We start from the raw sequence: 144179 nt of genomic DNA, 5'->3' as shown, positions 1-144179 counted from the left end.
TTCAGAGAAAAATTTGTCAAATCTGCTAACTTTGACTCTCTATTCACTGAACAGGAGCCATGCAAGCAGCAGAGAGGGCCAAGAAGAAGCTCAACTAGAAAGAAAAGGTGCAAGAGCTACCCGCATACCAACTAGACCCTGATTCAGTGAAGAATGCAAAAGCGACCTATCTCTCAAAGGAACATCTTAAGGAGCACAACACCACAATGTTCACTGGCAGGTTCAAGAGCGAGGAAGGACATCAGGTAGAGCTGTAGCTTCTACCAAAAGAAGTGTATGATGTCGCTGCAAAACCCAAGATCAAAGAAGCCAACCGGAGGCTAGGACTCAGAGATTTTTATGAACAAGAGCCGTGCGGAGTGGACTTCCAAAAGCTACGAGCTTTTGTCCACTATCAAAGAAGATGGAACCTCTCAGATTTCTGACCCCCAAGGTAATAAAGTTGAAGTGGTAATTACCAAGGAGATAGTGGCAGAAGCACTCAGACTACCCACAGAAGGGATGACAATGAGCGCAAGATACAAGAAAACGGCTGGAACTTTCACTAAAGAAACCACCGCAGCCACCTTTGCAGACCTTATTTACAAACAGGTGGAGGAGCCCGCAAGGTTGTACCATCAGCATTTTCATTTCCTTGCTAAGAGGCCGCCAAGGTATACCACGCCCAATCATGCGGTTGCCACCACCTTTACGCAAGTCCTCAAGTCAACAACCAGGCAGTCGATTGACCATGCACAATATGTTTTGTCCACATTGAAAGGGACAAAGAAGGAAGGAAAGATCACATACCTGGGTGCACCAGAAGTTTTGACCAGGACTGCATACCATGCCATCAGCATGGCCAACAACCTACCACCTGTCCTAGATCAAAACATTTGGATAGCGTCAGCTCAACCATATCCTCGAGCTACAAAATCTGCCAGGAGATCCTACAAGTTTGATGAAGAATCGGCTGAGAGCTCACCAGAACGGCAAAGCAGTGATAGCTTAGATAATCAAGAAAAAAGAGCACGAGGGGAGAAAATGAAGAGAAAAGTCATGGCAGCACACCAGGAGTAACCCGTACAAAATCAAGCCCGGTTTGAAAGAGAGAAACACTCATACCAACACATCTGCCAAGCACAAGGAAAGGACCCGGAAAAGTGGGTGCCTATTGGGCTTAAAGGGCCTAGAACCAAGCATCACACCAGGAAGCAGTTTGAAGATCCCACGGAATCCTTGGAAAAGATGTACCAAGAACTAGAATCTTTGAAGCTAAAGGAAGCCCAAGAAGCGGCGAGAAAAGTGAAAGAGGCGGCAGAACATCAAGAGCAAGCAGAGGAAGCCACTGCACAAGGAGAAGAACAACATGCTCAAGGTGATGTGTCTCCTCGCATCTCTTCTCCTGTCTATGAACACCAAGATCGCCCAATGCCGAGCCCACCACCATCTCCGGCAATTAGAACCACAACAACTGAGCCAACAAAAGAAGCAGAATCTGAATAGGAAAAAACAATTGAATCTACACAAGAACCTGAACAGCAAGAAGCAGTGGAATTAGCACAACAAGCAATTGTATTTACTCAAGAGCAGCAAATAGAGAAAGAGCTAGAGACAGAAAAGGCAACCAATCCTGCACCAGAAGAGGACACTGCAAAGTTTTAGCACACAAGAGAACAAGAGGCCGAGGAAATAGAGAAACGCACACAGCTTGGAGAAGACGAAGGAAGCTCAAGGCACACAATAGAGAGTGTGTAACTTAGTGTGCAATGGAAAGATAGATATCCCTAGAGTGATGGGCGTATATACAATGCTCGGAGGAAAACACCTCCTATAGAGGGGAAAAATGCCCCAGCGGTCCTAGTGTGTTCACACACATCACTACCACATGTATATGGTAACAAATCCCCCCTGGAGTGATGCAGTGAACGAGAGCTGGCACATGAGTAAAGGGAAGTGCCATGCCCTAAGGACATGATCAGTCCACAAAGGGAAGTAAGCCCAAAGCTTTGCGGAAAGCTTCAAGCTTCTCAGGAGACAATGCCTTTGTAAAAAGATTTGCAAGGTTGTTCTGTGTTGGCACATAAGCCAAGTTGATCTCTCCTGCTGAGAGCCTCTCACTGACATAGTGGTAATGCACCTCAATGTGCTTTGTGCGAGCATGAAAAACTGGGTTCCTCACAACTGCCAATGCGCTCTGACTATCAGTGTAGATAGTGTTGGCAGTGTCATGTCCAACACCCAAATCATAAGGCATCTGAGCCATACACACTCAACCGTAGCTGTGAAGACTGCCCTGTACTCAGCCTCACAACTCGAAGTGGCCACAGTAGGCCAAGCATGAAACAAAAACCACTTGTGGACACTCTCGTGTCAAAACAACCAGCCCAATCTGAGTCCGAAAAAGCATGTAAGTCTGGCGGCAATGATCCCCCCTTGGGATAAAACAAGCCAAGATGTAAAGTGCCACTAAGGTAGCGGAAAATCCTCTTGAGAGCCTGCCAATGCTTAGACCCTGGGCTATGCATAAATCTGCTGACCTGTGAGACTGCAAACTGAATATCTGGCCTCGTGTTGCATACATAAATGAGGCAGCCAACAGCAGTTTGGTAAAGAGTGACATCAACAGGATCACCAGCATCATGTAGACTCAACTTCAAACTTGTTTCCATGGGAGTGGCAATAGGTTTGCAATCCTCGAGTCTAAACTTACATCGCAATGTCTCTATGTAACTTTTCTGACACAAGGCAATACCACCATCACACTGCTTAAACTGTACACCCAAATAATGATGCAACAGGCCCAAATATTTCATCTTGAAAGTAGCATTCAAATCAACCTTAAATTCAGCAATATGTCTCTCATTTGGTCCAGTGATCAGCAAATCATCAACATAAAGAACCACAATGAGAAGTACATCACCCTCACACTTTACATACAATGTGCTTTCTGTTGGACTGTTACGAAAGGCTTGTTTGACCAAATGAGTGTCAGCTTTCTCATACCAAGCACGAGGAGATTGCTTCAATCCATACAAAGCCTTGTTACATTTGCACACTTTGTCCTCTTGTCATTTTATGACAAAACCGCGAGGCTGAGTTACATAAACTTCCTCAAATATGTCACCATTCAAAAAAGCAGTAACAATGTCTGATTGATGTACATCCCAACCAAAATGAGCTGTCAATACACATAGAAAACGCACAGTAGTCGTACGACAACTGGGAGCAAAAGTCTCTTCATAATCAATGCCCTTTTGCTGTGCATAACCCTTTGCAACAAGTCGAGCCTTATGGCAATTAATCTCACCATCCGGCTTGCGTTTCAACTTGTAAACCCACTTCGTAACAATGGCCTTTTTTCCAGGAGGAAAATCACATAAAGTCCATGTGTCATTTTCTATAAGTGCATCATATTCTGATTGCATGGCAGCCATCCAATTTTTTGAATTCTGTGCTTCATCAAAAGACAGAGGCTCCTCAACATCATGTAAACTAGACACAGCCAAATCATAACAATCTGATGCATAAGATGCATGGCGAGAGCCTGAACAAGTACGACTAGACAAAGGTGCATCCAATTTACTGTCACGCAAAGTGTGCACCAGCCATTTTGGCATACCTCTAGCCTGCTCATTTTCAGCCCTTTCCTCATCAAGTACATCATGTACATCTGCATCAGTAATAGGCTGATCTAGAACATTTTCAGAAACCCCCATAAGCTGTACATTTGCCTCATTGGAAATTACATTCGTATTTCCACCACTAAAAAGAGGCAACAAAGTGTCGTAAATGTCCTGTGAGCTTCCACTACTGTCTCTAGTACATGACAGCAAGGGCTTAACAGAATCTTCCACAAACACTACATCCCATGAAACCACAATACGTTTTGTTTGCGGATGATACAACCTATAACCTTTGCTTTCAGCACTATAACCAAAAAAAATACATTTCACAGCCTTATCATCCAATTTTCCTCACTGCACTTGTGGCACTAAAGCATATGCCAAACAGCCAAAAACACGCATGTGCTCAATAGAAGGCTTTCTATCATGCCATGCTTCATATGGAGTAATAGACTGCAAAGCTTTCGTAGGACACTTGTTAAGTACATAAGTGGCACACGTGATGGCCTCAAGCCAAAAAGAATGCGGCAAAGCTTGACTTTTGACCATACATCGTGCCATTTTCGTAAGTGACCTGTTTTTCCTCTTAGCAACACCATTTTGCTGAGGTGTATAAGGCACTGTACATTGGTGTTTTATCCCACGACTAGCCAGAAATGCATTAAATTCATGAGACATATACTCCCCCCCTCGATCGGAACGGAGGGTGCCCATAGTACATTTCGAGACATTTTCAGCCATAGCCAGAAATTATTTGAAGCACATAAAAACTTCGGACTTCGCTTTAAGCGGAAATACCCATGCATGCCTGGAGTAATCATCAATGAAAGTCACGAAGTACAGGTAATTGCCCAAGGATGGAGTTTGCATGGGCCTACAAACATCACTATGCACAAGCTGCAACCTGCATGTGGCCTGAAATGAACCATCCTTTGGAAACTTAGAACGCTGCATCTTACCCAAAATACAGCCTTCAGAAACATGTTTGACAGGTGCTTCAAGAGACGGCAAAGAAGCAACCATATCAGATTTCTGCAAACGCAGCAAACTGGCAAAATTCAGATGACCAAAACGTGCATGCCAAAGTTTTGCATCTAAAATAGCCCTTGAATCTGCAACAGCATTTGTAAAATTTTGTCCACACTTGTCATACAAAGTGAGCTTATACCGCCCACGGCACAAAAGGCCAGATGCAACAATTTCATCACCAAATTTGAGATCATGAACTGTACATCTATCATCCACAAATTTGACTACAAGTCCAAGTCTAGCAAGTGCGGAAATAGACAAGAGATTCTTCGTGATCCCAGGTACATACAGTGCATCAACAAGTGTGAACGAACTGCCATTAGCAGCAATAAGCACAATCTTTCCAACTCCGTGAATTGGATAAGAGGCATTGTTGGCACAAGTGATTAAATTCCCATGAGGGATAGACTCAAGAGAGGTGAACAATTCACGATGTGAGGTAATGTGCTTTGTAGCACCACTATCGAAAAACCACACATGTGAATTTGCAGCAAAGCATGCATCATGGACAACAGGATTGTAAGTGCACTCTGCGCTAAAAGCCCATTCTGCATCAACATCAGCATCACAGTCTCCTTTCACAGAAGACTCAACAATGGCTGCATTTGTAGTGGAACCAACATTTGCAGTGGAACCACCCTCTTTCTTCTTAGCCTCTTTGGCCTTCAACTTAGGACATGACTTTGATCAAGTGATCATTAGCTTTACAATAATGGCAACGCATCTTCTTTTTTCCCTTATCACCAGAATTTCCAGACGAATTGCTGCCAACAGAAGCATTAGGAACATAATTTTTGCCACTCGCAGCAGAACCATAAGAAGTGGCTGCATTACTGTTACCACCCTTTCTTTGAGAAGCAATAAAAGCCTGTTCAACTGCACACTGCCTAGTCCTATTTTTTCTAGAAAGTGACTCTTGCAACAGCAATGTGCATAATGCATCAAACTTAACAACTTCAGGATTTCCTTGGGTCATCAGTCTCCAAGTACTAGCAAAAGTCTGGTAAGGCATCAAGAACATTTTGCACAAGGGAACTCTCGGAAATGACTTCACCTGCAGAAATAAGTTGCTCATTGATATCCTTGACACTAGCAAGGAAAGTGTCCATATCATCTTCCTCATGCATAATCTTCGACTCCAGCTCTTTACGCAGCAAAGAAATTTTAGCCTCATTGCGGTTTGCATAAAGACCTGCTAGAATATCCCAAGCCTATTTTGCAGATTTCGTTGAACGTATGTGAGGAACAATGATGCGCTTCACAGACAATGCAATCAATGCATGAGCTTGCGCATCCTTAACATCCCAACGAGCTTGTTCTGTCGTAGGCAAAACAACTCTAACAGTAGCAATCCTTGCAGCAAGACCTACAACATCCTCAACATCGCCTACATCCTCAGAACCAGGACGTACATCAATGCCCTGCACAATGTTCCAGACTCCCTTTGACACAAGAACATGTTGCATCATATAAGCCCACATAGGGTAGTTGTCCCCATCCAACCTGTCCTCAACAGCAAACATCTTGAACACATTTGTGTTGTTGTTGTCAGCCATGGTAAATGCTGCACCTGATGTGAAAACTGCCCGAAAATAGGAGAAATGGAGCGAGAACAACACGTGCTATATAGCACAAACCATAGAAGACTATAAGGCACCTGTTATGCAGAAAACGGCACTGACAAAAATTCTGCACAAAAAGATAAAATTGTCTGTGCAGACCTACCTGTAGTGGAAACGGAGGCCGAAATGAGCACAAATTGAAAATCTGAGCAGAATTTGTCGACGTGCAAACGCTCGCCAAAGCTCACTAAAATCGAAGAAAGTGAGCAGGCGTGTACTGGAGCAGCTGGCAACTAAGCCCGGGAGGACGCAACCTGCTCTGATACCAATTGTTGGAATTAGGGTTGCAGAGAAACGCACACAGCTTGGAGAAGACGAAGAAATCTCAAGGCACACAATAGAGAGTGTGTAAATTAGTGTGCAATGGAAAGATAGATAGCCCTAGAGTGATGGGCGTATATACAATGCTCGGGGGGAAAAACCTCCTAAAGAGGGAAAAAATGCCCCGGTGGTCCTAGTGTGTTCACATACATCACTACCACATGTATATGGTAACACCCTCTACCTCAACACAGCAAGAGAAGGCCGAGGCACCATTCTCTACCTCAACAGAAAAAGATCAACAGCCACAAGGGCAACAACAGCAACCAGCAGCCATGACGCAGCCAGAGGTAAAAGAATCTGCAGAAACATCACAACAACTAACACAAAGTGAAGATTGGGAATCAAATGAAGAATTCATCCTGGAAATAAATGAGTATGCTAAGTAAATGCAGGAGATGACAAAAAGACTTTGCTCAGCAGCACTCGGCCGTAGCACACGGGCCAAAGAGTTAGAGATGGTGATTGACGCACTCCAAGGGGAGTTGGACGACAGACTCAATGTCATCACCAATCTATAGAGGCAAGTGCAGGAGTTGAGAGAGGAAGTTGAACAACATCAGCTCGCAAGAGATAAGCAACAGAAAGGAATGGAGGAACTGGGTGAGTTGCTCACAAAACTGTCAGATGCATGTAAAGAAAAGGATGATTAGCTGATGGAAGTTACAAATGAACTTCTAACTACAGCGCTATCAGCTCAAAAGATCCAGGTACAGTTAGATGTAGCCAATGCTTTCCTACAGTACTCAGACAAAGAATCAATGATCACGTGATATTCTTGTGGCAAATATACGAGAAAATCCAGCCTTCGCCTCGATCAAGGGAACAGACGAGGTCTACAAGGCGTTTAGAAAAGAAAGATAAAGACCTCGAGCTAGAGCTGAAATTAGAGCGGTCTCAACGTTGAGACCCGGCCTTGATGCGGGTCTAAGAGAATACGAGCTGCTGAAGGAGATATCTTAACTCAAAAGAGTCAACCAGCTACTACTGAGAGAGGGACGCCCAGAAATGCAAGAAGAGGCGAGCACTTTAGAGCAACCTCAAATAGAAATCCCCTTAGTCTCATTCGCTGACATGGAGACACAGCCAGCAGTAGAGCTAAGTGGCAAGGAGGAGTTTCAAGTACCAATTACCGAAGCAGACACAGTGCCCGTGGTCCAGCTCTAAAGGCTGAAGAAGATGCACTTAAAGAAAAATTACACAAGAGGTAGATGAGCAGTGGAAGGCAGCAATGGATTGGGAGCTGAGAGTACTTTATTCCGTCAATGTCACACAACTCACTCCCAATCAAATAAATGCACAATGGCACCAACAATCCCTGTCATATCCTCTTATTAAAGTGGAGTTGCTGCAAGTAAAAGAAAGGCTTTACACTGACATGAAAGTCAAGGGTGCAGATCAAGACCACCCAAAGTGGAGGTTGAGTTGGCTGAACAAGAACCCAAGGTACTTGATTTTGTTCACAAGAGCCCCTGCAGCCCTGCAAAAGGATCCTACCTTCTATCATGTACCAAGAGTAAGGACCTGGATAGCACATGAGGGACTATTAAAGAAGTGGCCAACTTGGCTGAATTACCCTAGATTGCCTGCTCCAGAAAAGGGACATCCGACTGAAGAATACATGGTGAAAACCCTAAAGGGTGCCATGGAATTCTCTAAAAGTCTACCTGATTTGTCATGTGCTATGCTATACAAAATCTGCCGAATGTTTCTTACCTGCATCGAAGTGTTCAATGATCCAGAGCAAGCAGGTGCCCCTTGGATGTCATTCCTCGACGGTAACAAAGGGTTGTGCTATGATCTCAGTGGCCAACCTTCCGAAGAATTCCTCTATGGCTTATGCACAGGTGTATGTTTCTACCTTCTCACAATATGCTGGTGTTCAAGGAAGCATTTTACACGGGATTCTTCACTTGGCGAACAAAAATATTTGGGCCAGTGATGATCAGCAACCTGACATCAAGGTTTGTAGGCTACTCAGTAGTGGAGCTGAAGAACAAAGTCACTATGTAGTTTTTGCAAGTGCCCGATAAAGAGCGCAATAAACAGATACCAAAAGGCACTCAATGCGCTTAAAGACTGCCTCACCAGTCATCAACCCAAAGACTACTTCAGCCAATAAAGTTATGTCAAGGGACGACACAAGCGAGGAGGGGGGGAATGTTAGCAGCAAGCTAACACAGATACCACGGATACCATTTTTTGGAGTTCTCATTGTAAAAATACTTATTACTTTGATAAAATCGAGAATATTGTAACTCCTATTTTTTGGATAAACCTTGTAATTGATGAGCCGGGGCTACAAGCTTCCAGATCGTATCAACCTGTCATTACCCATCTTTGGTAGAACTCCCAGATTATTAGTTTTGACCATCAAAAACCTTGGCTAAGGTATAAAAGCCAATTTTTGTAAGTTGTTATTAAGTTTTGGATAATGAAATACACAGCATGAGATAACAGCGCTCACTCCTCTCCTTCTCGCGCTTCCTACTCTCTCCCCAGTTGTCACATTGCAGTGACGTTTGTTGCATTGCAACCGCAGGTAAGAGCTCTACGCATTGACATAAGCACATCACAGTAATTTGTAGCTTTTGGCGTCGCCGACCCGTGGCCTAATATCATTGTAACTATGAATTTACACTTCAAAATCAAAAACTAAGCATAGGCGGGGTATTGAGGCTTCATTGCTAAGCATTTAGATGCATTTTGGGTGGTCGACTAGGTCAAAAATCTACTGCTGTTAATAATCGCGATTTTGGCACTTGACCTCAAGGGGGGTTTGAGACCATAATCATGTGTGCTTAGGTCTTATAAACATGTCCTAGAAGTTTCGTTACATTTGGATGTCATTTGATGCTGCAACGGATGTGATTTGTTTGCCGATGAGCGATTGGCTTTTAGTGATTTCAGTCACTTGAGTGTAGCTTGAGTTAGATGCGAGTTGTTAGTTGTTTTTCAAGAGATTGACACCCTCTTGTATCCTCTATGTACTAGTCAAGTCAGCTTCATCCCATGGATTAACAATTTAATCGTGGTTCTCGCTAATACTGCAATAAGATAGGATAGTGAGGTTAGACACATGTCCCACACAAGTCAAATCTTAGGTTCTAATGCTTCAAGGGGTCATGGATCACAATCCATGTTCCACAACATCTGGTCATGGAATTTGGTCAGGTGTATGTCCAAACCCTCTAGAGGTATTCACTTATTTTTAAATTTAGAACCCAGAAAGTAAAAAAGGCCCAATTTTTATCTATTTTCAAGTTGTTTGCTACCTTGTCCAATTCTCTTGATTTGGTTGAGTATTTGTGTTGATTTCTTCACCAAAAGTGTATATCCCTTGATATGGAATCACTCTTAACCCACTAGTAACAATTTCTTTTCAAAAAGTTGCAAGGGGTCATGGATCGGATCCATGTTCCTCACCAATCAACATGAAAATTTCCAGTTTCACTATCTGTGATTTGATTATGCCCTTTTTGTAATTATTAAAGAATTTAGATCAGCTTTTGAGTTCTGACCATCAAATTTCTAATTTTTCAGAGTTTATGGTCTTTTTGTCAAAAATATGACTCTTTTTCCTCTGATATTTTTGCCCACATTTGATGGAGGTAGTTTCTACTTACCCTACTCCTAAGTAATAAATTAAAACATGAAACAAAAACAGACAAAATGGTACAAATTTGCATCGAAACCAAAAACGGTACAACACCCCGAAAGTAATGAGAAAATCGGACAATGAAATGCTTTTGGCTATCCCACTCACAAACCTCTTTACCTCTCAAGAATAGATCTAACAAGCCCTCAACATCTAAACTCTACAAAGCACTAAATCCCGTCTCTAGCTACCTAGTTGCTAAGTGTAATGGAATGGAAATCAAAACCAAGGTCCCAAAGTTAAATTTACAAAAAAAAGACTACGAATAGGTCACCCACCATCTAAGGATCACTATCCCCGACAATCGTGCCAATGTTAGCGGGTTGCCATGACGGACGCCTGTAGCATAGCTATCTGGAACTAACGTAATGTCAATACTCAAGGAAGCGACTTAGATGGGGCATGAATACTCTTTGAGGGTGTCAACCTCAAGAAGTGAACCTATGGAATAACACTATCTCTTAACACATGCAAATCTATAGCTCTCGGTTTTGGCAATCTACCTATGTCCTATGTCACTGCACTCTATCATCAATCTATTTTGGCACTCAAATGGAATCCAAAATCTATAAAACTTTAGGATGATGTCCATGAAACTTAGGGGCACTAACCTACTGAGTTTGGTCACATTCCAAGGAGGTACCAAAATCACGATCCATCATGATCTAGGTCCTAGAAACTGCAACAAAACATACCAGAAAGGTTGCCCTAGGGTCTAGGAACACTCTCCTATGATCAAAATGTCAAAAAATAGTCATTAATGCTCTCAAATTAGCAGATTTATCCTACTTATGCGTAGTCACAAATCACAGCAAAATCGACAATGAATGTACTTGAATGAAAGAGCATCAAACAAGGAACACAATGGAAGTTTAAGAGTTTAGATATCATTAACAAAGCTCAAGATGTGAGGATTACAAGTTGCCAAAGAGTGGTCACTCCTTGTCAAAAAATACTCTTTAATGCTCTCAAATCACCAGATTTATCCTACTAATGTGTAGTCACAAATCACATCGAAATTGATAATGAATGTACTTGAATGAAAGAGTATCGAACAAGGAACACAATGCAATTTTAAGAATTCAAATATCCCTATTAGAGCTCAAGATGTGACGATTACAAGTTGCAGAGTGGTCACTCTCTATCGTACGCTCAATACTTCAAAACTTGATAATGATAAGGTGTCCTTTTCCCACTTTAGAAATTACGCTTTATACCTAGGTCTTTCTTGGACAATGGCCAACTTTACCAAAGTCATACTCTCTTGTAAAATTTACAACTTGGCTTCTCAAAGCTTGCCCATTTATAATCAGGGACTACAAATAATTACAAGGCTTTTTGAAAAATAAATGAAGAGACATGGAAATTTTGGGCTCATAGAAGAGGGGGTCGACTAGAAGGGCACCCGTCTGGTTTGACCGCCAACAAAGGGACTTAGTCACTCAAAACAATTCTTGAGAAGGAGGAGAGAGAGAGAGAGAGAGAGGGGGGGGGGGGGGGGGGGGGGGGGGGGGGGGGGGGGGGGGGGGGGGGGGGGGGGGGGGGGGGGGGGGGGGGGGGGGGGGGGGGGGGGGGGGGGGGGGGAGTTTTTCCAATGTTAGGAAATAACTAGGGCCTAGTGTATTTTAACCGATTTGAGAGAGAGAGAGAGAGAGAGAGAGAGAGAGAGAGAGAGGGAGTTCTCCGGTGTTAGGAAATAACCAAGGTCTAGTGCATTTAAACCGGTTGAAATTGTAAAATTATGGTTAGATTTTGAGTTTGCCTTGAAGAAAATCGGGTACACAAGTTTTAGTGTAATTACCGGCAAAAGCTACAAATTTTGACTTGAAAACTGGGAGAATTTCAAGTTTGTACTTATTTTCTTCGGTAAGGGAAAATGTATTCTAAGTTCTCTTTGGCTCGCATATCTCAGTTCATAATATAAATTTCTCAATTGAAAAAGAAGAACCCGGTTATAATTCCACTGGACCACTGGATCTTGATGTTCAAGGTCAAAAACAAAAAAGGGGGGGGTGTGCATTTATAGTAAACAGAAAAAAACAAAGATCATTTGCAAGTATACATCCTTATTTTTCTTTGAAAATGAAAGATGTGGCTGGAATGACAATTTGGGAACCTGACCTCGATAATTCCTATAGAATCCGGTAGACTTCATGAAGCAAGAAAGAAAAGAAAGTAAGTAGCAAGGTTCTAGTCAAAAGCGGCTCATGCATGGCCATTAACATTAGATAAGTCATTGTGATTATCATGAGATGACACCATTCCTCTATTTTGGTCAAGCAAACTATTATTATTGAGGAGTTCATTTAGCTGCATGGATTGCTTTACAATGTGGTATGGGACACATTTGTTAAGTATCCATGTAGGTGAACAAGAGTTTCCACTAAATTATTGTTTTATTTTTTCAAGCAGACTAAGATTTTTGAAAGAGGGGTTCACTTAGCTGCATGGATTGCTTTACCATGTGGTATGCGACACATCTATCAACTATCTATGTAATTGAACAGATTTTATGTTGGACTATTATTTTTTGGTTAAGCATACCAGGATTTCTGAAAGAGGAGTTTAGTTAGCTGCATGGATTGCTAGACAATGTGATATGGGACATAGTTGTTGAGTATCTTTGTAGGTGAGTAGTAGCTAACACTTTTAGGTACTAAGTATTATTGAGGACAATACATCTTTTGAAGGTGTGGAGAAAATAGTAACAAACTTTTCACTCCACAGAATACCCTAGACATGAGGACCAAGATGATCATTAAAACAAAAAATTCTTCATATAAAAGAATTTATGATCTTTGATGGGATTGTTATATTGACTACCAGTTTGTTAGTGTCCTTGGTTGTCACTATATAGTTTGTAGATTTTGCAAGGGGCAATATTAGGTCCAAGTTTGGATAAGAAACCAAGCTAGAAAATGGTAAGTTGACCATAACTATTGCTTGCCTCAAAGTGATCATTGAGGACAGTGATCTAAGTCACTCTGCAAATATGCCAAGTAAACCAAAGCATATTTGCAGAGTGAAGCAGTGAAAATTCAAAAGATGATGAAATCTTAGAATGGCTAGGGTCATTGGACAAAGCATAGGTCTTAAAGATAAATCAAGTGCAAGTGTGTAAGTAGGTTTGATGGACAGACATGCCAAGTGTCACTACAGAGCATGAGGACAAAGCTGCCAAGATTAGCCATGGATTGCGATAAGTAATTATGAATCCCACCTACACTTGGGGGTGGTTTTACAAAGGAAAATTGTGTGGGATAGGAATGCTAAGGGGTAATGGAGGACACTCCAATGAGCATCAAGGGCAAAGTCTAATGGATTTTTCTAGAAGGCCAAGGTCTCAGGGACTATTCTAGAAAGGCAAAGGCTTTTCCTATATAAGCTATAGTTACATGGTAAACACCCTTAGCTCTATTTTCATTTTCTCTCTCTCTTTTTCTCTATGAGAGAGTGGAATTCTCCGGCACCGTGAGACAAGGGTCTCACATCGACCTTCTCTTCACTACATTCCTACAATGTGTCAGATTGACATGGGAAAATTGATCATATCTTGTCTGCATTGCAAGTAGCCCCTATAAGAAAAAATTCAATAAATCTATAGTGCTAGGTTTTGGTAAAGTAGTACTAGGGAGATGTCACCTATGTGTACCAAAATTGCCTGTTAGGGATATACGGGACCCTCCTTTGTGAAATCTATCTTTTTGCCTCATAAAACTCCCAGATTGTACACTCATGTGATATCGTACGATAAGCCTTAGTGAAATTTCCTAGGATTCCATTGTAGCTTTTGTCTTTAATTGCCGGTACATGGGAACTACAATGTTGATAAAAAAGGAAAGCATTCCACCATGCCATTGAAATTAGGAGTTTTGGCTAACTGGATAACTTCTACTTTTCTAGTATCAACTATAATTCGGTTAACAAAAAACAGTATAACCCATCATTATGCCGCTTTTCACTACACATTTTAATTGTACACTCATGCGATACCATATGGTGAGCCTTAGTTAAAAATCCTACGATTCCATTGTAGCTTCTGTCTTTAATTTTTGATATGCTTGGCATAAGTGCCACGCACTCTGTGAAATCATGTACAAAAATTACAAATTTAGGAAGGAATGGCCCAAACATTATGGATGTTGCTCACTGAAATGTTGTTGTGCACTTAAATTAAAAAGAACTTTAAATAACAGAAGGCAATAAACATTATAAGGGCATATTTTTTTATTGACATTTTTTGAGGAGGCTTTTTGAAATTTGGTGAGAAGGGAAAACAGTGACTCTTCAGCTCAATGTTAAAATTGACATGGGTTTTCTGTCTACCGTCTTGACTGCAAGCACACGAGCACAACAACTTCAATAACTAATCAAGTTTAGTAATAATGAATGATATCCAAGTAATGTTCAAAAAAGAGAAACGAGAATTTTTAACCAAAATAATCAAACCAAAAATACTAGATTGTGGAATCATGGATATCAAAATCTTGAACAGAACTCTCTCGTGCTCTTCATTGATTCTCTCTCATGGGCCCACATCTTCTCAAAAGGGACACACAATGAACACATGCTTTTATTTTAAGGACTGGCACGCTTCTATATTTAGAAAATTCATTCAAAAAAAGAGAGATTTAAGTGTCCATTAAATCAACGATTCCTAAATTTAGCAAGCTCGCTCATTGGTCCCCTTGATTAAAAGATTTAGATCTCTCTGTAGCTCTTCTCTCTCTTCATATGCCCATAATACTTCTCTCTCTCCACCTCACACACACACACACACACAATGCACACATATGGAACAAAAGAGGAACTAAAGGTTTTGCCAAGGCTACCTCACCAGAATGCTCATAAAACGACTACATCCTGTACATATTTAATATCGATTAACAATAAAGAGAATCTGTTAGAATATATGATGTCAAAGTCTCTACTCAAATCAATGCTCTCTAATTCGCAATTCTCTTTTCTAACTCACATCTCTCTACTTCGTCAATACTACACACAAAATTTTGATACAAGTCAATCTAGGATACATCTTCATCCATCACAACTCCCTAATTCAAATGGCACGGAGAAACTTTCCCTTTTTTTAATCAAAATTCCAACCAAGATTTACCTCACTGAATCATAGATCGCTATCAACACACATTCACTCTCTAATCTGCATCCAGGAAATCTCTCTTCACTCTCATCCGTCGATTTCACTCAGTCTCTCATCTCTCTCTCTCACACACACACACACACACACACACACACAAAAGGACAAGGGATACATCCAAATTATTTAACACCAAGATTACTATTTCAAAAAAAGAGAAATTTAAGGAATTTGAAACCAAAATAATCCAAACCAACTTCGTCAATTATCCCTTGAGCAATAAAGGAATCTCTCTCTCTCTCTCTCTCTCTCTCTCCTCTCCTCTCCTCTCTCACTATCTTCTCTCCACTCTCTCTCTTCTCTCTCTCAGACTCTCTCTCTTCTCTCTCTCTCTCTCTCTCCTAACACACACACACACACACACACAACACACACACGCACAAGGAAAACTGTACACACAAACCATTTAACACCAAGATTCCTATTCACAACAAGAGAAATTCAAGGGTTTTTAAACCAAAATAATCCAGACAAACTTTACAAGTGATCCCTTGAGCAATAAAGGACTCTTTCTCCCTCCCTCTCTTGCAAACCTCTCTCTCTCTCTCTCTCTCTCTCTCTCTCTCTCTCTCTCTCTCTCTCTTTGAGACAAGGTTACACCCAAATCATTTAACACCAAGATTATTGTTCACAACAAGAGAAATTTAAGGGTTTTTAAACCAAAATAATCCAAACCAACTTCGCTAGAGTCAATACATAGCGGAGAAAGGATTCACAAAGATATCCAATCATTGGGTTTTACTCTTAAGTTTAGATATGTGTGTTCATGACTAAGAGGATTGTATACATCCACCTTGCCTAGCACTGGCTGATGTATGAACATGTTTTCATTTTGCCTCAATCCAAACACTCTCAAGAAAATTAAATGCAAGTGTATGCAAGCCAAATAATATTTTTTTCTTTGTTTCCATGTTGATGAAATCAGAGCATGTGCAATAGTTCTCATCCTTTATGTGCACCTCATACAACCCCTCATGTTCATCTCTTGCATGTAGCTCCACCTTGAAGACTTCATGTACATTGTTTAAGATGCATTTCTCTTCAATCACCTTGGTCTTCAAACCAAGAGCCAAACCAATTTTCTTTGCTATCTCCTCTTAAATGGAAGTGTGAAATTTGACTCTTATGAAATTTTTAATATTAAACCACTACTACCTACTTTTGTTGAAGCAAAAAAGACATCCACCCCTAGGAGAAGTCCGCATTGTAGTCGTACACATGTGTTCTTTTCCAATTGTCTCCACTTGAAATCCTCTATCAAGCAATGTCTCAACTTCATCATCTATGAGATTTGTTCCTAGATTGGTACACATGTGTTCTTTTCCAATTGTCTCCACTTGAAATCCTCTATCAAGCAATGTCTCAACTTCATCATCTATGAGATTTGTTCCTAGATTGACTGTCCAAATTATCAATGGAAGAGTTAGCCTTGGATCTATGTTATGGTCCACCACATAAAAATGAACAACATGGTTGGGACCAATGCTCGAAAAAAACATAGGTTTTGTGTAATCCCACCTTCATATTTTTAAATTTACCTTTGAATAAACGTTGGAGATGGAAAAAACCTACAAATTTTGGGGTTAGTGTATTTTTGAAGCACTGGTTGGCGGGACAAAACCAAAACCATTGCCTAAGTAGCCCATTTGGATTTTTTCTATACACCTCAAATGATGGTGCAAGAGTCCCTTTGTTAAATACCACTAGCACTCTCTCCCTATGCACACACATGCACACTCTATCTCTCTATATCTGTCTCTATGCACACACGTACACTCTCTGTCTCTTTCTACACACGCATCCCTCTCTCTTTAGGCACACACTCGCTCTCTCTATGCACTCTCTATCTACGCACACATTGCACCCCCAGTTTGATATAGGATGGAGCTAGTAAGCGTGATGCAATTCATGATTGTACTTCCTATAGATATGCACCCATACAACACCCCCCCCCCCCCCCCCCCCCCCCCCCCCCCCCCCACCCCCCCCCCCCCCCCACCCCCCCCCCCCCCCCTCACCCACCCCCTTACCCCCCCACCCACCCTCCACCCCATTACCCCCTCTTCCCCCCCCCCCCACCCCCCCCATCACTCCTTTCACTTCCTCCCTCCCTCATATATGCACAAATACATACACACATTCCCTACACATGCACTCTCTCTCTACGCACACACACACACTCTCTATCACTATATGCATGCACCTCTCTCTCTCTCTCTCTCTCTCTCTCTCTCTCTCTCTCTCTCTCTCTCTCTCTCTCTCTCTCTCTCTCTCTCTCTCTCTACACACGCATACACTCTCTCTATGTACACACGCACTCTCTTTCTCTCTACATGTGCACACACACTTTCTCTCTACACACACTCTTTCCCTCTACACGTGCACACACTTTTTCTCTCCATGCACACACTCTCTCTATCTCTCTCTACACACGCACCCTCTCTCTCTCTCACTCACTCACTCTACCCCTCTCTCTCTCTCACGCACACTCTCCCCCTGCACACATGCACCCTCTCTCCACACACACGTACCCTCTCTCACTCACTCTCTCTACCCCTCTCTATCCACATACTCTCTCTCTCTCTCTCTCTCTCTCTCTCTCTCTCTCTCTCTCTCTCTCTCTCTCTCTCTCTCTCTCTCTCTCTCTCTCTCTCTCTCTCTCTCTCTCTCTCTCTCGTGGCGGTGCCACGTGTCATCGGTCAGGTGACCCGTGTATTGCAAGACACATGGCTCGCAATTAGAGCATAGTTTCCAAAGCCACTCCGATCAGTTTGTAGCCCATTGTCAGATGATAACATTGACGTGATGTCAGGTGACACGTGTATTGCCCGACATAGGGCTTGCCATTAGAGCATAGTCCCCCAATCCACTCCAAGGAGGATGCAAGTTGGTAGTCCACTAACAGATGATAACATTGAGGAGATGTTTGAGTGAGGTAAAGTTCTTTAAGCATAATATTTAACTTCGTGCACAAATTAGTGAGTTTGATTGATAAATAGTTATGTGGTTGTTTTTTGTTGTAGATGGTACAAATGAGGAGATCAATCCACTACACCTTGAAGAGTGTTGCAACGTCAACTACATGCTATTAGAGTTATTACGAGGCAAGAGGTCAAAAAGCAGGTAAATTTATTTTGAATTTGAGTAACATAACACGGGGCAATTGAATCAATTTTATATCTTAACTGCACGATATAGGCAAACAAGTGCGGTTCAACAATTTTTGGGCTCCTTCACTTCCACTGGACGAATGGATCCTATTGCTCAAATTGGGGGGGTGAGATTGGTGTGGGAAAATTTTCCCACACATTATGAAATCACCCCACTAAATCAGATAGTTCCTAGATGGAACTTTTTCTCTAGGGATCTACTAGATTTGGCTTTCACTTCAGCGGGGCAGAGTATCTTCTACCACACGGCATAGTGGTTGCAACACTTTCACGGAGCATCTTGGTGACATGGCAGAAGTAGATGCAGGTGAATATGGATTCGAGCTTTGTCACACATTATGCTTGGAACTACTGCATCCTTATTTCTTGATAGGCGACAATGGATGGGAGCAAGTATTTTATTTTATGTTTATACTTTTAGTTGTTATTGTGGATTCTATATATACATTTGTATAAGCAAAGAGTTCATTGATTATTACAAATGTCCTTTCTCATTGTGGTCGTGTTTACTCGAGCTGATAGCGATAGCTCTAAGCATCCTCACTACAATCAAGAAGTTGGCGACATTGCTGCCAGTGCCGAGGGTTTTGAAGTAGAGGAGGACATACTCAAGGAGTCAAAGCCTTTTGTTGGGACACAACCATATAGCATAGACAATGCTAGGAATCCAATCTATTTTGTGGCCAAGAGTAGTTAGGCACAGCCACTCGCTTGACAAAAAAAAATTGTTACATTTCCTCCATGATATATTGTAGCACATATTATGTGGATAAATATATAGGTGGATGCTTAGCACTTTCACTCAAAAGGAAGATACAGTGCTTGATTGTTTTTTAAGGGAGGCACTATGGCGAGGACATGTAAAACTCTCAATTGGTGTTGCATTAGCATAGACATGAAAGAGAGGTGCTTTCAAGAATGCATTGCTTCCATTATGCCCTACCCTCCTTTGGGGAGGCAGTCTCATATTGGTGAGGTTTTTGCTGGATCACAAGGGGCGATGTGCGTCGTGTTTGAGCCACTAAGGTTGCAAACACACAACCTATGTGCAGGGAAGCTCATTGACGCAGGTAGGTGTGTCACTCATTGATGTGTATCTGTCGATGCACAAAACTCGTGCCGCAGTGAAGAGGGAGCTCGTCGTTGCTACTCAATGGCCTTGTTGCTAATGTATTGCCGTTTGCTTGCACACCACACACACACACTCATGCTCACACACAATGAGAGATTACGCGAGAGAGAGAGAGAGAGAGAAAGAGAGAGAGAGAGAGAGAGAGAGAAGGAGAGCAAGAAAAACCATACATTTGAGAATGAGCAGAAGTAGGGCTACATACCACTTATGGGACACCCACACTTGGTCGACGATCAATATGTTATCCCTCTCTCTCTACTAAATGTGGCATGTGGCCTATCATCTGCCAAAGATAACATGCCCCCTTCTTGATGTAAAATTTTCCCTTGAAATTTAGGAAAGTGTGTTTGAAAAGTAGGAACTTAGTGGGTCCACTTGTATGGGTCTTCTAGTAGTTAAACATATTGATGAGAGTAGTGGCCCATGGACGTGCCATCAATCAAGGAGTCTAACACTACAAGAGGTAGTGCTTGTCCTCTACAAGAGCTCGACTTTTTAGCTTCACGCGAACACTGCAAAATCAATAGAAATAGCACAATAATTACATTCTCATAAGAACATGGATAATTAAAAATCATTCACAGTGAATAAGCACACAAAATGATTGGTAACAAAATATTAAACAATTTGTTGGGCAATAAATATTAAAATGCAATATAATTAAACTCATAAGCACTTGTAAAGGTCAACAAATCAAAAAGTCTAGGGTCGCTAATTTGATTGTCAATAGGTAGCACCAAAGGTCAACTATTAACACCATGGGCAAGCTCCTCAATCCTCCATAGTCGATTAAGTTGTTTAATCTCCAAAGAAGAGTGTTTCATGTCCCATGGCTGATAAGACGCTATACTTAAAAGAACATCTAGTTAAGATATGATAAAGGAAATCACACATGAAATCATCACCTAAATTGTTCCCTTTGTTTGACCCCCCAAAGATTTTATGATATATACTTTATTGCCATGTAGTGCTTTAATTGATCATTTGGACTCTTTTTGTTTTCTCTTTTTTTTTTTTCTTCGTTTTTGAGTGACTTTTTCTTTCATTGAATTTCAATTTTGTAACTTTTGGGGGCCATTTTGACAGTGTCACCTCTTCGGGCTCATCACATTAGTCAAACTCCCTTTATAATGCTTAAACTAAAGGTCAAAAGGGATTAAGCCCACAAGAAAGCACTAGCACATTTCATGCAATGCTTCATAGTATCGGATTAAGAGCCTAAAATAACCATTCAAAATTAGGAAGACATCTCCTACGGTATTAAGAGAGACCTTCTAATGCTCTACCTTGGTCAAACTAGCTTAACCAAAATTCTTGATTAACAGGGCCTAGACAAGGGTCTCTGACATAAAATTATATTGAATCTAATGTCTAATACTAAGCAAATGCGTTGAATATTTTTCTACCAATCACGATTAAGGCAGACAAACATGGATGTTATAAAGGACAACAAGCAATGGTAATGGACAAGAAACACTTGTTTGTGCTGACCATCTTGCTCGATTCAATGAGTGGACCCGACAAATATTGCATGATTGTTTGGAAGCCCAGCTACTACAATACATTCCTGTACACACTAGAAATCAATAAGACATATCTCTAGGGGGCACATCAGTGGGAAGAGGCACCAACCCTTATTGAGAAAAATCAAAACAACATAAATAATTATAATGTATCTATTGCACCACCCTTGGTTAAGGAAACAATGTCAAGAGATTTGTGTTCGAAAGGTGAGCCGAGAAGGGGCGGGGTTTTTGGCTGTGAGAGATGTGAGAAAGAGAACAACACATGCGAATAGCTTCAACGACCACCACATAAGCATAAATAGACCTTGAGTAAAGCTTAATCAATAATAAAAGCAGGCCATTAACGGCACCAAAACTTGGATTACATCAAGGTTAAAGAGTTTAAGCTCCTTAAAATGGGTTATCTCAATTTAGCACTGTGATTAATAAAAAACAAATTTTGATTATCTTGTTGATGATAATGAGCTCTCCTTTGCCTCAATTTCCAAGAGCTCTCTCCTCCTCTATTCAATTCTCCTCTTGATCCACTTCTTATTTCTCCTTACGGTCCTTCTTTATGCCTCCCTTCTTGCTCTCCTTAATGCGGAGAGAAAGGAATATCCCAGCTTGAATAATATGAGAGCCAAAAAAATATCTTCGAGAGCTTGAATAAAATGTTTGAAAGAACTATATTGTTACTGTGATAAGAAGAGACAAAACAACATGCCTAAGTGTAAGGGTGTTAGATAGATATGAGAGTTTTTAGCATAAGGGAGAGAAAGATGGTTATCGAAGCTTCAAATCTCAAAGCTATGGCTTTCAGCTTCCGAGCGAGAGAAATTAGGTTTGATCGCCATCAAAGCTTAGAGGGGGGGGGGGGGGGGGGGGGGGGGGGAGGGGGGGGGAGAGAGAGAGAGAGAGAGAGAGAGAGAGAGAGAGAGAGAGAGAGAGAGAGTAGGCTATGGGAGCTTTGGATATGGAGGCATTGGTATCAAGGCGAGAGGCTAGCTATGGAGACGCTTTCCCCCTTAATGAACTTTTTGAGAGAGATAAAAAATGAACTTATCATCTATTTATAGGCTTCCCCTCCCTCTCCACTTACTATCTTTAGCCCACCTTAAATGGTACCATTAGCGCTAGCGCTAGTGAACAAGGCCCCCAAGTAATGTAGCAGGACCACATGATGACTGCATGAAAATGTATGCCACTGGTGCGAAATAGGAATGCCAGCCATGCTCTTCCAATTTTGTTTCATGCTCACCGGCGTCCAAACAACATCCAAGCCGCTACGAGCTTTTCTCTTCTCCCATGTGCCCTTGTTCCCTGCCTGCACGCTACAATTCTTGCCACCTCTCCCCCCATTCAAATTATATTTTAAAAAAAACCCTTTGATGGGCTAGTGGGTGGCCATTGGATTTAAACTTGGGTGGCAATTTTTATTTGGGCGGGTGGCCCTCAAAGGGCACCACATTAGGCATACACATCGACCAAGGCAATGTCCATTTTCAGTAGCCCCTAACCAACAATATCATCGTGAATTTTGTTGTCCATATCATCATCTTATATAATGTCACATGCCCTTAAGATGCAAGTATTTGTGATAGAATTTAGAGAGAGGCCCTCAATTTGCATCCATTTAAAATTGGCCGCAGCTTCCTTGCTACATCCATGTTGGGCATTGCTTGTAACCAGTGTGCTCCAAGAGACAAACTTCCTAGGTTCCTTGGGTTCTGGCCATTGTAGCTCATGATGATCCTCTATGGTCTCATCCCAATCAGAATCATTTTCAAGGTCGTTCATATACACAGGGTCATCACCAGTCCCTATGTTAGTCTTAGAACTAGGGTTGGACTTCGCTAAATTTTGCAATCTCTACCTTCGTGCTTTCTTCTTCTGATTGGATTGGATGATTGGCATCATGTCTCTTTCCACAAGAATATAAATTTTGGTTTTGGAGCATCAATCATGTGAGTATATTCATCACTGGTTCCACATGTGTAGTTTGTGATGATGCCTCACTGTTCTCAATTAAGTTCAATGTCGTGATCTTTGGTGCATTCAAATTATTAGGACATTAGACAATCAAATGATCTATGCCACATCAATTACACATGAGTATCATCATTGTAGATGTGCTTCCTTTATTGGTCTACACTAGCATGGCATTTTTTTTAAATGACCCCCACACCCATAGCATTAAAGAGGTGGTCTCTTAGTAGTGAGATTGATATGTTGGCCTCTTGTTGCAAGAGTAGCTACTTGATAGACATGTTTTACTTGTCCACAAAACTCCTCCATGTGTAGTATTGAGGACACTCTTCAATTGCGTCCATCCCATAGGAAATATTAGGGTCTATATCATCCTCGCAATGCACACAAACACTAGATGACTTGCAACCCACTTGGTTCATAGGGGTGACTCTAAGATGTGGAGGTTACAGTCCTAACAATGGAGGTGGTAATGGTGTCATTTGCATAAACTTTTGGGCCCTAGGAACCATGTGCTATGATGGTTGTTGAAGAGATGGGGCAAGCATCAATGTAGGCACTCGAGGTGTGTCCGTCCACGCCAAATTTGGTCTATTCGCCATCACATGTTTAAGCACTATGCAATCCTTGGCTTGATGACCATGCCCCCCACATGAATTGAAATTCTTGTTAAATTCTACTTTGAATGTAGGACATTCACTCGTACTATGTGGACCAAAGAAAATTGAGCACCATTGTTGCTTCCTTCTTAGATACATATGATTGTTTTGTGGAGCACGATTTTCCTTAAGAGTTTCTTGAATAGCCTTGGTGAGGTCAACCAAAGTCACCTCAAATAGCTTTTGCTCTTTGATGATGGGTTTTATGGTCATTGTTTCATGCCCAATCGCTTGTGAGCTGGTAGGTTTTGGCTCAACAGATACTCTCTTTCTCAGGGGAATTCAGTTACTTGTGCAACCGATGCCTCTTATCCAGTCCAGGGACTTGGAAAGATTGTGCTTACTGCTGCAGATGGTAGTTCTTTCACACTTGTTGATGCACTATATGTACCTGGGATTAAGAATAATTTTTTGTCTGGATTCTGCACTTGCTAGACTTGGTCTTGTTGTGAAATTTGTGGATGACAGATGTACAATACATGATCTCAATTTCGGTGATGAAATTGTTGCATCTTGCATTTTATGATGTGGGCTATATAAGCTCATATTGTATGACAAGTGTGGGAAAAATTTTGCAATGCAGTTGTGGGTTCTAAGCCTATTTCAGATGCAAAACTTTGGCATGCATGTTTTGGACATCTGAATTTTTCTAGTTTACTGAGTTTGCAAAAATATGATATGGTTGCTTCTTTGCCGCCTCTTGAAGCACCTGTCAAACATGTTTGTGAAGACTGTATTTTGGGTAAGATGCAGCGTTCAAAGTTTCCAAAAGATGGTTCAGTTAAGGCCACATGCAGGTTGCAACTTCTACATGGTGATATTTGTGGGCCCATGCAAACTCCGTCCTTGGGCAATTACCTTTACTTCGTGACTTTCATTAATGATTACTCCAGGTATGCATGGGTGTATCCTCTTAAAGCAAAGTCCAAAGTATTTATGTGCTTCAAACACTTTTTGACTATGGCTGAAAATGTCTCAAAATGTACTATGTGCACCCTCCGTTCCGATCAAGGGGGGGGGGGAGTATATGTATCATGAATTTAATGCATTTCTGGCTAGTCATGGGATAAAACACCAATGTATATTGCCTTATACCGTTCAACAAAATGGTGTTGCTGAGAGGAAAAATAGGCCACTTATAGAAATGGCATGATGTATGGTCAAAAATCAAGCTTTGCCGCATTTGTTTTGGCTTGAGGCCATCATGTGTGCCACTTATGTACTAAACAGGTGTCCTACAAAAGCTTCGCAGTATTACTCCATATTAATCATGGCATGATAGAAAGCCTTCTATTGAGCACATGCGTGTTTTTGGATGTTTGGCATATGCTTTGATGCCACAAACACAACGCAAAAAATTGGATGATGAGGCCGTCAAATGTACTTTTTTTGGTTATAGTGTTGAAAGCAAAAGCTACAGGTTGTAGCATCCGCAAACAAATCATATCTTGGTCTCATGAGATGTTGTCTTTGTAAAAGATTATGTTCAGCCCTTGCTGTCATGTACTAGAGACATTAATGTAAGCTCACAAGATATTTATGACACTTTGTTGCCTCTTTTTAGTGGTGGATGTTTGAATGTAAATTCCAATGAGGCAAATGTACAGCCTATGGGGGTTTCTGAAAATGTTACAGATCAGCCTATTACTAATGCGGATGTACATGATGTACTTGATGAGGGAAGGATTGAGAATGAGCAGGTTAGAGGTATGCCTAAATGGTTGGTGCATACTTTGCGTGACAGTAAATTGGATGCACCTTTGTCTGGTCGTACTTGTTCAGGTTCTCGCCATGCATCTTATGCATCAAATTATTATGCTTTGGCTGTGTCTAGCTTACATGATGTTGAGGAACCTCTATCTTTTGATGAAAAACAAAATTCAAAAAATTGGATGGCTGCCATGCAATCAGAATATGATGCACTTATTGAAAATGACACATGGACTTATGAGATTTTCCTCAAAAGGCCATTGGTATGAAGTGGGTTAACAAGTTGAAATGCAAGACGGATGGTGAGATTGATTGCTATAAGGCTCGACTTGTTGCAAAGAGTTATGCACAACAAAAAGGCATAGATTATGAAGAAACTTTTGCTCCCACTTGTCATATGACTACTGTGTATGGCTCAGATGCCTTATGGCTGATTTGGGTGTTGGATAGGACACTGCCAACACTATCTACACTGACAGTCAGAGCGCATTGGCAGCTGCGAGGAACCCAGATTTTCATGATCGCACAAAGCACATTGAGGTGCATTACCACTATGTTAGGGAGAGGCTCTCACCAAGAGAGATCAGCTTGGCTTATGTGCCAACACATGACAACCTTGCAGACCTTTTCACAAAGGCATTGTCTTGTGAGAAGTTTGAAGCTTTTTGCAAATCTTTGGGCTTACCCCCCTTAATGGACTGATCATGTCCTCAGGGCATGGCACTTCCCTATACTCTATGTGCCAGCTCTTGTTCACCACATCCCTTCAAGGGGGGATTTGCTACCATATACATGTGGCAGTGATGTGTGTGAACACTCTTAGGACCACACGGGCATTTTTTCCCTCACTAGGAGGTTTTTTCCCCCATGCATTTTATATACTCCCATCACTCTAGGGCTAACTGTCTTTCCATTTCACACTAAGTAAAACACTCTCTGTTGTGTGCCTTGAGCTTACTTTGTCTTCTCCAAGCTGTGTGTGTTTTCCAGCAACCCTAATTCCAAAAGAGAAGTGCACTGAACTTGGAACAAAAGGAGCTCCCTACGGGGAGACAACACTCTCAAAAGAGCTCACTACTAGCACTTGTAGTGCTCAAGCGCATCAGCACATAAAATCTTGCACAACAGTAGTGTAACCACACCGTGATCTACAATTGTCACACTAATGCAAGTCTCAATTACCAAAAGTACATGGAACCTGTAAACTAGTGACTACCTGCAAACTATATGTAGTAGACTCACGATTGGAATATTCATTGATAAAAAACAGTGCATACCGTAAGTCTACCTATAGCCACTATGAGCATACATAAATCTCACTCTTGTGAGAATGGATACAAGAACACCAATCCCTCTCCAAAAACAATCATATGCCTACCAATGTGGGAGCAAAGTTGGCCACAGCAAGAGAGAACCACTATCTCAATCCAATGACCACAAATACATCAAAAGAGTGTATGGAAATCGAGCCGAAATTATGGCGATAAATCTAGGGAAAATTGGATAGAGTCTCCTCTACAAAATGAGCAAAATCTCAACGCAAACGCTTGAACCATAAATTGCATTCAATATGCCAAAGTGGGAGAAGTTCTACCCCACTATGAACTGACTAAATCTCTGCACTTGTCCACAAGGTACAAAGCTTCCTTTGTCACTCCTCCTAGGGATGCAAACTTTCCTTTGAGTGAGATCCTTTTTTAGTGTTTCATTCTTTAGACCTTCAATGAAAAGCACTTCTTATCGATCTTGTTGTGTTACATCTTGTAGTGGCATCTGTCTTGATATTGTTTATACCTCAATGAAGTCCCCCTTCACTTTCTTATTGTCTTTTCGTTTGATAGCATGAGACAACATTAAGATTTATTTCCCGTTTGGAAAATTCTTTTGTAAACTTAGTTAAGAAATTCTCAATCAAAGCAAAAGCTTCTCCATTTAGTGGTTGGAATCATGTTTGTTGGGGTAAAGGCCCATTGCCACCCGACTTGACTAAACCTACTCTCACTAACTCAACTAACCTTTTATACATATATAATAAAGGAAAATACACTACTATAATTATTAGTGTGTGGTTTTCCCCCAAAGCTTGCTCCTCTTCCTCTCTCTCCCTTCTAGAGCACACACAAGCATGGGCACCAAGAGCCCTTCAACTGGTACCAAAGGTTCTTGTCAATCCCGAGCCCAAAATCTTGACGCGTTATGACCACAAGGGAAATGAAGCTTTGAAGATCAAAACCTTCAGAAGGAGAATCTCTATAGAAAATTTGAAAGTAGGTGGAAAGTGTGTAGACATGCAATACATCATGGAAGCAAAGGGGAATAAGAGAGAATCGAGAGTCTCTCTCTCTCTCTCTCTCTCTCTCTCTCTCTCTCTCTCTCTCTCTCTCTCTCTCTCTCTCTCTCTCTCTCTCTCTCTCTCTCTCTCTCTCTCTCTCTCTCACTCACACACACACACACACACGACACACACACACATGTAGGCACTTCACTGTACTAGCTCATCTGACACTTTACGACACATTTACTTAGCAACTTCATGACTTTGATTCTTCTATGATTGTTCTATTTGAAGACTTGGTAGGGCTATACTCGATGATGGGGATTTTTACTATTATCGATCATTTGATGACCTGTGGTTCCTTTATTTATTTTTTTAATTTGGATTATTGGACCTCCTTACCAAGTCACTTGGTTGGGCTTGAAATGATACTTTACAATCTGGTTGGTTTCCTTAACCCAATAATGCACTTTTTTAGATGCTATGGCTTGTGGGTATTTACTGAGAGTCTTTACCATGCGCTATTGCCTCAAGTGAAGAGACTAGTTCTATTATATAGGATGGATTTGATGGGTATACAATTGTAACCGGTGTGGAGGTTTGCCTTGCATTTGTTAATACATTTTTTGGTGACATACTTATTGGAGATGATGGTTATATTTGCTTAAGGTTGATTACCATATATACCTGCTTATGCTAGACATTTTTTTAATTGGTTCTAAATATGGGAATCTACCCTAGTCTCACTCTTGGTGGGAATAATCCTCACCAACTAACATAATGTATTGTGATGGTTTCTTTGTGAGTTTTCACGCCTGCATTAGTTAGTGTTGACCTCTGGCTATGAGTGCTCTGACGAGCCCATATCCGTCCCCTTCTCCTCATCCCTCTATGCCACTCTCTACACCTCTGAGTTCTACATACTCCTGCTCACTATGTGATGCCATAACTCCTCCCCCCCTTTTTTCCCCGACTGCTGCATTGAAATGGATGTAACTGCTTCTGATGAGGATACTGGCCCCTGTGATTTTCCAACTGGCCTCGTCTCGGGGTGTTATATACCATGAATCTCCTCCCCTCACTTCCTCCCTTTTTCGACATGAAGCTTGGCCTACTAGGCTGCTCTTTGAAGTGTATTGAACATTGTTCCTCTGAGGCCTATTGTGAATACCCATACTGACATGGGTCCTCACCTATTGCGCATATATTTGAAGACTCCCTACCAAGATCTCATGGGGATTTTTTAGCCGTGCATGGTTGAATTCTCTCATACAACTAGGAGGGATGTTGTCATTTCATCCATAGGATCACCTCCTATTTAACCAGGTATGGGTGGCTTTTCCCCTCACTTAGCCATGAATCACCATAATACTATTTCAATTTGATCTAGAAAGCATTGGGTACCTTGGATCTTTGGCTTCATAAATTTGTTTGTGCATACGGATTTGAAAATAAATTTGTCAAGAGATTCATTGCGTTGATGGCATACATGAGAGCCCTTTTTCCATGTGGTGTAGCAAGGGATTGCAAGAATTTGGTTGATTTTCTTGTGCATGTATTTTGACATGCATTGTTGGCTTAGAAGGCGGACTTCTACACTTTGGAATACTTTTTTTAAACATCACTTTATCTATAATTGTGTTTGCATAAATTTGGTTTTAAATGTTAATGTCTTATTCTTGACAGTTCAAAACATATTTATAAATGGTATATGCTTGACCTTAAGTAATGATGCAATGAATGCTTTGGTAAGTAAATTGGTGAATTTTGAGCTTTTGTGAGCATATACACTTATGCAAAAAAATGCACTAGTTGTTTAGGTTTCAAGATGCCTAGGTATGGATATAAGCTGTTAATTGATTAAGTTTCTTCAATATCAAGACCTAGATACTTTTTCTTTCGGCAACCGGTAACATATTTTTTGTTATAAAATTGCCTTCCTTTCTTTATGGTGGATGTTTATACCAATCTAATATGTAATGGTATTTGCTAACCTAGCTAGTATTGATATGAACAAGTTATAAATTTTCATAGTCACTAGACTATGAAGATGGTAAATCTACTATGTAATGGTATTTAATAACCTAGCCATGAATGATAAGAATAAGTTATAAATTTTCATAGTCACTAGACAAAGAATAATAGACGAGAAAAAAATGTACTTTATCATTGCTTTATTTTATAATTTCTAGTCATTTTTGGCTTCTAGGGGACATGGATAACAATTGGTGTGGGTCTCTAGACACCTGTAATAGACATCCAATCCTAGCTTTATGGTTTTTTTGGTTGTGTGGATGTAGGTGAGAACCTACGTTCCTTGATGCTAGGATTTGGTACCATACAAACTTGTTGAGGGAGTAAATAACCTCCCTCCCTTTACTCACCAAGAATGAATTTGTATTTTGTCTTTAATGATGTACAAAATTGTATGACATGCGGAATTTTGCACACATAATGTCTACCACACACACACACACACACACACACACACACACAATTGAAAGATATGACAAGACTCTCTTGTCATAATCAAGACTTTGGCTTGAGGATCTCTTCCTCCCAAGTAGAGTTTCTAAGCCTCACAATCTTAGTACCTTATAAATTGATTGGTGACCAGGAATGCTTTTGACTAGTTTAGGAAGAGGGCTCCTACACATAGCATTTGCCTCTTGATGATCAAATGGTCTTTTCACGTTGTAGGAGTACCTAAATTTACTTCCTCTTTGTTTGTCTTTCTAAAGAATTGGTTGTTTCATGACACTACTCTTTCCAAAAAGACGGCTAGAATGAAGTTCATAACACATGACCTAGGTCAAAAAAAGATGTTTGAGAAAATAACGTTAGCTAGAATTTAACATAATCTTAAATCCTATAGGAATAGACCATATCTTCTTGGGAAATGCAAAAAAATGCACACACTAGTCAAACCAATAATCATTGGGACAACAGTCAAGTAGAACATTACAAGTCCAACTAATGCCTAAACCACATGCAACATGGAGATTCCATAGGCATCCATTAAAATCACAAAGGGCAAACAAGATCATAATATGGAGGACATTGGCATTCAAAACTTCATGGATCATGTGCACTATCAGTGTTGCTAGGGACTAGCAAACACGTTGTCATGTAGCTCCGCTTCCATGATGATTAAATGAGCAAAGGGCTATAGATAAGATTTATTTGAATCCTATATGATTATTCAAAAGTAAGAAGGGCTTGATAACTAGCAAGTTTTAAACTAAAAGTATGTCAGATGCGTCTTTAAAGGGCCAAAAAGTGTCTTGTTAATGCTAACAGAGAGTATGCTTGAAGTGGTCATGGCTGGGAAATTATTGATTAGAATTGAAATACTTTAAGTGCTCTACAGGCCTGTCTTTGCGGCTCATCAATTGGAGCTACAGATAGGAAGTTAAGTCAGTTTCAATTTTGAGTCGATTGCAGATCCGTATCGAATCAGACAACTGCTTCTCATGAAGGGTAAAAGTTGATATGAATGCATTGGCCTAAAGCGCTCACTTTGAGGAGTGTGTAGGTCTTTTCATATTGTCAATCGAAGTTTCGGTTGTCAAGACATGGCCAGTTTAAGTTTTACAAGGGGCCAATTCCATACTACTTTGGTCGCCTCGGATGGTCAGTTCTTCATCTGGGAGTTTTGAGCTTCAACTAGGTTCTGGAATACAGTAGCATAGGTGGTCGAGGAGTATCTTGTTTAGAATTTGATCTCTTGCAGTACATTGATAGTTGGGTGTGCTCGGCATCACCATAGGCAAGATGTAAACCAAATATGATGATCATCGATGCTAAGGCCAAGATGTATGCCAAATGTGTTGTGACAGGCAATGCTTTGGTTGATATGCCGTATGGAGTAGTGCTTTGGCCGATGAATAAACCAAATGTGGTGCCTTTATGAAAGCATATGAAGTTCTTGATAATCTTGAGTCTATAAATTTTAGCCAGCAATGCCGATACGCATGTTGAATGTGATGCTATGTACGCCAAATGTGATACAGTGCCTTAAGCACTTGTATAAAAGGGGCCGACCGCCCATTATCACCAACAAGGGGGCATGGCCGCCCAAGGAAGCATGGCTGCCTAAAGTAACAAAATGTTCAACGGTAATGTGAATTGTTGGGGGGGGGGGGGGGGGGGGGGGGGGAGTTATGGCGGGCGGCAGCGAATCAAGCAGATAAGAGCAAGAAGGAGCTTGCAAAGGCAGCACAGAGCTTGGATGACGTCACCGAAGAAACGAAAGATTCTCAGCAGGTCTTGGCACTACGTTTGGTCCCATTCTCTCCGGTTTTCATGCAAGTCCACCGTCGCCATGCCTCATCAGCAAGGGGTATTTCCCGTCCTCTACTAGCGATATTGCTAGTGGTAGGGGAAGGAAAACGAGGAGATAAAATTAGAAGTTGGTGTTGCATGCACAAGTGGGGAAAATGGGCACTCTCAAAAAGGAAAGGGGGGGGATCTCTATCCCAAAAAGGGGGGGGATAAGCCCTATAGGTGGAGATCTCTCTCGCCATGGAGTAGGGGGAGAACACAGCTCTCTATGAAAAGCCCCCATAGCCATATCCCACTCTAATCCGGCACGCTCTCTCTTTTTCTCCCTCATACTCAAGCCTTGGAGATTTATCTCCCTCCCATTGTCATGGCCATCTCTTGCTCTCTCCCAAAAGCTTTGAAATCCATTAATTCTAGATTGTTAAGCCCAATATTATTAGCCTAATTGGAATGAAGCCATAACCTAAGCTGTAATCTCTCATGCTATATTAGACCCCATCGGAATAGCCTAAACCTCATTAATCATATCTTATCTTTGTTGACTAAAAAAAGCTCCATAGTTTCAATATCATTAAGCCTTACTTAATCATTAAACCTTCCTTGGCGTTCAAGAAACAAAGGAGGACAATCATATCTCTTGCTCTCTCTTGCTTGGACGCCACCGGTAAGCAAGTAAAATCGAGAAGGGAATCTCTCTCGCCATGGAGTAGGGGGAGAACACATCTCTCTATGAAAATCTCTCATAGCCATAGCCAAATCTAATCCGGAAATCTCTCTCTCTTTTCCCCTCATACTTAAGCCTTGGAGATTTATCTCCCTCTCACTGTTATGGCTATCTCTTGCTCCCTCATATTAGGGGGAAGATATCACTCCTGTTCTATGGTTAGACCCCATCTTACTAGCCTAAACCTCATTAATCCTATCTAATCTATGTCGCTTAATCCATATATGATATCCCTCTGTACTTGAATTGAGGATACCATATCCCAAGCCATAATCTCTTGCTCTCTCTTGCTTGGAAGCCACCGGTTAAGCAAGCAAAATTGAGAAGAGATATTGGAATCAATCAGTACAGAGTAGGATTTGAGGTTTCTTGTTGTCTCTCGACAAAAATTGGGCAAGCAATGAGGGAAATGGAAGCAAGAAGAATGACATAGAGGGAAGCCCTATCATCATCATCAGCTTAAAACCTTGTTAATCTTGTTGAAAAATATTGATGTTGTTAACGGCCCAGTTTGGTTATTATTTAAATGGTAATTAAGGTTCATTTATGTTTACGGTGATTGTTGAAACCTGCATCTGTTGTTCTCTGTCTCACACGCCTCTCACCGAGAGAGGCCTGCGTTTTCTCGGCTCACGTTCCAAACACAAATCCCCTGACATTTTTGGTGAACCCGATGCGAAACGAGACGGGGTGGGAGGTGAAGATGGAGATGCCAAAACAACTAATGCACTTTATTGAAGATTTCAATTCAAATGGATTTGATGAGAGCCGAGCAGTTCCAGATTTGTCAAAGATGATGCAATTAATTCAAGGATGTTTGCAAGAAGTGAAATCCATGAAGATGAAAAAGCAAATTGACGTTGTAGTGGAGATGACACTTGATGTCGTACATGAACAGTGTGGTATTTTTCAAGGACATGATCCAGATGGACTCCTTGCATGCTATAAAGCGGAGATGAAGAGCCAGGGAATTCTAAAAGATTGGATGATTTTGAGTTTTGAAGAAGTTGTAACCTTTGAATTTAAAGATAAGGTTCGAGAACTAGCAAAAACATATCCCACAGTGGGACCATTTTGCAGATGGCTTTGTTCATGGAAGCTCACGGATTATCGAATTGGCAATGAAGGCGATTACTGAACGAAGCCAAATTGTCTTCTATAAAGGTGAAGGGGATCATATGGAGTTCCTCAAATATGATGAATTTTGGGAACATATTTTTGCAAGAAGTAAAGCCAGGGCAAATATGGATTTGGAAGTAGCAGATTCAATCTCAGAGGACCATATTTTGAGCAACCTAGCAAGGGTAAAATATGAATTTAATGCTAAAAGAGAAATATATGAATTTTCTCAAAGATTTCTCGCATGGAAATTACCTCCAATAATGATTCCAGTGAAGCTGTACAGCAAGTGGTTTTCAAGCTGCTAACCTTGGCATGGGATGTTCTCAAAAAGTCTATCAAGAAGATGAGCCACTACAGGCTACTAATGGATCTATCGGCACTATAGCTAAGCAAAACAACATGTTTACTACAGATGATTGCATCAATAAAGCTATCATATACACAATACTTGGAAAAGTGCAAGAGGTTGATGAGCCGACACAAGGTATGATTGAGGGTATCCCTTCAAGAGGGGTGTCAGATGAACCTTTGCAGTGTTATGATGGGTTGTTAAGTAGCATGGATGCAGATGAGGAAGCAAAGGATGACATTGATGAGTTTGAAGATTTTCTAGATCATGTCGGTTGTGAGCAGGTTATCCATGCGTATTCTTCTTCTATGCTTATACAGAGGCTGCATGAGGAGGCTAAAGTTGATTTCCATGTTCGAGCTCGAATTCCAAGTAAAGATGCCTCTGATGATACGGGTCCAAATTGTTCCAAGGTTCTTCATGATGGCTATGAAGCTAGAAGGGGTGATGATGCTAAATCACCATGGGTACTAAAAAATTTGTACAAAATTCTTCATTTCCTTAGACAATATGCCAATTATGGTAGGATTTGGATGCTATTTATAATGATGCTTATGTCAATGATGGTTTGTCTGTCATTGAAAAGGGAGTCGATGCTCTTTAATGCTTACCGATAACGAGCTTAAGTTGCCAGAAGGCTATGGGATGTGGGTGTTGCACTATGCTTCAAGAGATGCTCTAGTATATTGTGGGGCCCATCAATGCTATGTGATCTTGAGGGTATTTGATCCATGAGATTATAAGGATCTTCAAAAGCATGTTCAATACGGATGGTTACTTGTGGATATGCATTTTGGTTGCATGCTAATTTCCAAGAATAGCACACCTACACCAGAAATGTTCAATGTTGATTGATACAGGAAATGTATGCCCATGTGGGTATTTAAGTTGCTCCACTATTGGGTCAATTTCTTATTATCCCATTTGATCCTGGGGACTACTGAAGTGCAACTTGCAGATTCAAGGATATCTTTGATTTTCTTCTAGCAGGTTACTTGGCACTAGGTTTTTTGTTTTTGGATTTATGCTATGAAGAAAAGAGTTTTGGGTTTTGTGGTCCATAAGCTTACATGGCTAGCTTCCAATTGACTTCTTTGGACAATTGATGAAGTATGTTCACATCTTTTGAGTTGGTTCTGTTGCCAGAACTTGAGAAGAAGGACTTGACGGCCATTCCATGTGCAGACAGAGTAAGGCATACCTGATCTTGATAGGGTTCCCTAAAGCGAGCTTGATGATCCAGCCGTGTGCATCATTAATTGGAGAACTTGAGTCTAGCAAGGTTCACTAATTAGGTTTTCCATAATAGTGCTTTGGAGATACGACCAATACGGTTCAAAGATTTGTGATGGGGCAGCTACCAAATAATTGAGCTAGACCATTGATGATATGGTTTAAGCCTTGTTTTATATGTATTTACCAGTTATGTGATCTTGATGGCAAGCAGCTTAAGGTGTTTATCGAAGATGGAGATTGAAGACCGATTGGCACAGACCTGAGACTGTGCAGGTTAGAGGGGGTGGATGTCGTGCAACTCCGCTGCCATGACAAGAAAATGAGCAAAGGGATGCAGATACGTTTTATTTGAATCCTATATGATTATTCAGCAGTAATAAGGGCTTTATAACAATCCAATTTTGAGCTAAAAGTATGCCAGATGCGGCTTTAAAGGGCCAAAATTTGTCTTGTTAATGCTAACAAAGAGTATGCTTGAAGTAGTCATAGCTAGGAGTTTATTGATTAGAATTGTAGTACTTTAAGATATCTACATGCCTATCTTTGAGGCTCGTCATTTGGAGCTACAGATAGGAAGTTAAGCCAGTTTGAATTTTGAGTCGATGCACATCCGTATCAAACTGGGCAGCTGCTCATGAAGGGTAGATATTGATATGAGTGCATGGACCTGAAGTGCTCACTTTGAGGAGCGTTTTGGTCTTTCAAATTCTCAATCGGAGTTCCGGTTGTCAAGATATGTGTAAGGTTTCCAGTTACCAAAACCTTAAAAATTGTACAAAGTTTGCAAAACTTAATAAAAAACACTATTGAAGGATCCCAAACACTATTAATTTTGGTATTTTTGGAATCATAAGCAGAGCTTTACTATGTGTAGAAATTTTCAGAATCTAAATCCGATAAAAACTGGAACAGTTACGGGTCCTAGAAAATTACAATAGAAATTCAATTAGTAACAAAAATTGGATGGTTCCAGTATTAATCATTAGCAAAGACTCTTTACACTAAGATTCTAGAATTAGCTAGAAAATTCCAATTTTCATCATTAAGGATCTGCAAAAATCAACCAAGAAAATTCTGGAAGGTATGGGGGGAGTGTGGAAGCTGGGGAAACTTGCCAAGGACAATGATAGCTGAAAATGGCGCAAAATGCAAGCTGGGGGGGGCTGCTTGGAAGGTGGGAAAACTGCCAAAAACTGCCAGGTGCCCAGAAAAAGCTATAAAAGGACCCTTTCTCTTCATAATTTCTGAGACTCGGAGCCTTGATACTTTCTCTCTCCTCTAGAGAGAACACTACGCAGAAATCATTAGAGATTGATCTCTAATTGATTAACCCTAACGGTAATTAGCCTAATCCTTCTTAATTAGCAATGTTAGATTAAGCTATTTGTTAATAAATAAAAGATTAGGCCTATGTATACTCATAAAACCTCTCTTAATTGATTGATCTCTACTGATTATTATAACTAAGCTTAGTAATATTAAGCTAATTAATTATCATATCATATTAGGATTGAAATTAGCCAAATTAACCATGAATTAATGGTAAATATATTACTTAAAGATTAGATTCAGTTGAACTAATTATCAGAGATGCAATAGATAGTCATTAATCTAGAAAAATTATCCTATAATTTTTTGAGTAATTTTCTTAATTAATTAGGCAAAATTACTTTGTTTTTTGAGTGATTTAAATAGGGGAAATTAGTAGATGGATTTCAAATATTGTGATATAATTATCAGTGGTTAATTAGGTGTTCAAGAAACCGTGATAATTAGGATCAGCTCAGAAAAGTAATCTAGCTAATTACGTTAGCATAAATACTCTATTTTTTGAGAAATTTAAATAGGGGAACTTAGTAGATGGATTTAAAATGCTGTGATATAATTATAAGTGGTTAATTAGGTGAGAAGGAACCTTTGATAATTAGGAGAAGCTCAGATAATAAATCTAGCTAATTACTTAAGCAGAATTACTCTGTCTTTTGAGTAATTTAAATAGGGGAAATTAGAAAATAGATTTAAATTAAATTGAGATATTTATCAGAGGTTTATTAGATCTTAGGGAACCTGTGGTAATTATGCTACCATTAGAAAATTAGTTCAACTATATATCCTAGTAAAATTACTCTAATTTTTGGGAAAAATAAAAAGGGAAATATAGTAAAGTAAACCGAAAACCTTTGATATCAATACCAGAGAAGGGATATACCTTGAGGAATCTATGATAATTATCCTAGCCTTAGATAAATAGTTTAGGTACGTATTTTGGTTAAAAGTAACCGATTTTTTTATATAATGGACAAGGAAAATTAGGAAATAAGTTTATCTAATTGCCAAATAAGTAACCGAGGTCCAAAATCCTTATTAAAGGGTGGGAAAAAATTTACTTATAGCATAACTAAGTTATAGGATAAGTAACCTATCAAATCGACTATTAAAGATCCCTATCCTTATTTTTGGGTAAACAAGGAAAATAAAGGTTATTCAATTAATCTTCTAATGGATTAAGTATTTTTATAAGGCTGTCAAGATGGCTCTCAAGAGAACCAGGGGGAATCCTTTGACTGAAGAAGAGGATGTTAGTAACAAGCGCAACAAAGCAACTAATGACCATGAAGCCGGGCCTAGTCATAGGCCAACATAGGAGAGTCTACGGGCACCTGCCCCACAGCACATGGACAAGCAGTCCCAGATGGATTTCTATTATGTCATTAATAACTTTTAGAGTTCATTTTAAGTTAAGCATTGCATACGTAAGGTTAGGAAGAAAAAAAATGGCTGTAAATGGAAGGTAACTTCCACGAAACCCACGAGCAATGATTGTAACTAAGAAAGAAATGATTGGGTTATGACTGATTGACCTAGGAAAGAAATGTTTGACCATCCTTAAGACAGCTTGTCTCAAGACACCTCTGATTCCTTGGAAATATTTTTACTCCAGGTAATGAGTAATGATGGAGATACCATTATGGAGGAGTCGGTTACCTCGGCACGTGTGGAGTCTTTACCCCGTGCTTGTTTATGTTTATGGATAGTACTTTTAAGTTTATCCTAGAGGAACCGCTCGGTTGTATGGGCAATTGGTTTTGGCGTATGGGCGCCCAGACTTTGGGTGAAGACTTTTTCCACCCCGGTTTATATAAATAAGGAATGGGTGTTGTTTTTCACCCATGTATAGGTGGTCTTGAGACAAGTTAGTACTGGTCTATGATGCTGTAAAATGACAGTACCTTGTCTTAAGTTTAAATATGTTTGTTTTCTGAAAGAATGTCTTCAATACTATTTTCAAAGGTTGTCTTAAGGAAATGCAGTTTGAAAAGTTAAAAGGAATCATTATTTTAATTGTGAAAAGAATGTGGTAGTAATTAAACAACAATAGAAACATGTGTAAGTGGGGGGTGGTAAGTGGGGATTGACTAAGGTTGTCAATCATGGACGGGTGGACATGATTAGTCAGGTAACTATCCATTCCCGCGCACTAAAACGTTTAGAAACTTCTTCACTTGGACGAGGAATCCACTAACGGCTATGCCCTCACATATATTAGGGGGAAAAAACGTTGGCTAAGGAAACCTTAATCTAAAGGATGAAGATATAGGGTCAGAAATTTTTTTAAGGGTCCCGTTTCCACTGCAAGACAGGATTGGATCTCTTCTAGGGCTATAAACCTAAACCATTGCCAATGGTAAGGGTGAATTCCCTGGAATTTTTCTTGTTTAAAGACTTTGACTTTAGTAGGCCTAGAAGACCTGTCAATGGTACCCTCCCGCTTTTGGTGTCGGCGGAGTTGGGAACCTTACAAGTGGTATCAGAGCATGGTTTAATAAGGTCTTGACCTTAGGAGGGTAAAAGTTGGGAAATAGACACAAGTTGTATTGCATTTTTAATTATGGTATATTGTGAAATGAGAATTTCCCTATCAATACAGGAAAATATCCGCCAAGCTTACCAAAAGTTTGTGATTTTCAACAACATGTTCGAGGCTGCTTACAGCTCCAACAACTTTGTACTTCGCAAGAGCATCATGCAATTGTTAGATTTAATGGTTTCCCCTCCTCCTACATGGGGAATCAGTTGGTCACAGTTTGGCGGAATTGCGGAATTTTCCTAATTGATGCGGGACAGTTAGAAGGGTTGACACTCAATCTAAAAAGACTCAAGTGTGCAGAAACACTTCGAACCATCGAAGTTTTCTTCTTCAGTGGGACTGAAGATCTAGATCAGACCATTGTTGTAGATGGGGTAGAAGTGTTATAGAATCAGTTGGTCTATGATCAGGTAGCCACAGTAATATACCCAGGTAGGATCAGGCCCATGAGGGTAGGCCCAAGGTTTAGGGGACCAAAAGACGTCATCTTTTTTGATCCCCTGTCAGATCCACCATTAGTAAAGAGGAGGTTGATTTAGGGAATCACACATTGTATATAGCATGAGTCCATCTTGTATATAGTATTAGCCCATCTTGTACATAGTATGAGTCAGTGTTGTATCAACCTTTGTATATACCATGGTTTTATGACATGCTTGTGTAGTTTAAATTGAAATGGTGATGATGATTGTCAGATTTCTGTTTTTAGTGGTTTTAAAAAGTATATAAATTAGAGAACTTGCATGACAAAACAAAAGTAGTGTAATCACTAAAGCATTTTCATTAATTACAAACTCAGGGAATTGCCAAAAGTCTCTATACTCCCACCCAGGAAAAGAAACTACTGTTAAAACAAGTTCAACTCCCAACTTTCAAGGGAGAAGGAACCAACTTAGAACGTGATGCCGAAGCATGGCTCAATGCCATGGATGATTATTTCTTGGCAGCAGGAACTGCTTCAGAGAATCAGGCAATGTTAGGAATGTTTCGACTCACCGGAGATGCCAAACTCTGGTGGAAACAATACTGTAGAGATAATCCTTCCATTAGTCCCTCTTGGGAAAGAATGAAGCAGGCAGTAAAAGAAAGATATCTTCCTCCACCTCACCAAGCTATCAAGATGAATGAGTTCTTCGCCCTCAAACAGTTAGGGCTTACTTTGGAAGAGTATTACACCAAATATGTGTCTTTACGACGTTACGCACCACCAATGACTATGGAACAACAGATTGCTCACTTCTGTTAGGGTTTAAACAAACCCTTGAGTAACCGGCTGGAAGCTATGAGACCCACCTCTATTCAAGATGCTCTTCTAATAGCTAAAACACTTGCAGCTGAAGGAAACCCTCCTGCCAGGAACTATTACAACTACAATAACTTTAGAGGAAGAGCTAGGGGGAATTATAATCAAGGAGGTCAACGGAGGGCAGTGTCAGCTGCAGCCACTATAGAGCAGTAGACTTTCCCGAACATCAGATGCTATGGATGCAATAGAATGGGACACTACAGGAGTCAATGTCCTGAGGGGCAAAATCCTCAAATTGCTACCGGAACCACTTCTCAGACTCAAATAGGACAAGGAAGTAATCAAAGAGGTAGAGGCAATAGAGGACGAGGCAGAGGAAGCGGTAGAGGAGCCAGAGCTTATGCTACAGTAGGTGATCCTACCTTACAGGATGAGGAAGATGAAAGAGCTACTCTTTTTGCCGCCATTGATAACCCTGGAGCTCGGCAACAGTATGCTATCATCCAAATCACTGCAAACAGAGAAGGTGAAAAATTTGAACTACTTATAGATTGTGGCAGCACACACTCTTTTCTGTCTCCTAAATGTTTAAGGAAACTTAAATTGAACTGATATCCTACCAAGAAGTTAGTAGTAGAACTAGCAAATGGGAAAGAGGTTCTATCTCAATTTACAGCTGGGAAAGTTGAGTTTGAACTAGGGGGAACCCTAACTTCATCCTATTTTCGAACTCTTCCAGTAGGAATCTATGATGGTATCCTAGGAATGGATTGGCTAATCAAAAATCAAGCCCAAATTCACTGTGCTCAAGGGAACTTAACCTTCAAAAATCACTTAGGTGAAGAAACATTAGTACAAGGATTAAATGGGAAACCTAAGGCTCATTTAGTCAAGGCTAGTCAACTTCTGAAGGGGTTACGTAAAGGGCAACAGATCTTTGTAGTAAAACTTAATAAGGCATATGATTCAAGGGACAACCCAACTCTAGAATGGCTTAAAGAATATTCGGATATATTTCCAGAAGATCTTTCGAATTTACCTCCTCCCAGAGATATAGACCACGAAATTGAAACCTTTCCAAGTAGTGAACCAATTTCAAAAAGACCCTACAAAATGTCCCTCCCTGAAGCTATTGAATTAAAAGAACAGCTTCATCAGCTTATTGAGCAGGGATTCATAAGACCAAGCATTTCACCTTGGGGAGCACCTGTTCTATGAAGAAGGACGGATCCTTACGTCTCGGCATTGATTATAGAGGGCTTAACCAGGTATCAGTAAAGAATAAGTACCCATTCCTCGCATCGATGAATTGCTTGATAGGTTACATGGAGCCAAGGTATTCACAAAAATTGATCTCAGATCAGGTTACCACCAAATCCGGATTAAGGAGACAGATATTTACAAAACTGCTTTCAACACCCGGTATGGGCATTATGAATTCATAGTGATGCCTTTTGGTCTTACGAATGCTCCAGCCACTTTTAACCGTCTCATGCAGGATATATTCAGAGAATATCTGGATGATTTTGTGTTGGTGTTTTTCGATGATATCCTGGTATATTCTAAGGATGAAAAAGATAATGAAGACCATGTACGTAAAGTACTCCATCTTCTACGCCAACATCAGTTATATGCCAAGATGAGTAAATGTGTGTTTTCCACGCCAGAAGTTAGTTATCTTGGTTTTATAATAAACCTTGAAGGAATTTCAGTAGACCCCTCAAAGATTAAAGATATAATAGACTGGCCACAACCCAAAACGGTTAGTGAGATTCGAGGATTTTTGGGCATTACAGGATGGTATAGAATCTTCGTCAAAGATTATGCAGTTATTGCCGCACCCTTGACGCAGCTACTTAAAAAGACAGCCAAACTTACATGGGGAAAAGAACAGGAGGATTGTTTCTTCAAATTAAAACAAAATCTCACATCAACTCCTGTACTCAAACTTCCTGACTTCACTTAAGAGTTTGAAGTAGTAACAGATGCCAGCGGTCTTGCTATAGGAGGAGTCTTAAACCAAGAAGGAAGACCAGTCGCCTTTACTTCGCGAAAATTAAGAATCCAAGAGCTGAATTATCCAACTCAGGATCTGGAACTTCTAGCTGTCGTCCATGCTTTAAAACTCTGGAGGCACTATCTTCTAGGAGGAAAGTTTCAATTGATCACCGATCATCAGAGCTTAAAATGGATTTTCTCACAAGCAACACTCAGCATGAGGCAAAGAAGATGGATAGAACTCTTACAGGAATATGACTTTGAGATAAAATATAAACCAGGGAAAGAGGATGTGGTTGCTGACGCTCTTAACCGTAAGGTTTTTCTTGGGGCTATTTCCACAGTTGACAATCCAATCCTCAACAAGGTTAAGGAAGCTTCCCTGGAAGATAAGGATTATCAAAAACTTTTACAGGTTATCAATCAACAGGACCTAAAAGAGAATGAGAAAGACAGAATCAAGGATTATTCACTTGAGGAGGGGCTTCTCTATTATAAGTATCGGTTTTACATTCCTAAAAATCCAACATTAAAGGAGTTAATCCTTTATGAAGGACATAACGCTCCAGTTGCCGTCCATCCTGGCTATGCAAAGACCCTTAATGCCATAAGGAAAAGCTATTTTTGGCCAGAAATGAAAGGAGATATACTTCGCTACATCAGACAATGTCTTTCCTGTCAAAGGATTAAGGCTGAACGAGTAATGATGCCAGGAAAACTACAACCTCTGGACATTCCTCAAATGAAGTGGGAACTCATTAGCATGGACTTTGTAACATGCCTTCCCACTGTTCCATTAGAAAATTTCGGAGGTCATTTGGAGGGCCTTGTAAGAAATTGTATTTCTCTCTCTAGAAACTTTTTTTAAAATGCACTTGCACCTTGTGAGTACGTCCAAAAGGACAACCAGACACTCTGAAAAGTAAATTTATATTCCCAATCGTCCTTGAAAACGGTCACTTTTTTATTTAATGCGAGCGTCTTTTTCAAGAGGCAGGTGCGGCGCATTCAATGCAGCTTACGTCATCACTGAAAGTTGAAAAGTCACAAACTATAAAATAGTGATAGATTTTGAGGATTTTGACACCACCAATGCATCCGGAACGCCAAAATACCTTAAAAACGAATGTCTACTTGTCTCATTCCAACATCCGGAGAGGCAAAAAATGTCAAAAAACCCCCAAAAATGGGCTTTTTACTAAAGGCGCGCGAGGAGGCATTCTAAAATTTTAGAATGCCCCTCTGCGCGCCGTTAGTACAAAGCCCATTTTTGGGGGTTTTTGGACACTTATCTTTCCAAAAAGCCCCTTTTTAGAGGTTTTTGGACATTTTCCTCTCAAAAAGCTCCCTAAAAAAAAGAAAAAAGGGCCTTTTTACTAACGGCGCGCGAGGAGGCATTCCAAAATTTTGGAATGCCCCCTCGCGCGCCGTTATTACAAAGCTTTTTTTAGTGATTTTTGGACACTTATCTTTCCAAAAAGCCCTTTTTTAGAGGTTTTTGGACATTTTCCTCTTAAAAAGCTTCCTAAAAAGAGGAAAAAATGGCCTTTTTACTAACGGCGCGCAAGGAGGCATTCCAAAATTTTGGAATGCCCCCTCGCGCGCCGTTAGTACAAAGCTCTTTTTAGTGATTTTTGGACACTTATCTTTCCAAAAAGCCCCTTTTTAGTACTACCCTATCGAGGACGCCACCTGGGAGGATGAAGTATCCCTTCACAAGGATTTTCCCAATTTCGGTTGAGATGAGGACATCTCAAATCCTTAAGTTGGGGTGATTGTAAGGTTTCCAGTTTCCGAAACCTTCAAAATTGTACAAAGCTTGCAAAACTTAATAAAAAACACTATTGAAGGATCCCAAACACTATTAATTTTGGTATTTTTGGAATCATAAGCAGAGCTTTACTATGTGTAGAAATTTTCAGAATCTAAATCCGATAAAAACTGGAACAGTTACGGGTCCTAGAAAATTACAATAGAAATTCAATTAGTAACAAAAATTGGATGGTTCCAGTATTAATCATTAGCAAAGACTCTTTACACTAAGGTTCTAGAATTAGCTAGAAATTTCCAATTTTCATCGTTAAGGATCTGCAAAAATCAACCAAGAAAATTCTGGAAGGTATGGGGGGAGTGTGGAAGCTGGGGAAACTTGCCAAGGACAATGATAGCTGAAAATGGCGCAACATGCAAGCTGGGGGGCTGCTTGGAAGGTGGGAAAACTGCCAAAAACTGCCAGGTGCCCAGAAAAAGCTATAAAAGGACCCTTTCTCTTCATAATTTCTGAGACTCGGAGCCTTGATACTTTCTCTCTCCTCTAGAGAGAACACTACGCAGAAATCATTAGAGATTGATCTCTAATTGATTAACCCTAACGGTAATTAGCCTAATCCTTCTTAATTAGCAATGTTAGATTAAGCTATTTGTTAATAAATAAAAGATTAGGCCTATGTATACTCATAAAACCTCTCTTAATTGATTGATCTCTACTGATTATTATAATTAAGCTTAGTAATATTAAGCTAATTAATTATCCTATCATATTAGGATTGAAATTAGCCAAATTAACCATGAATTAATGGTAAATATATTACTTAAAGATTAGATTCAGTTGAACTAATTATCAGAGATGCAATAGATAGTCATTAATCTAGAAAAATTATCCTATAATTTTTTGAGTAATTTTCTTAATTAATTAGGCAAAATTACTTTGTTTTTTGAGTGATTTAAATAGGGGAAATTAGTAGATGGATTTCAAATATTGTGATATAATTATCAGTGGTTAATTAGGTATTCAAGAAACCGTGATAATTAGGATCAGCTCAGAAAAGTAATCTAGCTAATTACGTTAGCATAAATACTCTATTTTTTGAGAAATTTAAATAGGGGAACTTAGTAGATGGATTTAAAATGCTGTGATATAATTATAAGTGGTTAATTAGGTGAGAAGGAACCTTTGATAATTAGGAGAAGCTCAGATAATAAATCTAGCTAATTACTTAAGCAGAATTACTCTGTCTTTTGAGTAATTTAAATAGGGGAAATTAGAAAATAGATTTAAATTAAATTGAGATATTTATCAGAGGTTTATTAGATCTTAGGGAACCCGTGGTAATTATGCTACCATTAGAAAATTAGTTTAACTATATATCCTAGTAAAATTACTCTAATTTTTGGGAAAAATAAAAAGGGAAATATAGTAAAGTAAACCGAAAACCTTTGATATCAATACCAGAGAAGGGATATACCTTGAGGAATCTATGATAATTATCCTAGCCTTAGATAAATAGTTTAGGTACGTATTTTGGTTAAAAGTAACCGATTTTTTTATATAATGGACAAGGAAAATTAGGAAATAAGTTTATCTAATTGCCAAATAAGTAACCGAGGTCCAAAATCCTTATTAAAGGGTGGAAAAAAATTTACTTATAGCATAACTAAGTTATAGGATAAGTAACCTATCAAATCGACTATTAAAGATCCCTATCCTTATTTTTGGGTAAACAAGGAAAATAAAGGTTATTCAATTAATCTTCTAATGGATTAAGTATTTTTATAAGGCTGTCGAGATGGCTCTCAAGAGAACCAGGGGGAATCCTTTGACTGAAGAAGAGGATGTTAGTAACAAGCGCAACAAAGCAACTAATGACCATGAAGCCGGGCCTAGTCATAGGCCAACATAGGAGAGTCTACGGGCACCTGCCCCACAGCACATGGACGAGCAGTCCCAGGTGGATTTCTATTATGTCATTAATAACTTTTAGAGTTCATTTTAAGTTAAGCATTGCATACGTAAGGTTAGGAAGAAAAAAACTGGCTGTAAATGGAAGGTAACTTCCACGAAACCCACGAGCAATGATTGTAACTAAGAAAGAAATGATTGGGTTATGACTGATTGACCTAGGAAAGAAATGTTTGACCATCCTTAAGACAGCTTGTCTCAAGACACCTCTGATTCCTTGGAAATATTTTTACTCCAGGTAATGAGTAATGATGGAGATACCATTATGGAGGAGTCGGTTACCTCGGCACGTGTGGAGTCTTTACCTCGTGCTTGTTTATGTTTATGGATAGTACTTTTAAGTTTATCCTAGAGGAACCGCCCGGTTGTATGGGCAGTTGGTTTTGGCGTATGGGCGCCCGGACTTTGGGTGAAGACTTTTTCCACCCCGGTTTATATAAATAAGGAATGGGTGTTGTTTTTCACCCCTGTATAGGTGGTCTTGAGACAAGTTAGTACTGGTCTGTGATGCTGTAAAATGACAGTACCTTGTCTTAAGTTTAAAGATGTTTGTTTTCTGAAAGAATGTCTTCAATACTGTTTTCAAAGGTTGTCTTAAGGAAATACAGTTTGAAAAGTTAAAAAGGAATCATTGTTTTAATTGTGAAAAGAATGTGGTAGTAATTAAACAACAATAGAAACATGTGTGAGTGTGGGGTGGTAAGTGGGGATTGACTAAGGTTGTCAATCATGGACGGGTGGACCTGATTAGTCAGGTAACTATCCATTCCCGCGCACTAAAACGTTTAGAAACTTCTTCACTTGGACGAGGAATCCACCAACGGCTGTGCCCTTACATATGTTAGGGGGAAAAAAGAGTTCGCTAAGGAAACCTTAATCTAAAGGATGAAGATATAGGGCCGGAATTTTTTTGAGGGTCCCGTTTCCACTGCGAGACAGGACTGGGTCTCTTCTAGGGCTATAAACCTAAACCATTGCCAATGGTAAGGGTGAATTCCCTGGAATTTTTCTTGTTTAAAGACTTTGACTTTAGTAGGCCTAGAAGACCTATCAATGGTACCCTCCCGCTTTTGGTGTCGGCGGAGTTGGGAACCTTACAATATGGCCAGTTTAACTTTCACCAGGGACCACTTCCGCAACCCTTTGGTCGCCTCGGTCAGTACTTCATCTGTGATTTTTGAGCTTCAACTAGGTTCTGGAATACAGTAGCATTGGTGCTCGAGGAGTATGTGTTCAGAATTTCATCTCTTGCAGTACATTGTTAGCTGGGTGTGCTCGGCATCACCGTAGTGAAGATGTAAACCAAATATGATGATCATCGATGCTAAGGCCAAGATGTATGCCAAATGTGTTGTGACACGCAATTCTTTGGTTGATATGCCATGTGGAGTAGTGATTTGACCAATGAATAAACCAAATGTGGTGCCTTTATGAAAGCATATGAAGTTCTTGATGAGCTTGAGTCCGAAATTTTAGTTAGCGATGCCTTGGACGATACACATGCTAAATGTGATGTTATGTATGCCAAATGTGGTGCATTAGGAAAGCACATTGAGTTCCTCATGAGGTTGTGTCTTGATGAGGTGCTAAGCAATGCCTTGGTCGATTGAACATGCTAAATATGGTGTGCCTTAAGCACTTGTATAAAAGGGGCCCACGATCGCCCATAATCACCAAGGGACCAAGGGGGCATGACCGCCCAAGGTAACAAAATGTTCAAGGGTAATGTGAATGAGGGGGGGGGGGGGAGTAATGGCGGGCAGTAGCGAAACGAGCATAGAAAGGGCAAGAAGGAGCTCGCGAGGAGAAGCACAGAGTTTGGATTACGTCGCCGAAGAAACGAAAGATGCTCAGCAGGCCTTGGCACTACAGTTCGCCCCGTTCTCGCTGTGTTTCATGCAGGTCCACCGTCGCCATGCCACGCCAGCAAGGGGTATTTCCCGCCCTCCACTAGCGGTAGGGGAAGGAAAACGAGGAGATAAATTTAGAAGTTGGTATTGCATGCACAAGTCGGGAAAACGGGCATTCTCAAAAAGGAAAGGGGGGGAGTCTCTATCCCAAAAGGGGGGGGATAAGCCCTATAGGGGGAGATCTCTCTTGCCATGGAGAAGGGGGGAACACATCTCTCTACTATGAAAAGCTCCCATAGCCATAAATTCGGAAAGCTCTCTCTCTTTCCCCCTCATACTCAAGCCTTGGAGATTTATCTCCCTCCCACTATTATGGACATCTCTCGCTCTCTCCCAAAATCTTTGAAATCCATTAAGTCTAAATTGTTAAGCCCAATATTATTAGCATGATCGGAATGAAGCCATAACCCAAGCTGTAATCATTAGACCCCATCGGAATAGCCTAAACCTCAGTAATCCTATCTTATCTTTGCTCACTAAGCCAAGTTCCATAGTTTGAATATCATTAAGCTTTACTTAATCATTAACCTTCCTCAACCTTGAAAAAACAAAGGAGGACAACCATATCTCTTGCTCTCTCCTGCTTGGGAGCCACCGATAAGCAAGTAAAATTGAGAAGGGAATCTCTCTTGCCATGGAGTAGAGGGAGAATACATCTCTCTATGAAAAGCTCCTCTCTCTCTCTCTTTCCCCCTCATACTCAAGCCTTGGAGATTTATCTCCCTCCCACTGTCATGGCCATCTCTCGCTCTCTCCCAAAAGCTTTGAAATCCATTAGTTCTAGATTATTAGCCCAATATTATTAACCTAATCAAAATGAATCAATAACCCAAGTTGTAACCTCTCATGCTATCATTAGACCCCATCGAAATAATCTAAACCTCATTAATTCTATCTTATTTTTGTTGACTAAGCCAAGCTCCATAGTTTGAATATCCTTAAGCCTTACTTAATCATTAAACATTTCTCGGCCTTGAAGAAACAAAGGAGGACAACCATATCTCTTGCTCTCTCCTGCTTGGAAGCCATCGGTAAGCAAGTAAAATCGAGAACGGAATCTCTCTCGCCATGGAGTAGGGGGAGAACACATCTCTCTATGAAAAGCTCCCATAGCCATAGCCCACTCTAATACGGCAAGCTCTCTCTCTTTCCCACTCATACTCGAGCCTTGGAGATTTATCTCCCTCCCACTATCATGGCTATCTCTCGCTCCCTCATACTAGGGGGAAAGATATCCCTCACGTCCTATGGTTAGATCCCATCTTATTAGCCTAAACCTCGTTAATCCTATCTAATCTATATCTATTAAGCCATATATGATATCCCTCTCTACTCAAATTGAGGATACCATATCCCAAGCCATTATCTCTTGCTCTCTCCTGCTTGGAAGCCACCGGTAAGCAAGCATAATTGAGAAGAGAGATTGGAATCAAGTAGTATAGAGTAGGATTCAAGGTTTCTTGCTGTCTCTCAACAAAAATCAAGCAAGCAACAAGGGAAATTGAAGCAAGAAGAACGACATAGAGGGAAGCCCTATCATCATCTCATCAGCTTAAAACCTTGTTAATCTTGTTGATAAATATTGATGCCATTAACAGGCCACTTTGGTTATTATTTAAGTTGTAATCAAGGTTCATTTATGTTTACGGTGATTGTTGAAGCCTGCATCGGTTGTTGTCTCTCTCAAACACCTCTCACATTCTCGGCTCACGTTTCAAACAAATCCCCCGACAACATACCTTTGCCAAGATTCTTGGTTCGTGGTTTGTTGGTAGCAGCCGCTTGTTATTGTAGGGAAAAGGCACAAGAGCACTACTTCACACACCATGTATTACTTCTTTTGAAGGGTGATAACGAGGACACATGGATTTCTTGTTCAACCAATCCATGTTGGTGGACTAACCAAAGTAAAACAAGGTGAGATCTCCCAATAAATTGCTTTAAAAAAATTCAACTAAATTTTGTGTGTGTGTGTGTGTGTGTGTGTGGGGGGGGGGGGGGGTGTTAACTTATACACAAAAGAACATAACAGTTCAAAAGACATTTGGCTTTAGACAAAGTACAATGATTAGCACAGAAACAACTCAGTCTTTGATTCATTTATATCATAGGGAGAACGAGGTATCATTCTAGTTTTTTGTACATAATATAGTCAAGAACAATTTATTTGAAGTGAAAGAGGCCAAGTTTGACAATGATGGACAACAACCTAACCAAAAAGATCCTAAGTAAAGATAGAGTCCTCACCTTCATCCATATAAACAAAACAACAGATGTGTTAGCCTTCAATACGTAATATAGGTGTCAACAAACCTATCAATTGTTATCCATGTCCTACTTAAAACCGTTTTAACTTAAACCTACAATCGTGTAGTGTTAAATATCTGCAAATGTCCATTCTCAGAACAGTAAGCCACAAATGAAGGTGACATGTGTGTGTGTGTGTGTGTGTGTGTGTGTGTGTGTGTGTGTGTGTGTGTGTGTGTGTGTGTGTGTGTGTGTGTGTGTGTGTGTGTGTGTGTGTGTGAGAGAGAGAGAGAGAGAGAGAGAGAGGGACAATCGCAAAACAAATCCTACATTTAATCTTATCACTCAAAACCCTTGCTCGTACAAAAGACCCCTAGCCTTTTCAAAATGTACGACATAGAGGGCATTTGTTTGTGTGTGTGTGTGTGTGTGTGGGTTGTTGTTGTTTTTAAACTTATACATAAAAGAACATAACAATTCAAAAGACAGTTGACAAAGCACAATGATTATCATAGAAACAACTCAATCTTTGATTCATTTTTGTACATCATAGGGAGAATGAGGTATCAGTCTAGTTTTTTGTACATAATATAGGCAAGAACAACTTATTTTGAAGTGAAAGAGGCCAAGTTTGACAATGATGGCCAACAACCTAGCCAAAAAGATCTTAAGTAAAGATAGAGTCCTCACATCCATCCATATAAACAAAATAATAGATTTGTTAGCTTTGAATACGTAATATAGGTGTCAACAAACCTATTAATTGTTATCCATGTTCTACTTAAAACCGTTTTAACTTAAACCTACAATCCATGTAGTGTTAAATATCGGCAAATGTCCATTCTCAGAACAGTAAGCCACAAATGAAAGTGACATGTGTGTGTGTGTGTGTGTGTGTGTGTGTGTGTGTGTGTGTGTGTGTGAGAGAGAGAGAGAGAGAGAGAGAGAGAGGTACAATAGCAAAACAAATACTACATTTAATCCTATCACTCAAAACCCTTGCTCGTACAAAAGACCCCTAAATGTTGACACTCAAATTAAAATGCAATGTGAACCAAACCTTACAAAACGTTTTTTGAAGGGAAAGAGAAATATGAGAAAATTAGCATGTAATACAATTGAGACTTGCCACCTATGAGAAACAAACAAACAAATGGTCACATGTGAAGGGGCCAATGAAAACCACTTTGGTCACTTGGTTAATAGCAGGGTTTATTCATATTCCACAAATAAAATCATATGTTGCAAGACTATTCCGGTTCTCTCCCATTCACACTCGACATAAAGTAGACTATTACAAAAGTTGCAAAGTATTTTTCAATGAATAGATAAGGAGTGCTTAGGTATATCATTGAATAGATAGAAGATGGCATTGAGTGTTCAAGCTCTGCCCACTTTTTACATGAAAAAGTACCTAATAGCACCTCATATATGAGGGATGCTTGCTGTATAGGTGGGTTTAAAAAAATGTTTACATGGGTAGTTCCATGGATCTCAAAAAGAAAGAAATGTTGGTGAAGGCATCCATCATGTGGTGAAAGGTCATTGGGCTTATAAAACAAGTAGGAACACAATGTAGACAAACTAATTAAAATTTAAAATGGTCATTCTATCAATAATTTATTAAAATTTAATTGAAATTTTTATATATGTCTACAAAATATCAAAATGAACACATGTATTTAATAAATTGATGTGCAAAGTGAATATTCCTCTCTCTCTCTCTCTCTCTCTCTCTCTCTCTCTCTCTCTCTCTCTCACACACACACACACACACACACACACACACACACACACACACATACGTGCGTGTGCGCTTGACGAACACAACACATGAGATGCATCAACATTAAAAAGGGAGCATAAATTGTAAAATCTAGAAGTTGACAAATAATATATAAATTTAAGTATACAAATTTTTCATTCCAATTATGCACTCAAATGGTGCATGCTATTGAACAAAATTGACTCCATAATTTCTTCATAAATAGAATGGAAGAAAACTTTTCCGTCATGAATGCTTGAAATAGAGCCTTTAACCGAAATCTCATTATTTTTTGTAGTGAAGGAGAAAAATTTTAACTTACATCATTTTCTCAACTCACATAAAAACTCATCATCGTGTTGGACTTAACTTTAAAAATCACCCTCTCCAAATAGTCGTTTGTTTGAAAGGCTAAAAATCCAAAGATTCTCATAGAAGCACTGTCAAGGATATCACCTACAATTCGTTGGAGAGATACGGGAGGAGGAGAGATGACAAATAGATGAGACATGTCCTACAGATTTAAAGGGTATAGCCAACTTTCCTAAAGCTACCAAAGTTTACCAATTTATAAGGAGAGTTAGAAGGGAGCTCGCCTTTATCTCAAGGGTAGATAAATAAAGGTATGCACTTGACAAGATAGGTCCTTTCCTTTGTGGCTTTTCCTTGATACCATGCATGGCGAAAATGTACTTAGGTGTTGAAGTAGCCAATCTTAAAGTATTTAGAGAATTGAGAAGAGGAATTTATGATAGATGAACCAACTTACAAATTTGTGCCATAATATTTCATGATGCTGCACCTAAGCACCTCGAGATAGAGTTTGTGATTAACTACCTTTTGCAGCATGTACAACTAGAACGTCACTAACAACTCTCAACACCATAAGCAATTTTTGACATGTTATATGCCAAAAACACGATGCAAATAGTTTGTTAGTTACCAAGACATATATAACTTGGACATGCTAATCACGTTCTTATTGGCCTTTTCTTCTACATATGCAAAACTTAATGTCATCCCCATGACTCTTGTTTTGCAAACAAATTGATGAAACTTGTGCCTACTCAAGAGGCAACATCAAGTACATGAATGTACAATTTCATCATTTATTTCAAGCTTGCAATATCAATAATGGTAGGTGAGGACCTCTAGGAAGCATGATTCATTAAACAAGAGAACTTTATGTGATTGCCCACTTGAAAATAGAAGAAACAAGAACAACTACAAGCAAGCATTCTTTTTGTGCATCTCCAATGGCCATGATGTGCATTAGTGTGTTTCTTATGGCAAAGCATTTGACCATTTCTTCACATTACTTGTTGGCAAATAGACAACTACCCAATCTTCAATATTAAAGATGGCTCACTAAAAAAACAATTAAAAGGTACAATCCTCTACAATCATGTATTTAGGGGGATTGTTCCCACTCTCCACCATGTTTATGTGTAGTCTTTTTATTATGGTTTGATAAACATATACACATGGACGTGGACTGCAAATCTGTAATGAAAACATGCGGTCAAATACCTAGACATAAGAAACTACCATGTGTCCATCATGGTTGTTATTAATTTAAAGATGGCTCACTGAAAAGACAAGCAAAGGTTACAATCCTCTGCAATCATGTATTTCTAGGGGGATTGTTCCCTCTCTCCACCATGTTTATGTATAGTCTTTTAATTTTGGTTTGATAAACATATACACATGGACGTGGATTGCAAATATGCGGTCAAATAACTAGACATAAGAAACTCACATGTGTCAATGATGGTTGTTATGAATTTACTTGTAATTAGACTCGTGCATGTGCAACATAGGAATAGTTCATAAGGAAGAAAATTGAAAATAAAATGTTATGGTCATTGGATAGTTTGGCATGGACTTTGGGTGCTTGAACATTGGCATGTCTGCACTTCGGAAAATATAGTTTTCTCTAACATGTCTACTTGACTAATGCATGCCGCCCTCTCACCTCTCTACCACTCCAATTTACTTGGTCACACATTGCACTGCCAACCCAAGTGCCTTCAATATTTCAAAAACATATGTTTCCTTGCTAGTCAAGTTTCTAATTATCCTGCTATGCTGAAATATCTAGGTACGGCTAAAATAGCACCTAGCCATAAGTGCAACATAATAATGCCAATATCTAGTGATGACACAATCTTCAAAGACACCTGCTCTCATTTACAAGGTCAACCACAATACGAGCTCCTTCCTTTTAGGCTAATTGTTTAAAGTCCCATATGCTTCCTCTTCTTCTAGGAAATTTGAAATTTGCCTAAGACTTGTTAACAAGCCAAAAGGTCAAGAACTTGTAAGAAACTTACAAGAGCCTCCTTGTGTGTGTACATGATGGCAGGGTAACAGGCCTTAATCTTCATTGTGAGATTTGAAGTTTGACCATACAAAAGAGTCCCATGGCCTCATATTTTAAATGCGGCCAGAGCTAGAAGCAAGGAGAATGGAGGGATAATTATAGCATAGTGCACAAGAGCCAAAAGTTGTCAGGGCCTAGACTTCCCATATGTCATTTGAGCCGTATGTAAGAAAGTTTGTACACGTGTGTGTGTGTGTGTGTGTGTGTGTGTGTGTGTGTGTGTGTGTGTGTGTGTGTGTGTGTGTGTGTGTGTGTGTGTGTGTGAGAGAGAGAGAGAGAGAGAGAGAGAATGAAATGAAATGTTATATTACACATCTTCAAATGACCAAAATGACCTATGAGAAGCAAGATGTTACATCCCCGGAGAATCTGATGAAATGTCTAGAAAAAAAAACTAAACAACTAAACTAGAGTTGTATGGCCCTTTGAGGCAGGAGGGGGGGACTAGGGGCTCTCTAACAAAAAACAAAGATACAATCTCATAAAGGATCGAGGAATAAAAAAACATCATCAATGTCATTGGTGTCCGAGGATGCTCCACACACACACACACACACACACACACACACACAGAGAGAGAGAGAGAGACCTCAAAGATATATCCAATGAGTCTTGAACTAAAGACCGGGTGATGGAAAGGTTATTGTAGTTTCCTCCTGGTGTTCACTCACGCACACACATCCATGAGAGAGAGAGAGAGAGAGAGAGAGAGAGAGAGAGAGAGAGAGAGAGAGAGGTGTGCCCTGCCTTTCAAAACGCCCTCCACCAAACATACGTGCCCTTTAGTGTGAAGGGTAGGCAAAGCCAACATGACAAAAGGCTTCTTTGTCATTCATGACGAGGAAGTAGGTGCAAGATTTTGGCCGGCCAAGATCGATGTTACTTACCTACTAGACTACTACCTCCTTAGTTATGAACTTCTCTCTCTTCACTAGAGCTTCCCTGCTCCTCATCACCACAGCCTTCCACACGCCTGTACTCTGTAAAGCCTTCTCTTCTTGGGTGATTTTGTCTTTGCCTGCAGCAAATAAGCCCTATGGCGAAGCCCATGTATGTACATGTAGAAGCCTGTGTAGAACTAAATTTGATTATCTCAAAGCTTATATGGAAGGATAATGCTAACCAGATGACTCCTACCATGGAAGCCATGCTTTTGGAAAGATGTTGCTGCTGTACCGCAAGATTTTATTATCTCAAAGCTTATATGGGAGGATAATGCTAACCAGATGACTCCTATCCAGGAAGCAATGCTTTTGGAAAGATGTCACTGCTGTACCGCGAGACAGGTTGAACCTTTTCTCCCTCACTGAATTTTACATGAGCTCTTTAAGTGATTGCGCAAATGCTTATGACCATCTAGCAGTAGGGCAACTAACCCATGTGCTTTGTGATTATCATGTGATTGGTGCCCCATCATCAAGATGCACAAGACTTCAGAGAAACCTTGCCTTCAATTCAAAAGCAGCAATGTTTTGGCCCATGACTAGATACAAGTGTCAAGAAAGCTATGCTTTCTGCCTGAAGATGTAGCAAGAGGAACGGGGCTTCGACTTCCGTGACTATTTGGTAAACATTTTAAATACCATCATGATCGATAGGAGTTTGTAGAAGGCAGAAGCTCGCCATTATCAAGAGAACGGGACTGCAAGGATTCAAAAAGATGGAACATTTGCTATGCCACTTTCTTTGCACTGGCTCTCAATCTGGCTTGCTCGTGTACATACCCTGGAGTCCATGCCCTTGAGAGTTTGAGTTTCTGCCAAATGTGTCCATTGAAAGAAAACACTAAAGACGAGAGACGCAGAGTGGTGGAGTTCCCATTGTCTTCTGAACTAGACACCCTTGCCTTCAACATAGATGGGCTTAATACTGCACGTGCTTTTTTTGGCACTCTCTCTCAGATCTGAAGCTCATTGCAATTGCACCATACAAGAATACAACTATAGACTATTGAATAGTTACTGTCTTACAAAATCAAGACTGGCTGCAGTAGCTGGGCAGAATGAATAATAAATACATTTGACTGATGACTCAAAATGACATGCTTGTGAACCCATGATCCAACCATCAAACCAGAGCTAGACAAGAAAATGAGATAATAAGCACTGTAAAGGACTCCTTTTATCTAGACCCTCTTAAGCATGTTACAAGTTATTCACAAACAATCTGCACAGACAATTACATACTTTGTAACGAATCTATAAATTTCCACTCCCATAGGTAGCTGGAGAAGAAGACTGGCATTGACAATCACACAGCATGCTCTATATGACTACTCGCATCCACGCCACAAGGTCGAGAGCTAGTCTTGCTTTGAGGACCCCCTATTTCATTTGTGCTGCCTCGTATCATAGTGGTACACGTTATTCTGAACGCCCGACAATGGTGGGGGCAACATATTCTGAGTCTCCGGCACTCGCGACAAATAATTCATGTATGGTGCATTGGCTACCTGCCTTGATGAGCCTACTCCATAACCTGCTGATACAGCACCCCACCCATGCATGTTGTGAATATAAGGGGCAGCCCCTCGGGATGAGTATGGTGCAGACACCGCATACGGTTGTGGAGGGGCAGCATAGATGGATGGGAGCCTAGGAGGCTCTGTGTAGAATGCATCGCTACCATCGTAACCATTTCTTTCCCCAATAGAAGGAACATCTTGCTCAGGGGAGCTTTGAACTTGAAACTTTGCTATTTGCAAAACCCTCAAGACATCTGCTACCCTATCAAAACCATCTAGTGACCTGCGATGGCCTCTGTAAGCTGTCTCTTCGTGGGCAACTGCATGCAAACCTGGGCCATGACTTCCACCTGAATACAAGGCAAGATTGTCAAAATTTGCTCCATCCAAGTCCTTCAATGGCTGAGAGCCATAATCTGACGGTGGTGGGAAGTTTGAGTAATGTTGCTGCTGCGGATACTCGCTGCTGCCTGGCCCCCTTCCCCCCTTGTAGAATGGTGCCTCGGGAACATGTCTGCCTTGGACAGGTGGCAAATCCTGCTCCCGTTCCAAGCCTTTCATCCTTGTGTTTTCATCTTCCTTAAAGGAGTGGCTAGTCAAGTTGTTTGAAGAACCAGCATTCGGAGAAGGATCCATGATGCGATTTTCAGAAGAGTGACGAAGTGGTTTCTCCCTCTCAAGTATGTCCTCTTTTAACATGCCCTCCTCTCTTTCCTGGGACTCTGCATCTTCTCTGGTAATAGGGCAATCCCCCATTGCAGGAGAACCGTTTGCATTGACCTGACTGTCCAGTGAGGCGACAGGACCCTCAGAATCATGAGGGTGAGAATCAGGGAGCCCAGAACCCCCTCTAGACCCATTCACCTCATCAGACTCCTCAGTTCTATCCTCATCCTGCTTGTATGTTGTAAAACCGTGCATTTGGGGAGAGCTGCCTGCAATTGGTTCGGCCTCTGGAAAGACAGCAAACCGGAAACTGGAGGAGAGATGTTTCTTGTACTTGCTCCTTTTCCCAAGTTCTACAGTCAGCCCTATTGACTGTTCTGTACTCTGTTCAGCACCCACATTGGAAGACACTTGACATTGTAATGAATCTCCATTCAAGACTTCAAGAGACTTTACACCTTCTGTGCCCTTTTCAGCCCTAAAAGGCTCTCTGTCTGATTTGCCAACCCCCACTTGGTCAACGTTAGAAGAAGTAGCTTTGCTTTCAAAGGGAACTATGGGCTCATCAGTGTCTTGTAAATTGTTCTTTTGAATGGATTCAGACTCAATCAATCCCTCTTGGGTTCCTTTTGGTATGTCCTCAGGATGCACTTTCCTAGAATGCCGAATCACGATCTCATTTGGCAAGGAGCTCTCAGTTGCCGCTGGGTTGGCAGCTTCATCTTTATTTATGAATCCTTCCTCAACAGTGTGGGTACTTATCATACCCTCCAGCTTACCTTCTGTTTTGCTTGGACTGATGACCTATATTGCACAATCGAACTTAAAATAAGAATACTTCTAAACATGCTTTGAATTGACTGTTACTATTGATGCTTTGAATGTACATATTACATTTTCATAGTTAGACAGCGCTTTTCCTTCTTTGAACTTTGCTTCCCAGGCCCTTTGTGCATTCTCCTCAGCTTCATACTGCTCAATCAGTTCAGCCTGCTGCTCTAGCACCCTTTCTACCTCTGTATCTCTTTCATCTTCACAAGGAAGACGCTCCTGCAATGTAGCCGGTTGTTCACTATCACCATCCTCAGGAGCTTGGGTCTCTCCATTTTCTCCTTCGTTTGTGTCATTAGATCTGCAAAGGTCTCTCTCTCTCTCTCTCTCTCTCTCTCTCTCTCTCTGCTGCATCCCCGCCCCGCCGCCCCCCCCCCCCCCCCCCCCCCCCCCCCCCCCCCCCCCCCCCCCCCCCCCCCCCCCCCCCCTCGCACTCACCCTGCTGCCCTGCCCCTGTCACGCTCCCCCCCACTCTGCTGCCCCGCTCCCCCTCTCGCGTTCCCTCTGCCTCCCCGCCCCGCCCCCCCCGCGTTTCCCCCCTTGCTGCCTGTGCGTAGAGAGAGAAAGTTCCCCTTTGCCGATTGTTGCCCGTGCGTAGAGAGAGAAATTGATACGCTCCCCCCCCCCCCTCTTTTTTGCTCCCAGTGCGTGCGTAGAGAGAGAAAGTGGAGGGAAAGAAGGCGGAGAGAGAGAGAGAGAGAGAGAGAGAGAGAAGTAAAAAGCATAGAGAGAGAAAGTGGAGGGAAAGAAAGAGAGAGAGGAGGGGAGAAAAAAAAAGAGCGTAGAGAGAGAAAACCTGGGCCCATAGAGAGAGAGAGAGAGAGAGGGGGGGGGGGGGGGGGGGGGGGGGGGGGGGGATCGGACTGCTGAAATTGCTGGGGTACTACGTACTTGATGCGAGAGAAAATGTATGCTAGTGTGGAAACACATGTGCGCATGGCGGCGATTAAGCATGAGAAAGCAGAATGATAAGATCGACCCCTTAGAGGATGCTATCCAAAAATGCAAAGAAGAAATGATGAACCGCAACCTATTGGGCACAATAAAAATGCTCGAAGGACGCGTGTTGATCCAAGAAAGCAAGATAAATGCACTGGAAGATCGTGTGACGACTCACGATGAAGAGATTGCGTCACTCAAGAAGGATCTCGTTGAAGCACGATCAAGAAACACACTTGAAGAGGGAGAATTGCAACCCTCAGTAATAGAAGAACTCAACACCATCAAGGAGCAAGTACGGGCCATCAAAGAAGGAGAAGAGCAACACAAAGAAATGGCGACTTCTTGGGTGGATGTTATTACGAAGACTTAGCAGAAGGCGGAAGAAGCCGAGAAATAGATCGAGGTTGCAAGAAAGGAAAAGGCAAGAAATAACGTCCACGTCCACACCCACTATTATTTAATCCGACACTAGAGGAGGAGCAAAGAAGACGTGTGCGCGCTTTACATGTGCGGCTTTAAAGACAAAGATAATGTGGACGAAGAGGTAAAAGAATTCATGACTTTAATGGGGGTTCATGAGCCGATGCACACGAGCTTGGAGGGTGGGCAACAAGAAAAATGGAAAGCAATGGGGAAACCTCGAAAGAAAGGGCACTCATCCTTCGTTTTCCCTCCATGGAAGCGAAGGACTTTTTGAAGAAAAGGCCAACTCTTAAGAAGACGAGCATCTTTCTCGGAGATGATCTCACCCTCTCACAGATCGCACATATGCAAGAAGTAATGCCGGAGATTACAGCGGCAAAAGAAAAAGGCAAGATTGCCTTTTTCCGAGATAGTAGAGTGGTAATACTGGAGCGATGCTCCACATGAGGGTGCGAGACATATGGGACCACACTCAAAGTTGCCACCTAGAGTTGTAACAAATCCATGCGCCTTGATGTGGGTGCTTTTGAGGATAGTTTTACTAGAAGGGACATCATCTTCTACTCTGAGACACATCAGGCCCCTGGGCAATCTATGCCTCACATCAGTGGATACAAATGGGAGACAGTCTGCAGACAGGAGACACGATTAGAGCACAGTGTAACAAACTGCTGATGTGTCAAAGCCTAAAGAATGGAGTCAACTTACAGATGTGGCCGAGGGGCCTAAACCCTAATTTCTGCCAGAAACCCTAATTCTAAAAACCCTAACCCTAAAACCTGCAAACCCTAATTTCTGAAAACCCTAACCCTAAAACCTGCAAACTCTAATTTCTGCCAGAAACCCTAGCCCTAAGGCAGCAGACAAATTCTGCGTTTTGAGTTGGCTGATGACGTGGCAAGCTGTACGGATTTCCGTAAATTGCGCTGGCAGCTTTTGGCATTGCTTTTTGGCCATAAGCTTTTGAGTTTGAAAGCTTTTCATGTAAACTGCTTTTTGGACCAGAAGCTTTTGATTTTGAAAGCTTTTCATGTAAACTGCTTTTTAGGCCAAGGGTCTTTAAATATGAGGCTAGGGCTCATTCTCTGGCATGCTTCAGTACGAAGGTGCAAAGTCTGGAGTACCGGCTTGTACTTTGATGATGCAATATAAAGAAATACCGAAAGGGGCGCCAAGGTTTGGGGCCAATACTCTCTGGGGTGGAATTCCGCCACTCCGTGTCGCGTGTTGTCTCTCTCTCCATTTTAGTTCAGTTGTTATTTGAAGTGCTTAAAGTTGCTCAGTCTGTTCTTTTCTATTGGCACGTGGTGCCCGCCTTGTGACAGTGTCACAAGGCGCACTGTCACAAGGCGGGCACCACGTGCCAATAGAAAAGAACAGACTGAGCAACTTTAAGCACTTCAAATAACAACTGAACTGAAATGGAGAGAGAGACAACACGCGACACGGAGTGGCGGAATTCCACCCCAGAGAGTATTGGCCCCAAACCTTGGCACCCCTTTCGGTATTTCTTTATATTGCATCATCAAAGTACAAGCCGGTACTCCAGACTTTGCACCTTCGTACTGAAGCATGCCAAAGAATGAGCCCTAGCCTCATATTTAAAGGCCCTTGGCCTAAAAAGCAATTTACATGAAAAGCTTTCAAAATCAAAAGCTTCTGGTCCAAAAAGCAGTTTACATGAAAAGCTTTCAAACTCAAAAGCTTATGGCCAAAAAGCAATGCCAAAAGCTGCCAGCGCAATTTACGGAAATCCGTACAGCCTGCCACGTCATCAGCCAACTCAAAACGCAGAATTTGTCTGCTGCCTTAAAGTTAGGGTTTCTGGCAGAAATTAGAGTTTGCAGGTTTTAGGGTTAGGGTTTTCAGAATTAGGGTTTCAGCAATTAGGGTTTCTGGCAGAAATTAAGGTTTGCAGGTTTTAGGGTTAGGGTTTTCAGAATTAGGGTTTCTGGCAGAAATTAGGGTTTAGGCCCCTCGGCCACATCTGTAAGTTGACACGTCAGCAGTTTGCTACACACAGAGGGCAGGGATCAGGGGGAGTGGCACTGTTATTCAAAGAGGAGTTACAGCCATTGACACATGTAGCCCGCAGGGATGAGCAAGCTAGGTATATATGGGTGAGATTGAAAGCAGAGACAGGCAGATATCTTTACATCAATATTTGCTACTTTCCCCCGAGCACGTCAGTCTATGCATCACCAAGAGGCCAATCCCCCTTTTCTATTTTGGATGATGACATATGGGAGTTCAATGCTAGGACTGCCCATCTAGAGATGGTGACATTATCATTCTAGGGGACTTCAATGCTAGAATTGCCCATCACCAGACAGTCTTCTATGATACTTCAGAGGAGATGCTGAGAGAACTAGATGCTGTAGAGACGGTCCTGTCCAGGCTGTCACAGGATGTGGAACATACTGAGTATGAACAAACACTTGATAGACATGGGAACTGCACATGGACTCGCCATCTTGAATGGCCTATAGAGATTTCCCGCTGCGAGAGGTTTTACATGCTTTCCTCACAGACAAGGAGCCAGCACAGTGAATTATGTCATGGCACAGCCGAGCGTCATCTCTAGTATCCAGGATCTCATGGTTGGACCCAGACTTGTCGGGGTGGCAATGGATCATGCCCTTCCGTCGATGACCATCTCTTTTCAGTTTAATGTAGCACGCAGTCCACGGGCAGCAACACCTACTCGCTACACCTTCACACGGGAGACAAACTCTATATATATATAGATGGGATCTACGGACGGCTGCCTTCAAGGCTTCACACTCGGCATCACTCTTCTTGTCTTTGGTGGTGTTGTTTTTCTTCTTGCCACAAATCGCATTGGCTGACCTGAGCGTTAGCTTTTGGACCAGATGCTTTTGGGGATGAAGCTTTTCATGTACTACTTTTGAGAGGCCATGGGCCTTTAAATATGTACCTAGGGCCTCTCTTCCACTCAAATTGCTGACGAGCACTGAGCAGAGAGGGCTCACGGAATTTGTACTTTCCTCGAGTGTTAATATAAAAATAAATATTGAAAGAGATGCTAGACTGTGGGGCCAATACCTCTAGGCACAGAACTACGCCGGGCAGTGCCATCTCTCACTTAAATTGTGATTTAAGTATTAAGTGATTCTCTCGTGTGTCGTACCAGATTTCCTGACTTGGGGTGTCCAAGTTTGTTACAAAGGTATCAGAGCTCAGTCGATTTTCCTCCTACGGAGAATCCGATCCCTTAGGTCGCAACACACATGATTCAGTCGACGAATCCTGCAAAGACCAGAGCAATCCACCTAACAATTTAGGGTCGGGTGGGAGCACGGAAAATTCAAATGGACGACGATCGGCTTCTGACGATTCAGAAGAAGAGTACGGTCCACCAAGGCCCACGGAGTATGAACAAATGGAGATGCAGCGTTAACAACAGGTTGATGCTTGTGCTAAGCAGATGCTTCAGTATTCGAAGGATACCCAGTATGCAAAATTTTTGACCAAGTATCCAATCGACGAAATGCATACTTGGTTGCATATAGCCATCCACTCACCTTTAAAATCAGTATTGAAGAAAGCACCTCTTCAGCGGGTGTACACTGAAGATGATGATGTGGTAGAACGACGAGTCAACCAAATATTGACGACACGAAGCATTCCAAGAGACACAGCCAAGGAGCAGACTACCTTGATTATTTGGGTCGTCAATCTTCTTTTGTAAATGCACGAAAGACAAAGAAGCACGTACGTTTTGAGGGTGTTTCCAGTTCATCCTTATCTTCTTCTGATAGTCCAGATAGCTCCTCTGACTCAAATGATGAGGACCGAAAGTGCAAGAAACGAAGAAAGACTTAGAGACACAATAAGAACAAGAAGAAGGCCAAGAAGAGCAGATCCCACCGAAGATCACAAAAATCCTCTGATAATTCTGAGGAGGATTCATTCTCTTCTGAGAGTTCGGACTCTGATGACCAGATGTATTATTCTAAGAGGAAGCACTTTTATAGAGCCAATCAATACGACTTTCTCGAGGATAAGAGCAAGAAGACCAAAGAATTCAAGGAGGGTGGACACAAGCACTAAAATTTGATACCCTTGCAGGTTTTCAAGATGCTCACAATGCCCTCGCTTTTATTCAACAATTTGACATAGCTTTGTCTAGAGGGCGCTATTCAGAGCACTCCAAGATCAGGAGGACAGCATCCTATTAGAAAGGAAATGCACGGACATGGTGGTCCACTCTTCTCTACGAAAAGAAGCACCAATAAAGTGGCTAAAGTTCAAGCGACTTTTTATTTCCTCTTGGCCTCTTGGCTCACTCAGGAGTACAACGTGATGTGATTATCGCTTGGAATCATCTTCGGATGACCAAGGGATACTTTGAATATTTATTGCGAGAGATTTTGGGATGCTTTTCTACCTGCCTCTTCTTTAAAAAGGTCACTTTTAAGCAACAAATCAAATGATTTTGTTGTAGACTTCCCAAAAGAGATACGAGAGTACTGCATATTACAGAAGTCCGAGTCCATACAACAACTGGTGGGACATGCTAAGCAAGGGTTTGCTATGCAATCGGGTAATCTAACTTTATCCAACTGACCAACTTTTAACATTAAGGACCGGACAAAATTCGACAAATGGTAACAATAGACGAGAGAAGTTTCAGAAAAAGAAAGATAAACATCCCCGATTGACAGAGGAATAGAAATCAGAGTACCTCAAAACAGAGAACTGATTTGTCTGTGGGAACAAGGACATATATCCGCACGATGCATATATCCGCACGATGCCCCAAAAAGGCACCCACAGGACAATCAAAAGATAGGCCAGAGAGTTCCAGAGCAGTCGAGGAATGCGGAAGAAAAGGAAAAACGAAAGCAAGACTGGTACCAGATTGTGTGGGGGCGGACCCGGATCAAATGGATGAAAGCAGTAAACTTTGTTGCGCATGGGGCAAAGTACGAGATCAAAAAGCCCTAATCTTCTTTGACGGAGGAGCCAAGGCCAACTTTATTTCACCCGAATTAGCGGCTCGACTTGGAATTATGCCCGAGCAAATGGGGCCCCAAACAGAGGCTGTTCTAGCGGCACCCGGACGGGATGTTACCATTACACCTGCCATTGGCAAACTTCGTTTGCATTGTGTAACAAACTACTGACGTGTCAACCTACTGAAGAACGGAGCTACCGGCCAAGGGGCCTAAACCCTAGAAGAAGCAGAAACAGCAACAGATTTCTGAAAATTGCGTAGCCGCTAATGACGTGGCAGATTTCCAAAAATTGCGCTAGCATGATGACGTGGCAGGCTGTACGGATTTCCGCATTTTGCGCTGGCTGATGACGTGGCAGACTGTACGGATTTTCGTATATTACGCTGACAGCTTTTGGCTTTGCTTTTTGGACCAGAAGGTTTTGAGTTTTAAAGGCTTTTCACTGTAACTGCTTTTCAAGCCAAGGGCCTTTAAATATGAGGTTAGGGCTTATTCTCTGGCATGCTTCCTGGAAAAGGTGCAGAGTTTGGAGTACCGGCTTGTACTGTGTTGATGCAATATAAAGAAATACCGAAAGGGGCGCCAAGGTTTGGGGCCAATACTTTCTGGGGTGGAATTCCACCACTCCATGTCGCGTGTACTCTCTCTCTCTCTCTCTCTCTCTCTCTCTCTCTCTCTCTCTCTCTCTCTCTCTCTCTCTTCTGTTTTTCTTGAAGCGCTAAAAGTCTGCTCTTTTCTATTGGCACGTGGCGCCCGTCTTGTGACAGTGGTATCACAGCATCAGGCATGTGCTTTTTTGAAAGCATACTGGCCCCACAAACGAGCAGACAGAGCAATCCAAAAACTTCTAAAAATTATCCGAGGTATCTTCGCCCTCCAACCCGGACCTATTAGCTCGCGCTCCAACCAGGACTGGCTTATTAGCCACTCCCACCCTTACTTCATCGCGCATCAGACGCGCTCCCGTCTTCACCGCTCATGTCTTACAGGGCATAAGTCATTAAGACCACTTGCAAGAGAAGGATCCAAGATTTGTTTCGAGCTGCTGTTTTTCTCAGAGACGGTACCATGCAGATGTCTATAGCTACCAAGCCGCACACTTCCAAGGACTTGGCAAGCAATCAAGAAAAAAAAAATTGCCCGAAGTTATATGGTTACTGACATCTTCCTTCGGAGTGCAGCTTCTGGCAGAGTGGGGTATCCTGAATGCTTGCCATGGAAACCCTAGCAGATTATAACTTGAAATTTCTCGACATCTCTCAGTAGATGTCTCTTCACGAGCAGATGACCTTGGAGGTCCAATGCGATTGCTATCTTGGGACTACCATCGCCGCCAAAGAAACATTGTCTGTCCAAGAGCTGATGGACCATGTTGTGCTCGACTACGACCTTATGGAATGAACCTAACCTAATTTTTGGTGCAGGTTCCAAGATGGAAAGCCAGTCGACTTTTCGAGCTCGACTGATGTCGAGATTGCTTTTTTAAGTTTGAAATCTATTTGAGAACTTGTTTGATGATCCTGTTTGAATTTGTTTGAAATGGATGGTATCTGTTTTGAACCTGTTTTGGTTCCGATTTGAAATGTTTGACTCTAGTTTTAATACTGGTTTCATTGATTGGTGATTTTACTCCGGGGTGGAGAAGTGAGAAATGCTGTTTTGGTATTGTTTGAACCTCGAAACGACGCAGGCCGATGCCTGGGGAGCGTTTCGTTGTATGTTTGAAAACCTCGGATCGACGCAGGCCGATGCCTGGGGAGCGCTCCGTTGTAAGCTAGAAAACCTCCGAACGACGCAGGCCAATGCCTGGGGAGCGTTTGGTTGTATGCTTCAACCTCCAAGCGACGCAGACCGTGGTCTGGGAGCGTTTGGTTGTATAGTCCTCTAAGCTCATGGCCCGGACCTTTTTAGGTTATTTGCGGGGGGAGTGACGAGGTAGTCGTTGAGTAGCTTCATACCGCAGACCGTTTGTCTCGAGGGAGTGCTCAGCAGCGCTGTTTGTTGCGTCTTGTAACATGCATATGTAAGCATTTGTGTTGCATTGTGATGTGCCAATTTGTAACATGCATATGTAAGCATTTGTGTTGCATTGTGAATGACGAGGTAGTCGTTGAGTAGCTTCATACCGAGACCGTTTGTCTCGGGGGAGTGCTCAGCGGCGCTGTTTGTTGCGTCTTGTAACATGCATATGTAAGCATTTGTGTTGCATTGTGATGTGCCAATTACTAAATATTCCTAATTGGATGAGATTGCCTAGCTATGTAATTTTAGTGCATCAAGACACCCGTGGAAGATCACTATGGTCTGGGTGTGATGGCTAATTTTACCACGCCGGAATATCAAGAGTTCTGATCTGGACGAAAGGATAAGCTAACTCCTTGATCAAAAGAGCTCAAAGGAGAAGCTAACTCCTTCATCAAAAGAGCCGAAAGGAGAAGCTAACTCCTTAACAAAAAGAGCAAACTGAATGTCCCTCGGAATGACCCTCGGAAATTTTTTTTTGGAGCTAACTTGAGTTGTTTTGCAGATATGCTGTAATCACGGACGATTACTCTCTTTCAAGAAGGGAAGATGTAACAAATTGCTGACGTGTCGACCTACTGAAGAACGGAGCTACCGGCCGAGGGGCCTAAACCCTAGAAGAAGGAGAAGCAGCAGATTTTTGAAAATTGCGTAGCTGCAAAATGCACTGGCATGATGACGTGGTAGGCTGTACGGATTTCCGCGTTTTGCGTTGGCTGATGGCGTGGCAGGCTGTGCGGATTTCCGTAAATTACGCTAGCAGCTTTTGGCTTTGCTTTTTGAACTAGAAGCTTTTGAGTTTTGAAGGCTTTTCACATTAACTGCTTTTCAGGCCAAGGGCCTTTAAATATGAGGTTAGGGCTCATTCTCTGGCATGCTTCCTAGAGAAGGTGCAGAGTTTGGAGTATCGGCTTGTATTGTGTTGATGCAATATAAAGAAATACTGAAAGGGACGCCAAGGTTTGGGACAATACTCTCTGGGGTTGAATTCCGCCACTCCGTGTCGCGTGTCGACTCTCTCTCTCTCTCTCTCTCTCTCTCTCTCTCTCTCTCTCTCTCTCTCTCTCTCTCTCTCTCTCTCTCTCAGTTTTGTTTTTCTTGAAGCGCTAAAAGTATGCCCTTTTCTATTGGCACGTGGTGCCCGTCTTGTGATACATTGTCAGGGGTATTTAAGGCACGAGGACTTTTACATCATGCCTTTGGCAAGATGTGATGTCCTCCTAGGAATCCCTTGGTTCCACAAGAACAATACTGTCGTCGATTATAGCTCCTTCTTTCTATGCTTAGACTCATTGTGGACAGGAGTCCTCTCCCTTGACTGCACTTCTTGCTGCGGCGGATCGTCTAGGAACATGTCCTCTGGAGCGACTGTCATCCAAATCCTTCATGAAAGAGAACTGAGGAGAATCAGGAGGATCCTGCTCTTGAACCTTTGGATTATACCGCACATGACGTTCTGGAGGTTTCTTATGTCTCTCGTGCATGCAGGAGGTTCCAATTAAAGGATCTTTCTTTGGTTCTTGCGTCTTTGGGTTCTACAGGATTTCTCCCGACCCCATCGGCACTTTCTCCTTACCTTTCTCAAGGGTATGGAGAATCTTCTCGACTTCTGGATGGGAGAGAGCTTTTTGCAACTCTGCCACCTGCTGTTGAAGAATAGTGAACTCTATCTCACGTCATTCCATTTCTGCAGTCTACCAAGAGTCGTCGATCCCTTAAGAAAAGAGAGATTACCTTGCTCTGATACCACTGTTACAAAAAATACGGAAGCGTAAACTGAATGTTTATTGCACTTCAAATACTCAAGAGAATTTGGAGAGAGAGAGAGAGAGAGAGACTTCATTGGAGACCAGAAGATGGGCAAGTCCCCCCCTCCCCCCCCCCCCCCCCCCCCAAAAGAGAATTTCTTTATTACTAAGGGAGAATCTTTACAAGCACAAGAACGGGGCAAAAGCCCATCCTTTATTCTTTCTTTGTTCCTTTTTTGCTTTTGACTGAGAGAGTGAGAAAACTACTCTCTGACTACTGAGAGGATTTTCCCTCTGCAGTGAGATTTTAGGGAAGCTCTCTCACACGAGAGTCTATCTTCCACAAAACTCCTCGGAAGCTCTCAAAAATGAGAGTCTACCTTCCGCTTACTGTGTCCCTTCATGCATAATCATTCTTGCAATAAAAACAAGGGAGAAACACGCAAAATGCACGCACACATGCTTGCTATAATTTTCTGCACATAATCTGAAAATGTTACCTAAGCACGTTCCAATGCCGAAATAGAGACCTTTTTCGCCATGGAATCGCACCAAACTTTGTGTCCACGTAGTGTAGGTAGAGAACAACTAGATTCTATTGAGTACTTTGCTGAATTCACCCTAATAGAGATGGTTAGGGGCCGAAAACAGAGAATTTGCAGCAGCTAGGCGTGAGAGAAAGAGAGTTTTCTTCTACTTTTCGCAATGAATCTTCCCCCACAACAGCCTATGATCAAAAGAAACCTTGTTCTAGGTGATGGGAGCTCCAAGACCCCACATACACCACAAGGGCTGATTCTCAAGCTTCAATGGAGAGCTCTGGTGCGTAGAGCACGCTCACTTTAGGGGGGTAGGTGCACTGCCAACCTGTGAAGAGGGGGAGAGGGTGCTCTTATAAAGCCAGTAAGAAGAGAGGATGAGGGAGGGTGAGAGTGAGAGTGAGAGAGTCACTTTGCATTGGTAAGTGTGCCAAGTGGCACACTTTACTAACTTAAAAACCATTCAACTTTCACATTTAAAAGTTCCTACGCTATTAATGAAATGTGCAAATTAATTCACAACTGCACACATGGATGCTACTTATGAAAACAATAGCTGCACCCCAGCACAATGCCGTACCGGCACTGCTCTGGATTACCTATTCGCACTTGTTTGGCCATTCGGTCCGGCACAAACAATTAAAATTAGTTTAATTGACTTGTCCCAAGGCCTTAAAATTAATCCAAGCCTTCGGATTATTATTCTAAAAACCCCATCTCATTCCTATGCTCACACTGATGCGCGTAATTTTCTGAGCCTAAAATCTAAGGCTACTATCTACCCCTTTTTGAAGACCTAATTTCCCAATCACTAGGGCTTCAGGGTATTTTCTACTAGTCTCCCTGAGGTGCTCTGGCCCAAGTTTGGGCGCACCTAAGGCCCTAGAACTGTTATTTCTATTCTGATGTGCACACTACTACTTAGATAACTATTTTCTCATAAATAAATTAATTATTTACAAAGTCTGACATTGTTACAGAGACAACAAGAATTTCTACATGCACAAGCTAAATGTTTCTCTGAAGGCCTACCAGGCGAGTTACCTCCTCCTCGTCCTGAGGATCACACGGTTGATTTGATTCCCGGTAGTACACCACCGAACCGACCACCTTATCGAGTTAGTCGAGCCCAAAATGAAGAGATAATGAACCAAGTAAAAGAACTTCTAGAAAAGGGTCTCATCCAACCTAGCACTTCACCTTTCTGCTCACTAGAGCTACTAGTATTAAAGAAGATGGATCTTGGAGAATTGCATTGACTATAGAGCTCTCAATAAAATCAACATCAAGAACAGATTCCCTATCCCTAGGATCGATGATATACTTGACAGACTTCAGGGGTCCACTTGTTTCAGCTGAATTAATCTGAAGAGTAGATATCATCATATTCGAATTGCTCCTAGAGACGTCTACAAGACAGCTTTCATGACGACTTTTGGTTTGTACGAATATTTGGTAATGCCATTTGGCCTTACGAATGCAACAGCTACATTCAATCGTACGATGGACAGAATTTTCACAGAGTACCGATCATTTGTGGGCACTTTCTTTGACGACATCATCGTTTTCTCCAAGAGAGAAAAAAAGCATCGACACCATCTGTTACAGGTTTTCCAAGCACTACGAAAACATAGATTGGTTAAAAATGCGAAAAAGAGCGAGTTCTTCTTGCCAGAGATACACTTTTTGGAACTCGTCTCAGCACAAGGGGGTAAGGGTAAAGATCGACCCGGCCAAAATTGAGACTATTTGTGATTGGCCTAATTTGAAGAATGTTCATGAGGTTCGAAGCTTTCTAAGCTTGTGCTCATATTATCGACGATTCATTCGAAAATTTGCAGAGATAGCTTCTCCTTTGCATATGCTCACTCAGAAAGGAGTTTCTTTTACTTGGGGATCGACAGAGATTGCATCCTTTCATACTCTCAAGGAAAAGCTGACAACTAGACCACTGTTGGCCTTGCCAAACTTGCAAAAGCCATTCGAAGTTTATTGTGATACTTGTGGTCGCAGTCTCGGAGTAGTTTTGATGCAAGAAGGCCATGTCATTGCTTACGAGAGCGGGATGTTCTGACATCTTGAATTGGTTGCACAGATTTACGAGAAAGAGTTGTTGGTAGATATACATGCTCTTACGCAGTGGCTACTCAAAGCCGACTTTACCGTCTTCACACACCATCAGAGTTTACTTCTCGCAGAAGCATCTTTCGAAAAAGCAGATGCGGTGGGTTAACATCTTGTTGCAGATCCACTTCCAGACCGTCCATGTTCAAGGCCAGAAGAACTTAATGGCAGATGCATTGTCTCGAAAGCCCTTGGTTCTTGTAACAAACTGCTGACGTGTCAAAGCCTAAAGAATGGAGCCAACTTACAGATGAGAGCAGAAACCCTAACCCTAATTTCTGCCAGAAACCCTAACTGTTGAAATCCTAACCCTAAAACCTGCAAACCCTAATTCTAGAAACCCTAAGAAGAACAAGCAACAGAAGAAGAAGTCCTACCAACTTATGGGGATCCCGTCCGATGGGGTCCCAAGTGGCATAAAGGCATTAAAAATAAAGCAGAACACACTCAAAAGACTTTGCACATCAAAATATGATGATGTGGCACCTGTACGGACGTCCCGGAATTCGCGGCAGATTTTTAGGGAAATCCCGAAATTTTAGGAAAGTGATTTTTTGGGGTCAGCTTTTCATATTTGATGCTTTTAGGCTTTGGGCCTTTAAATATGAGCCTTGGGGGCCCTCTCTGGCACTCTTCAGCGCGCAGATTACAAAGGAGGTGCTCCCCGGCTGTTGTACTTTGCGAATCAGCAGTAATATAAAGAAATACCGAAAGGGGCGCCAAGGTTTGGAGCCAATACTCTCTGGGTGGAATTTCGCCACTCCGTGTCGCGTGTCCTCTCTCTCTCTCTCTCTCTCTCTCTCTCTCTCTCTCTCTCTCTCTCTCTCTCTCTCTCTCTCTCTCTCTCTCAGTTCAGTTGTTATTGAAGTGCTAAAAGTCTGTTCAGTCTGTTCTTTTCTATTGGCACGTGGTGCCTGCCTTGTGATAGTGGTATCAGAGCATGTAACAAACTGCTGACGTGTCAAAGCCTAAAGAATGGAGCCAACTTACAGATGAGAGCAGAAACCCTAACCCTAATTTCTGTCAGAAACCCTAACTGTTGAAACCCTAACCCTAAAACCTGCAAACCCTAATTCTAGAAACCCTAAGAAGAACAAGCAACAGAAGAAGAAGTCCTACCAACTTATGGGGATCCCGTCCGATGGGGTCCCAAGTGGCATAAAGGCATTAAAAATAAAGCAGAACACACTCAAAAGACTTTGCACATCAAAATATGACGATGTGGCACCTGTACGGACGTCCCGGAATTCGCGGCGGATTTTTAGGGAAATCTCGAAATTTTAGAAAAGTGATTTTTTGGGTTCAGCTTTTCATATTTGATGCTTTTAGGCTTTGGGCCTTTAAATATGAGCCTTGGGGGCCCTCTCTGGCACTCTTCAGCGCGCAGATTGCAGAGGAGGTGCTCCCCGGCTGTTGTACTCTGCGAATCAACAGTAATATAAAGAAATACTGAAAGGGGCGCCAAGGTTTGGGGCCAATACTCTCTGGGGTGGAATTTCGCCACTCTCTCTCTCTCTCTCTCTCTCTCTCTCTCTCTCTCTCTCTCTCTCTCTCTCTCTCTCTCTCTCTCTCTCTCTCTCTCTCTCTCTCTCTCTCTCAGTTCAGCTGTTATTGAACAGTTGTTATTGAAGTGCTAAAAGTCTGTTCAGTCTGTTCTTTTCTATTGGCACGTGGTGCCTGCCTTGTGACAGTGGTATCAGAGCATCAGGCGTGTGCTTTTCTGAAAGCATACGGGTCCTACAAAAGAGCAGACAGAGCTATTGGAATTCAATTATATTTGAGGTATCAGCCACTCCCGCCCTTACTTCATCGCGCATCGGGCGCGCTCCAGTCTTCACCGCTCATGTCTTACATGGTATAAGCCATGCAAGAGAAGGATCCAGATTTGTTTCAAGTCACTGTTTTTCTCAGAAGCAGTGCCATGCAGATGTTCACGTCTATAGCTACCAAGCAGCATACTCCAAGTACTTGGCAAGCTTTCAAGAAAATTTTTGCCCGAAGTTATATGGTTTCTGACATCTTCCTTCGGAGTGCAACTTCTGGCAGAGTGGGGTATCCTGAAATGCTTGCCATGGAAACCCTAGCAGATCATAACTTGAAATTTCTCGACATCTCTCGTTAGATGTCTCTTCACAAGCAAATGACCTTGGAGATTCAGTGCGATTGCTATCTTGGGACTACCATCGCCGCCAAAGAAACATTGTCTGTCCAAGAGCTGATGGACCATGCTGTGCTCGGCTACGGCCTTACGGAATGAACCTAACCCTAATTTTTGGTGCAGGTTCCAGGATGGAAAGTCCGTCGACTTTTCGAGCTCGACTGATGTCGAGATTGCGTTTTTAAGTTTGAAATCTGTTTGAGAACTTGTTTGGTGATCCTGTTTGAAATTTGTTTGAAATGGATGGTATCTGTTTTGAACCTGTCTTGGTGCCGATTTGAATTGTTTGACTCTGGTTTTAATACTGGTTTCAATGATTGGTGATTTTACTCCCGAGTGGAGTAGTGAGAAATTATGTTTGAGAATGCTTGTTCATACTCATGGCCCGGACCCTTGTGGTTATTTGCGGGGGGAGTATTGAATGATTGAAAAGTGTTGTTGTTACTCATGGCCCAGACCCTTGTGGTTATTTACGAGGGGAGTATTGTTGTTGTTACTCATGGCCCGGACCTGGATGGTTATGCGGGAGGAGTATTAAGAAGTCTGAGCAGTGGTTACTCTCAACACCTCCAAACGACGCAGGCTGCGGTCAAGGGGGCGTTTGGTTGTAAAAGGCCTCTATATCTCATGGCCCGGACCTTTTTAGGTTATTTGCGGGAGGAGTGATGAGGGAGTCATTGAACAGCTCATGGCCCGGACCTGGATGGTTATTTGCGGGGGGGGTGTTCATCGGCGGCTTTATGTTTCTATGTCTTGTAACATGCATATGTGAGCATTTGTGTTGCATTGTGATGTGCCAACCACTGAATATTCCTAATTGGATGAGATTGCCTGGGTATGTAATTTTAGTGCATCAAGACACCCGAGGAAGATCAGTACGGTCTGGGTGTGATGGCTAATTTTACTACGCCGGAATATCAAGAGTTCCGATTTGGACGAAAGGAGAAGCTAACTCCTTGATCAAAACAGCCGATAGGAGCAGCTAACTCCTTGATCAAAAGAGCAGAAAGGAGAAGCTAACTCCTTATTAAAAGAGCAAACTGATTGTCCCTCGGAATGTCCCTCGGAATGACCCTCGAAACTTTTTTGAGCTAACTTGAGTTGTTTTGCAGATATGGTGTAATTGCGGACGATTACTCTTTCAAGAAGGGGAGATGTAACAAACTGCTGACGTGTCAAAGCCTAAAGAATGGAGCCAACTTACAGATGAGAGCAGAAACCCTAACCCTAATTTCTGCCAGAAACCCTAACTGTTGAAACCCTAACCCTAAAACCTGCAAACCCTAATTCTAGAAACCCTAAGAAGAACAAGCAACAGAAGAAGAAGTCCTACCAACTTATGGGGATCCCGTCCGATGGGGTCCCAAGTGGCATAAAGGCATTAAAAATAAAGCAGAACACACTCAAAAGACTTTGCACATCAAAATATGATGATGTGGCACCTGTACGGACTTCCCGGAATTCGCGGCGGATTTTTAGGGAAATCCCGAAATTTTAGGAAAGTGATTTTTTGGGGTCAGCTTTTCATATTTGATGCTTTTAGGCTTTGGGCCTTTAAATATGAGCCTTGGGGGCCCTCTCTGGCACTCTTCAGCACGCAGATTACAGAGCAGGTGCTCCCCGGTTGTTGTACTTTGCGAATCAGCAGTAATATAAAGAAATACCGAAAGGGGCGCCAAGGTTTGGGGCCAATACTCTTTGGGGTGGAATTTCGCCACTCCGTGTCGCGTGTCGTCTCTCTCTCTCTCTCTCTCTCTCTCTCTCTCTCTCTCTCTCTCTCTCTCTCTCTCTCTCTCTCTCTCTCACAGTTCAGTTGTTATTGAACAGTTGTTATTGAAGTGCTAAAAGTCTGTTCAGTCTGTTCTTTTCTATTGGCACGTGGTGCCTGCCTTGTGACAGTTCTAGCTATTTCCGCGGTACATCATCGAAGCTTCGAGGATATAGTAGATCAGTACGCCAAAGATCCTGACTTTGCAGACATCTTTCACCGGATACAGAGTGGGCAGACAGTTGCATGCTAATCCATACGGGACGGCTATTTGATGCGAAAAACGATATTGTGTGTTCACAGCCTTTGAGGGAAAAGGTTTTGACAAAGTGACACTATCCACCTTTTTCGGGCCACCGCGGCATAAATACCTCCTTGAAGAGTGTTGAGCGTTACTTTTACTAGCCGAGGCCCAAAAAGAATGTGACGAGTTTGTTCGCAATTGCTTAGTATGCCAAATGGTCAAGTTTGACAGGTATAAGGCACCAAGACTTCGATAGCCTTTACCCATACCCTCTCGCCCCTAGGAAAGCATTGCTATGGATTTCATTTTTTATCTTCCAAAGACTCAAAGTGGACATGATGGCATTTGGACAGCCATTGACAGATTTAGCAAGCAAGCCCACTTCATTCCAGTAAAGAAGACAATTAAGCATGACCATTTAGCGAGACTATTCATCGCACAGATTTTTCGATTACATGGACTGCATGGATCCACAGTCTCGGATAGAGACTCCCGATTCACAAGTTTGTTTTGGATGGCAATCTGGGAGAACTTTGGCACGTGGTTGCACTTCTCGTCCTCATTCCACCCACAGACAAACGGGCAATCTGAAATAGCAAATTCAGAGGTTTTAAATTTATTGAAGTCTTACATTTCGAATCAAAAGAATCAATGGAAAAAGTACTTGCCCTTGTTGGAATTTGCTTGCAACAACACAGTTCATTCATCGACAGGAAAGGTGCCATTTGAAGTAATCGAGGATGCTAAGAAGGTTCCTCCATTTCTAAGCACCAAAGACAATATTTTAGAAGCAGATCAATACACGAGAGATTCGGACACTGCTTTTGCCAAGGTTCGCGAGGCTCTTGAGAAGTCCCAAGCATGGCATAAGAAGGCAGCTGATAAACATCGACGCTACTTGAAGGAAGATGATTGAGTGCTATTACGATTTGACAAGGCACGCCTAAGGAAACGGAAGGGAAAGGAGCGGCTTTTTCCAAAGCTAAGTATGCAATATTATGGCCCTTTCCAAATTCAAGAAAAGATAAATGATGTATCCTTCAGACTGAAGTGGCCAGATACTTGAAAGATTCACAATGCTTTTCATGTGAGTCTCTTGAAATCTTTTGAAGGGTGAGGTGTCAGTGGACGGGCCTGAGTAGCAACCTAAAGTAGAAGAGAGCGAGGAGATACTCGATATTGAACAGATACTGGCTCACAAGGAAAGGAAAGTGAAAGATAGTCTGATAAAGTGATACGGCGGTTCTTAGTGAAATTCAAGAACTATCTGGCATTGGATGCGAAGTGGATGGAAGAGAAGGACCTAGCACATACTCCTCAGATATTGGAACTTTATCTTGAGGCTTTCGGTCTAGCTTTGACTATTCCGAGAGATCCCGCAAATCAGCAGGGTTGAATCTGGTGTAGACGGAACTACACAAGAGGAGAGTTACTCCGCTCCTTTGTCACAGATTACTCAAATGTGTTAGGAAATAAGACGTAGCTAAATAGATAATTGAGTAGATTACTTAATGGAGAGAGACAGGTTTACATACACGAGATTATAGAGTAGAGAGAGAGAGAGAGTACACACGATATACGTGGTTCACCCAATGTGGGCTACGTCCACGGGAAAGCAGCCACTCAATGGCTTTAGTACTTCAAAACAAGAAGTAATTTACAAAGGGATTATACCCTTAATAGAGCTCCCGCCTTGCTTCACTCTCACCACCTCACACCCACCTTGTTACATCAACTTCACACTATGAAATGTGTATAGAAATGGCCTCCTTTTATAGGCCAAAAGGGCTGCCTCTCTCATGAGAGGCAGCCATGTGTAGCCGCCCTTGTGTAGACAAGTCCAAATCGGACCCTTCAATCCGCCCATGTGTGGCCGCCCTTGAGAAGACAAGTCCGCTTTTGAATTCGGCCACCGGCCATTGACTTCCGACCACCGGCCACCGGCCATTGACTACCGGTTGTTTTTCGACCGCCGGCCGGCCATAATATTCCGGCAAAAAGGAATATTCCGACGAAGGGAAAAAAAAAAGTCTCGGGGACGGAAGGCCCCTAAAGTTGCCCCTGATGTTTGGCCGTGAAAATTTTGGTTTCCGGCGAGTGATTTTCCTTCACGCACGATGGCTTCTCCTCATAATGGGGGCCTTACAAATGTGCGCTTTTACCACAGAAGATTACAAGGTAAATCAAGCTCCATACTTAACAAAATGGAATAGTCATTGATTTTCCTTTGGATTTCAGGGGCTGACAGTACTCTGCTTTATGGCTTTATGAATGAAGTACTTTGAAATGGGAATTCCCGAGATGATTCTGATTTGTGTGTGCTCTCTCACGTAACCGCGTTTGAGTGCAGGTTTAAAAGACGAAATGACTGCAACATTTCGGTCTTGAGATTCTATGGACATGATAGCACTAAGAATTAGTCAATCCGACAGGTCCAGTGTGGATCTAGATGCGACTGCTAAACACGTTGCCAAGAGATCATGGTCCTAGATCTGAATGGATTTTATGTAATTTGATTTAAATGTGATGTGGATGTTCGATGATTATCGTCTTTGTGCAAATGTTGGATTTGTGTTTTGTTTAGTGCGTCGGTACTTAGAGTCGGTGTCTATTGAACTAGTTTCTGGCTTATGTTTTTGCAGGCGTAATCGAGGACGATTACAATTCTTTCAAGAGGGGGGTATGTCACAAAGTAATGAAGTGGCATGACTACCCGAACATTAGATATAAATGATTTTTGAAGTTGTTTCAACCTATGGTTCCATTCTGACGAGCCCAAGGGACACAAGGCCTGTAAAATATGCCAAAAGATTAAATCGCGGAAAGTGCTGACGTGCCAGACTGGTAGAAATTCCGCGAATTACGCTGATGTGCCAGGCTGTACGAACGCCCGTTTTTTGTGCTGCAAATCGCGCTGGCTAACTTGAGAGTTAGCTTTTGGGGATGAAGCTTTTCATGTATTGCTTTTGAGAGGACATGGGCCTTTAAATATGTACCTAGGGCCTCTCTTCCACTCAGATTACGCATGCGCATCGAGCAGAGAGGGCCCGCGGAATTTGTACTATGCTTAAGTGTTAATATAAATTAAATATCGAAAGGGGCACTAGACTTTGAGGCCAATACCTCTGGGCACGGAACTAAGTCGGGCTGTGTCATCTCTCAGTGAAATTGTGATTGAAGTATTAAGTAATTCTCTCGTGTGTCGTGCAAGATTCCTAACTTGGGGTGTCCAAGCCTGTTCCAGAGCCTGACTTCTTCCCATTATTGAACCGCTCCTCTTGGTCCAATACCATTGGAACAAGCTCGTCCCAAGAGATAGTATTCAACCGGCCACTTGTAATCAAGGAAGAATAGAAGTTAAAAGCATCTGGTCCAAAAGTTGCAGCCAAAAAACAACTTGCTTTGATTCCGATGCGCGCTCGCTGCTGTTGACGCTCCTGATCGTCATCGCTATCTCCTCCAGTCCGCCAATCCCCCATCCCCTCTTTGCGCTGCTATCAACACCCCGCCACCCCTCTCTCCCACCTCGCGCTGCCTGCAGCCCTCTCTCCCGCCTTGTGCTACTTGCAGCAACCCGCCAATCCCCCCCTTGCGCGCCTCGCGCTCCTCTCACACTACTCATCCGCCCCCTTCTACCTCTACACGCCGCTAATCTCCCTGCTCACTCGATCCACTCACAGCCTGATCACCCTCCCCCCCAACGCTTCCTAGGCAGCTCCACTAAGCTCGTCTTTGGTGGTATCTCCTAGCAGCTTGGCCTCGCCCGTGTCGCTTCACCTCACATTCATTGACGCCCTCGACTCACCTTCACTCACCTTCTCAGCAGCAGCACACAGATGAAGGATTTTGCTCCGCCACATAGGGACTCAACAAAAGCCCCCTCGCCTAACCTCGCGAAACCCACCATCAGACTTGCTCTCTCGCCGACAGAGCAAGCGAGCCTAGAGGTAGAGGTGGCGCGCCTTTAGGCCACCTCTGTTCTATGCAAGATCATCGGCACCTAACCTAGTCGAGGGGAGGTACATGATCTCTTCCAGGCCCGCCTTTTAGCAGAGATGGGCAAGATCATCGACGTTCAGCTTCTCCGATGTGGCTACTACCAAATAGAGTTTGAGAACCCCGAGATGGCGTCCAAGGTCATTGCGACGAGTCCCCCTGGCCATCCGAGCAGTTCGAGCTCATTTTCGACAGTAGCGCCGTGGTTTCGACCCAACTACCGATGTTCTAGTCGAGGAGGCAGACCTTCCCGTCTCATTTTGCTTCCCCGGCCTCAAGAGAGAGTACCTTCTGCTCCTGTCCAAGATTGGCTCAGAGATTGGGCCTGTCTTGGAGACACCTTGCATGGCAACCTCTGTAGCTGCCAAGGCAGCTGGCATACCCACAGTACACGTTCTGGTTTGGGACACCCACACCCTCCCAAAGGTCATTCTACGACCTCAAGTGAGTGGTGGTTGGCTCCGTCAAGTGTTGAGTATTCAGGCCTCCGAATCAGTGCTTCATTTTGTCGACAGATGGGCCATCTCGCGAAGGCCTGTCCATGGAGGAGGCCCGACCTTCACCTCACACTCAGCCCCAGCCTCCTAAGGCTACTAGCATCAGCAGACAGAGCACAGGGTGCTCAGGCAGATTCACCCTCCGAGCCTGGGGCCCAGGCCGAGGAGGACTAGCAGCAAGTTCATGATCGGCGTCAATAGTGGCCACCACGTCGGCCTGGCCCTCTGCGTGGTCGCCATGCTCCAGGCCAACAATTGTGGGTTCCCACAGGGAACCGTTTCAATCCTCTTCAGCATGACGAGGCCCCAGCTCCACCTCAGCCTCACCACCGACAGCCCCCCCCCCCCGCCTCCATCCTCTTCCCCACCTCCCCCAATCCCCCCCGCCCCTTCCCTCCTCCATCCCCACCCACTAGCCCCTCTGCTTCTCCATCCCCTCCCGCTCCTACTCCGCAGCCGGTCCATGGGGCAGGACCTTCCTCAGCTGCTAGGAGATCTCTTGGCAGCGCATGTCACGAGGACGTGGCAGTTATTAACCATGTCACAGAGATGTGGCAACTGCTAACCTTGGTTGTTGGTTTCTTTCCAATGGGGTTTATTTTATTTGTTTAAGACCCTCTTTTTGAAGTAGCAAACGGTCGGACATTGTATGGCCAATGTGAACGGTAGATTCACCCGCAGACGGGAAGTGGTCGGCACTGGAATTCGTATGGTAAGAGGATGTCTAGGCTCAGAGCAAGATCATATAGGTCCCCCCGTCGCACTTAGCAAGTTGGTGGATACTAGGAAGTGAACTCAATTAAGGCGTAAAGTCAAGGTGGGACTACCAACAAAAAGTATCCGACAGTTGGGCCACATTGCACTTTTGGATGCGGTCCCAATGAGGATAGATGGTCAGAAGACCAGTGGGAGCCCAACGGAAGCATCTCCTAAAATTTAGGGAACTGCTATTTTGGGCCGTGAAATGTGTTCGCGTCATTACCTCCGGTATGACTAGGGGAACACTTTATAACTCTGCCGCGAAGTCAACTGGGCAACCGGTCAGGATATTTTTAAGCAGCGAACCCGAAACGGGAAAATGCTTGAAAATGCGCCAAGTGTCACATTTTGGTGAACTTTCCTCTTGCAGAAAAATGGGCGCTGATTTTTATGCTGGGAGAGGCCTCATTTGCAACCTGTCACAGGTTAAGAGCTATGGAGTGCTTTCTTTCCCTCTCATGTACAGTGTGGTGCTAGGAGTGATGCCCTGCACACTACACACTGCTCTCTCTCTCCCCTACGTGCAGTTATGTGATGCCCCACAAGAGGGCTACTCATTTGACTGATGTACAGTTGTGTGGGTTCATGCTTTTGTGCTGAGGCAAGAGCCTCCTTGAGCAAGAACAGGGGTAGCTAACTGCTGCTCCAAAGCAAGCACTGGTGAGGGTCATAACCTCACCGTACAGGTGCAAAATCAGCGCTGTGTATGCGCTGTAATTTCACTGTTTTTCAGCCGTACGGACGCCAGGATCATTGGGAATCGTGCCCCACTGGCAAAGGACAGTTAGGGGACTGTTTGGGGCTGAAAACAGGGCAAAAACCAGTAAATACAGCGTCCTGAATTTACTGTTTTTGGACAGGAATCAGAGGGTATACGCCAGTGCAAGCGAGTTCCAGCAGGGGAATTGGTTTCGCGCAAGTTTTGGGGCTGTTATGCTGCCGAAATTTGGCCAAATCAAATGGTATCTAGGTGGATACACGTGAAGGATTCCCAGGACCTTACCTTGTAATTTTCCCTCCTAAAGAATAAAGAAATACCGAAAGGGGCGCCAATTTTGGGGCCTACAGGTTGTCGACGTCTGCTCGGAGCATTCTAGCTGCCGAGCCGTGTGTCTATTCAAGTGTTAATTCCCGTCGCCGGTTCTCTTTGCAAAGTGCTCTGTGTGTGTGTATAAAGTAAAGAATTTCGGGTGAAAGCCAACGCCTACCGCCCTACGGGCCGGTTACATGGTTCCGTTGCCGGGACATCGATCACTTTTTCCTTAAAGAGTGAGCCTGGATTGTTCAGGGTAAAGACACACAGTGCAAGAACGCGGGGATTCCACTATGGCCGACAGGGGGAAGGGAATTATGGAAGAGGGTTCCTCTCCAAAGGAGAGGCAGGAGATTCTTATGGTTTTTGAGATTGGCGAGAGCTCACGGCCACGTCAGTCTGTACCTCCTGTCAACGTGAATGTCCCTCCAGTAGTACAGGGCTTTATGACAGGGCAACTTGAGGATGATGCGTTTAAGACTCGGTTAGTTGCCGCGGTGAATGTCTTTTCGCAGCTGGTGCAGAATCCGAGGTTTATGGAATTCTTGCAAGCACCACCAGTGCAACAGCAAAATAGGCAACCTACGCCGCGTACGGAGCTTGTTGAAGCTCAAGCCCAGGTACTTCATGAGGCGCAGGAGGAAAGGGAACACTCGCATGTTGCGGAGTCGGGGGCTCCAAAGCAGGTTCCTCCCGTGCTTGAACAGGTGGCTAGAACGCCTATTCCACAGGTTATGCCAGTTCAGCCCGCCACCTTTCAGAGCCAGCATGCTGTCTTGAATGGACAGGGAGCTGGATACCAGGCTATGCACTCAGTTTTTCCACCACCCACGGTACATCCTGGGTATTTCGGGGGTAGATCAGTGTTCCAAAGTATGGCTGGTTATGCGTCTGGAAGTAAGCCGTACATGCCAGGAACAGTGTTCGGGGGTATGCAAGGCATCATGCCAAACCCCATGTATGGTACTATCGGCATGCAGCAAGGTTTCCACGGCAACCAGGGCCAGTTTGGGGTGCCACAGGGTCATTTTGGCATGGCTGGTTTTTCTGGACAGCAGCCAGATATCGCACCTCTTACGCAAAATGTGAATGGCCAAGGCGTGCCAATCATGCTTAGTACAATGCCCATGTTGCAGACCATTCCGTATGACAACTTGGGGGCACTAGAGAAGCCGAAGGCTTACAAAGAAGGTGGTGCAGCAGTAAAGTTCAGTACCTTCAGTGGTTTCGAGGACAAGACAAAGGCACTCACTTTCCTCCAGCAGTTTGATACAGCTTATGCGGGAGGGAATTTTACAGAGGCCTCGAAGGTCAGGAAAGCTGCCACTTTCTTAAAGGACAATGCGCTTACATGGTGGACGACATTGTTAATGCAAGGACAGGCACCCGCCACTTGGGTTTACTTCAAGCAAATGTTTGCATCTGCTTGGCTATCAAATGAATTTGAAGCCGATGTCCTGACAGATTGGCACCAGCTTACAGCAGCTTCGTGCAAGAGCTTGCTGGAGTACAATAGGAGGTTTTGTAAAGCGTTACTCTCAGTGACCTCCTACAGATTTGTGCCACTGACAGAGCAGATAGAGAAGTATTGTTGTGGGCTGCCTAAAGGGCTTCGTGATTACTGTACAAAGAACAGAGTGGCTACCCTTACTCAGCTTATGGAAGTTGCGAACACTGGTCTTGCCCTGTTGAAAGGAGAGGACAGTGGATTTCCGAGCAGTGATAAAGGAGGGCAGCAAAAGAAAAATTCAGCGAAGAAGCCCTTTGTGAAAACGGCTCTTGATGCGTCACAGGGGTCAGAACAGGCCACCAAAGACAAGGATTCAGCTGGGACTTCTGGAGCGCAGGCAAAGAAACAGAAAAGGAAGCCTTTTGTGCGCAAGTCGCTCGAGGAAAAGAAGGTCCTAATGGCTGAGAACAAATGCTTTATATGCGAGCAGCCTGGTCATATTTCTATCAATTGTCCACAAAGGAAAAGGCCAGCTGACTCAGAGGATAAAGAAGACCAGAAAGGCAAGAAGCCTAAACCCACGACAGGTTTAGTGCCAGACATGGTGGGTGACAGGCCCAACACATATGCCAGTGAGTTATGCAGGGCATGGGGTAAAGTTAGGGATCAGACGGCACTCATCTTCTTTGATCCAGGTGCCAAAGCCAACTTTATCTCACCAGACTTAGCTATGAAGCTGGGCATCAGAGCTGAAGAGATGGGGTACACCGCAGAGGCAGGGTTGGCATGTCCTGGCCACTCAGAGTGTGTTACTCCCATCATTGGAAAATTGCGTCTGCATATTCAGTCGTATGTGGACACTGAAGAGTTTTACATCATGCCGCTCGAAGGTTGTGACGCCTTGTTGGGGATCCCGTGGATGTTCCGAGTGCATGGAGTCTTGGATGCCTACAACAAAAAGATCACTGTACAGCATAGGGGCAAAACTCACATCTTGGATGTAAAGCTTAAAGGAGAGTCAGTCCCTATTGTATCTGCTTCTGCTATCACTTCTGTAATAAAGAATCATCTTTCTGTGTACTTGATTTTTGCACGTGATGTCTCAGACAGTGATCAGTCAAATTTATTTGTGTTAGATAAAGAAAGGTCATCATTTTTGCAAAAGTTTAGTGACTGTTTTTCTGATTCATTACCGTCGCAATTGCCGCCAGAGAGACCTGAGGACCACCGGATAGATTTGGTGCCAGGGTGTAGCCCACCAAATAGACCTCCCTACAGGGTTAGTGCGGCGCAGCAGAAAGAGATTATGGGCCAAGTTGAGGAGTTATTAGACAAGGGGCTGATTCAGCCTAGTTCTTCACCCTTTTGCTCCCCAATGCTCCTAGTGCAGAAGAAGGATGGCTCATGGCGCATGTGTATTGATTACCGTGCGTTGAATAAGAATACCATCAAGAATAGGTTTCCTATTCCTCGCATTGATGATATTCTCGATCGTTTAGAGGGTGTTGCAATTTTCAGCAGGATAGACCTGAAGAGTGGGTACCATCAGATTCGTATAAGCCCAGAGGATGTGCACAAGACTGCATTTAGAACGACATTTGGTCTTTATGAGTTTCTAGTGATGCCGTTTGGGCTAACAAATGCTCCTGCCACGTTCAACAGAATGATGGACCGGATTTTCCGCTCACATCAACAGTTTGTTGGAACATTCTTCGATGACATAATTGTGTATTCGAAGAATGAAGAGGAGCATAGGCGTCACTTGACCATTGTGTTCGAAGAGCTGCGCAGTCACAGGTTACTTGTCAATCCTAAGAAAAGTGAATTCTTCCTCGAAGAGATCCACTTTCTGGGCCACATAGTCTCAAAGGATGGTGTAAGAATGGATCCCGCAAAGGTCGAAGCTATCAAGACATGGCCAGACTTGAAGACTGTGCACGATGTCAGAAGCTTCTTGGGATTGTGTTCCTACTATAGAAGGTTTATCAGAAATTTTGCAGAGATAGCATCGCCTCTTCACGCATTGCAAAAGAAAGAGGTCACTTTCAGATGGACCCAAAAAGAGATTTCAGCTTTTAGTCTCTTAAAGGAAAAGTTGACTTCAGATCCAGTTATTGTTCTGCCAGATCTCAAGAAGTCATTTGTGGTCCAGTGTGACACGTGTGGCAGTAGCATCGGAGCAGTGCTAATGCAAGATGGACAGGTAGTAGCCTATGAAAGCCGAATTTTGCAAGGGCCAGAGAGGACTATGCAAGTCTATGAGAAAGAGCTCTTGGCCGTGATTCATGCGCTTTCTAGTTGGAAGCACTACCTCTTAGGTGCTGATTTTGTTGTCCAAACAGATCATCAGACCTTGCGATACTTCTTGACACAGTCAAAGTTATCCGAAAAGCATATGCGATGGGCGAACATTCTTTCCATGTTCCACTTCCAGATTATGCATGTGGAAGGCAAGAAGAATGTTGTGGCTGATGCGTTATCAAGAAAGCCACAAATTTCAGCTGTGTCAATTCCTTATCATCATGAGTTAGATGACATGAAGGAACAGTATACTGCTGATGAAGATTTTGCAAGGATCTTTGAACAGTTACAAGAGGGGCAACATCACGAGCACTACCTCCTCAGAGATGGTTTTATGATGATGCATGGCAGACTTTGTGTCACTAGGCCACTGCGACATAAGGTCATGGAAGAGAGTCATGTCCCACCGTATGCAGGGCATCGTGGCATTGATGCAACAGTTAAAGCGGTAGAGACGTTCTTCTATTGGCCTACCTTGAGGAGAGATGTGGATGCCTTTGTGCGAGCATGCATAGTTTGCCAAAAGGTCAGGTTTGACAGGCAAAAGGCACCAGGGTTGTTACTACCACTGCCGATTCCGGATAAGCCATGGGAAAGCATTGCTATGGACTTTATCTTTGATCTTCCAAGGACGCCAACAGGGAATGATGGTATATGGACCATTATCTGCAGGTTCAGTAAGCAGGCCCATTTTATCCCTGTCAGGAAGAAGATAAAATCTGATCAGATGGCACGCTTGTTCATGTACAATGTGTTTAAGTACCATGGTATGCCACAATCGATTATCAGTGATCGTGATCCTCGCATGACCAGTTTGTTCTGGAGAGGATTGTTTGAGAACATGGGTACTACGCTCAAGTTCTCGTCTTCGTTTCATCCACAAACTGATGGACAGTCAGAAGAGGCCAATTCTACTGTCTTAGATCTGTTGAAATGCTATGTGTCAGATAATAAGGGCAAGTGAAAACAATATTTGCCTATGCTTGAGTATGCGTACAATAATACGGTGCATTCGTCTACTGGCAAAGCACCTTTTGAAATTGTTGAAGGCGGCAAAAAGGTTCCTCCCATTTTGCATGCAAAGGACAAGATCTTTGAGGCAGATCGATACGTTGAGAACATGGATGAGATGTATAAGAAGATTAAAGTTGCCTTGGAGAAGACTCAGGCAAAACAGAAAAAGGCTGCTGATCGTCACCGTCGTGAATTGCTACTATCACCTGGTGATTGGGTTCTCTTAAGGTTCGAAAAGGCAAGGTTAAAGAAGATGAAGGGCAAGGAACGGCTGTTTCCTAAGCTCAGCATGCGTTACTATGGGCCTTTTCAAGTGCTTGACAAGATCAGCGATGTGGCTTACAGGCTGAAATTGCCTGATGCATGGAAGATTCATAATGCGTTTCACGTGAGTCTTCTAAGACCCTTCGTGGGTGATGTGCCAGAAGATATGCCAGTTGAGGATCAGCCAGAAGTTGAGGAACTTGATGAGATCCTGGTACCTGAGCAAGTTTTGGCACATAAGGATAGAAAAGTTAAAGGACAAGTTGCAAGACGCTATTTGGTGAAGTTCAAGAACTATCCACCTATGGATGCAAAGTGGATGGAAGAGCATGAACTGTCAGAGTCGCCAAATGTATTGCAGCTTTACCTTGAAGCCTTTGGGTTACAGCCTACTTATGCCCCAACCCAACGTGTGCAAAGGAGGGGTAATGATAGAGCTAGTACATCAAATGTACATATGAATTCAGTGCCATAGATGGAAATGGCAAAAGTATGAAGGCCTCATTAAGTCATTTGTATCTATGTATGTTACGACCTTTCCTGCGGATACATGCCATGATAAAAGAGTGTTAATAGCACAAGATCATCAGTGGCGTGTATTTATGGTATGCAATCGAGGACGTTTGCGATTTCAAGAGGGGGGTATGTCACGAGGACGTGGCAGTTATTAACCATGTCACAGAGATGTGGCAACTGCTAACCTTGGTTGTTGGTTTCTTTCCAATGGGGTTTATTTTATTTGTTTAAGACCCTCTTTTTGAAGTAGCAAACGGTCGGACATTGTATGGCCAATGTGAACGGTAGATTCACCCGCAGACGGGAAGTGGTCGGCACTGGAATTCGTATGGTAAGAGGATGTCTAGGCTCAGAGCAAGATCATATAGGTCCCCCCGTCGCACTTAGCAAGTTGGTGGATACTAGGAAGTGAACTCAATTAAGGCGTAAAGTCAAGGTGGGACTACCAACAAAAAGTATCCGACAGTTGGGCCACATTGCACTTTTGGATGCGGTCCCAATGAGGATAGATGGTCAGAAGACCAGTGGGAGCCCAACGGAAGCATCTCCTAAAATTTAGGGAACTGCTATTTTGGGTCGTGAAATGTGTTCGCGTCATTACCTCCGGTATGACTAGGGGAACACTTTATAACTCTGCCGCGAAGTCAACTGGGCAACCGGTCAGGATATTTTTAAGCAGCGAACCCGAAACGGGAAAATGCTTGAAAATGCGCCAAGTGTCACATTTTGGTGAACTTTCCTCTTGCAGAAAAATGGGCGCTGATTTTTATGCTGGGAGAGGCCTCATTTGCAACCTGTCACAGGTTAAGAGCTATGGAGTGCTTTCTTTCCCTCTCATGTACAGTGTGGTGCTAGGAGTGATGCCCTGCACACTACACACTGCTCTCTCTCTCCCCTACGTGCAGTTATGTGATGCCCCACAAGAGGGCTATGTAACAAACTTGGACACTCCAAGTCAAGAATCAACCGCGACAGCACCAAATAACCACTTCAAAACAATTCATAGATCACAATAGATTTGCACTGGCCCGGTGGAGTTCCGTGCCTAGAGATATTGGCCCCAAAGACTGGCGCCCCTTTCGGTATTTCTTTTTGTATTAATCAATCATCAAAGTACAAGAGAGCGGTTAGGGTTTCACTCTCAGACTCTGCGTCTAGATGCTCTGAGAAGTGAGGCCCTCACCACTAATTTAAAGGTTACAAGGGATGCCCAAAAGCAGAGCCCCAAAAGCTTTTAAAATCAAAAGCATCAGTTCTCTCTCTCTCTTAGAGAGTCTTTTCTCTTTTTTTTATAGAAAAAAGCAAAAGCAAAATTCGCGTCGCTCATCATTTTCCAAAAAAAAAAAAAAATAAATAAATAAATAATCCGCCTCCGCGATTTCCGGAATTTAGGGTTTTTGGCAAAAATTAGGGTTTGCAGGAATTTTAGGGTTTCTGGCAGAAATTAGGGTTCTTGATGTCCGCCACGTCATCACTTTGTGACATACCCCCCTCTTGAAAGCATTGTAATCGACCGCGATTACGCCTACAAAACCGACAAAAGCCATAAACCGTCTTAGCAGACACTGACTGTTAGTACCTACGTACTAGGAACACACATCTAGCACATGTACAAAATCGACAGTCACATCACACGACATCACAGGACATCACCAGACATCACAGGACATCACATGACATTCAACATTCATTGGGATCTTAGACCATGATTTATCGGCAATGTAGCTAGCAATCACATCTAGGTCCAATCGGGACCTCAACGATGTCCGATTGACTAACCCCTATTGCAACCATGTCTATTCGAGATCAATCAGACCAAAATGCTGCAGTCATTTCGGCTATCAGTTCCTGCACTCACAAGAAGTCAAGAACAAATCAATATCATAATCAGGAATTCCATTTCATAAAGTCATCCAACAGAATACTGTCAGCTCTCAGTATCCCTGAAGCTCAAAGAGACATCAGTGACTTTAGTATCAAAATCGAGGCATCTGTTGACAAAGGAGTGGAGTGACTCCCCTCTTGTGCATCCCACTGCACCAGATCTTCGGCCAAGCTGAGTTCTGGGTTCCGTTTGGAGTAGACTATGCTAAACCAAAACATCGAGGTAAAGTTTCACAATCCGAGGAGTATCTGCTAGGTCCTCCTCCTCCATCCACTTCGCATCAAATGCAGGAAAGTTCTTGAACTTAACCAAGAACCGCCTTCGGACTTTACCTTTCTTCGTATCATTATGTGCCAAAATCTGTTCAGGAACAAGGATCTCCTCGTTTTCTTCCACTTTGGGTTGCTCATCAGGCTCCCCATCATCAGGCACATCACCCTTAACAGGGTTCAAGAGACTCACATGCAATGCATTGTGAATCCTCAAAGTATCTGGCAGTTTCAATCGGAAGGAGACATCATTTATCTTGTCAGTAATCTGGAAAGGTCCGTAGTATCACATACTAAGCTTTGGAAAAAGCCTCTCCTTTCCCTGTTTCTTTCTTAGGCGTGCCTTCTCAAAAGTAAGAGCACCCAATCATCCTCCTTCAGTTTCCAGTCGCGACGATGGCGATCCGCTGCCTTTTTTCTGTCGTTCTTGAGACTCCTGCAAAGTCTCGCGAACCTTGGCAAAAGCCGTATCCAAATCTCGCGAATTTTCATCCGCTTCAAATTTCTAATTTTTCGTGCTCAGGAAGGATGGAACCTTCGCAGCAGTTTCAACAATCTCACATGGCATCTTCCCCGTCGAAGAGTGTATCGTGTTATTGTAGGCAAATTCCACCAAAGGTAAGTTCTTTTCCCATTGAGTCTTCTGATCCGAGATACAAGACTTCAATAAATCTAAAATCACTGAATTGGCAATCTCAAATTGCCCGTCCGTCTGCAAGTGGAACGATGACGAGAACTGCAACCGCGTGCCAATGTTCTCCCAAATTGCCTTCCTAAACAAACTCATAAATCTGGGGTCTCTGTCGGAGAGAATCATCTCAGACGTGCCATGTAATCGGAAAATCATCGTGATCATTCTGTATTCTCGGGAGATCAAAAAAATGAAATCCATTTCAATATTTTCCGAGGGACGGGTGGGTATGGGTAAAGGCTGTAACAATCCCTTTGCCTTATGCCTGTCAAACTTGACCTCTGGCATACCAAGCAACTGCGCACAAACTCTTCCACATCCTTCTTGAGTCTCCGCCAAAAGAAATATCTCTCTACCCCTTTCATGGTGGTAGCAATGCCGCGGTGACCCGTAAAAGGTGGACAGTGGCAATCAGTCATAACCTTTTCCCTCAACGGCTGTGTAACGCACAACATAGTCTTTTTCATCAAGTAGCCTTCCCGAAGGGAGTATCCAGCTACTGTCTCCCCATCCCGTATCCGTGTGAAAATATCTGCAAAATCTGTATCTGTGGCATATTGATCGACCATATCCTCGAAGCTCCTATGATGTATCGCGGAAATAGCCAGAACCAATGGTTTCCGAGACAAAGCATTTGCCACCACATTCTTCTGTCCCTGCACATGGACAATCTGGAAGTGGAACTGTGACAAGATGTTCACCCACCGCATCTGCTTTTCCGAAAGCTGCTTCTGTGACAAGAAGTAGCGCAATCTCTGATGGTTTGTAAAGACAGTAAAATCTGCTCCGAGTAGGTAATGCCGCCACTGAGTAAGAGCATGGATAACCGCCAAAAGCTCTTTCTCATAAATCTGTGCTGTCATCTCCGGCCTAGAGAACAAACGGCTCTCGTAAGCTATGACATGGCCTTCTTGCATCAAGACCGCACCCAGACTACGACCACAAGCATCACAATATACTTCAAATGACTTCTACAAGTCCGGCAAAGTCAAAATAGGTCTCGTAGTCAATTTCTCTTTCAATGTCCGAAAGGCAGTCACCTCTGTGGGTCCCCACGAAAAAGGTACTCCTTTCTGTGTCAAGGTATGCAAAGGGGAAGCAACCTCTGCAAACTTTCGTATGAACCGCCTGTAGTACGAACACAGTCCCAAGAAGCTTCTAACTTCTTGGACATTCCTCAAATCGGGCCAATCACGGATAGTCTCTATCTTGGCCGGGTCCATTCGCACTCCTACTGCTGACACAATGTGTCCCAAAAAGTGTATCTCTAGTAGGAAAAATTCACTTTTCTTTGCATTAATCACTAACGTGTGATCTCGTAATGCCTGAAAGACTTGAAGCAGATGATCTCTGTGTTCTGCCTCATTCTTGGAGAAAACAATGATGTCGTCAAAGAAAGTGCCAACAAATAGCCTGTACTCTCGAAAAATCCTGTCCATCATCCGGTTAAATGTCGCAGGAGCATTGGTTGAGCCAAAAGGCATCACCAAAAACTCAAATAACCCAAAAGTCGTCCGAAAAGCTGTCTTGTAGACATCTCCTGGCGCTATCCTGATCTGATGATATCCACTCTTCAAGTCAATCCTGCTAAAGCACGAGGATCCCTGTAACCTGTCGAGTATATCATCGATCCTAGGAATCGGAAATCTGTTCTTGATGGTGATTTCGTTGAGAGTGCTATAATCGATGCACATTCTCCAAGATCTGTCTTTCTTCAAAATCAACAACACTGGAGAGCAATACGGTGAAGTACTAAGCTGGACAAGACCCTTTTCCAAGAGGTCTTTCACTGAGTTCATAATCTTTTCATTCTGTACTCGGCTCACACGATAAGGTGGCCGATTCAGTGGCGTGCTTCCAGATATCAGATCAATGGTATGATCTTCAGGCCCTCTCAAAAGCAATCGGCATGAGCGTGGAGAAAAAAATCTTGGCGTTCTTTTCTTCAGGTCAAAACATATTCAACTTTTATCCATCGTTCAGTTCTCCCAAAAGAATGAGTAAGAAAACTGAAGTTCATCAAGTACAATCTCTAAGCCCTTCATTTATCAAAGTCGCTTTCTCGGCCCGGTAGTCAACCACGGCGTAGTTCTTGTGGTACCAAGGGATCCCGAGTAGAACGTCACTCACGTGCCCTGAACACCCCTGTCATTGCAAACGAAGTTTGCCAATGCTCGGTGTAATGGCAACATCCCATCCGGGTGCCAGTCGAACTACCTCCGCCTGTGGCGTCAGTCTGTCGGGCGTAGTTCCAAATCGAGCCGCCAATTCCAAGTGAAAAGAAGTTGGCCTTGGCTCCTTCAAAAGAGCTTCCTGATCCTTCACTTTGCCCCGAAAGCGGCAAAGTTTGTACTTTCATTCATTAGATTCGGTGCAAGTCTCATGCCATGTGGTACAAATTCTGCTTTTCTATCTGCCTTTTCTGCCACATTCCTCAGCTGCTCTCGAACTCTCATACCTGTCGTCGTCTTTATCATTCTGTTCTTTCTGTGCCTTATCAGGGCACTTTGCGAAAATATGTCCATGTTTCCCGCATCCAAAGCACTTCCCCTCTCTGATGAAGCGAGCTCTCTCCTCAGGAGTAAGCTTGGGTCGTGCATCCTTTTTTTTCTCTCTGGGTTGCTCTTTTTCATTCTACTTTCATTCCCAGAAGTCTGTTCGGCTCGTTGTGTCATGGCCTCATCTGTGGGGTAGGTCAGACTGCCAGAGTGAATGGCAAAGCCCCGCTTCGCATGACTCATCAACTCCTGAATAGAAGCTGACTTCTGTTCCAAGCAGTGATCTCGGATCTCTGTAGGTAGACCCAAGGTAAACCGCTCAATCTGTTCTCTGAACGAGATCTTCTTGAATGAAGAGGCGGGTAGAAAAGAGCTCCAGAATCTTTCACAATAAGAATTCACTGTATCGCTCTTGGTCATCCGGAGATGGTTCCAAGCAGCTCGTATATCTCGCTCAAACTCTTGAGTCAACCAAGAAGAAATAAAAAGCCTCTTGAATTTCAGCCATGTAACTGGCACAGTCTTGCTTAATAGAAGCGTGGACCACCAAGTATGAGCATTCCCCTTAAAGTAAGAGGCAGCTCTCCGAATCTTGGAGTGCTCTGAATAGCGTCCTCCCGCGAAAGCGATGTCAAACTGCTGTATAAAAGACACAGCCTTCGAAGCATCTGAGTATCCTGAAAAGTATCAAACTTGATCGAGTGGCCACCTTCCTTAAACTCTCGGACTTTCTTGCTTTTATCTTCGAGAAAGTCATACTAGTTGGCTTTGTAAAAATTCTTCTTGTTCGCATAAAACTTTCCGTCATCGGAATCTGAGTTGTCTGTAGACGAGTCCTCAGTAGAACTGTCAGTCTCTGGGCGAGATGTAGCCTTCTTTGCCTTTTTCTTGCCCGTTCCGAAGCTTTGTGTCTTGCTTCGCTTTTTGCTTTTTTCTGTCTTCTTCGCTCTAATCCGAGGAGCTAGAAGAACTGTCAGAAGAAGAAGAAGAGGAACTGGGTAGGCCTTCAAACTTGACGCGCTTCTTCAGTTTCTTTGCCTTGTCAAATGTCAACCGACGACCCAAATATCCCGGGAAGTCAGTGACTTTCTTCTGCTTTTTGCCGTGCTTTTTGGCTTTTCTTTTGCGTGTCAAAAAGCTGAGCAATCCGTGCATCAACCACGTTCTCCAGTTCCTTCTTCGTATATTTCTTGGAGGCAGAAGGTTTCTTGAGAGCGGGTTTCGGGAGTGGTGTTGTGGTTCTCTGCCACTCCATCTGTAGCTCTTTCAAAGAGGTCTGGTTCATATATTTTGCCATCTTCGGGTCCTTGGCAAAATTGAGCATCATCATTGTTGCATCGTTGATCAACTGGCGACGCTCTATCTCTCGCCGCTCTGCCTAACTAGGCCAAGGCGGGCCATACTCTCTGTCTGAATCTTCGTTGTGATCCCAGCCCGCATCTCCAGATGCAGAGGGAGTCGACTGATCATTGCCTGAAGCCATAGGTGCCGCGGAAAAAAAATTCGGGGATCGGATTTCCCGTAGAAGAGAAATCGGCCGTGCTCTGATACCACTGTAACAAACTTGGACACTCCAAGTCAAGAATCAACCGCGACAGCACCAAATAACCACTTCAAAACAATTCATAGATCACAATAGATTTGCACTGGCCCGGCGGAGTTCCGTGCCTAGAGATATTGGCCCCAAAGACTGGCGCCCCTTTCGGTATTTCTTTTTGTATTAATCAATCATCAAAGTACAAGAGAGCGGTTAGGGTTTCACTCTCAGACTCTGCGTCTAGATGCTCTGAGAAGTGAGGCCCTCACCACTAATTTAAAGGTTACAAGGGATGCCCAAAAGCAGAGCCCCAAAAGCTTTTAAAATCAAAAGCATCAGTTCTCTCTCTCTCTTAGAGAGTCTTTTCTCTTTTTTTTATAGAAAAAAGCAAAAGCAAAATTCGCGTCGCTCATCATTTTCCAAAAAAAAAAATAAATAAATAAATAAATAATCCGCCTCCACGATTTCCGGAATTTAGGGTTTTTGGCAAAAATTAGGGTTTGCAGGAATTTTAGGGTTTCTGGCAGAAATTAGGGTTTCTGCTGTCCGCCACGTCATCACTTTGTGACAGGCTACTCATTTGACTGATGTACAGTTGTGTGGGTTCATGCTTTTGTGCTGAGGCAAGAGCCTCCTTGAGCAGGAACAGGGGTAGCTAACTGCTGCTCCAAAGCAAGCACTGGTGAGGGTCATAACCTCACCGTACAGGTGCAAAATCAGCGCTGTGTATGCGCTGTAATTTCACTGTTTTTCAGCCGTACGGACGCCAGGATCATTGGGAATCGTGCCCCACTGGCAAAGGACAGTTAGGGGACTGTTTGGGGCTGAAAACAGGGCAAAAACCAGTAAATACAGCGTCCTGAATTTACTGTTTTTGGACAGGAATCAGAGGGTATACGCCAGTGCAAGCGAGTTCCAGCAGGGGAATTGGTTTCGCGCAAGTTTTGGGGCTGTTATGCTGCCGAAATTTGGCCAAATCAAATGGTATCTAGGTGGATACACGTGAGGATTCCCAGGACCTTACCTTGTAATTTTCCCTCCTAAAGAATAAAGAAATACCGAAAGGGGCGCCAATTTTGGGGCCTACAGGTTGTCGACGTCTGCTCGGAGCATTCTAGCTGCCGAGCCGTGTGTGTATTCAAGTGTTAATTCCCGTCGCCGGTTCTCTTTGCAAAGTGCTCTGTGTGTGTGTATAAAGTAAAGAATTTCGGGTGAAAGCCAACGCCTACTGCCCTACGGGCCAGTTACAACGCATTTGCCACGAGTCGCCTGGCGAGAGAGGGACAACCTTTCTTGCGGACCCCCCTTCTGGTGCAGACGTCTCCCTTTGTAGCAATTCCTCGTGGACTGACGAGCTTCAACATCCATCGCATGTGGGACTTATTTGCCTACGACTTCACACGATTCTCGACGACCCTTCACAAGACTTTCAGGCGACTTGTTTCAGAGTTCATGTATTGTTCCTTGCAGCTAGAGGGATAGAGACCCTAGACACAGCGGTTGGCTTCTCGTCCTCGCTGAGATCGCCGTGTAGTACCCGGTTTCACACCAATCGGGTGAAAAACCGAAGTTGTTGAATCTTGCAAAGTCTCTCATAGACACTTCGGCAGCTTGTTGGTCTTGCTCCTCAGGGGAGGAGCTACTGGTATATCTGGCTCTAAACTCTGCACTCTGATGAGAACCGTTGTCATCTGCATCATCGCGAATGGTTGCATTCTTCTTGGGAGCCTGTGGAACAGAGGTAGGAAAAGAGGGCTCATCAAGAGGCAAATCAAAATCCGGGTCTCCAAGTATCGCCAAATCGGGGGTCGTCGTGGAAAACTTGGGAGCGGAAGCCCCCTCTGAAGGTAAAACCTTGTCGAAGACAACATCACGGCTGAGTACTACATCCTTCTTCTTTGGATCATAAAGTCCATATCCCTCGAAAACAGAGTTGTAGCCAACAAAAACCAATCTCCAAGACTTGGGGTCAAACTTCCCCCTTTGCTCCTTCGGTACATGGACATAGACATCCCTCCCAAAAATACGAAAGTGAGAGACGTTGGCTTCTTACCAAAATAGGCTTCAAACGGGGTCTTCTTAGGAACTGAAGAGGTTGGAAATCGGTTTATAGTATGAATTGCCGTCGCAAAAGACTTCGGCAAGTCTCGATGCTCAAGCATCATGGTCCGTGCCATTTCTACCACTGTCCTATTCTTCCACTCCACAACTCCATTCTGTGAAGGTAATCCGGTATTCGCAAGCTCTTCCTTGATGCCATGGTCTGTACAAAACTGAATGAAAGCATTGGAGGTAAACTCCCCGCCTTTGTCCGATCAAATAGTCTTCAACACTTGATTGCTTTCCTTCTCCACAAGAGAACGCCAATTCTTGAAGAGGCCAAATGCCTCATGCTTGTGTTGTAGAAAGTATACCGAAGTAAAACGCCTGAAATCGTTCACCAATAACATGAAATAAAGAGCCTTGCCAAGGGAGGGGTCTGTGTCAGAGTGTGCAGCGGAAGGTGAGAGAGAGACAATGGTGAGAGAGAGAGAGAGAGAGAGAGAGAGAGAGAGAGAGAGAGATGACATGAGACAAACGGTGGAAAGGCTGGCAGCCCAATAACTCCAGATGGCTACATGGTGTGAGACAATACAAGACAATGAGGGTGCCCCCCCTTCTATATATAGGAGAATAGGGGCTGGTCGGGCAATAATCCTCAATATAGCCCAATGACCTAAAAATATGACCCTCCAATATAAATGGGGGAATATGTGATCAAAACAGGTCTAAAGTGGGAAATGTGCTGAACAACCCTAACTGTGCCTGAGATCCCTGTCCAGCAGGTGTCCGGGTGGCCAACCCACAACCAAGGGCCAGTTCACATGATGTGTGTGAAGCATGTAGACAGTGTGCGAAGCATCTGGAGATGAAGAAAATCTAACACCCCCCCTCAACAATAGATGCGGAGAAGTTGTCGAGGAGAATGCAACACGCCTGGTAAATCTAGAGAAGATGTAAATCCCGGGAGAAAAGGATGAGGAGTGCCAACCAAACAACACGACAATCCGTACAGCACCAATGTGATGATGACCAAGGGTGACGAAACTCCGATCAAGTCGCCTAAGGAAGCTGATGGAGTGGCAAGCTATGGAATAAGTCGCTGAAGAGGATTTATATGAAGAAGTAACCTAAGATGAGCGTGCAATAGCCCATCGGTGATGATCACCACTGGGATGGAGGAACCTAGTGTACCAGCAGGAGACAAGACATGGGGACCCCCCCTAAAGAGGAACACTCTCACCACGAGGAGAGGAAAATTGCCGAGGTGGGAAACTGGTAGCATATCCAAGTCAAAGAAGCTCGAGCAGAAGAGGGAGGAAGAGCAAGAAGAAGAGGCTCAATAGGGAAGGCATCGTCCACCATAGTAGACAAGATGACAGGATAAGCAATCCATCCATATTCTGAAAGAAGAGTCGTCTTGAAGGTATATATAAGTTGCAATATGATCTGCCGTTCCATGGCAGACACACAATATCGGACAAAAGAGTTGTAGGAGATCTTGGGGAAAGTCAACCTGTGGGAGCACATCCACCACTGGGGTCTCGACAAAAAATCCAAGAGGAAGTCGTGAAGACACGCGACATAGGAGAACTCCCCCACTGGGAAAGTAATGGAATGTGGTGAGGTAAAGGACGGCTGAGAGGATGCATCGGGAAGAATGACCGGTGATGAAGAAGTCATAGCCTCGCAGTAGACCAGCAAAGCAAGGATCATCCAGGAGGTCTTCACCGTGTAAGTAGTCACTAGTGCATAGGTATATCCAAATTGCAAGTGGAGGAGCCACAGGACCAAGTAGAAGCAAGGAAGAAGCTCTACCAAGTAGAGGCAAGGCAAAAGAGCCACCATGGAGCAGTGTGCCGGAAGAGACCTTGCAGGCATCCAAATGCCAAAGGATACTCACATCTAGGAGTACTTGTCCAAAAGAAGTGTCTGACGTGCCAAGAGGCACGAGTCTATTATACAGAGAACCAATGAAGGAGGCGGATAGGGAAATCCCAAATAGAGAGACAACAGTAGAGGTAGAGGGAGGGAGGGTTACTGAGGAAGAAGTAGCGGTGGAAAACACAAGCCACGTCCACATGAGTACATGTACCAATCCAATCCCTGCATCTTCCCGAGGGCAAGAGAACCTCCAGGAGGGAAGATCTGTAATGTCGAGGGAGATCGTCCATTGTGCCAGAACCTATATCTGAGTCCATGTCTCAATGTCGAAGGAGGAGGAAAGCTGAAATGCGATCTGAAGACACGCCGTGTAAGCGCTACACCGGTGCGGGTAGGGGATAAAGACCTGTGAATCAGGTAGGGTAACTGAAGGGAACCTGACGAGGCAAAGGGGAAGGCACTGTCCATGCCGGAAAACGCAGTAAAGGGGGCTGGAATGCTGCTGTAAACAGAGCATTGAGCCATTCTCAGAGTGTCCCGCGACACCAGGTGCTGAAGGTTGGGGCACGAGGACGGGTGGGGCACAAAGTTCAAACTCCCGGCTGAAAATCAGGGAAAACAGTCCCAAAGCTGAATGTGGAAGGTCCATAAGTAGGTGCAGGCAGCAATGGAAGAAAATCTCGGGTGGCCGAGGAGGGAAAAACTCCGACCAAAAGAGGACTCCAATGGGTAGCACAAAACCTGAAATCCCTGGTGTATGAAGAACCCTCTGCTTGCAAGAAACACTGGCCAGCAAAAAAATGCTGAGGCATAAGCAAAAACGCTGGCTGCATAGGCAGAAAACGCAAGGCAATAGAGGGTGTAGAGGAGGAGGCGCTAGGAAATGGAGGAGGAGGGCGATGAGAGAGAGAGAGAGAGAGAGAGAGAGAGAGAGAGAGAGAGAGAGAGAGAGAGAGAGAGCAGAAAACGCTCCTGGCTGCCCAAAACGCTGGGAAAAACGCAGGTAGCAGCTGAGGTTTTCTTCGCGATGAAACTCTCCGAAAGGTCCTCCTTGCTGATGGCGATGGCAGACCTGCATCCTGGTGCTCTGATACCATGTCAGAGTGTGCAACGGAAGGTGAGAGAGAGAAAGAGACAATGGCACGAGAAAGAGAGAGAAGAGACATGACATGAGACGAATGGTGGAAAGGCTGGCAGCCCAATAACTCCATATGGCTACATGGTGTGAGACAATACAAGACAATGAGGGTGCCCCCCTCCTATATATAGGAGAATAGGGGCTAGTCGAGCAATAATCCTCAATATAGCCCAATGACCTAAAAGTATGACCCTCCAATATAAGGGGGAATATGTGACCAAAACAGGTCTAAAGTGGGAAATGTGCTGAACAACCCTAAGTGTGCCTGAGATCCCTGTCCAGCAGGTGTACGGGTGGCCAACCACAACCAAGGGCCAATGCACGTGATGTGTGTGAAGCATGTAGACAGTGTGCGAAGCATTTGGAGATGAAGAAAATCTAACAGTCTGCATAGGTCCACAAAGGTCGGAGTGAACCAACTCCAAAACGGCAATGGCTCGGCGTGTAGCAAGCCTCTAAATAGATTCTCGATGTTGCTTCCCACGAAAGCAAGTAATGCATTTCCCATGCTTATTCCCAACATCTGGTGAGCCTGTAAGCATCTGCTCACGAAAAGCAAGTCGAAGAGCATCATTGTTCAAATGACCAAGTTTGTAATGCCAAAGATCACATGTCGGTATCCGAGCAGCTGAAGAAAGAGCATGAAGCCTGTAGAGTCCGTTCTCCACCGAGGCCCCTCTGACCTCTTTGCCGGATTGCCGATCCCGAATAGATACCACATCCTCTGTGATCACTTCCATGCCAAGCTTGCACACCTCGGGCACAGACATAAGATGAAATCCCAGCTTCAAAGAACATTGGATCTCTACACTGAACATATGCCAAATATAGAAGGGGGTTGGGGGGGGGTGCATATATAGGCAAACCTCAGGTTTGTCCTACCTCCAACAAAACTCCACGATCTTGATAAATGGCTAAATAATGTTAACTCACTAAAAATGACATGACACACATATTTAGTAGCAGAATTGCAAAAGACCCGAGACTCTAACCCCGAGAAACCCTAGGAATGGGGGTCCCGCCTCATGCCAACCTACCGGGTGAGTAACACAGTGAAGTGCACCGCCATGAACAAGTACGTCTACCTTAAGTTCAGCCGGGCACAGCCACAAAAAAGCCCTCACTCCCTAATCTGCTCTTGGGAGATATTGGAGCTACCACCAAACAAGAAACTGAACTTTAACAGTACTCCCCCCCATGACCTAGTAAAAAAGGTGAGAAACTCTAGAAAAGAGAAAGGGGAGCCCAGGCCCCATAGGGCACCTCGCAACACCTGAAAGGCAAGGGGAAAGATCCTTTGGACCCAGAGGAGGCTACATGGCTACAAAGAAAACCAAAACCTTGAGCTACACATGGCTCAATAAATGCTTACGCGAGAAAACTATCTGACTCTAGTCAGGACAGCCACAAAACAGCTCCCGCTCCCTACTACATGTCCCTAGGAGATATCGGACTTATTGGACCAATCCATAGAGATGCCATAACTCTTAACACTATCCAGCTCTTGATGCAAAACTCCTCAAACACTAGAGCTTTACTTTGAGGCTTTTGGTTCCAAAGTGCACGTCAAATCAGCGAATTGAATCTAGTGCAATGCGTGTTGCACAAGAGGGGAACCACTACGCTCCTTTGTCACACATTGCCTAGAAGAGAATAGAGTCCACCAATATCTCTTTGAGATTTTGGGAGAAGAGATTAGGGTCAAACCAATCTCGAGTTTTTGGGGGTGTTGACAAGCTGACAGTACTATGATAAGTGACTTTAAGATATATAAAAGTTTACCATAATTTTTAAAATTGTGGTTAGAAATTCTATAACTAAATGATTCATATACTCTTACAACTGTTGTTATAGCGGATTCTCATGCAAGGAAGCTCCATTTGAAGAATTGTAATGACAAGGATGTAGTCATTGATGCAAAACTCAAAGGAGGATCTGTTCCTCTTGAATCAAGGTCTCCCATGTGTAAATCAATTAAATCCCATATCTTTGCTTACACGATCTTTGTTAGGGAGGACTGAATTTGAGAGTTTATCTAATTTTCTTGAATTAAAGTCAGAGCGCCAAGAATTTCTCAAGTCTCATGAAAATTGCTTCTTAGAGGGTCTTCCAAAGAGTTACCTCCTTAGCGAGCGGAAGATCCCCCTATTGATTTGATTCCAGGGAGTTCATCTCCATGCTAACCTCGGAATAGAGTTAGCTGAGCACAGTAAAAAGAAATCATGAGTCAAGCCAACGACCTATTGGAAAAGGGCTTGATCTGTCACGAGACGAGCACCACGTGCAAATAGAAAAGAACAGATTGAACAGACTTTTAGCGCTTCAATAACAGTTGAACAGACTTTTAGCAGAATAGGCCCCAAAAGCAGTTTACAATGAAAAGCCTTCAAACTCAAAAGCTTCTGGTCCAAAAGCAACGCCAAAAAGCTACCAGCGCGTTTTGCGGAATTCCGTACAACTGCCACGTCAGTAGTCGACGCAAAACGCGGAGCATCCGTGCAGCTCCCACGTCATCAGTTTTTGCGTGAGTTTGTGTGTGGATCCTGCTTTATTTTACTTCCTTTGTCACTTGGGGCCCCATCGGATGGGGTCCCCATAAGTTGGTAGGACTTCTTCTTCTGTTACTTGTTCTTCTTAGGGTTTAGGCCCCTCGGGCGGCATCTGTAAGTTGGCTCCATTCTTTAGGCTGTGACAAGTCAGCAGTTTGTGACATCTCCCCTTCTTGAAAGGGAGTAATCGTTCGCGATTACAGCATATCTACAAAACAACTCAAGTTAGCTCAAAAAAAAAATTCCGAGGGACAACCAGTTTGCTCTTTTTGTTAAGGAGTTAGCTTCTCCTTTCGGCTCTTTTTATCAAGGAGTTAGCTTCTCCTTTCGTCTAAATCGGAACTCTTGATATTCGGGCATAGTAAAATTAGCCATCACACCCAGACCGTACTGATCTTCCACGAGTGTCTTGATGCACTAAAATTACATACCCAAGCAATCTCATCCAATTAGGAATATTCAATAATTGGCACATCACTGAGAGAAAGAGACGACACGCGACACGGAGTGGCGAAATTCCAACCTAGAGAGTGTTGGCCCCAAACCTTGGCGCCCCTTTCGGTATTTCTTTATATTGCATCAACACGGTACAAGCCGGTACTCCAGACTCTGCACCTTCTCCAAGAGAATGAGCCCATGGCCTCATAATTAAAGGCCTTAGGCCCCAAAAGCAATTTACATGAAAAGCCTTCAAACTCAAAAGCTTCCGGTCCAAAAGCAATGCCAAAAAGCTGTCAACGTAAATCATGGAATTCCGTACAACTGCCATGTCAGCATTGTTAGTGCGTTTTGCAGAAATCTGCCACATCAGCACTGTCATCGAAAAATCCAAAAAACTGCCACGTCATCAGCTGCTACGGAAATCCTTCTTTTAGTGTGTGTGAGTACTGCTTTATTTTAATCCTTTATGTCACTTGAGTCCCATTGGACGGGGTCCCATAAGTTGGTAGGACTTCTTCTTCTGTTGTTGCTTGTTCTTCTTAGGGTTTAGGCCCTTTGGCCGTGATCTGCAAGTTGGCTCCATTCTTAAGGGCTTGAGACGTCAGCAATTTGTGACATGATCCACCCGAGTTCATCGCTCTTTTGTTCACCAAACTACTTGCATAGAAGAAAGACAGATCTTGGAGGATATGCATAGACTATAAAGCTCTTAATAAAACCACCATCAAGAACTTTTTCAATATCCAAGATTGATGATATACTTGACAAATTACACGGTACTCCTTGCTTCCGTAGGTCAATCTCAAGACTGGATACCAAATTTTACCAACATAACAGTATCGCTCCTAGAGATGTATATAAGACTGCATTCAGGACGTCCTTTGGATTGTATGATTTTTTGGTAATGTCATTTGGGCTTACAAATGCTCCTACAACGTTCAATAGGATGATAGACAAGACTTTTCGAGAGCACAGGCAATATTGGACACACTCTTTGATGATATCATTGTTTCCTCCAAGTCTGCAACAAGAGAGCATCTACCAAGGGTGTTTAGAGCACTACGAGAACACAAGTTGGTGATCAATGGAAAGAAAAGTGAGTTCTTTATGCGAGAGATACACTTCTTGGGGCACATCATTTTGCTTTGAGATGTTAGTACGGATCCAGCCAAGGTTGAGGCTATTCGCAATTAACAACCTTTGTGGAATGTTACAATGTGAGAAGCTTCTTGGGCATATGCTCTTCTTATCGGAGGTTGATCAGATAGTTTCCGAAAATTTCTTTCTTGTTGCATGCCCTTACTGCGAAAGGTGTACCATTTACTTTGGACCTTCATAGGTTGTAGCACATGGCCCTCCTTCACCAACACTGCTACGATGAATTGTTCGACCAAATGATGTGTACTCTCTTCCAAATTGCATATATGAGATAGAATGTCTACAGCATATCATATCTCTTCCCCGATAGGGGTGATATCATGGTTATGATGATAACTTTAGTACATCAAAAATCTGTGGGAATGATTCGTTATGATCTTACTTCGTGTCTCAAGTCTTACAAGGGGTGATTGTTGGATGTTCGTTGTGCTCATTACTAGTACATGCTTTGTGATTGTCCTCTTTTGCGTGTTGGTTAATGACATGTCTGCATGGAGCCAATGTCTATTAATCCTGGTTCTCTGTATGTTTTGCAAGCGTGGGCAATTACCCTTTGTTTGAGGGGGTATGTCACAACTTGGTGACGTGGCATGACTAGTATCCTCAAATGACTTCTTACCTAAAATGCCAGTCGAGAGTGGGTCTATTCGCCAAAAGCAACAATCAACTTTAGTTGCTTCGGCACAAATTGTAGAGATGTGGAGATATTGTCACCAGCGTGTGACTACTATCCATCCTTTTTGTTGATTTCTTTCCTATTATCTATTTACTTTCACTTTTTGGAAACACCCCTCGAGAAATCTAACTGCCCTGCATTGCATAGCTAGTGTGGAACTGTCCAGAGGGAGTCCAGGCCTGAGGGCAAGAGAGCACTAAGGTTGGACAAAGACTATGGTTAGCCAAAGTGGGGTCATTGACTAGCCAAAGTGGAATCCTTTGCTACAGAGGCTACATTTCAGTTCTGGGTGTGGCTGCAGTGTATAAAGAGGGTCAGATGACCTAGAAAGATACAATGGCAGCATCTCCTAAAATTTAGGGAACTGCTATTTTGGGACCTGAAAATGTGTTGGCGTCATTACCTCCGGAATGACAAAGGGAACATTTTCTTACTCTGCTGTGAAGTCAACTAGGCAACCGGTTGGGAGATTTTTAGGCGGCAACCCCGAAACGGGAAAATGCTTGTAAATGTGCCAAGTGGCACATTCTGGTGCACTTTCCTCATGCAAGAGAAGGTGGCGTTGAATTTGAAGGGAGAAGAGCCTCATTTTCAGATTTTGTCACAGGTTAAGAGCTATGGAGTGCTTGCTTTCCCTCCTATATACAGTGCGGTGCCAGGAGTGATGCCTTGCACGCTACGCACTCCCCTCTCTCTCCCCTATGGCAGTATGTTATGCCCCTCTAGTGGGCTTTTCATTTGACCAATGTACAGTTGTGTGGGTTCATGCGCGATTGCCGAGGCAAGAGCCTCTTGCACAGGTATTGGATTAGCTAGCACCTAATCCCCCGCAGGTACAAGTGAATTCGGAGAGGTTTCACGCCAGAAATCTCGTCCGATTCAAAGGGCAAGTAGCCCTACAAGTGCGAGAGCTCGAGGACTTGCTACGGATGCGACCGGCACGCGAAACGGAGCCCGAAACAGTAAATTACAGCCTGCTGTGTATTTTTGCAGGTTTAGGGTTTTGGCCCTAAACGGTCCCTAATACCCCCAGGAGGTTCGGGGACGCGAGGGGATTGTTGTACAGGTGATCTGGCGCATTTTCGGGGCTGAAAACAGAGAATTCAGCGTGCTGCAGATTCTCGCCAGGTTTTGCAAAGTGCCCGTATGCGTCGTGAAAGTCATTCAATGCGTGGAATACTGACTGTGAAGGGTCCTAGTACAGTTATGCTGCCGAAATCGGGCCAGAACAGTGGAAATTCAGCCAAGTTTGTGCGGGGCAACTTGTAGGGATCCACAGTGTTTATTCCCTCTTTTGAAGAATAAAGAAATACCGAAAGGGGCGCCTAAGTTAGGGGCCAATCTGGTGTCGGTCTACTAATACAGGTGCAATCTAGCAACCTGTATCCCTCTCCCCTTTGTTGTGTCTTGAAAGTACAGGTAAAGTGGACGACAAATTAAATGGGTGAAAGCTAAATAAGGTTTATGTGTAAAGTCTACCGCCCTTTTCGGATTGAACAGGCCGGTTTCATGGTTCCATCGACGGGATCAAATCATTTTTTTCCATAGAAGTGAGCCTTGGTCAGTTTGGGCTTGAAGACACAGGGGATCATAGACCAGTCACAGGGAACTGTAATTATGGCTAACAGACCAGATGATGTGACTGAAGAGGTTTCCTCTTCACAAGGTCAACAGACACATGAAGTGGGTGAGTCCTCAAGACCACCACAGACGGATGATGATATATTCAGGACCCAGTTGGCTACTGCTGTGGCTATGTTCACACAAGTAATGCAGAACCCGAGGTTTTTAGCCTTTCTGCAACCTCCTGTTCCGTCTCAGCAAGTTGGGTCACTCGATCATATTCAAAAGCCTGTTAAGGCTCGAGCACAGGTGATTCATATTGCACAGTCAATGGAAACACCTGTACACTTGACGGAGAACATGCAGTCTCCACAACCTGTGCCTAAGGTGCAAGAACAGGTGGCTGAGATGCCAGTATTTCAGGCTGTACCAGTTCAGCCCACCACCTTTCAGCAGCCTATAGCTGGTTCTAATGGGCAGGGAAGCAACCTACAGGCTATGCAACAGGTCTTCCCACCACTTTCAGTACACCTTGGCTATTTTGGAGGTGGATCGGTATTCCAGAGCATGGTTGGTCATGCACCTGGAAATCAGTTTTACACGCCAGGAACAGTGTTCGGGGGTGCTCAAACGATGATGCCTAACCCCATGTATGGTGTCACGGGCATGCTACCAGGGTTTCAAAGCACTCAGGGCCAATTTGGGATGCCACATGCAAATTTTGGTATGGCTGGAATTACAAATCAGCAGCCAAATATGGCATTTCCAGGTCAAGTTAATAGCGGCCAAGGAACACAGATGAACCCTAATAGTGTTCCCATGTTTCAGTCACTTCCATATGACAATTTAACGCCGCTGGAGAGGCCAACTCCGTACAAAGAAGGTGGCAAAGGTGTGTTATTCACGACCTTTACAGGGTTTGATGACAGGAAGAAGGCTCTCTCATTCCTCCAGCAGTTTGACAAGGCCTATGCAGGGGGAAACTTTACAGAGGCTTCAAAGGTCCGCAAGGCAGCCACTTTCTTGACAGGGAATGCGGGACAATGGTGGACAACTTTATTGCTTCAAGGGCAAGCTCCGTCAACATGGATTTACTTCAAGCAGATTTTTGCAGCAGCATGGTTATCTGATGACTTTGAAGCAGATGTCATGACAGAATGGCACCAGCTTAATGCTGCTACTTGCAAGAATCTGGATGATTACAATCGGAAGTTTTGGAAAGCTCTACTTCCAGTAACTTCCTATAGGTTTGAGCCATTGACAGAATAGATTGAAAAATATTGTTGTGGCCTACCTAAAGGATTGAGAAAGTACTGTACGAAGACAAAAGTCATTACTTTGACACAGCTCATCGAGGTAGCAAACACTGGCAATGGTTTGCTCAAGGGAGAAGATTGTGAATTCAATACTGGCGTCAAGGAAGGATCAGCCAAGAAAAATTCAGCAAAGAAGTATGTTTCCAAGGAGGTTCCTAAAGTGACTCAGGAGCCAGCCAACGCAGGGAAAGGCAAAGCTTCGGCTAAATCAGAAAAGGGACCAGCGAAGAAATGGAAAAGACGTTTTCCTCGCAAGTCGGAAGAGCAAAAGAAGGTCCCGAGGACAGAGAACAAATGCTATATGTGAGCAGCCTGGCCACATTGCTTACAATTGTCCTACAAAGAAAAGGCCAGCTGATTCTGAAGACAAGGAGGACAGGAAAGGAAAGAAGCCCATGGCTAGTCTAGTGCCAGATATGGTGGGCGATAAGCCAAATTCAGATGCAAGTGAGCTTTGCAGAGCATGGGGAAAGGTCAGGGATCAAACAGTGCTTATCTTCTTTGATCCAGGTGCCAAAGCCAACTTCATTTCCCCAGAATTGGCTTCAAAGTTGGGAATCAGACCTGAAGAGATAGGGTATACAGCAGAGGCAGGTTTGGCATGTCCTGGCCATACAGAGGCTGTGACACCCATCATTGGAAAGTTGCGCCTACATATCCAGTCCTATGTAGATGCTGAAGAATTTTACATCATGCCACTGGACGGATGTGATGTGTTGTTAGTATTCCTTAATTGTTTCGTGTACAGGGAATCATGGATGCCTACAACAAAAAGATTACTGTACAGAGCAGGGGAAAGACTCACATTCTGGATGTAAAGCTTAAAAGGGAGTCTATTCCCACTGTATCAGCTTCTACTATTACTTCTGTAATGAAAAAGCATCATTCTGCGTACTTGGTTTTTGCACGTGAAGTGCCAGATTGTGATGAATCAAATTTATCTGTGCTAGATAAAGAAAGGTCAATGTTTTTACAACAGTATAGTGACTGTTTTTCCGATTCATTACCGTCTCAATTACCGCCAAAGAGACCCGAGGACCATGCAATAGATTTGGTGTCAGGCAGTAGCCCACTAAATAAGCCTCCGTACAGGGTTAGTGCGGCTCAGCAGAAAGAGATAATGGGCCAAGTACAGGAGCTGTTAGAAAAGGGGTTGATTCAGCCCAGTTCATCTCCATTGTGTTCTCCAGTGTTGTTGGTGCAAAAAAAAGATGGCTCATGGCGTATGTGCATCGACTACCGTGCACTGAACAAGAATACCATCAAGAATAGATTCCCTATACCTAGAATTGATGATATTCTGGACAAATTAGGAGCAGCAGCTATGTTTAGCAAGATAGATCTAAAGAGTGGGTACCAGCAGATCCGCATTAGATCAGAGGATGTGCACAAGACTGCTTTTAGTACGACGTTTGGCCTTTACGAATTTTTAGTGATGCCCTTTGGTCTCACAAATGCTCCTGCTACGTTCAATAGGATGATGGACAGAATTTTCCGTCCACACCAACAGTTTGTTGGTACATTCTTTGATGACATGATAGTCTACTCAAAGAATGAAGAGGAGCATAGGCATCACTTGGCCATTGTGTTCAAAGAGCTACGCAGTCATAGGTTGCTCATCAATGCAAAGAAAAGTGAATTTTTTCTAGAAGAGATTCACTTTCTGGGACACATTGTCTCAAAGGATGGTGTCAGAATGGATCCTGCAAAAGTTGAAGCGATCAAGTCATGGCCAGATTTGAAGACGGTGCATGATGTCCGAAGCTTCTTGGGACTATGCTCCTATTACAGAAGGTTTATCCGAAATTTCGCTGAGATTGCTTCACCTTTACATGCTCTTCAAAAGAAGGCAGTCACCTTTAGATGGACACAGAAAGAGATTTCAGCTTTTAATCTCTTAAAGGAAAAGATGACTTCAGATCTAGTCATTGTGTTGCCTGATCTTAGGAAGTCATTTGTGGTCCAGTGTGACGCCTGTGGTAGTAGCATTGGTGCAGTGCTAATGCAAGATGGCAGGGTAGTAGCCTATGAGAGCAGAATCTTGCAAGGGCCAAAGATGACCATGCAGGTCTATGAGAAAGAGTTACTGGCTGTAATTCATGTGCTCTTAAGTTGAAAACACTACCTGCTAGGTGCAGATTTCGTTGTCCAAACGGACCATCAGACCTTGCGATACTTCTTGACACAGACAAAGTTATCTGAGAAGCATATGCGATGGGCAAATATCTTGTCCATGTTCCATTTTCAGATTGTGCATGTGGAAGGCAAGAAGAACGTTGTGGTTGATGCCTTGTCAAGGAAGCCACAAATTTCAGCTGTGTCGATTCCTTATCATCATGAACTTGATGATATGAGAGAACAGTATGCAAATGATGAAGATTTTGCAAGGGTCTTCGAGCAGCTAATGGATGGACAACGTCATGAACACTATCTTCTTAAAGACGGGTTCATGATGATGCATGGCAGATTGTGTGTCACAAAGCCATTGCGACGCAAAGTTATGGAAGAGTCATGTCCCACCGTATGCAGGGCATCGTGGTATTGATGCTACAGTTAAAGCGGTTGAGACATTCTTCTACTGGCCTACATTGAGAAGAGATGTGGATGCCTTTGTGCGAGAATGCCTAATTTGCCAGAAGGTCAAGTTTGACAAGCAAAAGGCACCAGGGTTATTGCAACCACTACCTATTCCAGATAAACCATGGGAAAGTATTGCTATGGATTTTATCTTTGATCTTCCGAGAACGCAGACAGGAAACGATGGTATTTGGACCATTATTTGCAGATTTAGCAAACAGGCTCATTTTATTCCTGTCAGGAAGAAGATAAAGCCAGATCAGATGGCACGCTTGTTTATGAGCAATATTTTCAAGTATCATGGCATGCCACAGTCGATTGTTAGCGACCGTGATCCACGCATGACAAGTTTGTTCTGGAGAGGCTTGTTTGAGAATATGGGCACAACGCTCAAATTCTCTTTGTCATTTCATCCTCAAACAGATGGGCAGTCAGAAGAGGCAAATTCTATTGTCCTAGATCTGCTGAAGTGTTATGTGTCAGAGCATAAAGGAAAGTGGGAGCAGTATTTGCCATTGGTGGAGTATGCATACAATAATACAGTGCATTCATCAACTGGAAAGGCACCTTTTGAGATAGTTGAAGGTGGCAAGAAAGTTCCTCCAATACTGCATACAAAGGACAAGATATTTGAAGCAGATAAGTATGTTCAGGACATGGATGAAATGTACAAGAAGGTCAAAGTGGCCTTAGAGAAGACTCAAGCAAAGCAAAAGAAAGCAGTTGATCGTCACCATCATGAAGTGGTATATTCACTTGGTGATTGGGTGCTTTTACGCTTTGAAAAGGCAAGGTTAAAGAAGATGAAGGGCAAGGAAAGACTGTTTCCAAAGCTCAGCATGCGTTACTATGGGCCTTTTCAAGTGTGCGACATAATCAGTGATGTTGCATATAGGCTGAAATTGCCTGACAGTTGGAAGATTCACAATGCGTTTCATGTGAGTCTTCTCAGACCCTATGTGGGTGATGTGCCAGAAGATATGCCAGCTGAAGATCAGCCGGAAGTCGAGGAACTTGACGAGATCTTGGTCCCTGAACAGATTTTGGCACACAAAGAAAGGAAAGTGAAAGGCAAGGTTGCTAGGCGTTACTTGGTAAAGTTCAGAAACTATCCACCAATGGATGCTAAGTGGATGGAAGAAGGTGAACTTGCACAGTCACCAACTGTGTTATCACTTTACCTTGAAGCCTTCGATTTGCAACCTACCTTGACCCCTTGAGTTTCAAAGCTACATGGATTGTCAGTGTGACAATGGCTTCTGAAACAAATGATGTACATGGTATTTAAAGTGAGCTCAAATGAAATATATGTTACATGAATGTTAGAGCTGTACAGATTGTCAGTTTGGCAATTGCTCTTATGGAATGTCCAAAAGTTTGGTTAGTGTTATAGAAGTGAGTATTTCTTGTCAGTTTGTCAAGGATACAGTAATTGCTTCTATTAAAGAGTACATGTGTAACTGCATTCTTAAACTGTCGGTTTGGGTATGCTCGAAAGTGTTACGGGATCCAACGTGTACTATAAGACAGTGGCAAAATGTGCAGCTACCATTATGTCATTGGAAAGTTAGTGACTCAAAGCAATGGCAGAGTGCGAAGCTACCACTATGTCATTGGGACAGGGTTCACACGCAGGCAATACATGTGTCGACGAGGTGTTGAATACACCAGGATTGACAATGAGCATGTATGTGTCGTACATGTGTCGACAAGTGTTGAATACATCAGTGTTGACTAGGAGCATGTACGACATAGATGCAAACGAGGACGTTTGAGATTTCAACAGGGGGGTATGTCACCAGTGTGTGACTACTATCTATCCTTTTTGTTGATTTCTTTCCTATTATCTATTTACTTTCACTTTTTGGAAACACCCCTCGGGAAATCTAACTGCCCTGCATTGCATAGCTAGTGTGGAACTGTCCAGAGGGAGTCCAGGCCTGAGGGCAAGAGAGCACTAAGGTTGGACAAAGACAATGGTTAGCCAAAGTGGGGTCATTGACTAGCCAAAGTGGAATCCTTTGCTACAGAGGCTACATTTCAGTTCTGGGTGTGGCTGCAGTGTACAAAGAGGGTCAGATGACCTAGAAAGATACAATGGCAGCATCTCCTAAAATTTAGGGAACTGCTATTTTGGGACCTGAAAATGTGTTGGCGTCATTACCTCCGGAATGACAAAGGGAACATTTTCTTACTCTGCCGTGAAGTCAACTGGGCAACCGGTTGGGAGATTTTTAGGCGGCAACCCCGAAACGGGAAAATGCTTGTAAATGTGCCAAGTGGCACATTCTGGTGCACTTTCCTCATGCAAGAGAAGGTGGCGCTGAATTTGAAGGGAGAAGAGCCTCATTTTCAGATTTTGTCACAGGTTAAGAGCTATGGAGTGCTTGCTTTCCCTCCTATATACAGTGCGGTGCCAGGAGTGATGCCTTGCACGCTACGCACTGCCCTCTCTCTCCCCTATGGCAGTATGTTATGCCCCTCTAGTGGGCTTTTCATTTGACCAATGTACAGTTGTGTGGGTTCATGCGCGATTGCCGAGGCAAGAGCCTCTTGCACAGGTACTGGATTAGCTAGCACCTAATCCCCCGCAGGTACAGGTGAATTCGGAGAGGTTTCACGCCAGAAATCTCGTCCGATTCAAAGGGCAAGTAGCCCTACAGGTGCGGGAGCTCGAGGACTTGCTACGGATGCGACCGGCACGCGAAACGGAGCCCGAAACAGTAAATTACAGCCTGCTGTGTATTTTTGCAGGTTTAGGGTTTTGGCCCTAAACGGTCCCTAATACCCCCAGGAGGTTCGGGGACGCGAGGGGACTGCTGTACAGGTGATCTGGTGCATTTTCGGGCTGAAAACAGAGAATTCAGCGTGCTGCAGATTCTCGCCAGGTTTTGCAAAGTGCCCGTATGCGTCGTGAAAGTCATTCAATGCGTGGAATACTAACTGTGAAGGGTCCTAGTACAATTATGCTGCCGAAATCAGGCTGGAACAATGGAAATTCAGCCAAGTTTGTGCGGGGCAGCTGGTAGGGATCCACAGTGTTTATTCCCTCTTTTGAAGAATAAAGAAATACCGAAAGGGGCGCCTAAGTTAGGGGCCAATCTGGTGTCGGTCTACTCATACAGGTGCAATCTAGCAGCCTGTATCCCTCTCCCCTTTGTTGTCTTGAAAGTACAGGTAAAGTGGACGACAAATTAAATGGGTGAAAGCTAAATAAGGTTTAAGTTTAAAGTCTACCGCCCTTTTCGGATTGAACAAGCCGGTTTCAGATATCCAAGTGGCAGTGGGCTATTCTCAGAATACATGAATGTTTGGATTGATTCTTGATAGTAGGCAAGCTACTAGAGATGCTCATGGACGCTAGGTAGACCAATAGACTTGATAAAGCGCATGTGAGTGTCTCTCCCCCTCCTTGTATTTTTGGTTCAGGTAACCCCAGCCTTGCTCGTCTCTTCTCCTTCCCCCTTTGCAATTCCCAGTCAACCCTTGTGGTGTTTCCTTGTCAAGGCAAAGTTAAACCAGCTTGGAGGTGTAGATCCATGTGCTTTCATTAGATCCCATGTGCTTTCATTCCTGTGTGATACATCCATCGCAACCCCATAACGAATCTGCTACATCCTCTCTCCTCTACCTAGGTAAACTCTCTGGAGACTAAGACCAGATTCAGATAGGTGTTCATTTGTTGTCGTATCATATTTCTCAAAGGTTGATCACAGCCATCGCATAGACGGGGCCTACTTGCACCCACACCGCTCATTAGTCGATTCCATCCATTTTCCAATGCCGCTCCTCAAACCTCTATTCTACTTAGTACTACCTCTTTCTAATCCCATTTTCTCTTTCTTAAACAATCTGAATGCGTACTCTACTAGAGCTCTTGCTAGATTCTCTTTGTTCATAACCAGATAATGGTTTGCATTTCCCTTTTTTTAATGATACAATCTCACTCACTAAAGGCTTTGCACTACAATGTCTTTCACATTGAACAAGGCCATAGCTTCAAATATAATTGAGCTAAGAGAGTGAATAAAATGGCACGAGCACTTACAAGTAGAATTGCAGAAGTACTTCAAGAAGGCACTTCTGGACTTTACAGGAAAATGCCACTAGTATGAAACGCAAAAGGCTGCGATAGGTGGTAATGCAGGTAAACAAAAACAGAGCATCCACTTTTCCATATAAATGCTAGGAGGGTGGTTTTGCAGGCTGCTATACCCCGTGCAACCCTTTCCTATTGTCACATAAGTAACTAGCTTAATGATGAATAGCCGAGAAGAACTTCGAAGAGAAGAGGGCAGGCAGGCATAATGTGGAAGACATAGTGATAGCTGTGTCACATGCACAATTAGACTTTTACCTGCTCTCCCTTTTCCTGATCTGCCGAACTGACTTGCCAGCCCATTTCTTTTGTGGGGATTCACCATCAGTAGATGTAAGCGACCTCTGCGAAAAGTTTCTCCCAAGCCAATCCGTGCCATGCCCAAATTCTTTTTTTGAACCTTTTCGTTTACCCCACGATAGAACACCCTTTTCCCGTCCTGAATGGTCTGTCTCATCATCCTCATCATTTGCGTCCTCGCGACTGAACTGCTGTGAAGAATCGCTCCTGTCAAACTGCTCAAGCCTGCTATGAGGTAAACCTTCCCCATCTTCATTAGGAGTATAAGAGACAAATTCCTCGTTGTTGTCATGCTTTCTAGAATTAGGGGAATCAAGAGCACTTTCATCTCTTTCTCCCAAGCTTGAAGCAAAAAAGTCACCATACTCTTCACTAAGTTCTGCCTTATACTTTAAAAGGATCTCCAACCTGTCTGCTTCTATCTTTTTCCGAAGTTGTATCTCCACCTCTAAGCGCTCCTCCAGCTCCGAAACCTGGAAGAGAGGAGGGCAACACATAAGCTCACGAATAGGGAAAGTTGAAAGGGAAAATTGACCTCGAAAATTTCATAAACCTTCTTAGCTAACTGTTGCGATCTTTCACGAGCTGCCTTTGATACAGACCGCTCAGACAGCAAACGTGCACGAAGAAACTCAATAGTCATTGCTGCTGGATCTTCCTCTCCAGAAGGCCTTCTGTGGCAATTTAACACAAGGTTAGCCAGCAGAGAACCCTACAAAAACAGATGTCGATATCGAATTCAAATTCTAAGCTTGAAAGCCCATGCTCATTAAAGGGGCCATTGCATGGCTTAACAATCATTTGAGGAGACTAGTACAACCTTTAAGAGACAATAATAAACCATACACACCAATGGCAAGTCATGAGCCCTTCCCTGAGATGCTCTAAAAATTGTTCAACTGATGGCATTGCCTGTGGAAATGAATGTTTATCTCCTCTGATAAAAATCACAGAGATAGGCAATTGCTAACAAAACTCCACAGAAGCCAGAGGATCTCATTTGGGGCAGAGGATTAGGGAAGTCAGTAATTCAGACAGTCTGCATTCCTTCTTAAGAACTAAAAACAGGAAAAAGCGTACCTCTCAAGCAGCGATGAGCTAGAAGAAGGATCCATGGTTGACTGCAAAGCTTGATTGCCCTCCTCCATGCTTGTCTTTAGGTGCTGTGCTCCTGCTTCAAGATTAGCTGTGAGGGGGAGATGATGAGGGGTATATTCCACGCAGTGTTGTGCTACTCTGCTATAAAACAAGAACTCCCTTTCGCTAGGAAGGAGATTGAATTTGAAGCAAAGGCGTTATAACCTAGAAAGAGGTAACGGCAAAAATGCTGTATGTAACCATAGAGCGAATGCGCGCAAGCGCTCAAGACTACCCCCTCATCTTTTGCAGGCAGATCTGACGCCTGATGACTCGATCCTAGTGTGCAGACATACACATCGATGGCACCGGGACCTCTGTCCTTATCCTAGGGTTAGCATCTGCTCTTCTAACCCTCAGAGAAAGCTAAATCCCTGGCCCCTTACCTTGACCTTGGGCTCTTGATCATGAGGCGGACTCATGACGCAGCCCTCCTTCCCTTTCTCTTTCTGAAAAGCTTCTGCAATTGCCACATGTAGAGAGAGCAGTGTGTGTGTGTGTGTGTGTGTATGTGTGTGTGTGTGGGGGGGGGGGGGGGGGGGGGGGGGGGGGGGATGAGTGTGTGAGTGTGTCTTGAATGATGCGGGCGCCCAACAAAAGGCTACGGCTTCACTGCAGCAAAGCCGAATCGATGGGGAAGGCGCAGAGAAGCGCTCAAGCTACAAAGCTCGAGAGAACTCTCTGCATTCCAGATAATGAGCTAGAGTCTAGAGTCACTCTCTCCTTCGACGCTTTTACAATGTCAAATGGCGGACCCCCATGCAGCTGCGTCTTGCAGGTCGTGCAGAACTGGATGTGTATGCTTTCGTTTCGTCTAGAGAAGTTGTGAGCGAGCTCGCAATGCGACGTGTGTAGCCTTGTATAGAGAGAGAGAGAGAGAGAGAGAGAGAGTCTCAGGAGTCAGGAGTCGGTGATCAACGGTGTTTCATGAGAACTAGGCTACTTCCTGTGTAAGGCCAGTGTCACACACAAGCACCCGGCCATCCCAAAATCCATGTTCAACAAATTGAAATCGTCGGTAGAATTTTCAAACGTCACACTAGGCGGTGGAAGTCGTTGAGAAAATCCGTGGCATGCCTTGTCACGGCCACAATCACTATTTCGTCTGAGGGGTCGAGGTCATCTACGTCTACCCATCCCCGGTGCCAACCAACCACAATCCAGCACTTTCAACAACTCCCTCTTCTTTTTAACATCTCCCGCTAGTCATTGCAGCAATCAAAACCTTCAAGCGCCACCAGCACAAGCAGAGCTTTGATAGAGGTATTGCTCACCTCCTGCTTCGTAAAATTCTCTCTTTCGTGTCAAAGTGTAATGTGCACATATCATTTAATCTCGTAAACCATGCTTGCACAACCTCATCTTGTTTGAAAGTACTCGCTCAATATTACATGCACATCCAAAGCTTGTTTGTTGAGTTTACTAGTAGGAATTCTTGCACAGCAAGGGCTTCCTCTCATCTTTCAACTATATCTATTTTGTGATTGTCATCTCATTTTTTAAATTGTTGATTTTATTGTTGCTTCGATGTTTATCTTAGAGCATGCAACCAGATCATATTCTTCCTTCTTGCTGCTTTGAATTGATGCTCTGAATGGTGTCTTTCTTGTTGCTTTGACGTGCATCTGAGAGCTTTTATTTAATCAGTTGAGCTTTAATGGAGATTTCATTGATGCTTTGATGTGCATATCAGTCGTTGTATAGTGGATCATGAAAAGCAGTGTCATGTGGACCACCCATGAGTGTCCTTGTGGTGTGTTTATGAGGCTAATAATATGCTTCAAAAAGTCATTCTTCACAAAGTCTAATACGGAACACATACTTATGTGGGATGTCAATTTTCCAACAACTCTTTGCTGGTCCTGTTGCACATGGTAGAGGCCTTTTGATGCGACCATGGAACCTAAGAAGTTAGAGCATTGCATGCACTCCTTGAGTTCAAGTCAAACGAGAGAGAGAGAGAGAGAGAGAGAGAGAGAGAGAGAGAGAGAGAGGGGGGGGGGGGGGGGGGGGGGGGGGGGGGGGGGAAGAGAGATTCAAATTGTTTTTGGCCTATGCTCCATATGTGACTCATGTAGGAGCATTTAGCTATGGACTCTCAAGCATTCTCACAATGTGACAGTGATTCTTACATTGCATCTCAAGGTGGGCAAGATCAACATCCCTACTTCTTCGGGACACCTCCGAATGTGGCTATTGAAGCAATGATGCCTCCAAGGGGGGTTTCAGGCAATGTAGGCACCTGCTCATGGGGATGATGGTACATTGCAAGGAGTTGCACTGAAGAAGGGGAAGAAGTCTCCAAATCAACCCATTGATGTCAAAGCAAATGACGCGAAGGATGCAAAGTCCAAGTGCCGGGACTATTGGGCCGAGCACTTGGTTCATATTAGAGTTGCCATGCATGACAACTACAACAAGCCATCAAAGCAAGGAGTCAACCTTTGGAGCAAGGTTTCCTTGAAGCTTGCCTCCATGTTTACAGACTTTGACAAGGACAGCGAAGTCTGTAGAAAGAAGTGGGGACTAGTGTACGATGACTACAAGGTAGACAAGGCCTACAACAACATCTTAGGTAATGATGGGAGGCGGTCCTGACGGTACGACATCTGGATGAGTACATGCATAGCAAAGGTCACGTGTCTTGTATGAGCCATGCATCGGCTTTGCCAACGAAAAAGATCGATACAAGTGAAGAATCTACTCTTGCAAGTAATGAGCACGGCTCCCATCAATCTCATGCCCAGGTAGACTTCAAAAACGTAGGACAACTCTTTGCTCCAACTTGTTGAGCATGGCAAGGACTTGGTCAAGGAGCTAAAGGAGTTCAAGGAGAAGATAGAATCGATAGAGTCACGGAATCTAGACATTTTCTCATCATTGGGGAAGAACCTTGCTTATCTTATCACTGAGAGGAAGGAGTGATGTTTCTCAATGAAACTTACGGCATGGTCTCAGATCTTGAGATGTTCTTTTTTCCTCTAGTAAAATAATTTGTGTAGCCACTCGTAGTCAGTTTTAATGTCTCTTGCGTCATGCTCAACACTATTACGTCTCTAGGCTTAGGGTCTAAAATTTAGCATTCTGATTCTTGTTAGATTGTTTTTTAATAAAATCTTGGTTTAAAATCGTGAAATTTGGAAATTTGGAAAGTCGTTTCTGGTCTAAAATTCTGAAACTTAGATAATGTGCATAATGTATTCATCATCGAGTTACATTTTTGGTTTCAATTCCAATCTAAAATTTTGAAATTCTGAAACTCATTTATATTCTAGAATTCTAAAACTTTGAAACTTAAACAATGCACACTGATGTGTTGATCATCAAGTTACAATTTTGGTTTCAATTTTGATCTAGATTTCTAAAAGGTAGAGACTCGGTTCTGGTTTAAAGTTTTGAAATTCAAGTCTGCAATTTTGAAATTCAGTTTTGGTTTGAAATTTTGTGTACGGTTGTTGGTTGCAGTTCTAGTATGAAGTTTTGAAATTCCCTTTTGAACCTAAAAGAATGTGTTGATCTACGAGCGCTTTTTAAGTCTTGCAATCTCATTCCATCTTGTCTATCTAACTACATTGTGTGTGCTATTCATTGTTATATTGAGCGAGGTGTTTATGGTAGTTCTTGATGTACATGCAGGTGCACCATGTAGAATGAGGAGAAAATGGCTTTGGCCATCATGTGTGTGTTCCTCATGCTGAAATTGGTTGAAGAAGCCATGGTTCTGCTGCTCAAGCATGGCTTCAATTGGCCGAGTTTATAGGACATGTTCATTCACTCCTCGGGAGAGTTTTCGCTCGTTGACAACAAGGTCATGAGCAACAAGCTTGTTGGGCATTCGTACGACCACAAAATTACTGGAAGGTTGTTTGTTTGGATCATGGTCAATCTCGATGTTTAGAAGCAGGTTGCAAATTAGTAGGGAAACTTTTGAGTACCTTTGCCAAATGGTCACCCCACATATGAGAAAGCAAACACAAAAATGCGTAATGCAGTGTCTCTGGAGGGAAGGGTTTCTCTTGTCTTACATAGGCTTGCTAGTGGAGAGAATCTAGAAGTGCTTGCAGACTTGTATAGCATGGCTCGGAGCACGGCCACATCAATTGTTCTAGAGTTATGTTCTGCCATACAAGAAAGTGCACTTCTAAGCTTCTACATCGGATGGCTTTCTAAAAGAAAGTGGACTTTGAAGCTTCTAGATCCAAATGCAAGAATATCACAACTAGCAAAAGGATTTGAAGCTCTTTGTGGGATACCTTTTGTAATTGGGCATGTTGACGAGTCATATTCCCATTATTGCGTGAGACATAATCATCATAAGTACTTCAATAGAAAAGGTTCACACTCAGTGTTGTTGCAGATGACTGTAGCAGCCAATTGCATGGTTTGGGACTACGATGTGGGTTGGACAGGGTCAATGCACGACTCCAACAATTTCTCAAGAAGCATGCTAGGAAGGAGATGCGAGAGTGGGCTTTTGGGAAATTATTACCTCGTGGAGGATTGTGCCTACCCGACACGTCAATACATGTTGTTCCCCTTTAAAGGCAGCAAGGATGGCCTTTGTCATAATAACTAATATCTAATTCTCCTAAATGATTTTCTCATGTTAAACTGATCATTTAATATGGGGAAGTACTAGGGGAAAAAAGCTAGAATATTGGTTAAGCTGGCAGACCGACCACATTAGGGATCCAAAGGAGGGAAAATAGGGATCCAAAGGGGGGGCCATCTGCAAAAGAGCAATGTGCAACAATGGGCTTTAAAGACCCTAAGGTTCAGCCCATTAAGACTTCCAAAATGCTAAGGTCTTAAAATTCAAAGGTTGTGTCCAATGGTCAAGTTTAGTTAAATTGGATGCTTAGTGACTGTGCCAAAAAGTCTTCATGACTCCTACATAGGAGGGGGTGAGCCCTGTAAGTACGGGATGAGAGAGAAACACACATACACACACACACACACAAAGGCTCCCTTTACACAAAGGGAATGAGGGACGCATGTTAGTTCCCTAGGCCAATTTCCCACAGGTGCACTCAAATCCTATTGGATGGCCATGGAGGTGGACCAATGAGAATTAGGCTAGAGTAAATCTAGTTTAATTCATTTAAAAACACTTGATAAAAGAACCAATAAGAATTAAGCTCTCTAGAAGACTATTGGACAGTCTCCCAAGGGGTCCAATGAGCATTCAACAGTCCCATGGCTTGCCTGATTCCTATTGGCCAGAAGACAAAGGGGTCCAATGAGAGTTTAGTTGCATTAATTAATGACCTAAAGCTCTCACAAAAGGGGAAAGGGGGACACATGTCAGAAGGCTATCACTTATGCTACTTAATTCTTACTGGCTAAGCTTGGAATGGGCCAATGGGGTGTCTGCATGAGTAAAATGCAAGAGGGGTCGACCAAGAGAGAGAGGGGGTTGAATTTGTCAAGGCATTATCACACACACACGATCTCATGTGTGGAGTAAGAAGACTCTCTCTCTCCTTCTCAAGTTTTAATGGAAAGCTCATCATCTACTCCAAGCTTGTGAGAAGGGAGGCCTACACCAACAACTCTTGGCTTTCTAGTGCAAATCCAACCAAGAGCCAAGCTTCAATGCATGCTCATCTCCTCTACCATGCTAATTACTAAGCTATGCTAAGCTTTTATGAGTGATTATGTGAGGAGATATACTTCTTTCTCGTAAGACCACTCCTTCTTCCTCTCAATCTACTCTCATACCCCACTAGCTCTCACCATCTTCGAAGGTGTGTGAGGTCTTCATTGCACCATCAAGTTATTGAAGGAACACAAAGTATTGTATTGTAAAATGTCTCCCTTGATGAGGGAAACCTATAATACAAAGCCTTTTGGAGGGGGGACCGGCTCCATGTAAATCCGGTCCTCAACTGTTGTCAATAGCTTAATTTCTCTCTCTTTTGAAGTATTGTTCATGCCTATTTAACTAGGTGTTATGCTTTTTGTTGCTCTCTCTCCATCCAAGCACTCTTGCTATGTTCATTAGGAATCTATTCTAATGAAATGCTCACTATGTCTATGCTATTTTCCGCTACACACAAGTTACTAGGCCATTAAATGTACATTGGTATCAGAGCACAAGGTTTCTCTTTTCTTGCTCAAGAAGGGAGGTCCTCAAGCTAGCTATAAATGGTTGGTATTATTAATTGCCAATTGAGTAGGTAAAATAGGGATTTTTTAGCCTTGCAGTGTGCGTGCCTTCGTGCAGATAACGGGGCATCACCGTCGAGAGCTATGGTCTTCATAGTGGAGTCCTACGGGGCTTGCCTACGGCTTAACCACTATCGAGCTATTAGAAGCTTGACAAGAGCCGCTACTGTTTTGGTGTTGAAAGACCATCTCTTCTATTCCTTGCAATTAATGCTATTCGAGCCAAGGGTACAGTAGCTTGAGTGCTTTTTTAAAGGGGTAATGAGGAGCAGCAACTAGGGCTTGAAGTGCCAAAGTACACCTAAAAAATTGTTAGAATGGTTGACAATAGTAAAGAGAGTGAAATTAATGTTGGTAGCTTTGATTTTGCTAATGAGCCGGCTACTAGTGATGCCCCTATGCTTGTTAACTACCTCGTTTCTAGGCTTCAACAAGCCATGGGCAATCCATCCCTCCAAAGTGAAGTGCAATGGCAGCTTCGTGCTCATGGGATTCTCCAAACTCCCCACCATGACGAGAGAGTACCTAGGAAGCCTCCTTGTAAGACTTCCAAAAGAGGCCTCTCTCCAATTCGGGAAGAAGAAGAGGATCCATATGAAGGGCTCAAAAATTTACTTCTTGATGACGCATCTCCTTCCCAAAGGAGAACTCAAGAGCCCCCACCAAAAGAACGAGACAAAAGTGAGTCTCCTGCCACCTCGGCGGAGATGGCTCCACGAAGACGGCGGGTAAAACGCTCTCCATCACCTCCTAAACAGAGAACACCATCGCACACTTCTCCACACCATAATTCAAAGAGGGATGACAAAACGCAAGAGAAGAAAAAGGCGAGAAAGAGGTCACCCTCTTCCCCATCTTCTTCATACTCTTCCTCTTATGAAGAAAGTGATGGTGCAGACAAGGAGGACCAAGGCAAGAAAGACGCGAGAAAGAGGTCACCCTCTTCTCCATCTTCCTCAAATTCTTCATCTTCTTCTGAAGAAATCAATGGTGCAACTTTTGAACCATCAAAAAGAAGAGGCCGTAGGAAATCCTATGCGGCATGGAAGAGGTCGTCCAAGCTCAAGAAGTTCAAAGAGGGAGGAAAGAACATCTCTTTCCTTACCTACGATGGCACCTTTGGTGCTACGGGCAAAGTCTTGGCTTTCATCCAACAATTCGATGGGGCGTTTGGAGACGAGGGCTTCACGGAGTCCTCTAAGCTACGCCATGTAGCTATGCATTTTCAAAAGTTCGACAGGCAATGGTGGTCTAGTCTACGGGTAAACGGTGAAGCTCCACAAACATGGAAAGCTTTAAGAGCTTCCATCATGAAGCAGTTTTCGGCCACCGATGCCAAAGACAAAGTACTCACCGAGTGGCGAAGCTTGAAGCTCTCTCCCTACGAATCCGTTCACAAATATATAGACAAGTTTTGGGATTTACATCTTAAAGCCACTATCTTCAAAAAGATGGATTTTGGAGGGCAAAAACAACAATTTTGTGCTAGCTTAAATGAAGAAATGGCGGAGTATGTCAACTCCCAAAGGCCACGCACCATATCTGTGGTATACACCATACTATGGTGGCTTCTTGAATCAATTTCCAAACAGAGGCTAAGAGAAATCTTAAGCCCACGGAAAACAAGGGTTCCAATGAGCCTAAGGGGAAGGACAATGTTCAAAAGTCTCCTAAGGGCAATTCCAATAACAACAAAGCTAAGGAGAAGGGAGTTTACAAAGGCAAATATAAACTCTCTCCTGAAGAGCTTGAGCGTTATTGCAAGGATAACCGTCGTTTCAAGTGCGGCAAGCAAGAGCATGCACACCATGTTGTCCCCAAAAGAACACTCGCCATGAGCCTCCTTGAGCTACCTTGGTTGAAATCCAAGAAGAGGAAGCTCATCACAAAGGATCTCCTCTATGCCATGCTTGGGGAAAGGTAAGAGAACATGATGCTTTTATTCTCTTTGACCCTGGTTCTACTCACAATTTCATATCCACAAAGTTGGCCACCAAGCTAGGCATCCAAGCCTACAAGATGGTAGATGTCCTACCCGCAGATGGTGCTTTCAAGGGGCAGAAGATTCAATCACTCCCTTAATCAGGAAATTGAGGCTCCAAAGCTATGTGGACAAAGAGGACTTCTTTATCTCTCCCCTCAAGCATGAGGATGTAATCCTAGGGGCACCATGGTTTGATCGCATGGCTACCAATGTTAAATTCCCTAAAAGGAAAATCTACTTTAGGTTCAGGGAAAAAGATATGTACATAGATGCCAAAGAGATGGGTAACACCATACCCATTGTACATACGCAAGATTTCAATAAGTCAGTAAAGAGCTCTATTTCCATGTACATGATTTTTGTTAAAGATTCTCAAAATGAACCTAATGCTTTAGCAAAAGAAAATATAAATAATCACAAAGAATTAGAGTTATCCAATTTTCTCAAGGGATTTCAAGATGTCTTTATTGACTACATCCCTTGTGAACTACCTCCTAAACGAGGCAATGATGACCATGCAATTGAACTTCTTCCAGGAAGTTCACTGCCTAATAAACCTCCTTATAGAGTTTCTCAAGCTCAACAAGAGGAAATTATGCGGCAAGTGAATGAGTTAGTTGAGAAAGGCTAGCTCATCTCCATTTTGCTCACCTGTATTATTAGTGCAAAAAAAAGACGGCACATATCGTATGTGTGTCGACTATAGAGCACTAAATAGAATCACTATCAAAAATAGGTTTCCCGTTCCACGGGTAGAAGACCTATTTGATAAGGTACAAGGGTCGACCTACTTTAGTAGAATTGGCCTAAAAAGTGGCTACCATCAAATAAGGATAGTTGATCAAGACATTGTAAAGACCGCATTTCGCAGTACGTTTGGTCTATACGAATACATTGTCATGCCTTTTGGCTTGACCAATGCACCAGCCACATTCAACCGCTTGATGGAGAAGCTATTCAAACCTCATCGAACCTTTACTGGAGTGTTCTTTGATGATATTATCATCTACTCTAATTCACTAGACGAATACAAGCATCACCTCCAGGTAATATTTCAAGTCTTAAGAGAGAATAAACTCTATGTTAATCGAAAGAAAAGTGAGTTTTTCTTACAAGAGATTCAGTATGTAGGTCACATTATCTCTCAAGATGGCATCCAAATGGATCCATCAAAGCTAGAGGTAATAAAAGGATGGCCTAATCCAAGGAATCTTCATGAACTAAGAAGCTTTATAGGTATGTGTGCATACTATAGATGCTTCATAGAAAAGTTCTCACTAATAGCAGGACCATTACATGACCTAACAAAGAAAAATGCTAAGTATACATGGTCTGCCAAGGAGAACAATGCTTTTGAAAAGCTTAAAGAAAATCTTTGCTTACATTGCTGGATCTCTCAAAGCCATTTGAGGTCCAATGTGACGCTTGTGATGATTGCCTCGAAGCTATCTTGCTCCAAGAAGGGCACGCCATAGCCTATGAAAGTCGAAGGGCATGCCATAGCCATACCCTATTGAGCAAGCTCTAGGCATATATGAAAAGGAACTCCTCACAATTCTACATGCCTTAGATTTGTGGAAGTACTATTTATTGGGGACTCCTTTCATTCTGAGGGGACAGATCACCAAAGCCTTAAGTACTTCATGACGCAGACCAAGCTCTCCGACAAAAAAATGAGGTGGGAAAATTTCCTTTTGCAATTTCATATTGGCAAGCATAATCAAGTAGCCGATGCACTTTCAAGACAGCCGAGAGTGAATGTGGTTTCCATAGCAACTCACAATGATCTATCTTCTATGATAGATGAGTATGCTATTGATCCCGATTTTAGAGATGTGATTTCAGCCCTTTCACTAGGGAAGAAAGAGGAACTATTTACTTTACAAGATGGTTATCTTCTCTATGGCAATAGACTATGCATTACTAACTCACTATATGAGAAAGTAATGTATGAATCTCATGCTCCTCCTTATGCGGGGCATAGAGGGATTCAATCTACCCTAAAAGGGATTGAAACATATTTCTATTGGCCTACCATGAAAGCAAACATACAAGAGTATGTTTTTAAATGTCTGGTATGCCAAAAGACGAATTTTGATAGAGGGAAGCAACTTGAACTGCTTCAACCATTGCCAATCCCTAATTCACCATGGGAGAGCATATCCATGGATTTTATCTTTGGATTACCCAAGTCTATCCATGGGAATACGGGAATATGGACGAGGGTAGACAGGTTCAGCAAACAAGCTCATTTTATACCTGTCAAAAAGACTGTAAAAGCCCATCAAATGGCAACCCTCTTCGTATCACAAATCTTCAAGTACCATGGCTTGCCAATGTCCATAGTGTTGGATAGAGATCCTAGAATGACCAGTAATTTCTGGAAGGGTCTCTTTGAGAATTTAGGGACAAGGCTAAACTTCTCTTCGGCCTATCATCCGCAAACGGATGGCCAAAGTGAAATAGCTAACCTAGCAATTCTTGATCTACTAAAAACCTATGTAATGGAAGTAGATCAAAGGTCTCGATGGGAGAAGTACTTACCCTTAGTGGAGTATGCCTACAATAACACTGTACATACTTCCACGGAAAAGCACCTTTCAAGGTAATTGAGGGAAGATCAAAAAGTCCCATGCTACTTAAGGTACACGGGAAGATCTTCGCTGCTGCAGATGAGTATAGCCGAGACCTACAAGAATCTTTCCAAAAGATTAAGGATGCTATCTCTATCTCACAGCAAAGGCAAAAGACTGCTGCTGATAAGCACATAAGAGGCCAAGCCTTTAAAGAAACTGATTGGGTCTTACTTAAATTTCCCAAGGCTCGATTAAGGCACACGACAAGCAAGAATCCTACGCGACACCAAAAGTACTATGCTAAGTTAGCAAACTTAGCAAAAAGGTACTATGGTCCCTTCCATATTCTTAGACCAATCAATGAGATGGCCTATCAACTCAAGTTTCCCAACCATTGGGTCATACACAATGCTTTTCATGTGAGCCTACTAAAGCCTTACAAAGGAGAGTCACCTCAAGAACCAACTATTGAAGACCCACCGGAGATCGAGGACCAAGAAGAGGGGTTGCAACCTTAGTCCATTCTCCGACATGAAGACAAGGTATTAAGAGGCGGTAAGACTATCCGACAATATCTTATTAAGTTTAATAATTATCCTTTTGAAGATGTTAGATGGATGCAAGGCATACAATTAAAGGATAACCTAAACCTTGTCAATGCTTACAATGCTTCCATAGAGTAAGAGAATGTACAAATGTATAAAATGAACAAAGTTTTTTAAGACTCTCTTTTTCTTTATTGTGCACAAATGTGAAGTACTATGCATGCTTAGAATCAAGTTTGCAGAGACGACGTCTTCCAAACACCAAGTAGAGCTTGTCACTTAGAATCAAGTTTGCGGAGACGACGTCTCCCAAACACCAAGTAGAGCTTGTCACTCTACTATGGAAGATTGATAGGACTAATGTGCAGACATGCTTGCGGAAGCCTTAGGCTCTCAAGCGCCAAATGGATTAGCCATCCATTCTGGAACAATGTCGTAGGGTAACATAGGGATCCCCTACCCGCTAGAAAAAGGACTAATGAATAGGCTTTATCTTCTCTACCCCATAGTCGAGGACGACTATGATTTCAAGAGAGAGGTAATGTCATAATAACTAATATCTAATTCTCCTAAATGATTTTCTCATGTTAAACTGATCACTTAATATGGGGAAGTACCAGGGGAAAAAAAGCTAGAATATTGGTTAAGCTGGCAGATTGGCCATAGTAGGGATCCAAAGGAGGGAAAATAGGGATCAAAAGGGGGGGCCATCTGCAAAAGATCAATGTGCAACAATGGGCTTTAAAGACCCTAAGGTTCAGCCCATTAAGACTTCCAAATTGCTACGGTTCCAAAATTCAAAGGTTGTGTCCAATGGTCAAGTTTAGTTAAATTGGATGATAGTGAGTGTGCCAAAAAGTCTTCATGACTCCTACATAGGAGGGGGCGAGCCCTGTAAGTAGGGGATGAGAGAGAAACACACACACACACACAAGTTTAGTTAAATTGGATGCTTAGTGAGTGTGCCAAAAAGTCTTCATGATTCCTACATAGGAAGGGGCGAGCCCTGTAAGTAGGGGATGAGAGAGAAACACACACACACACACAAACACACTCACTCACTCACTCACAGGCTCCCTTTACACAAAGGGAATGAGGGACACATGTCAGCTCCCTAGGCCAATTGTCCACAAGGTGCACTCAAATCCTATTGGATGGCCATGGAGGTGGACCAATGAGAATTAGGCTAGAGTAAATCTAGTTTAATTCATTTAAAAACACTTGATAAAAGAACCAATAAGAATTAATCTCTTTAGAAGACTATTGGACAGTCTCCCAAGGGGTCCAATGAGCATTCAACAGTCCCATGGCTTGCCTGATTCTTATTGGCCAGAAGACAAAGGGGTCCAATGAGAGTTTAGTTGCATTAATTAATTACCTAAAACTCTCACAAAAGGGGAAAGGGGGACACATGTCATAAGGCTATCACTTATTAATTCTTACTGGCTAAGCTTGGCATGGGCCAATGGGGTGCCTGCATGAGTAAAATGCAAGAGGGGTCAACCAAGAGAGAGATGGGGAGTGAATTTGTCAAGGCAGTATCACACACACACTCACACAATCTCCAAGCTTGTGAGAAGGGGGGCCTACACCAACAACTCTTGGCTTTGTGATGCAAATCCAACCAAGAACCAAGATTCAATGCATGCTCATCTCCTCTACCATGCTAATTACTAAGCTATGCTAAGCTTTTATGAGTGATTATGTGAGGAGATATACTTCTTTCTTGTAAGGCTACTCCTTCTTCATCTCAATCTACTCTCATACACCGCTAGCTCTCACCATCTTTGAAGGTGTGTGAGGTCTTGGGTCTGAGATCGTGAGGGAATTGATGTTGTGTTTTATAAGTGTGTGCATGGTGCTTGAAGCTTCCATCTTCATTGCACCATCAAGCTATTGAAGAAACACAAAGTATTGTATTGTAAAATGTCTCCCTTGATGGGGGAAGCCTATAATACAAAGCTTAATTCCTCTCTCTTTTGAAGTATTGTTCATGCCTATTTAACTAGGCGTTATGCTTTTTGTTGCTCTCTCCATCCAAGCACTCTTGCTACGTTCATTAGGAATCTATTCTAATGAAATGCTCACTATGTCTATGCTATTTTCCGCTACACACAAGTTACTAGGCCATCAAATGGTACAGCCTTCCTCAAGACAAGTATTACTAGATTCAATCAAGTACTCATATGCCTATGGAGAGAGCCTTTGGGATGCTAAAAGCTCATTTTTGGATCTTGCTAAAGCGATGCGACATGAATCTAGAGAACGTGCCAAATGTAGTTGTAGCATGCTTGGTCTTGCACAACATCTGTTTGGTGCATAAAGACAACTTTGACAATGCTTGGGTTATTGAGGTGGAAGATGAACTCCAGAGGGTTGATGCCATGGAATAAAGTAGAAGAACTGCTTTGACAATGCTTGGGTTATTGAGGCAGAAGATGAACTCCAGAGGGTTGATGCCATGGAATAAAGTAGAAGAAATGCTTCTACAAGTATAGTTGAGGTGCAAGCCATTAGACTACTAACAAATGAGGAGTGTATTTCCCGTGGTCAAGGAGGTGATGAGGTTGAGGACGATGGAGATATTGTAGTGGCATTTTGGGGATGGAGATGTGGACATGGAAAATTTGTATGAGTAGCATATGGGTGTGGAGCGTCAAAAGCGCAAGACCAATGGTGCAAGTAGAAGAGATAGCATGGTAAGAGCGTTATTCAAGGAATACACACACGAGAATGTGGTATCCTTGTTTGGAGTTGCTTCAAAGAGTCTGTCTGCATTCACAAAGAGCTCATCTGTCAATGACGACGAGGAGATATCTAGGAGCTGAAAATAGAGGATGCATGTGCAGACATGCGAAGCCAAAATTTTGCATAGTGTGGGTTGGTCAATCCCAATTTGATGTATTCCTGGCTGATAAATTTTTCTTGATTTGGGTAAGTTGAGATATGATTGCAGGGTAACTTAAATGACACAAATTCTAGTATGTATATTCAAACAATGCATGCAAGTTATATATCTATTTATGGTTCAATTATACTCATTTATGTATGTCAGGGTTACGCTACCTTGGCAACCTTGGCAGGTTTAAGGTCATCAAATCAATCTAATTGTTTGTTACAACCATGTAAATTGGTGAGGACTAATGTGGTCATCTCGTTTTGAGCTTGGAGATGGTAGTTGGTTGTCGAGTGTGTGTCTTTCCATGTTTGGGTCATGTTTTTTACTGATGTTGATGATACTCATGTTTATTTATTGATGTTGAGAACATTTGGCATGTTGAATACATGCTTTTGCATCTTTTTAAAGCGGTGCGACATGGATTTACAATGGTAGTGGCATGCTTGGTTCTTCATAACATGTGTGTAGTACATGGTGATGGCTTTGACATGGAGTGGGTACAAGTTGTTGTAGAGCACACAACCACCAAACAGGCTACTTGATGTAACAATATAGCGAGAGCGATGTGGAAAGAGCACACCAGAAGGAATGTTCAGAGGATGCATTTGTTGATGATGATCATAAAATTGATGGGTTTGATCTTGAGTTGCAATGACAACTTATATTGCAACTTCATATCTTTGGTTTTGCACTCAAAATTTCATACTTTTATGTCATGTAGCCTTGTCACTATGAACTTAATTAATGGTACAAGTCTTTTTGGATTTTCAATCCATTGTGTGTGTCTTTGATAGTCAGTTCAACTTTTCCAATACATTGAAAATGTGTGTCTGGATTTTCATGTTGTTTTTACATGTTCTCTCTCTCTCTCTCTCTCTCTCTCTCTCTCTCTCTCTCTCTCTCTCTCTCTCTCAGTCATTCAGGTGCATTTTCAACACTCTTCCTCTAGCAATGCTCCCTGGGGAATCACCTTTGTTGATTCCCATCTCTGTGTGTGTATGCACGCTCGTTTGAGCTGCTTCTTTTTCTTCTCCTTCGCTCTCTGTCTTTCTCTTTGTTTTTAGAGCTCTCGAGGTGCTTCTTTTTCTTCTCCTTCACTCTTTGTCTTTCTCTCTATTTTTAGAGTTGCCATGTCTTCTTCTTCTTCTCTCTCTTTCTCTCCTCTACGAGATAAGCAGGTAGAAAAGCATTCTGTATGAAGCAAGAATTTGTTGGTTTCAATTGAAATATGGTTGGCACCATTTATTTCCCATAAGTTCTCCGCCTGCGTGTGATGCCACTTGTCATTGCCCAACTCGCGAAGGTGCTTGGGCTATCACCTGTTGAAAAGCAAGACCCATTGTCTGGGTCCCCATGTCTGATAGGGGCCTAATTCTCTTTCGTTGGGAATTGAACATGGGGTTGTCCTCACAAATGGTGCTATCTTTAAAATGTGTTGTCTCCATGTTGGGCAGAGGAGCCAATTTAGAGGCGTCCAAACTTGGCAAGGGATTACAAGAAACTTGTTTCACTATTTAGAGCATGGATGAATACAAATGAAATAGATGTGCAAGAGGAGTCTATAGCAAAAATGACATCACAAACAGAGCTCTAGAGGCAAAGATTGAGGTCATTCTTGGTTTCGTGTATTAAAAAAGGGTGCCAAAGGTGATACCATGTTCAATCGATTTCGAGTCAATGCAGTCAACAAGGCTTGAAGCTCCTATCTAATGGTTACAATTTCTTCCCATCCACACCGACCATGCTAGCTCTACCTCATTGATGCCTCTAAATTGTCCCAAAAGAGTTTTAAGATTTGAGGGTTGACGGGTCCCTAAACACTTTTAATCGGCTCCTTTACCCTAGCACCATGTCTATTGTCAATTGTTGTGTGCACATCTCACAAATAATTCTTCATTTATTACTAAGATTTTGACTTGCATTACTGTAGATATTTGCATGATGAGATGACACTTCTCTTTAAAAGTAGGGGATGTTCGTAAAGTAGGCAGCTCTTCCCTTTGCGATGTGCAATCTATAGAGTCTCTTCTCTCTCTCTCTCTCTCTCCCCCCCCCCTCCCCCCCCACGTTTATGATCTTTAGAGGAAGGCAAGAAAAGATGGGCGCCAAAGTGGTTCGCTCCTACAAGTGTGAAGGAGGATCAATTTGCTGTCAAGGAGTTTCTCAATGAATGCAGTTCTTCTTGCCAAAAAGGCATCGTTCCTCTTCCCCCACGAATACACAAGAAACAAGCAGTACATGAACAAATATGAGCAGACAATACACAAAAAATACTCCCTGCTCTTATATTGTTTCAAAAAATAAATACATAGGTGAGCTTTTGGCATCAAGATTTTTAGCATAAACCCTTGATACCCTCGGTCGGCCTACACAAGTTCTGGAACCCTTGCTCTAGTTCTTTGCTTGATGAACTCCTGCTCTTGAAGTTGCCTCGTAGTTACCCTTGAAGTTGCTCTTGAAGTCATCCTTGTGGTCTCTTATAGTCTTGCTTTTACACTCGCCCTTTGACTCTTGAATTCTCAAATTCCTATATATGCTCTTGCCGATTGACTCGTACTTGGAGGATGCTTTGTGTTGCTCACCCTTCTCATTGGGCTGTCTCTCGTTGAAGACGATTCCTTTTGCTTCACAAAGAACCCTTTACTTCAACTTCAGCCTCTATCTTGCTCTTGTATGCTCTGCTCTCCATTCGTTGCCCACTTTTCTATGCTAAAAAAAACTCCCTTATGTCGTCATGCTCCCCTCTTTCATAGCTTTTAAAATTTTCTTTTAATAGATTCAAGTTTGATTTTAATAGCGTGTGGGAAATGATGCTTGATGACATGTCAAGCCGCCTACTAACCACCACCAAATACGATGCTTCTTGTTCCAAAAGGCAACACCCTGCTTCACTGAAGATTTTTGGCTTCATTAGTGATGCCATTTGTATCGCTTAATGCTCTCTGCAAGTCCAAAAGCACCATGGCCTTCAAATTCACACTGCCTATGTTGTTTATGAGCTTTTCCCTTTATATTTTTACATCGCTTGGTTTATTAAACCTTATGGGTGGCCATTTATTTTGCTTATGGGTGGCGGTAGTTGGTCCAAAGACCCATGAACCCTTTGGGTCTCACATGTAGCCCGATGTTGAGCACTTTAAATTGGCCAAAGCCGTCTTGTGGTGCCCACGTGGGTGCCCTAATAATCCCAATGCTCAATCGAGTTTGAAAATGCCCAAATGCCCCAAAAGTAAATGCCAACCCTTTTGCAGATATTAATAAGCTGTGTACCTGAACCCAAAGTAATGCCCAGAAAACATGTTGAAACCTTCAATGATCTAGAAAATCTTTATTTAGGCATAAACAAATCCCCATAAGACAATTATTGAGCTATATTTACACTATTTTCTTGCAAAATTCAAGTGGAACTTCTGCTTCTCCTCTCAACCAACTGCCTTGAATGTTAACCAGCTCAATGCTATTCCGTGATACACTTTTCTCAATCATTGGCCAAAAATCCCTATTTTCTCCTTGTAGATTGGAAGTCACACTACATCCACCCCCTCTAAACCTACACATCCTCCATCATGTGCCACTTTATAATTCTTCTTGGTCTAGCATTTTCTGTGAATCTTCTTCTCATCAGTCTCTTCATCACCCCCAAGCTATTGGTATGTACTCTGGTCCTTGTTTGATTTCAATCAGTAAATCAATCTTCTTGAACAACTAAAATATTTCTTTGTTGTTGACACCTTCAGCTCTGTTCCATCTAGTTCACATACTTTGCAGGGAGCATTATCATATACATGCTTAATAAAGCACGGTCCAAAGCATCACTTCACTATTTTCTACAAAGCTTTATATTGGTTTTCTCGACTACTATCACAGACAAATTTCCAGTATCCCTTTTGTATTTCCCTTGGCCTTAGTCTGTGCTTCTTGTCAAAACACTCTTTGCTCTTGCTTCCCTTAACTTTTCTTTGGCAACCTCAATATCTTCAATGCATCTCTCAAGCCATTGAATCCTCAATGCAAGTAGATCTTCTCTGCTCAAATCTTCATTGCATCTCTCAAGCTGTTGAACCCGCAATGCAAGTAGATCTTCTTTGATCATATCTTCATTGCCTCTCTCAAGATGTTGAATCTTCAATGCAAATAGATCTTCTTTTCTCAAATATGTTTCCCAAGGTAGACTAGTCCATGATAATACTACTCTTTTGTTGGCATAACCGGTTTTTGTCCATACATCAACTCCAATGGCATATACCTTGTCATGAATTGAGTGTGGTGCGATCCACCCATAAAGCATACAGTAGTAGCCTAGGCCAATCACCATTATGATTGTTGCATGCTTTGGCAAAATCTATAATGATGGGTGGATGACCTCTTTCATTTTTTAATTTACCCTCGGGATTGTAAGTTGTAGTTAGGGTTGGTTTAATCCCTAGACGGTTAAAGAAGTCTCTTGCTTCATCTATCGCCTCTGTGAGTTGTGATCTTGTCGCTGCATCCATACCTGCATATCACATATTCAAGTAGAAATTTGCAAACTACACTCATTGTCTTGTTTCTCAAAGCTCTTCTCTCCACCAGGTTGGTCAGATCTTCCCTGGCAAGCATGATATACCTCATCTACCACAATCCCACAGTCATCTCACTGGGTCCATGACCCACTTAGAGAGTGCATAGACAATGGATAATTAGGGTGCAAAACAACTCAATACCAAGCACTTGAATAGAGTTGACAACAAGAAGCACAACTTTCAACAAACTGCATCACAGTCTTTAATATTTGCATAGGTATCCTAAACTCCCTTGTGTCATACCCACAAACTCTCATGGAACTCTTTGATGATCTTCTGTTGAGTGTCTCTACTGTAAGAAACCCTTTGTGGAGCTCCTCTTCTATGTTTTGGATTCTCTCTAAGGAAGTAGGTGTAGGCCTTATTCCTTACCTTTCTGTACTCTTGATCATTGCAATTTTATGGTTTTCTTAGAGTACTCAAATAGGATTCAATAAGAAGCCACTCTTCATCATACTCATCCTCAGTATATTGCGAATACATGGATAGTTGTTCTATCATTTATACTTGCACTGTGGCAAGACTTTGGGTTAAATGACTTTATAAATGAAATCCACGTAAGCATAGCAATGTCATGTGTTGGATAGCTTGCAATCATTCCCATCACTGGTAGACGATCTGTCTCCACCACAATGACTATTGCCCCAATAAATTACTCTTTGTTACTCTTTAATGTTGTAGCAACACCCCATAATTCCCTCTTAACATGTGGATAGTCCTTTTATTGACCACTCAAAACTTCAGCCTCAAACCTTACTGCATACATGTTCCCTTCTCCATCATCCTGTCTAATTTCCCAACCAATCCCTATAGGATTGGTATCCACTATCACAATCACAAGTCTCCTACACTTGTCAAATTTCCTCAATGTAAGAGCACTAAGCATCATCCACACAAACCTTTGCCCCTTTTGTAACAACTGCTACAATGACTCTACAACATGAGCAAAGCAAAAGTGAATTAGGTAGAACACACATGTCCCTAGAAACTTGTGGACTTCTATAGGTGAGGTGCATATCTCTTTTATCGTTTGGATTTTGTCAATCTTTGCTAGACTCAGCCTTCGTCCTTTAGGACTACGTATGTGTCCTACAATCAGAAGCTCTGTTGCCCCAAAAGTATATTTTTCCCTTAAAGAGTTAAGTTTACTTCCCCAAGTAAAATAATATCAAAGTCAGCAACGTCGACGACCAAAAACTTTTTGCACCTGCTCTAATCTAATGACTCCTCTGTTTCACCCTCTTCATGCCCCTTTATGGGCGAGTCATTGATAAAATGCGTAATGATCCGAGGAATGAAATCCCTTAACAATTTGTTCATCCCATTCATCACATAAACAACTAAACTAGTTTCACCCTGAGGTAAGGTACACATCCTTATAAACCCTAGTGGAGTCCTCATTGTAGTAAGATTCTCGCTTTCCATACCCAATTGAAAATGATCATATCCAGAATACAAATCTCCTAGAGTAGATAGCCGGTCATGCAATAGCTTCAACAAACTCATCTACAATTATTCATGTCCCCATATTTCAAATTGTAACATTATTCACACAGGCTGCAAGTCCTGAGTAAACCTCAAAGCTCCATTTTTCTTTGAAACTGTAAACCATCGATTTGAATAGGGAATAGATGATGGCTCTAGGATCCCCCATCCAAATATTTTCATTCAAAAAATCAATAAGCTTTGGTAGGTGTGCATGAGATTTACCTCAGATCAATTTTCCACAAGTTCAATTACATGCCCATCAAGATCCCCTATCTTTACCATAGACTTTGCCATTTTCCTTGCCTAATGTGTTCCTGAATAATGGATTCTTGGGATGTAATTTGAATCTTCTTCACTAAAGTGGACATGCTTAACATTTTCGAACATGTTGTAGGTATCCAAAACACTTTTGTACTCATCTCCCTTTAATTCCTCTGCATATCTCTCATGTATTGCATCAATTTGTTGACTTACTTTCTTGGACTTTGTCTTTACTTCATGTGGTGTCTAGCACTACTTGTTCACAACATTGATGAATTTTGTATGAAAACTAAGCTTTACTATGCCCAAAAGTTTCCCTAGAGTTAGCTCCACCCTAAAGTTGAGAATTCTCTCCTCAAAAATCTACTGCAAGTTTATTGTCATCTCTATATCTAGCTTCAACTTGTAAGCAGGCCCTCAAGGTTTTCCTGGCTTCTTGTTCTTTTGAAAATTATCCATCTCAACCTTTGGAGGGAGTGATCTTTGGTTTCTCCTCTTTCTTGTTGTTGGCCCTTGTACCCCTCTTTGATGTGCCAAGAGTATCATCTTCTCTTTCACAAATGCTTCATGTGCCTGTGCTATTGCAATATAGGCATATATTGATAGATAATTGACTAGATATGTCATAAAATATCATATCTAACTTTACCAAATGATTTTTTCATATTAAACTAATATACAAATTTCTCATATTAAATTGATTATTTAATATGGGAAGATAAAAGGGGAACAAGAGTTAGGATATAGATATGTGCTTCTAGACCTATCTCAACAGGGGATCAAAAGGAGAAATGGTTGCATCTCAATAGGGGTCCAAAAGGAGACGGTCTACCAAAGAGCAATGTGCAATAAGTGCTTCTAGATTTACCTCAGCAAGGGACCAAGAGGAGAGATGGTTACATCTCAATAGGGGTCCAAAAGGAAGTAGTCTATCAAAGAGCAACGTGCATCTAATGGAGCTTAAAAGACCTTAGGGTTAGCTTAATTAAAGACCTCCAAAAGTTAGTGTTAAAAAGTCCTTTGACCTTAGGCAAGACCTTAGGCAAGCTAGGGCTGACCTTGAGGTGGGAATCCTACCAAGCATGAGGTGCTTGTCGGCTTGCTAAGTGTTTGTGGGAACCTTGCCCAAGCTTGAGGTGCTTCTCATATTCTTAAATGACTAAGGTTCTTAAAGTGTTCAATTCAAACATAAACTCTCAAGAGGCATAGAGGCATAAACGGTTTCCATGCTTAAATGACTAGGTGCTTAAAGTGTTCAATTCAAACATAATATCTTAAGAAGCAAAAGACACATGTGAAAATCCTCTACATGTGGCCTTAATGATGTGCTTGAATCCTATTGGATATGCTTTAAAGGGGTCCAATGAGAAGTTAGATGCATAAAAATAAATAATTAAGTTCTTTCTCTCAAAGAGAAAAAAGAGGGACACGTGTCCAAATGATATAATTAAATAATACGAGAGAGAGAGAGAGAGAGAGAGGTAATACTCTCCCACACACACACACACACATTCTCTTATTGTTGGAAGTGCAAAGTCCAAGCTTGTTGAGAAGTGGAGAGCCTACATCAACACTCTTGGCTATGGAATGCAACCAAGAGCCATGCTTCAATGCTTAAGCTTGCCATCTTCTTCATCTTCATTACTATGATATTATGCTATGCTAAGCAAGAAGAGTGATGATAAGTGAGGAACTATTTCTTTCTCCTATGGATGATTCTTCTTCTTCCTCTTCCCTACCCTCATTCCCCGCTAGCTCTCTCCACCTTCGAAGGTGTTTGAGGCCTTGGGATTGAGGCATGGGATAGTTAATGCTTTTTGAAAAGTTTATGTCATGCTCATGATGCATGAAGCTTTCCATCTTCATTGCATCACCTAGCTCACAAGGGACACAAATATTGTATTGTACCAAGTCTCTCTTGATGGGATAATCTATAATACAAATGCCTTTTGGAGGGGGGATCGGCTCCACGTAAATCCGGTCCTCAACTATTGTCATGTTCTCTAATACTCTCTCTCCCTTGCAAATGTATTGTTCATGCCAAGTTAATTAAGTACTATGTTTATGTTGCTACCATTAATTAAGTTCACCCTCTATGTTCTCAAAGTGATCTCACAAAAATGCTCACTCTAATTCTCTTTATTCCGCTATTCTCAAAGTTCATAGGCCATTTCCATTACATTGGTATCAGAGAATTTGGTTTCTCTTTTCTTGCTTAATAAGAGAGGTCCTTAAGTAGCCTATTAATGGTTGATTTTATTAATTATATTAGGGTAAGTAAGATTGGGATCTATTATCGATTTTGTTGAGCTGACTATGTGGGATATGGTGCACACCTCGGGAGCTTTGGTCTTAATAATGGGGTATTTTTAGACTTGCCTACGGCTTTACCATTATTGAACCATAAGAAGTTTGAAAAGAGCTATCCCTCAGCAATTCTGCAATGCTAGACCCACTCCACTACTCTCTATAAGTAACTAATTCAAGTCGTGGATGTAGATACTTGAGTGCTGATTTTCAAAGGCTAAGAGGAGTAGCAACTAAGGTTTTGAATTGCCAAAGAATACACTAAGTAAACACATAAGTATAATTAGCATGGTTGACAATAACCAAGAGAGTCGAATGAACGTTGATAACTTTGATTTTGCACATGAAGGTGCTAATGATGATGCCCCCATGTTTGTTAATTATCTTGTTACTAGGTTGCATCAAGCTATGGGCAACCCTACTTTGCAAGCCAAAGTTACCCAACAACTTTGTGCTTATGGAATTTCCCTTCCTCTCCAAGAGGAGAGAGAGTTTAGGAGACCTCTTGATGAGTCTCCCAAAAGAAGACTCTCTCCCATAAGAGAGGAGGAACCCAAAGAAAGGAGAAAGGAGCGAATCCCTAAGTTCCTCTGAAGATGTGGCTCCACGAATATGGCGGTCTAGACGGCCGCCAACTCCTCCCAAGAGGAAATGGTAAACCCATAGGCCTTCTCCTCATCATTCCAAAAGGGAAGAGAGCAAACAAAGAGAGAAAAAGGCAAGAAAGAGATCACCCTCTTCTCCTTCTTCTTCACCTTCCTCCTATTCTGATGAAAGCAACAACTATTCTCCTAGAGAATACAAGAGGGGAGGACATCGCAAAACATACCCTACATGGCGAAGGTCCTAGAAGCTCAAGAATTCAAAGAGGGAGGAAAGAATATTTCTTTTCTCACCTATGATGGCACCTTTGGTGCCACCGACAAAGTATTGGCCTTCATCCAACAATTTGATGTGGCCTTTGGGGATGAGGGATTCACAGAGTCCCCACCATGTGGCTATGCACTTCCAGAAATCTGCTCGGCAATGGTGGGCTAGCCTTTGTGGCAACAACAAAGCCCCAAAGACATGGAAAACTCTACGAGTTTCCATAATGAAGCAATTCCTTGCAAGCGATGCCAAGGACAAAGTGCTCACCAAATGGTGAAGTTTGAAGCTACTTGCTATATTCAGAACATGTGCTTGAAAGAGTTGCAGGGAAGGAAGCTTATAGCTTTTTAGATGGGTACTCTGGCTACAATCAAATCACAATTGCGTTGGAGGACCAAGCTAAAACAGCCTTTATAATCGAATTTGGAGTGTTCGCATTTTGTGTTATGGCTTTTGGCTTAACCAATGCCCCTGCTACCTTTCAAAGATTAATAAACCCTGCTTTTAGAGAATATTTGAGGGAGTTTTGTGAAGATTTCTTAGATGACCTTTGTGTTTATTCCTCTTGGAAAGAACATCTATCATGCTTACGAAAAGTGTTTGAGAAGTGCAGATTGTATCGCATCTCCTTAAACCCTTTCAAATGCCAATTTTGGGTTAAACTGGAGTCATTTTAGGGCATATAGTGTCCAAAAATGGGATTTCCCCATATGAGAGCAAAATCTCTCAAAATTAAAGCCATTGCTAAATTTCCACCTCCTAAAAACTATAAAGGAGTTCAAAGGTTCATGGGCCATGTTGGTTATTACCGACGGTTTATTTTAAACTTTGCCGAGATAGCTCATCCTTTGTACAAGGTTCTTATTGAGTTCCAATGGACCGCGGAGTGTGACCATGCTTATGAGTCATTGAAAAAGACCTTGACTAGCGCTCCTATTCTACGAGTGCCCGATTGGAATGTAATTTTCCATGTGCATATTGACGCATCAAACTTTGCTATTGCGTGTGTTCTAGCTCAACCAGGAGAACATAAACTGGACTACCCCATTAGCTTTGCAAGTTGTCAATTGAATGATGTCGAGAGAAACTATACCACTACAGAGCGAGAAGGTTTAGGTATGATTTATGTAGTGAAGAAATTTTGCTACTACTTTCTGGCCAACAAGTTTGTTTTCTATGTTGATCATCAAGCCTTATTGTATCTAGTAAATAAACCTTGTTCCACGGAAAGAATCATGATGGTTGTTAATTCTCCTTGAGTTTGATTTTACAATTGTGGTAAGACCTAGTAAAAGACATGTCATGGCGGATCATTTGTCTCGCATACCTAATGGTGAAGCCCCTACTAAAGTTGATGATGAGTTGCGTGATACTTCTTTATTCCTAGTCGAAACCATACGTGAATGGAGTGAGAGGATTGTGAACTTTCTAGTTAATGGTTTTCCACCCAAAGAGCTTCCTAAGGACATAGCTCGAAAACTGTTAAAAGAATGTGAACCTTACTCTCTCATTGCAAGAACTCTCTACAGGCTAGGGAATGGTTTTCCACCCAAAGAGCTTCCTAAGGACATAGCTCGAAAACTGTTAAAAGAATGTGAACCTTACTCTCTCATTGCAAGAACTCTCTACAGGCTAAAGAAGGATGAAATTCTTAGATGTTGTGCCCGTGAAGATAAGTATTTATACATACTGCAAGAAGCCCCCATGGGTATAGCCGGAGGACATTTCTCAGGGGAACTAACAACTAGAAAGGTGTTGCAATCAGGCTGTTGGTGGCCTACCTTATTCAAGGATGCATCACTTTTTGCAAAAGGATGTGATGAATGCCAACGTTACAAGGTCACACAACGAAAGGGCAAGATGCCCTTACATCCTGTTAAAGTGACTCAACCATTTGAAAAATGGGGTTTGGACTTTATAGGCCCAATTAGTCCAACAGCTTGTAGCACTCAATCTTGATATATTATCGCTGCCACTGATTATGTGACAAAGTGGGCGGAAGTCAGGGCAACTCGTAAGGCCGATGCAAGGTCAACTGCCAAGTTTCTCTTTGAGAACATTTTTACAAGATTTGGTTGTCCCTTTGAGATTGTGAGTACAATGGTACTCATTTTATAAATGGAGTAATACAAGAACTCACTACCAAGTTTATGATAGCTCACCATAAGTCCACATCTTATTATCCACAAGCAAATGGCCAAGCTGAGAGCACCAACAAGACCTTGATCTCTATCTTAACCAAAATGGTGGAAGCTCATCACCCAGATGGGATTTAAAGCTTACATCAACTCTATGGACTTATCGTACTGCGTACAAAGTTGCCATTAGCTGCACACCGTTTAAGATGGTGTATGGCCAAGAAGCGGTTATGCCATGGGAGTTTGTCATTCCTAGTCTTCGAGTAGCTTCTCAAGAAGGTTGGGATGGTAACCCCTTAGTTGAGCGATTATATATCCTTGAAAGGCTAGATGAAGAGAGGCAATTAGCTGTGCAAAATGCACTTGTGGAGAAAGATAGGAGGAAGAAATGGTTTGACCATCATCTAAGAACAAAGATATCAATGTTGTTAATAAAGTCCTTATGTATGGAGTAAGTAACGAAAAGAAAAAGTTGAAATATGCGAGAAAAGGACCATATAGAGTATGTGAGATCACCCCACAAGGAACCATTCGTGTGGAGACTCTTGATGGAGTTGAAAACCATTGGATTCCTGAATGGGAGAAAATTTAAAAGATACTAAGCCAAGAGGAGCTACGTGCCATCCATACAAAAAAAGGCAGCCAAGGCACAAACAAAATTGAAGAAGATACAAGCTCAAGCTGAGGCTAAGGAGCGACAACAACGCATAAGACGAAAGCAAGAGGCTAACCTTGGAGTAACACATGCATGCCACGTTGAAACTGATGAGGATTGGTTGGACTCTGACACACCTCTACGATACGCTATTGAGCTAAAAAACACCTATGGAAAAGTGCTATATAACGCCTTATTGGACACGGGTGCTAAATATAATCTGCTATCATATGGAGTGTGGTGTTAGTTAGAAAAGCCACGTCTATCTGAGAGTATTATCCAAGTCAGGGGTGTCAACAAGAAAAAAACTGCGGTTTTTGGAATCTGGCACACTTTTGTCAGTCATGACAATGGGGTTGTAGCTCAAGACTTTTTGGTCATGCCTGTTGGAACTATGGAGGGTAATATAAACCTAGGATGCACGTGGATGATAGCGACCAAATGCACTATTGATTGGGGGACAGGGGGTGTCACAACACAAAAACCAACTCTTAGCCCTGCCACTCAAGCCATAGTCCTTGAGATATTGCCTCTTAAGGAAATAAAACCCAAAACATTGCATGTCCAAGAGGTTGAACCATATGTCCCCATAGCCCAACTCTCTAGAGCTTCAACTGATGTAGTTGAAATAAAGCTTGAGACACACAAGACCCATCCCAATATAACAAAGAAAACATACAAGTGGGTCCCTAAAGCTTATTTAGTGACCATAGCTAGTGCTAAAAGACAAGAGCCTGGTAAGAGACGTCCCATTCGCCCCAAGAAATGTAAAGAAACGTTGTGTTGGATTCCTAAAAAGCTATTGGAAGCCCAAGGCTACTATAAAGGAAATGATCAAATCTGGGTGCCAAGACGTAAATGTGCTCTTACTCGTCACTGGGCCCATGTGAGCTCAATCCTGTGGCTCCAAAACAAATTGAAGATCGTGAAAAGGAAAAATCACGGAATGCTACATACTTGCTCTAGAGCTAGTTTGGGTACCGAAGAAAGAACGATTTGTTCCACCTAGCTCAAGAACAGGGAAATCAAATGAAGCTTCTTGCTCTTCGTGTAGTTCCTATATGGAAATAAAAGCTTCGACACAACCTCCACCTACCATTGTACATATCCATACAAGCCTCCCGTTGTGAGTTCACCACCTACAACAATGTTGCAAATAAAATCATGGGAGAGTACCTTACCACCCTTGCAACTAGATGAAGCGCATAGGGCGGTCGAAAACTATTGGTTAAAGCCTTCACCCATAACAACTTGGAACATTTGGTTTCAAAAGGTGACGACATCATTCCAAAAGGTATGATCTACCCAAGGAAGGGAGGAGTGTTTGCTGACATCCATCATTCACTTGCTTCCCTCTCAACCTTCCTCCCTGACCTCTCAATTTCCAATCTTAGGGAATGTATATATAAAGCCTTATACTCACAAAAACAAGATAAAAAAGTAAAAGAGCAAGAGCCATAACACAAAATCATAAAAACACATTATGCACAAGAACACGACCCTTGTAATATTTGCACTCTAACCATCATCTATTTGCGTGTACAGATTTGGCTAGTACGCTAGAGTCATCCACTCCTGCCTTGGGTGAGAGGTACCCTCGTTACTTTTTACAAATGTTTCACATGGTCTTTTCGGTGCTTGCCTGTGTGAATGGGATTTGGTAGGTACGCTAGCATGTGAGAGGAATTTCGAGGAGTTAGAATGGCTGATACATCTCTTGACCACGACTGATCCATACTTAGTAGAGAGTGTATCTCCCATTGCACAAGCCTATCCTTTTGATCAAGATGACTATAGGCATCTAGTGACCTTCTTAGTAAACATGGGTGCCTCTGATGAAGAAGAAGATTTACATGACTACACGGATGGCACATATGGTCTCATGCATGATGACTTTGTTTTTCTCAATGACGAGGATAGGGGTTTAGCCTTTAGGTTTCCCCACAATCTCTACAATATCCTATTCCCTTGACTCTCTATGAGGAGTGCAAATAATTAGGTTAGGATTCCTTATGTTTTTAAATTGTGTTCAATAAGTGTTGGTACCTTTTCCCACTGATGTGCCTCCTAGAGGTATTCTTTATGTTTCCTAGTGTGTACAGGAACGTGTTGCTGTTGTTAGGATTTGGACCTTCATGGAATCTTTCTCTCGTTCACACTTCAAATCAAGCGCGACCATCAACACGAACAGGTGTTTCTTGTCCATTAGCATTGCCCCTTATCTTTTTGCATCCATGTTTGTCTGCTTTAATTGTGATTGGTAGCATAATATCCAACACATTTGCTTAGTATCAAACATTAAATTCAATGTAATGTTTTGTCATAATCACTTGTCTAGGTTTAAAAATCAAGCAGTCCGACTAATCTAGGTTGACCAAGCTAGGCGTTAGAGATCTTCTCTTAATACCATGGGGAATGCCTTCCTAATAATCAATGGTTACTTAGGTTCTTAATCCGATTTAGGCAGCGTTGTGTGAAATTACTAAGGCTTTCTAGTCGTCTTAGTCCTTATTGACCTTTAGC

At 42.7% G+C, this 144179-nt stretch overlaps 2 protein-coding genes across 4 annotated transcripts; one reads left to right on the top strand and one right to left on the bottom strand.

Moving 5' to 3' along the window:
* Positions 1-54914: 54914 nt before the first annotated feature.
* On the top strand, positions 54915-56476 carry LOC147442485 (uncharacterized). Its single transcript, XM_086528647.1, has 4 exons — positions 54915-55754; positions 55831-55867; positions 55931-55990; positions 56126-56476. The coding sequence occupies exons 1-4, from the start codon at positions 55617-55619 to the stop codon at positions 56185-56187; spliced, it is 297 nt and encodes a 98-aa protein (XP_086384773.1). The 5' UTR covers positions 54915-55616; the 3' UTR covers positions 56188-56476.
* A 155-nt stretch (positions 56477-56631) lies between these two features.
* Positions 56632-115731, bottom strand: LOC147442484 (uncharacterized). Of its 3 annotated transcripts, none has more exons than XM_086528646.1 (5): positions 115147-115731; positions 114620-114740; positions 114475-114539; positions 58729-58966; positions 56632-58638 (listed from the first exon to the last, which is right to left on the bottom strand). In XM_086528646.1, the coding sequence occupies exons 1-5, from the start codon at positions 115212-115214 to the stop codon at positions 57034-57036; spliced, it is 2097 nt and encodes a 698-aa protein (XP_086384772.1). In that variant the 5' UTR covers positions 115215-115731; the 3' UTR covers positions 56632-57033. The 3 variants fall into 3 exon arrangements, with proteins under 3 accessions (XP_086384772.1, XP_086384771.1, XP_086384770.1); XM_086528645.1 differs by having other exon boundaries at positions 114025-114539; positions 114620-114737; positions 115147-115730; XM_086528644.1 differs by having other exon boundaries at positions 114025-114539; positions 115147-115729.
* Between the last annotated feature and the right edge of the window lie 28448 nt (positions 115732-144179).

Source organism: Adiantum capillus-veneris, chromosome 14 (assembly GCF_014529385.1).
Source record: "Adiantum capillus-veneris isolate H3 chromosome 14, ASM1452938v2, whole genome shotgun sequence".
Taxonomy (NCBI): Eukaryota; Viridiplantae; Streptophyta; class Polypodiopsida; order Polypodiales; family Pteridaceae; genus Adiantum; species Adiantum capillus-veneris.
Note: the sequence above shows the minus strand (reverse complement) of the source record. Positions and strands in the feature narration are given on the sequence as shown.

Excerpts from the sequence above, each read along its gene's own strand:
- LOC147442485 (XM_086528647.1), top strand. The coding sequence starts at position 55,617 with ATGAACTTCTCTCTCTTCACTAGAGCTTCCCTGCTCCTCATCACCACA. Across the intron at positions 55,755-55,830 it reads AGCCCTATGGCGAAGCCCAT|ATGACTCCTACCATGGAAGC; the intron begins GTATGTACATGT and ends AATGCTAACCAG. Across the intron at positions 55,868-55,930 it reads AGCCATGCTTTTGGAAAGAT|ATGACTCCTATCCAGGAAGC; the intron begins GTTGCTGCTGTA and ends AATGCTAACCAG.
- LOC147442484 (XM_086528644.1), bottom strand. The coding sequence starts at position 115,214 with ATGGAGGAGGGCAATCAAGCTTTGCAGTCAACCATGGATCCTTCTTCT. Across the intron at positions 114,741-115,146 it reads AGCTCATCGCTGCTTGAGAG|AAGGCCTTCTGGAGAGGAAG; the intron begins GTACGCTTTTTC and ends AAATTGCCACAG. Across the intron at positions 114,540-114,619 it reads CGCAACAGTTAGCTAAGAAG|GTTTCGGAGCTGGAGGAGCG; the intron begins GTTTATGAAATT and ends CCTCTCTTCCAG.